This window comes from Lithobates pipiens, unplaced genomic scaffold (genome assembly GCF_037356315.1).
Source record: "Lithobates pipiens isolate NorthernLeopardFrog02 unplaced genomic scaffold, aLitPip1_a1.2 Scaffold_22, whole genome shotgun sequence".
Taxonomy (NCBI): Eukaryota; Metazoa; Chordata; class Amphibia; order Anura; family Ranidae; genus Lithobates; species Lithobates pipiens.
Window position 1 is genome coordinate 318951210 of NW_027507784.1, and position 144179 is coordinate 319095388.

At 43.0% G+C, this 144179-nt stretch overlaps 2 protein-coding genes across 10 annotated transcripts in view; one reads left to right on the forward strand and one right to left on the reverse strand.

Annotated features, from left to right (window-relative positions):
- Nucleotides 1-6983: 6983 nt before the first annotated feature.
- LOC143924932 (syntaxin-binding protein 4-like) lies at nucleotides 6984-107194 on the forward strand. 5 transcript variants are annotated; one of them, XM_077449464.1, is made up of 23 exons: nucleotides 6984-7233; nucleotides 21311-21511; nucleotides 43869-43942; nucleotides 52962-53057; nucleotides 54830-54899; nucleotides 58159-58233; nucleotides 70833-70912; nucleotides 72147-72273; nucleotides 78419-78551; nucleotides 83048-83154; nucleotides 85974-86136; nucleotides 88753-88819; nucleotides 90863-90957; nucleotides 91061-91157; nucleotides 91706-91842; nucleotides 93266-93358; nucleotides 94031-94096; nucleotides 94335-94523; nucleotides 95550-95660; nucleotides 97395-97441; nucleotides 99829-99935; nucleotides 104711-104768; nucleotides 106182-107194. In XM_077449464.1, coding segments are annotated over exons 2-23 (2106 nt in total). In that variant the 5' UTR covers nucleotides 6984-7233; nucleotides 21311-21509; the 3' UTR covers nucleotides 106294-107194. The 5 variants fall into 5 exon arrangements, with proteins under 5 accessions (XP_077305590.1, XP_077305586.1, XP_077305588.1 ...); XM_077449460.1 differs by lacking the exon at nucleotides 21311-21511; XM_077449462.1 differs by lacking the exon at nucleotides 21311-21511 and having other exon boundaries at nucleotides 6985-7233; nucleotides 85995-86136.
- A 7543-nt stretch (nucleotides 107195-114737) lies between these two features.
- The window catches only part of SEC14L5 (SEC14 like lipid binding 5), a 149234-nt gene continuing 119792 nt past the window's right edge, over nucleotides 114738-144179 (reverse strand). For all 5 annotated transcript variants that reach the window (XM_077449468.1, XM_077449465.1, XM_077449467.1 and 2 more), the window contains 11 exons: nucleotides 140892-141120; nucleotides 140331-140443; nucleotides 135229-135418; nucleotides 130249-130337; nucleotides 128623-128693; nucleotides 125725-125896; nucleotides 124971-125105; nucleotides 122895-123032; nucleotides 121008-121262; nucleotides 119817-119989; nucleotides 114738-115465 (listed from right to left, as the gene is read on the reverse strand). In XM_077449468.1, the coding sequence (XP_077305594.1) occupies nucleotides 115363-115465; nucleotides 119817-119989; nucleotides 121008-121262; nucleotides 122895-123032; nucleotides 124971-125105; nucleotides 125725-125896; nucleotides 128623-128693; nucleotides 130249-130337; nucleotides 135229-135418; nucleotides 140331-140443; nucleotides 140892-141120 (1668 nt within the window). In that variant the 3' untranslated portion in view covers nucleotides 114738-115362. The remainder of the gene's footprint in view (nucleotides 115466-119816; nucleotides 119990-121007; nucleotides 121263-122894; nucleotides 123033-124970; nucleotides 125106-125724; nucleotides 125897-128622; nucleotides 128694-130248; nucleotides 130338-135228; nucleotides 135419-140330; nucleotides 140444-140891; nucleotides 141121-144179) is intronic.

Sequence of the window (144179 nt, forward strand, 5' to 3'; positions counted from 1 at the left end):
AGATGTGTTTAACCACTTGCTGACTGCGTGCCATCGTTTGAATGGCTCCCCTGCTCGAATTGCCGTAGCTGTATGGAGGCCGCTTTAAGTGGTATAGGGGGCGCGCGCGTCCGCCGCGCCACTGAGAAAATTATGCACTTGCCCGGTGGCCGCGATGTTCCACTGGGCACCCATGATTGCTCCTGACAGAGCCAGAATGGGGATGTGTGTGTGTGTGAAGCCTACCAGCGCCCATCAAATGCAGCCTACCAGCGCCCATCAAATGCAGCCTACCAGCGCCCATCAAATGCAGCCTACCAGCGCCCATCAATGCAGCTTCACCAGCGCCCATCAATGTGTCAATGTGTTCTCCCTGTGCCTGCGTGGGATTCCTCCGGATACTCCAGTTTCCTCCCACACTCCAAGGATATGCAGGTAGGTTAATTGGCTTCTGTCCAAAAATTGGCCCTAATATATGAATGGGGACCTTGGATTGTGGGCTCCTTGAGGGTAGAGACCGATGTGAGTGTGCAATGTTCAGGGATAGGGACAATTGTAGACACTCATTCAGGTTGAACTGGGTGGACTGGTGTCTTTATTCAACCTTACTAACTATGTAACTATAAATGCAAACTCGCCAGCACCCATCAATGCAGCCTCACCAGTGCCCGTCAAATGTAGGCTCACTATCATCCATCAAATGCAGCATCACCAGCACCCTTCAAATTCAGCATCACCAGCAACCATAAATGCAGCCGACCAGCGCCCATCGATGAAGCATGCCAGTGCCCATCAATGCAGCCTCACCAGTGCCCATCAAATACAGCCTCATCAGCACCCCTCAAAGCAATCCATCACTGAATGTAGCCTCACCAGTGCCCATCAATGAATGTTTGCTTGCTTGCAAGCATTTGGGAGTCGGGACACAGACATAGTCCTCCGCCGCAGATGCACCTCTGACACTATGTGCGAATAAGGCAGCGTCTGCCTGCTGATGCTGAGACTTAGTTACTTGCTGCAGAGAGAAGAGGAACACCAGTGGCCAGGCACCCTAGGCAGCAGTGCGCCCTAGGCGGCTGCCTAGTTTGCCTAGTGGTAGCACCGGCTCTGGTTCCAGAATCACATATAGGAGGTGTGTTCCAGGATCACCAGCAGGTGTTTTCTATCATCAGATGTGTTCGATGATCACTGACTCCAGGATCCCCACCAAGCATGTGGCATAACCATTAGCCCCCGTACACACGGTCGGAGATTCCGGCAACCAAATCCGTAGGATTAATTCCGACGGATTAATTCCGGAAGAGGTCCGGAAGTGATGTTGCATAAACACGGTCGGACTCAGTTGTCGGAAATGTACATAACGTGATGACATTATTTCATTACGATGGGACTACATTCAGGCTAGTAGCCAATAGCTTTGGTCTAGGAATTTGATCTGAGCATGTGTGGCACTTTGTCCGTCGGAGTAGGCTACACATGATCGGAGTATGTCCGATCGGAGCATTTTTTCGGAAAATTTTACCGGCAAGTTGGAAAACTTGGTCCATCGGATATTCTGACTGAAACAGTCCGATGCAGACCACACACAGTCGGAATATCCGACAAAATGGTCCGATAGGAAACATTCCGTCAGAATCTCCGACTGTGTGTATAAGGGCTTAGAGTACAGAAGAATTTACTCTTGCAGTGGCTGTAGTTGGTTCTTACTGAACTCAAGGTTTAATATGGGAATTCTGCTAATTTTTCTGATAATTCTTCTGCTTCCTATAGTGTCTTAAAGACAGTAAGTGAAGGGAAACCTCCCTAATGGGTCATGGACAGGAAGGTCCGAACAGCAAAGGGGAGATTAGTATATGCCCACATTGAGGATATTCTGTTGCCTTGCACTGTGTGGGCAAATTATAGATCCCCTTGAAAGACTTTGTTCTTTTGATCCCTCATGCTGTAAAATACTTGCTTTTCATGTAGCCAAGTGCTTGGCTAAGAATAAGGGAGAGAAGCATTGGCTGTAGCTCTCTCTCTGCTCTCTATGAACTGGTTAACAGCTATTTCAACAAGAGCAGGGAGAGTCAGGCAGCACTGCACTGTGGGAACTGTAGTCCAGTCCAGAGGAGGGAGACTCTACTTTAATCAAGAGCTTGTGTACGGCATTTCCTAGAGAGAGATTGCCAGGAGGAGGGAAAAGAGCTGCATTATACAGGACACGGGGTCCTCTTGTTCTGAGGGAGCCCAGAGAGTGCACATCGCCATCCAGTAAGTACCATCATTGCTGCATGTCGGCGGTCTGAGGGGGATGCAAAGTGCTGAGTTTCGGGAGTGATAACAGCCAGAGTGTAGGGACACGCTGGCCATAGTTCAACTGAAGCTCTGAGGTGCACACAAATGCACTGGCTTGGTCCTGTGGGTACCCATTTTGCAGCATATAGGCACGCATGTGTGCATGCACAGGCGTGTGCGCATTTGCCAATGATACTGGCGCCAAGTGGCATATATATAATAGCGTGACTATTCGGATGTTGTCGGATCTGCAGCTGTCCAAGTTCCTGTGTCTGACTTCTGTGATTGACCTGGCTTATCCTGACCATGTTTGAACTCTACCTGCCCTGACCTTGGCTTGCGTCTAGACTCTGCTTACTTCTTGCTCTTCTGCCTGATCTTGTGTTGCCAACCTCTGCCTGTATCCTGACTATTCTCTGCCTGCCCTCTATACCTGTATCTGACCAATCCGTTGTTGACCTGGCTTGTCTGACCTTGCATCCATTTAGTCATCTGCTCTGCATACTCCCTAGCTTCCGCTGGTTCTTCACCTGCTGTGTGCTGCCAGTCCTGTTGAACCTGCAACCAGCTGCCGTCTGCCAAGCAACTGCCTCCTGCTGCCATCTGTTGTTCCAGCTATCCAGCCCAACACTGGTAACACACCTACTACGGACCTTTTCCATTGGCGGAAGATCATACAGGCACTCATACCTTGCCACACTCTTGTGGCCACTGTCGCAAAATCAGTGGTTACTGAGCCAGGGCTGTCCAAGAGTCCTCGCTCTGGCTGTCAGGTGACTGTGTGTCATGTACCTTGAGGCAGAGCCTAAGGGCAGAGCAGAAAAGATAATGGACTAATTTTGGGACCTGATGGTGAGCTACAATATTGCTAGGACCGTTGAGCTGCTGCTGTGGGGATTTACTATCTGCTGCTAGAGAGATTGAGCCCTTTAGACACTGACCATACAGCCATCTAGTGTCTTTATTGCTGCCTTCTTGACTAGGACTATCCGCATATGCACCAACGGTACAACGGCCCCAAAACTAGCTGGCTGAAGAAGAGTTAGTACTAAAGACTATCCCTTTAAAGCAGCTACACAGAGTCCTTTACCTCTCAGGGGACACTGCACCATATCCCAGCCATTCTCCTAGAGTGCACTCAAGACTATAGTATTATTATTATTACATTGCAGTTAATGCTTTTATGAACTGGTTATTGCTGACTTTGCTGATTTATGTGTTGGTTTTAATCTAGTGGTACAGAACTCTATTCTAAGTTACATAGTGAATATACTGTCTAGCAGATTGTGTCTGAACCTACCCTTCTCTGTGTTTATTTATGCCAAAACCACCATTTATTCTAACCCATACCAATACATTGAGTTCATTTACCAATAAACAGTCTATTTTACTAATTCAAAGCCGAGTTAAAGGTATCTATACTCATGGTCTTGTAATGTAATTAAAGATGAATGACTGACTCATTCAACCAGGTGTGTCGGAGGGGCTGAGGTTGTTTTTGGAGTGGAGGTGAAGAACATAGAACCCAAATTACCAAATGGCTCCTGCGGGGGTTGCACTTCATTTGCATAGTTGACAACATTGTAAAAAAAAAAAAAATGTATAGGGATACTTTTTTGGCTGTAGGCAGAGTCTTATTATAATTAGGGGGTGTGGCATGCATTTGTAGGTGTGACATAGCAAACAAAGAAAAATGAGGCGTGGCTTATATGGTGTGGTTCAAATGGGGGTGTGGTTAGAGTCTGGATGAATAAGAGATGGAGAAAGAAAACGAAAAAAAGGGAGGGAAGGAGAGAGAAGGAAGGAAAGAGGGATGAAAGGACAGCAGGCCCAGATCCTACACCACAATAGAAATGTGTATTCCAGAGTTTAACAAATCAGCAGATAAAGATACTCCAAACACCTGATGTTAGCGCTTCAATCATCCCAGCACCATGTTTGTTGTGGTGTCGGGATGATTGAAGCGCATTATTACTATTATTACATTGTAATATAAAATGAAATGATTCAACTCGCCATAATCAGTGGGACCACTGAGCGTGTCACCTGCTACTAGATGCCATAAGGTGCCCCCAGCAGAGTCCCTCCTTACAAAGCTAATGTCCCCAGAAGAGCCCCTCATTACATCCAGTGTCCCCAGCAGAACACCCTCCTTATATCAGGTATGCCAGAGCAGCGGTGTCTTCACCACCATTACAGAAGAGAGGCCAAGAGGGAACAAAATAGAGGCGGAGCGGGCCACATGGTTACAATAGAAACTGAGCTGTGGCGCTGCCCATTCCCAGCCCCTTTCCATAACAGGTCACAGAGAATGGCAGCAGGGTGGAGCGGGGTGGGGGTGGGTGGCACAGCAGCTCAATTTCTATTGTAGCCACCCACCCAGCCTACCTCTTCTTCTGGTCTTCTTAAAAATGGCAGCCGGCGGGGACTCTAGTGGACAGCGGCAAAAAATCTGGAAAAACTGAATTTCCCAAAACATTTCCCGGTTAACGATAAAATCTGAAAAAGGGTCTAAATCCCGGGAATTTCCTGGGAAATTTGGTAAACTTCAGGCAGTGATCAAGTCAGGGGCCCAACCATCGGAGGTGATGCTTGCAGAGCAGTCTTGTGTGCCAAGCTAGGGACTCAGAGGCTGAGCCGGTCAGCAGGGGTGAAGCTTAAAGGTATCCAAAGTGCCAAGCTAGGAACCCAGCAGGGAAGTGTGGGTGACACTTGAGGGAGATACCACCGCAAAGGCCTTGAGGAGCTCACAGGATTTAGAGTCAGTGAATCAGAGTGTCCAGTGATCGACTGGGAGCTCAAGGGGCTGAAGAACTACAAGGAGAAGTTGTAGTACTGCTGAGAAAACTGTTACTTTGAGTTAGGAACAGTTTCAGTACAGTTACCATAGGAGACAACAATCCTACACGTGCAGAAGAGGCACCTTGCTGGGGCCTTTCCCTGTACGGCTGTCCTCCTGTTGAAGTCTCAGAGTCTGCCATTTGAAATTGCAACTACTTAAGGGTGTCCTGGCCTTAACCCTCTTTCCCTTGCAAAATATAAAAAGGACTGTCAAAGAAATAAAACCTCTTTTACATCCAAGAAGCATCTGGCGCCCAATGACTTTTACCACCTTTGCCCCCACTATGCCTCACAACCCACCACATATTGAAGGATGTCAGCTATCTTTGGCCTTGGAGGTTCTCATTAGACTGGAAGAGGTTAGAGATTCTGCTATACTATATTCAATGCCTCGCTCAGCTACAGAGCACCTGTGTGTAGGTGACCCAAAGTGGATTCCTTCTCATTAACAAAGTTTAAGTTTTCACTTTCAAGTAGATGTAAACCCCATCACCAAAATTTCAAATAACCTTTGAAGCAGAAGTCCAGTCAAAAGTAAAACAAAAAGCAATAGCTTATTAATAGGTTATAAAAGAGCAACCTTTACGGCAATACTCACCTTTTAATCTGGAGCTGTCCCCCGCAGTACTTTTTTCCAAAAGCTGTCCTGAATCCTCTGGTTTGAATGTCAGCCAACATTATTCAACCCACTTCCTCTAAGCCCAAGCTGTTATGGACCCATCTCCAACTTGTGACTGGACAGTGAAGGAGAAGCAACGCAGAGATGAGCTTACTGCATCTCTTCTTCGTTCTGCTCTCTCTCCTCCTATCAGCATGTTCATTGTCAGAACATGAATGAATTGGCTCCTTGTGTTGCTTCTTCCTCTCCCACTCTGAGCTCTGCTGTACAGGGACTGCAACTGCGTGAGGCTGATACCAAGCCAGATTAAGGTATTTACACTGATTGCATAAAAAAAAGAGAAAAAAGAAGAAGATTAATGCTATATTGGTGATTACAGAGCTGCATAATTTATCTCTTTTATATCTGCCCCAAGTCCAACTTTAACATGTTGATGTATTGCCAACATTGTTATCAATATTTTTAGATCTGTAGCATTCATTATAATATCTGGTGATCCTGCCATGAAGGTTCTTGTTCAAGCACTTTCTGTTGCGGTGACAATTATCTCCCTATTGCTCCTGTTTTGCCACATTTGGACCTGACGAAGATTAAAAGAGGCCGTACCAAAACACATTACACAGGTATGGTCCACTACTGTCAGTATCGGGAAAACAGTCCAAAGCATTTGTTGCAACATTTAGTTCCATTCCAGAGATTTACCCTGCAGTGCTTTTTTTCTGTCACTAGATGTCCTCAGTCTGCATCATTCAACCCACTTTTTCTGAGCCAAGATCATCTTATACCCACCCCCAACTTGTGACTCAACAGTGAAAGGAGAAGCAGCACAGTGATGAGCTCATCCCTCTGTCAATCTGCTCTCTCCTCCTATCACCATGCTTCTTGCCAGCACATGAACTGATTTGCTCATTGTGCTGCTTCTTTCTCTAACACTCCAGCCCCGCTATACAGCAGACTGATACCAAGTCACATTCAGATACTTACACTGCTTGTATTTATAAAATACATTTAATGATGTATTAATGGTTAGAGAGCTACATTATTTGTGTCTTCTATGTCTGCCCAGAGTTCAGCTTTAGTTCAATCACTCTGCACAAGGCATGCACAGACGAAAGCTTCTGACCACATTAACCCTCCCCTTGCTGGTGTAAGCCGATCATAAGTGATTGCCCCAAGTCTGTGGATTGGCAGGCAGAAGGGGACAGGACGCCAGCTGGTCTATCAAGAGACGGGCAAGTTCGGAGCAGAGGATGGAGGAATGGGTAGGGGGGTGTTGAAGTCATATGTGGATCTGAGATTAGGCCCGGCTCTGTGTGCCTGAAATCCTGTGTGATTAGCACAGGCAGAGCTGAGATGATACGGAATTAAGAAGGGACACAGTGAACAGACATGGACTCACTGTTACAGCTCACGCTCTGAAACGCTCTAGGCTCTTCCAGGGTTGTAGATGAGATGTCCTATCTCAAACCTTCTGGGAAGGAGTTGGAGAGATTTGACGGCCTGTCGCTGATCTACTGGTGAGTACAACAGCTGTTTTTTACCGCACAGAAGTACGAGGGGGCCACTAAGAGCCACCGGATGCCAGTGTAGGATCAGGGAAAGGGGGCATCTTATACGCCATGCAGAAATACAAGTTTGTTATGACTAGGGACCTCCTTGACTAGGAACCTCCTTGACTAGAGACCTCCTTGACTAGAGACCTCCTTGACTTGGGATCTCCTTGACTAGAGACCTCCTTGACTTGGGATCTCCTTGGCTAGGAAACTCCTAGACTTGAGACCTCTTTGACTAGGCACCTCTTTGACTAGGGACCTTCTTGGCTAGTTCCTCCTTGACTTGAGACCTCCTTGACTTGAGAGCTCATTGATTACAGACCTCCCTGACTAGAGATCTCCATGGCTAGGGACCTCCTTGACCAGGGACCTCTTTGACCAGAGACCTCCTTGACTAAGGATTTCCTTGGCTAGGGACCTCCTATGACTGGGGACATCCTTAACTAGAGACCCCTTTGACTAGAGACCTCCTTGTCTAGGGACCTCTTTGACAAGAGACCTCCTTAACTCAGGAACTCCTTGACTAGGACCTTTTTGATTAGAGACCTCTTTCACTAGGGTCCTTCTTGGCTAGGTACTTCCTTGACTAGGACTTCTTTGACTGGAGTCCTCCTTGACTAGGGACATTCTTGGCTAGGGACCTCCTTGACTTTAGACCTCCTTGACTTTAGACCTCCTTGACTAGGGAATTCCTTGACTAGAGACTCCCTTGACTAGAGATCTCCTTGGCTAGAGACCTCCTTGGCTAGGGGCCACCTTGTGTAGGGAAATCCTAGGCTAGGCATTTCCTTTACTTGCGACCTCCTTGACTAGGGACCTTCTTGATGGTGGCCATTCTGGTCTATTTTTGTTTAAAAGGGGGCAGTCCAACTATGATTTCAAATTTTATTAGATGCTGCAAAGTTAGGAATCTTAGGTCTCTGCATTTGAGTTAGTAGTTCTTCGCAGCCACTCATGCAAGTGTCAAGCGGTCCCACTACCTAGATTTAATACCCTACTTTTTTGTTTTGGTAGAATGGAATTAAGCTATGCTTTTTATTTGTGTTTGTGACGTCACTGAGGAGATTATTCCTCACTTCCTATCCCACTGACAGGAACTCAGGGGGGCAGGAATGATGGGCGATACAAATGCACCAAAAACACATTTTCTAGTAAAGTGGTAAAAAGTTGGCACTTATGTATGTGTTGTACTACTATGCATGACCCCCAATCCTTCATTCCTTGTCCTCTTGTCACAGGGTGGTCACTGGAACACAAACTAAGGGAAAATCTCCTTAGTATAACCATAGATAGTAACAGGAAGATCTAGCCAATCCCTGCTCTATACAAAAAAATAAAATAATAATAATTTGGTTGGAGTTTTGCCAACTGCCATCAACCTGTTAATAAAATGTTCCATGAAACCTATCCATTTTTATACACCTTATTTTAGACCTAATGATGTAATCTCTGTGCTTCTGTATGCAATGAAGGCAGATCATGACTGATGACATTTTTATTGAAAACCTATTTTTATATACTTTTTTTTTTGTAGACCTAATAATTTCATTACTAGATCTCTATGCTTCTCTATGCAGGCAAATCATGGCTGATTACATTTTTGATGAAAATCTATCAATTTTATATACTTTATCTCTGTCATTCTCTATGCAATACAGGCAGATCCTGGGAGGAGCCGTCAGGGTGCTATACATAGCTTGCTGACAACATTGCAGCACAGTATTCCTCTTAAGAGCGCTCAGCCCTGATGTAGTAGTGGACTGGCTCTTGGGAATCAGTGGCGGCCGGTGTTAAACTTTTTTAGGGGGGTGGCAGACAAACCCCCCCCCCCGGTCCACACTCAGCCCCTCCACGGTCCTCCCCGCACTCGGCCCCTCCACGGTCCTCCCTGCACTCGGCCCCTCCATGGTCCTCCCCGCACTCGGCACCTCCACGGTCCTCCCCGCACTCGGCCCCCTCCTTGGTCCCCCTCCGCACTCGGCCCCCTCCTTGGTCCCCACACTCGGCCCCTCCACGGTCCCCCCGCACTCTGCCCCTCCACGGTCCCCCCGCACTCTGCCCCTCCACGGTCCCCCCGCACTCTGCCCCTCCATGGCCACCCCGGCTTCTTCGGCTTCTCCTCCTGGCCAATCCAATCCACCTCATGTCTTGATCTGGCCAGGAGGAGAAGCTGGAAAACAATAGCTAATATTAATTCGTTAGTGTCACAAGTGGGTGGGATCAGGGCTCTAATCATGTGGCTTAAAAAAAAAAACTCATAGAAATCGAAGTCTGGCGCCCCAAATGCTAACTAGGGGGGGGCGGCAGCCCTGCGCCCGTAATGGACCGGCTGCTTCTGTTGGCAATGGTTATGTAAATATCATAATGCTAAGCCTCTATGATTGAAAGAACTGAAATTCAATGAATGATGGGGGTGAGCCAGGGACAGTCATCCTTCCTAGGAACGCCCACTCCTCCAGACTGACATCCACCCATCAAGGCATATTCATATTGCATAACCCAAGACAGCCCACGGCTTACATCAGGGCTGAGATTTCATGAGAGGAGTACAGATTGCAGGTGCTGTGATGTTATCAGGAAGCTATGTACAGTGCCTTGCCAGTCCCATCCCATCCCACAATCAACCATTATCTCCCTACATTACATAGAGAAGCACAGAGACCCAGAGATGACATCACTAGGTCTAAAATACGGTCTGCAACGAAAATGTTAAATTTTTCTTTAAAATAAATGTCATTAGCATGTTGAGGGGAAAAGGAAGAACCAGGGAAGGCAAAATATAAGCTGATTAATCTTCAGCTGTAAGTAATCACGTCAGGAAAAAAATAAAAAAATAAAAGATTAGCGCTTTTATTTCACGGGGAGGACCGAGATAGGAACAGCTAGCAGAGCGCTGCCTCAGCACCGCGTACAAATCCGCCGGGTGCCAGCTAAAAGGTGTCATGAATGAGAGAGTTAGTTAATGCGTGACTGATTGGATTTTGGTATTGCGCCTCATCAGCGGGATTGGTGAAGGGAGAAGTGTGCTGGACGTCTGCTGACTCTAACCTTTCACTGTAAACATGCAGATCAGCCAGGCGGCTGCCACTCCCTCCACAAGCCTTCCTTCCGCGCTCTGCCTTCCGCCCATAACCGTCCATGTAATCAGCCATAATCCGATTAAGGGCTAAAGCTTTTATCACTTGAACTTGAGATCAAGTCCAGCACTAGGTGAAGACGGTTTACTGGGGTTCAGCATGAAGGGACACGGCCGGGGCAGAGCTGGGGTCACAGCAACCCCACAAAGCAGCTGTAAGGGCACTCGTGCATATAAACCTAGATCCCTCGTATATTCTTTTCCACTACTGCTGAAGATTTTGTAGCGCACCCCCTAAAGAGCCGCAAGAAAACACAGACCCCCCCTCCTCCCTGCACAGCCAGGCACACCGAATCTTCACAGGCAATCTAATGCCTTGTACACACGGTCGGAAATTCAGACGTAAAAGGTCTGATTGGATTATATTGTGGGGGAAATCCGATCGTGTGTGGGCTCTATTGGACTTTTTCCGTCGTAAATTCCGACGGAAAAAATTTGAGAGCTGGATCTCAAATTTTCTGACAAAAAAATCCAATCTGACTTTTTCTGATCGTTTGTCACTAGGCTGACTCCCAGGGGATCTCCCAATAGTGCTGACCTGTTCCTGCTGTCCTCTCTCCTTGCTTCCATGTCTCCAGGAAGGGCTTCCTCCATGTGTTTTGGCAGGATCCTTCCAGCACCCAAGCCCAGGTCCAAGGTCACCCCCCTTCCAGACTAGGGGGCACCCTCAGGGGCCATCGACAGCCACCTCAGCACTCCATCTCAATTTTCCACCCAACTGCCCCTCTCTGGTATGACTGATGCTTATTTATGAGGTGGCCTGTCCCCTGACAGCACTTTACTGGGGATTGACTGAGGCCCTCATAAATATTTCAAGCAGCTCCTCCTAGCCTCCACCCACTATGTTTAGAACATTCTCCCAGAAAACAGGGGGAGGCACCATAGAGGCTGTTAGGATCAGTCATCCTGCCCTAAGTCACTGAACCCTGACCCAGATTCACAGCTCAGGCTTAGCCCTGAGCCAGACTTAAAGCAGAACTTCAGTCATTTTTTTCAACTGTCCATCTATTAAATCTTCTGCCCTTGTTGTTTTAACTTTGGATAGTAATTTTTTTTTTCTGCCAGTAAATACCTTATACAGCCCCCTTCCTGTTTCTTGTCTGGAAAAAAACCTGGGCTTATGACATCATGCACAGCTCTCTCTCACTCTTGTGAGAGTTTTCCAGGAGGGGGGGGAATTAGTCATAAGAGGGCCAATTAGAGCTGCAGAGCTGGAGGTGTGCCTCTGTGTCAATCCAGGAAGTGAACAGGCAGCAGCTTCAGCTGCCCACAGTTAAAATGGCTGCAGACCGACTCAGTAGAGGGAGAGTTCTGCAGCATATTTGGCAAGTACAGAATCACAGTATATATATAAAATAATATGCAAAGTGGTTGGAGGAAAGCTTTAGAATGACAAGAATGTTTTATTACAAATTATGTGAGCAGACTGCAGTTCCTCTTTAAATTTCCTTACACTAACAGCTATTCTAACAACCTAGCACACTAGAAGGTGCTACAATTTTCTAAGTAAAGGTGGGTTTCACTTTAAAGTGGAACGTTAATCAGAAAATGAAGTCCTGCTATCACTTCAGGCTGGCCCCTTTTTCAGGTATAGCTATGTAAAGCAGTAAACCTAAGTGTCTACACTGTGTACAATCCAGTAATGCACTGTCTCATCCTGTTCTGCACATGCTCAGTTTCTCCCTATTCTCAGCACTGGGCCTAAAATCAGAGCCATTGGAGGATGATAAGCGGAAAGCTTTAAGATTTACTGTTCCTGAAGGGGGGAGAAAGCAACGGGAATGACACTGTGTGGAGAGAACACAGATTAGGGAGGGTAAAAGGAAAAGCATGAGAGGTGATGAGACAAACTCTGCTGCCAGGGAGACACTAGAGAGTTAAAGGTACAATAATTAGTGTCTTATCTTATTTCCCTCATGGGCAGCCTGTGAAGCTTCTTTAAGCCTCCCCCTCTATCTGAGCCAAGACATACAATCAAGGCTGGAAATGTACATATTTTAATTGCACAAAGTGACTTATAGTTTTTTAGACCGGGTGGGGGGAGAAAGTAAGAAAGTGACTGCTATGGGCTTCAACAAAATGGTGGCCTCCAGCAAGAAGAAACAGCAATGCTGGAAGCAAAATGACTTTTGCCAGCACACTCTATTAGCATAGCTGTGTCTACTGACCCTTCTTATGTTGTATAGTGAAATTGTGGGGCTGGAGAACGAATTTCCAATGGAGTAGCTCCCTGTTCTCCCTAAAAACATGGCCCAAGGCCCTCTTGTGAAGAGTAAAGACTGGCCTGTGTAGTCCAATCCAATAGAAGAGCTCAAATTGCTGAAAAAGGCAAAGGGGTTGCAAACCATCCTTTAAAATAAATAAATAAATAACAAACATGCCTATACTTACCTGCTCTGTGCAATGATTTTGCACAGAGCAGCCAAATCTTTCTCTTCTGGGGTCCTTCGCCATTGCTCCAGGACACTCCTGCTTATCAGGTGCCCCCACGGAAAGCTGCTTTTCATGGGGGCATCTGTGCGGGCTTGCTCCCAAGTCCTGCTGCTGCGCCCATTGGCACAGACAGCAGGACTTGGCCCTGCCCCCGACTGCTGTGTCACAGGATTTGATTGACAGCAGCAGGGGCCAATGGCTCCTGCTGCTATCAACCTGTCCAATGAGGAGAGAGATAGCCTCTTGAGCCGCTGTGCTTGTGCACATCACTGGATCGGATCCAGCTCAGGTAAGAAAAAGGGAGGTCTGGGCGGGCAGCTACAACACAGAAGGAAACCTTAAGAGAAGGGCTTAAGACCACTTTAATGCTGGTTCTAAAAGAAAGGTGTCAGAATACACAGAACATAGATGCAGACTGGTCAGGGTTCCCATGCTGACAGCCAAAAGAACCTACAGTGGGTGCATGAGTATCAAAACTGGATCATAGACTAATGGAAGAAGATGGCCTGGTCTGATGAATCGCATTTTCTTGTACCTCATGTGAATGACTGTGTGTGTGGGTCACCTGGGGAAGAGATGGCAATAGGATTCACTATGGGAAGTCTCTTTGGAAGTTGCCAGATCTTAAAAGATCTGCAACTGACATTGGTGCAAGATACCACAGCATACATTCAGAGGTCTAGTGGTGTCCATCCCTTGATGGGTCAGAGCTGTTTTGGCAGCAAAAGGGGGATATAGCCAATATTAGGTGGGTGGTCATAATGTTTTGTCTAATTTGTGTATGCTACCTCCTTGGTTACTAGTTTCAAGCTCAGGTAGAAAATGGGATGATATTCCTCTCCTGACTGATTCACCTGGCACTGTAGCACACCAAAACCAAGACAGATGCATTGGTGTGCACCAGAAACCAATGGGTAGTATCTATGGGTTGTATTACAGGGGCACATGCCAGTGCCTCCTTTAAAGTCTGGAAGACCTATTCCCGTGTCCAAGACACCAACTTAGGCAGTTTATTCTTGGTTAGGTCACTCAGGGGTTTGTCCAAACCACTATAGTTGCCAGAAATTACCTATAGTAGCCAGCTGTCCCCAAGAATTACATAAACTGCTACTTGGTTTGAGGGGCAGGCTAGGCCATGATGGCAATACCTTGTAATCAGGTTCAACAATGACATTTCTGTACTGGGTATCTGTGAAAACAAGTTGGTTGATCCTTCCCTAAGAGAACTGTGTACCTCCAACCAACTTCTCTTCCTCTGTCCATTTGCATGTTGCCTAGATGTAACACCCACATATTTTCACAGTACCTTGGTATGTCCAAAGGGTCCAGCTGGTGAATTCTGTGTGACATCAGAAGGTGCCAAGTATGATACTAGAGTTCCCAGATCAGTACTAGGAGCACTGGTGTTTGTATCTCATCCAAGACTCAAACCTCTCTCACTCCTATAGCCCCAATCAATGAAAACCCATACACGGGGTACAGAGTGAGAGCCCCAAACTCTAGTGAGACCAAGAAATTTCCCTGGTCTGATCTCATTTTCATCAGCTCAGGGTGAACTTGTGTGAATTCTGCACTGGTGGCTCCAATGTGTGGTAGGTTTAGTTGCGCACAATAATAGGCTGTAGGTTGTTCATGATACCTCTTGTTTTTCTACCCATACATGTGTATATACAGTCTGTATTTGCGGTTTTACATCTGTACTTTATGCTTACATTTGTGCAAGTTTACTTAGAAAATTCAGAGATTCAGATTAATGATTTCAAAAAAATCATCTAATAAAGAAAAAAACTGTGCATTAAATATTTACAGAAATTATATTGCAACATTTTAAAAGTTAAATGAACTTGTGGAGTTTATTGGTTCTTAGTAAAGTGCAAAGCTTGGATCCCTTGAAAAATCTGATTCCTCCTGTATTGAATTGTATTGTGATTGTACTGTCTGCCTCCATATTGTAAAGTGCTGTGCAAATGGCTGGTGCTATATAAATTCTATATTATAATAATAATTAAGTCCAAGCTGATGTTGCAATAGTGATGGCCCTCATAAATTACTATTAGAACTCCGTATTATTATAAATTAGAGCACAAAGCTGCTACCACAGAGGCTTTCTCTTGTCCCTTGGCCAGGGTGTTGCAGAACCCTATTGCAGGGTGTTGTAGGTTTTCTGGAATGCCCATTAGAAACAACCTTCATCCACATCTAAGCATTCCATGAATGCAAACAAACACGCACATGTTTGTGATCGTTTATAGAACTCATGAAAATATGCGCTGTACTTGCAATACCATTTATTGCAAATGGCACCCCAAGAACGGCAAGGAGATGTGCGTTTTTGTGCATGTGAAAGCACGCCACAATGTGCAGGGGAAAAAATGTGCAATGCTCAATGCCAAAAGAGGTACAGAAGCTTCTTTGGTGCTTTGTCGTGTGTAGGGCAGCCCATTGAAATTAAAGGGCTGTCCTATGCTTGTAGTGTGAAAACAAGAAAAAAAGCATGAAAAAAAGTGAACAAAAGCCCCAACTAAATGCGGCAAGCAGATGTGCATTTTTGTGCATGTTAAAATGTGCTATAATGTACGGTAAAAAAAATGCGCAATGCCTAATACCAAAAAAAAGTACAGGAGCTTATTTGGCCCATTTGTGGTGCATAGGCCCAATTAAATGAATTAGCTGTCTTATGCTTATAGCGTGGAAACAAACAAAAGTGTGCGTTCACAAGACACCTTTTCCTGGAAACATCTATATTTCCATATGACAAGGTTCCATAATCCATAAACCAGAAGCAGAATGAAATCATGATTTATCAGATACCAAATGTGATATATATATATATATATATATATATATGATATGTCTATTTCTCCTAGGAGTGTCTATTATTAGTCTTCCAGACCTTGTACCATAGGTGTGTTTGATGTCTGAGTGATAATTACTTATACATTTTTGTAACTACTTTTTAGAAGATAACTCTACTATGCCCCTCACACACACAAGTGGAATTTCCGTCGGAAAAATTTTGGATGGTTTTCCGACGGAATTCCGCTCAAGCTTGGCTTGCATACACGCGGTCACACAAGTTCTCTGAACTTTTTCGACCGTCAAGAACGCAGTGACGTACAACACTACGATGAGCCGAGAAAATTAAGTTCAATGCTTCTGAGCATGCTTCAAATTGTTTCCGAGCATGCGTAGGAATGTTGCCCGTCGGAATTGCTACAGACCATAGGAATTTACGATCAGAACTTTTTCCATTGGAAAAATAGAGAATCTGAATCTTTTGCTGGTGGAAATTCTGCCAGTAAAAGTCTGATGGAGCATATACACAGTTGGAATTTCCGACCAAACGCTCACATCGGACTTTTGCTGGTGGAATTTCCGATCGTGTGTACGGGGCATTACAGTAAAAATTATGGAACATTCATGAGAGTTGTTGATGTACAGCTATAGGTCAATATTCCAGTTTCACATTATACTGCATTTCAGACCATTTATGACTTGGTCATTTATGACAGCAACTCATCAAAAGTCCAGGCTTATCAAGTTTTATGATACCTCTGCATTCCTTTTAACTGGGCTTTTGTTTGTCAAATGTGTTGCCTTCCTTGGCTGCCTACCACAGTCAGATTTTGATCTGCTCTTGGTAAAGATTTTAGAATTTTGGGAGAAAATTAGGGTGGCACTGGATTTGGCCTCGTCTTCTCATTCTCCCTTCAAAGTTCGTCTGACCTCATGAAAGCTGGTGTCATACTTCAAAATCAGTGAATTTGAGATTCACACATTATTCTCTGCAGATGAATCTTCCAGTTGCATCTTTGTTCCCTTCGAAAACCTTACTCTACCTGGTAACATTACCCATTAAAACTTAAAGTAAGTTATATATAACTAAAGGCAAACCTTCTCTTTTTTGTTTTTGTTTTGGATAGCGTGGAGAGGGATTGGAATACCTCAATTTTTATTGCCTTTTATTATTTGTCTTCTTTTATTTATCTGAATTCCCATTTGGGAAATCCACCCTCTTTATTTGTCTTGATGACCATTATCAATGAAAGTAAAAGTAAAAGAAAATCCCAAATTTGGGGTTGTCCTCAAAAGAGAAAGAGGGGACATTTTCAAATGGGGCCACTACTGATTCTAGGGACAACTAGGAATTCCCTCACTTTGGATGGATTGGAGGAATTTCTAGGCAATTCCTATTCCTGTTATGGGACAAGAAGTATGGGGAAACCTCCTTGATGGGTCACAGATGGCAAAAAAATACCTGATTGGGATTATAACTCTCATTTACTGTATCCAAAAAAAAAAGGTTTACGCTTTAGTTTTACTTTAACCACTTCAGGACCATCCACCCCACCTATACTGCACCAAAATCACCAAATCACATACATGTACATGATTCTGTATTTCTGGGTAGGGGGCAAGGGTGCACGTGCCCGCCGCCACAGCTACGGCACAATCCGATCAGCCAATGATTTATGGCCAGAACCCACTGATCAGCTGAGCAAATGACAGAAGAGAGCTCTGTGTAGGTAAACACAGGGTTCTCTACAGAGTTGCAATGTGCCATTTTTTTCCTCACTGCAAAGCAGGGAGTAAAAACAGGCATACTGTTCAGTAAAAGCAGTGCACAGTACACACAGTAAACATTGTGAGGCACACAGTTAGCCCTTTGAGTGCCCCCTAAATATTAACCCTTCCTAGCCATGTCATTAGTACAGTGACAGTGTATATTATTAGCACTGATCACTGCATTAGAGTCACTGGTGATGTCAGTGTCAGTTACTCAGTTCCCACAAAGTGTCAGTTAGTGTCAGATTGTCCGCCGCACAGTCCAACTATAAGTCGCTGATCACCGCCATTAGTAGTATAACTTTTTTTTTTTATTCCAGTTTTTTTTTTTTCATTCCAGTATTTATGCCATAGTTTGGTTTGTGTGAAAGTTATAGCATCTATAATCGATATACACTTATTGGGATTTTATTTACCAAAGACATGCAGCAGAATACATTTTGGCCTCAGTTTATGAAGAAATGGATCTTTTTAATTTTTTATTAGTTGCTTTATAGCAGAAATGAAAAAATACTGTTTTTCTTTTTAATTTTCAGTCTTTTTTTTATTTATTTAATAAAAAAAATAAAAGCTCAGGGGTGATAAAATGCACAGCATACTAGCTCATTATGAATTACTTACCTGAAATCAAAGCCCCTGCAGCGGTCCTCAGCCACCTCCTCCGTCGCCGCTATGATACCCGGAGTGACTTCTGGGTATCACGGCTCCAGCGCTGTGACTATTTTCACCTGGTGGCCCTGCCAGTAACACACTTCCTGTCCCCGGGCGACTCATTGTACTGTTTCTATGGAGGAGCAGGACTTTTTAACACATTGCACCTAAAATGCACAAAAAACGCACAGGTGTGAATGCGGCCTTGTAGTGAGTGTAAAAATGGGTACAGGTTCTCTTTCTCAGAGGGAGAAGATGGCTCTTTATAAGATGACTATTATTAGACTATATGTAGTCTCAGTATTTTTAGTATTCTTTAACAGTGTCACAGGGTTCTGCAATCTACTGTCCGATTAGCTCCCAGCCCATGGATACAATATAATGATGATGTATGGCTACATCTAGGCCAGTTCCCCCCTGTAGCACAGACCAATGACAACTAATATCAGTGTCATGCTGGCAGTAGAATGACTTCTCTAAAACTGCACTGCCAACGAACTCGGCAAAACTGCCATGTGGGTATAAAACCGAACATAAAGCAGACCTAGCATTAAAGAAGTGTTCTTGCATTGACCTCTTCTGCCGCGTACACATGACCGGACTTTTCGACATCAAAGGTCCGACGGAACGATTCCGGCAGACCATTCGATTGTGTGTGGGCTGCAGCGGACTTTTGATTTGAAAAAATCCGTCAGACTTTAGATATGGAACATGTTTCAAATTTTTCCGCCGGAACTCCGCCGGACTCAGTTCCTACCGAGAAATCCGCTCGTGTGTATGCTAGTCCGACGGACAAAAACCGATGCGAGGGCAGCTATTGGCTACTGGCTATGAACTTAATTATTCTAGTCCAGTCATACGTCATCACGTTCGAATCCGTCGGACTTTGGTGTGATTGTGTGTGGCCAAGTCCGTTCATTCGGAAAGTCCGTCAGAACTCTGTCAGAACTCTGCCGAAAGTCCGTCGGACCTAGTCCCTTGAAAAGTCCGGTCGTGTGTACGCGGCATTAGAAGAACCTTTTCTGTGAAATAAAAGCTCTCTTCCAGGATGAATATTTACTTCCGCTGCCGTTCTACATGTTCAGTGGTTTAAATTTTGACTCCCGGGGGTGGGCACCCCTTACACCTTGCCCCTCAAAACCTGGAAAAAAAAAAATATAATATATATATATATATATATATATATATATATATATATAGTGGGGCAAAAAAGTATTTAGTCAGCCACCAATTGTGCAAGTTCTCCCACTTAAAAAGATGAGAGGCCTGTAATTGTCATCATATATATACCTCAACTATCAGAGGCAAAATGTGGAAACAAATCCAATCACATTGTCTGTCTGATTTTTTAAAGAATTTATTTGCAAATTATGGTGGAAAATAAATATTTTGTCAATATCAAAAATTCATTTCAATACTTTGTTATATATCCTTTGTTGCCAATGACAGAGGTCAAACATTTTCTGTAAGTCTTCACAAGGTTGTCACACACTGTTGTTGGTATGTTGGCCCATTCCTCCATGCAGATCTCCTCTAGAGCAGTGATGTTTTGGGGCTGTCGTTGGGCAACACGGACTTTCAACTCCCTCCAAAGGTTTTCTATGGGGTTGAGATCTGGAGACTGGCTACTCCAGGACCTTTCTTACAAAGCCACTCCTTTGTTGTCCGGCGATCCCTGAAAACTTTCCTCTTTAGAGAATCCTATCCTGCCTCCATCTAACAACTGCACTATTTTATCCATTAGCTCATCGCCCACAGCTATTACCCTTTTGTATAACTTGATCCTCCCTCCTAGGTTGTAAGCTCTAATGAACAGGGCTCTCCGATTCCCCCCCCCCGTATTGAATTGTATTGTAATTGTACTGTCTGCCTTAATGTTTTAAAGTGCTGCGCAAACTGTTGGCGCTATATAAATCCTGTATTATAATAATAATAATAATATTAAGCAATAGTAATAATGTCATGACTAGCTTCCATTCATGACAGCTTGCTTTCGTTTGACATGCTGTGACTGGCTACAGCTAATCACATGGTACAGGGTGTCAGGTACCATGTTATAACTGTGGGCCAATCACAGCATCACAATAGTAATCAAGCAGTCATGAATGGAAGCTATTCATGACTGAATTGTTTACATTGTAATCATGTGATCGATTAAACAAAAGACCACCTCTCCACCCCTCGTTTTTGTATATTTAAAAAAACATTTTTTTAGTTTCTAACTTACCTTTTTTGGAAGTACTAAGAGTACTTCCGATCCAGCTGGGCCAAGGACATCCTCTTCTGTGGCGAGTGCCCCGTTGTCTTCTGGGTCATGTGTGTGTCCCAGAAGACAAGCTGGCAATTCACAAAGTGGCGCGCAATTCGCGCATGCGAAAACCGGCAGTGAAGCCGCAAGGCCGGTTTCCCTAAGTTAGAATGGCGTGACATTGCAGTCTCCCTGGACAGGTAAGTGTCCTTATTAAAAGTAAGCAGCTACAGTGTTTGCAGCTGCTGACTTAAAAAAAAAAAAATAATTCAGCTGGAACACCGCTTTAAGGAGAGTTGGCCAATGGGTTTTTAAAATATTTTCCACTTCCTTATATTGCCGATGGAATCCCGTGATGAATCCTATGTCGCCCTGAAATGTTTTTTGGTAGTATTAGTTAAAAGGGATTCTCTATCCATCTTAAGCACTATATTTTTACAATGATTTAATTCTATGGGATTGTAACCCTTACCAATGAATCAATTTATGATAACTTCTGATTGGGTATTATAATCTTCTACATCATTGCAGTTCCTTCTCACCTGCATAATTTGGCTTTTAGGAATGGCCTTGAGCCACTGTGGGTGGTGGCAACTTTTGATAGGCACATAGCCATTTCTATCAGTTACTTTGAAGTGTGTTTTAGTATCAGTTCGATCAGATTTTTTGTTAATACCAGATCTAGATAGCTGATTGTTCCAGAGTGGTAGCTGGCTGTGAATTTGAGGCCATAGAGATTTGTTTTAATCATAAGGAATGAGGACCCTCCCATAATAAAATTATGTCATCTATATGGCGTTTATAAAATAGAAGACCCTTCCACTCATTCTGTATATGCTCTCCTGTTCCCATTTGTTGAGCACTAAATTGTCTACGCTGGGGGCATAGCGTGCTCCCATAGCTACCCCCCTTACTTGGTTATAATATTGGTTGTGAAACCAAAAAAATGTATTAACCATAGCCATTTTTAGGCCTTCAAGTAAAAATTGGATTTGTACTTCTTTTAGTAACGCTTCCCGATGACGTAGCGATACGAAACGTACGTCGAGGCGCCTTCTGGTCACGGCACTTCTGGGTCCCAGCTTCCGGTTTTCATTCCAGCGGCGGTGGAACGCAAGCCGATTCCTAGCTTGAGCAGGGCACATCGCGGCATCCACCCGACCACAAACTCTGTATCATCCAGTGCCGGGATATCGGCACTAAACCATGTAAGCAGGCACTTTTTTATACTTTTATGTTTTAATAAATGAATATAAATATCACTCTATTGGATCCTCCTTGTTTTTCTCAACTTATGTACCCGCTGAGGGTGAGAGGGGAGTACAGTGTTGAATAGTCCGGGAATTCTTTCCAGGCTGCAAGGTTGGCAGCATAAGCGCATTGTGACCTTCTTTTTGGTTAAAGAGGTCATGGCGGTCTGGTGAGCCGATATTTGATATGAACACATTGGGTGTTGATGGATGTTTACAAAATGGTGAAGGATTACTGCACATTTTGATTGAACAATCAAGTTTCTGTTTGAAATATTCACTGAAGAATATGGACTATGTTTTTTTTAGAATCGCTGTGGTTCACATATATGTTGTCATTTTCATGTACCATCGCAATTGTTCACTTATTGGTCTATATAGCAATTTATTGCATTCACAACCACAGCGCTGCCTACTATCACCAAACCTTTTTTGCATAGTAGGTGTTCTACAGCCCATTGGGGAGCAGCTCAATTAGCACAAATAATAAATTCTAGGGTGCGGTTTCAATACTCACTGTTTAAAAAATGAGGATTTAACCTTTGCAATGCCGGGAAGCTCCACTGCAAGAGTAACTTTTGATTTCAGCCGGAGTTCCATTTTAAGACACCTTTCTCCTGCATCCCCAATTTCTCTACCAGCTGCCATTGCTTTGATATGACCTGGCCACGTCTCATGTGTCTCTGGTACATTTTTCTATTATTATTATTTTGGGGACTCAACATGCTTTATCTGCTGTTGGGGCGGAAGGTGAGGCAGCTATCTTGGGCACGCTCAGTAGAATATCGTACTAGAACCAACATTTAAATATCAGCCAATTATACTACCAGCAGTTTTTGGAGTGTGGGAGGAAACCCACATGAATACATGCAGAACATGCAACCTCCATGCAGGTAGAATGCTGATCAGGAGTTGGACCAGGGACCCCAGTGCTGCAAGGCAGTAGTGCTAACCCTATTTCTTAGTGTAAATCTCTGTATAAATGAAGAATCTTACATCAATGTGGCAAGGACTAAGTCTATAGCAGTTCATAGGCAGCAGAGGGACCATTAGATGTCCTGGAATGGCCATGTGTGGCCACGGTGAGGACATTGGTCTGTAAGCTCCTTAACACACACACAGCTCCGGGTCAACTCAAGTGCAGCTGTGCTTTGTCTATAGAAGATATAACAGGCATAGTAAACATCTTGTTCTTTCCTTTCCAAAGCTTCCTAATGCTTTGTAAAAAAAAGCAAAAATAAAACCAAGATGTACAGTATAGGCGAACATGTGACACGGCCTCATTTATGCCACAGTACTGCGCTCAGTGCCTAAACAGCCATGTGCCGTCAGGTGAGAAGGTGTGAGTAGTGAGCGCACAGGGGAGACAGAGGATCTTCTGCTCCAAGGCTCACGTTATAGTATAATAAAGTAGATAATAAACCCTAAATAAATGCTGAAAAGGATATTTAAGGGTGTATTTATAACCAGTTTGCATAGAAATTTGCCCAGTAAAAGTGCATGTATGTCCATTTGGTGAGAACAGGGCAAAAAATTGAATGTTTGGCTATTTTCTATGCGGATCAAATTGGAATGTACTACATTTGGCCACTAGTTGTCTTTTTGACATTACCTTGAGTTGTTAAAGATTTTCTGAGCTTTCAGCGATTGGGTTTATACAGTATCTCACAAAAGTGAGTACGCCCCTCACATTTTTATAAATATTTTATTATATCTTTTCATGTGACAACACTGAACAAATGACACTTTGCTACAATGTAAAGTTGTCTTTAATGTCTATACCGCTAGCAACAAAAGTGAGTACACCCCTAAGAGAAAATGTCCAAATTGGGCCCAAAGTGTCAATGTTTTGTGTGGCCACCATTATTTTTCAGCACTGCTTTAACCCTCTTGGGCATGGAGTTCACCAGAGCTTCACAAGTTTCCACTGGAGTCCTCTTCTCCTTCTCAATAATGACATCACGGAACTGGTGGATTTTAGAGACCTTGCGCTCCTACACCTTCCGTTTTAGGATGCTCCACAGATGCTCAATAGGGTTTAGGTCTGGAGACATGCTTGGCCACCTTTACCCTCAGCTTCTTTAGCAAGGCAGTGGTCGTCTTGGAGGTGTGTTTGGGGTCGTTATCATGTTGGAATACTGCCCTGCGACCCAGTCTCCGAAGGGAGGGGATCATGCTCTGCTTCAGTATGTCACAGTACATGTTGGCATTCAGAATTCTGTCAATGAACTGTAGCTCCCCAGTGCTGGCAGCACTTATGCAGTCCCAGACCATGACACTCCCACCACTAAACTTGACTGTAGGGAAGACACGCTTGTCTTTTTACTCCTCATCTGGTTGCCGCCGCACACACTTGACACCATCTGAACCAAATATGTTTATCTTGGTCTCATCAGACCACAGAACGGTTCCAGTAATCCATGTCCTTAGTCTGCTTGTCTTCAGCAAACTGTTTTCAGGCTTTCTTGTGCATCATCTTTAGAAGACCAATTTGATGCAGTGTGCGGCGCATGGTCTGAGCACTGACAGGCTGACCCCCCCACCCCTTCAACCTCTGCAGCAATGATGGCAGCACGTCATACGTCTATTTCCCAAAGCCTCTGGATATGACGCTGAGCACGTGCATTCAACTTCTTTGGTCGACCATGGCGGGGTCTGTTCTGAGTGGAACCTGTCCTGTTAAACCGCTGTATGGTCTGGGCAGCTCAGTTTCAGGGTCTTGGCAAATAATGAGATGAGGTAATGTTGAATAAATACTAATAAGATGAGGTAATGTTGAATAAATACTGTAGATATCAAATCAATACTGTAGATATCAAACATGTTAGAATGCGTGCATCCATGAAACAGCCACAAGATATATATATATATGGGCTTCATCGGACCTTTGCTGTCGAAAAAATCAGACGGACTTTAGATTTAGAACATGTTTCAAACCTTTCCAACGGACTCAAGTCCAGTCAAAAAATCAATTTGTCTGTATGCTAGTCCGACAGACGAAAACCGACACTAGGGCAGCTATTGGCTTCCTTATTCTAGTCCGGTCGTACGTCATCACGGTCAAATCCGTCGGACTTTGGTGTGAGGCCAAGTCCGTTCATTCGGAAAGCACGTCAGAAGTCCGCCGAAAGTCCGTCGGGAAGACCGTCAGGCCTAGTCTGCCAGAAAGTCCAGTCGTGTGTACACAGCATAAGGAGGAGATAAGATAGTGATTTACAAAGTACTCAATGGTGATTCCAGCAGAGGGGGAAAACTATTCAGTCTCCGGGAGCTTAAAAAGACACAGAGCCACACAATGAGGTTGGAGGAGAACCTCAAACGTTAAACGTTGTAGGGGGTTTCCTTGTTATCTGAGCGGTAAGGATGTGTAGCTCCCTTTCACAATCGGTGGTGTCAACAGGAAGTGTTGATAATTTCAAAAAACTGTTAGATGGGCATCTTAATGAACACACTATACAATATACAAAATATATAGGGAAATAGGAAATGCCATTGACCTAACAAGCACCCACACTCCCACATAGGTTGAACTGGATGGACTGCCATCTTTATTCAACCTTACCAACTGTATGTACTATTAGATGGTGTCTCTAATAGTGTGTGAATTCCATTTTTTGTACCCCCAACATTTTCTTTTTGGTGCCATGCCTTTTTACATCACTCCTCTTGGCCAGCCTCCAATTATATGGACATCCCATGATGCCTTATGGTTTCTATGGTGCCATGCCTTTTTACATCACTCCTCTTGGCCAGCCTCCAATTATATGGACATCCCATGATGCCTTATGGTTTCTATGGTCTCCAAGCTGTATGCCCTACCATGCTATACATTGCCATGGAGTCCAAAAGGTAGTGCTTCCATGTTGCAGTCCAAAGCAAAATAAGAAGCCCCTGAGCTGACCAATGGACCATGGTTCTCAGACACATTTGGTGTTTCCAACACTAAAGCTTTCTGGGACCACCACTGAGTCCCAGTACTGCATTAAAAAGAACAGCAATGTCCTGCCACCAAGTTATGCTGCCGATTCCTGGGAGCAACCAAAAAGTAAAAAAAAAAAATTACCAAAAACATGTTTTTTTTTTTGTCTATTTGCATGAAAGGTTGGGGTTAGGCTTCCTCTGCTACTCAATATCCAATGTCAGGTCCTCATGAAGGGCCCTTTGAGCACAAGAACAGGTCCAAGATAGATAAAAGAAGTTTCACTAAACATCACAACCCATTTAAAGCCCAAGCCTTAAAGAGCACCAAAAACAAACTTAGATTTGCATTCCCTGTTGACCAAATGGCAAATTTTGCTGAAATGTCCTTCGTTTTCACTGAGATTTTAGCAAAGTTTAAACTCTTAGGAGCGTTATTATAAGAGATTGACATAACTGTCTGTCTATTGAAACCGTATGTACAGGCATACCCCACTTTTAAGTACACAATGGGGTTTATTTACTAAAGCTGGAAAGTGCAAAATCAGACTCACTTCTGCAAAGAAACCAATGAGCTTCTAACCCCAGCTTGCTCAATTAAGCTTTGGTAATATAACCTGGAAGCTCATTGGTTTCTGTGCAGAAGTGATTTTGCACTTTCCAGCTTTAGTAAACAAACTCCATTGTGTACTTAAAAGTGGGGTATGCCTGCAATTTGTTTTGTGCAAATGGAGAAAAAGGGATTGTTTCAGCCAGGCTCTATTCTCTGCCTTTGACTTGTGAGAGTGAATAAAATATTGCATTGTGGCCACTAGGTGGAGCTGAGGAGCATACGTATTAACTAAGATAGACAGCACCATCTAGTGGCTGTAATTAAGTATTTTCTGCATTCACAGTCAAAATGCAGAGAATATAACCTGAAAGCATTACATTTTAATCCCAATTCAGTGTTTGTGTAGGTTTAATAGATGGAACAACTTGATGCTGCAAGGAGTCTTCTTGAGTGGTCTGGGGCTGCCATAAGCAAAGAGCGTTTACATGGCTCAGTTCTCAGCAGCTGTAAAAATGTAAAGAGGCCAAAGAGGAGAAAGACAGCAAAGACAAAAGAGAGAAAACGGATAAGACAGAGGCAAAATATCAGCTGATATGAAGCACCCTAAAGGCATAACTATATCCACATTGTGTCTCCAGAGCTCTAGCCACAATCTGCAAGTATGCACTATGCATGGTAGACTAACCTCCTGCCACCCCCTCCCCCAACAGAAGGTCCCCACTCCTATGGGGGCCACTACCGCCCTCTTCTCTCAGTCTGATTTTGGGTCTGGAGTCTACAATCTTCAGCCACTGGCTGGTCACTGAAGATGTACCTCCTACAAATGTTACATAATTGCAGCCCTGAGCTTATACTAATCTCAGGATCGTACATTGAGGATGGTAGTCAACGTGCAATTAGTAAGAAAAATTGTTAACAAGGAGGTAAAAAGGTGTTCTTGGCAGAAAAGAAATCCGGAGTTTCTACTGAAATAGGAGGTGGTTTCCGCTTCCCCTACTTAAATCATAAATATATATAGGGCTACAACTAACGATTATTTTCATAATCGATTAGTTGGCGGATTATTGTTTTGATTAATCGGTTAATAACCTTAAAAAAAAAAAGTGCAGTTGTATGATTTAGTTAAAGCGGGAGTCCGCCGGGAGTTCCGCCGTTTTTTTTTTTTAAAAGCCAGCAGCTACAAATACTGCAGCTGCTGACTTTTAAAATAAGGACACTTACCCGCCCAGCACACCCGCGATGTCGGCACCCGAAGCCGATCTCTCGATCGCGTGCTGCCGCCGCCATCTTGGGTATGGGAATCAGGAAGTGGAGCCTTTCGGCTTCATTTCCCGGTTCCCTACTGCGCATGCGCGAGTCGCGCTGCGCAATAAGGATGGACCCGCTGCCTCTGGGATCTGTGTGTTTCCCAGCAGGCAGCGGGGGACTTTCGGAAAGGGGCGTAGATTCTACAGAATCTATGCCCCTTTCCGCAGATAGCTATGCCGGAAGTGGGTGCAGATACCTGTACTGTACAGGTACCTGCACCCCCCTCCCCCCTGAAAGGTGCCAATTGTGGCGCTGGAGGGGGGGGGGGGGGAGGATTCCAATGAGCGGAAGGTCCACTTTAGGGTGGACCTCCGCTTTAATATGTAAAGTTTAAAAAAAAGACAATTTATTTTTAAATATCTCTATGCAGTGGTAAATATAAATAACCAACTATATAGTTAGAGAGCAAAATATCTAATCCACTCTGAGAATAACAGACAGAAGAGATATACTGTATATACTATTAGAGGATATATACTGTATATACTATTAGAGGAGATATACTGTATATACTATTAGAGGATATATACTGTATATACTATTAGAGGAGATATACTGTATATACTATTAGAGGAGATATACTGTATATACTATTAGAGGAGTGATATACTGTATATACTATTAGAGGAGTGATATACTCTATATACTATTAGAGGATATATACTGTATATACTATTATAGGAGATATACTGTATATACTATTACAGGAGTGATATACTCTATATACTATTAGAGGAGATATATACTGTTAGAGGAGCTATATACTATATATACTGTTAGAGAGGAGATATACTGTATATATTATTAGAGGAGTGATATACTGTATATATTATTAGAGGAGTGATATACTGTATATACTATTAGGAGAGATAAACTGTATATACTATTAGAGGAGTGATATACTGTATATACTGTTAGAAGCGTGATATACTGTATATACTATTAGAGGAGAGATATACTGTATATACTATTAGGAGAGATATACTGTATATACTATTAGGAGTGATATACTGTATATACTATTAGAGGAGATAAATACTGTATATACTATTAGAAGAGATATATACTATTAGAGGGTGAATCTGATAAATCTCATTAGGTTTAGAGATCACATTTTTTTAATTTAAAAAACAATTTTTTAGAACGTTTAGAATGTTTTTAAACATTTTAAGAACGTTCGTTTGATTTTCTAATCGTTAGTGGGGTCAAATCGACAATCATTTTGAACCACAGGGATGGGAAAATTGTGAAATAATGGAAAACTTCTCGGTGAAAGGAATTTTGAGACAGTGTATGTGTTTTTTGTTAAGAAATTACATTAATTTTAAAAATAGAATGTTCCAGCGAATGTACAAAGATAGTTATTCTGAATATTCTCATCTGAAAATTGATTCATGTGGCCAGCATAAGGCTCGGTACACACCTATGCAATTTGCTTTTGCTGTGCGTTTTGATTTTTGCGCACGTGATTTTGCTGCGATTTGCATTTTTGCTTTTTTTTTTTTTTATTTGGCCAATTTTGCTGTTAGGCAGATTAAAAAACATATATTGCTGCAGAAACGCATTACATGCTTTTCTGCAGCTTCTCCGTTGTAGTATATTGAACGGAAAAAGCACAGTTTTGCATTAAAGAAAAGTCCCTGACCCTTTCCAAATACGCAGCGGCTGAAAAAAGTACAGATGTGAATGTGTCCCATAAGAAACCATGTAAATGTACTGTAGTGCGTTTCTGCAAAAAGCACCAAAAAACAAATAGATGTGAACCAGGCCTAAGACATTTAGTAACATAATGGGGTTAAATAAACTTAAAGTAGCCCTTTATAGTACAAAAAAAGCAGATAATCACCACTGTAAGGGGTTCTTTTTTTTTTTTTTTTACTGTAGAACTGTGATAGTAATATTTACAGTAGCGATTATTTGCTCTTTTTGTACTATAAAGGGCTTGTTTTAGTTTTTTTTAATCCCATTATGTTACTGGCCGATTAATCGATTATGAATAGTGATAGTAGTAATAGCAGTAAATAGTAGTAAAAGTAGTAATAGTAATCGATTAATTTCATAATCGATTCATTGTCGATCAATCGATTCGTTGTTTTGGCCCTAAATATATATTATCTTTTTAATATTTTTATAGAGTTTGTGATTAAAAATACCATTTCAGTATTTGCAGATGACACCAAACTATGCTGTGGAGCAATGTCCTTACAGAATGTCTCCAACTTACAAGCCAACCTTAATTCACTGTTTAATTGGGCAACTATGTGGCAAATGTGGTTTAATGTTGATAAATGTAAAGTTATGGACTTATTGGCTAAGAATATGCATGCATCATACATACTAGGGTGAGTAAATATGAGGAGATCCATAATGGCGAAAGATCAGGGTGTTCCGGTAGATCATAAGCTTAAACGAGTTGTAAAGTCACAAGGTTTTTCATCTTAATGCATTCTATGTACCTTAATGCATTCTGTGCATTAAGGGGAAAAACCTTTTCTAGTGCAGCTGCCCCCAAGAGCCCCCCCCCCTTTACTTGCCTGAACCTTCAGCTCCAGCAGAGGAGGAGCCAGGAGCGATGCCAGTGGACCCCAGAAGAGGAGGATCAAAACCCTTGCACAGAGCAGGTAAGTATGACATGTTTGTTATTTTAAAAAAAAATCTGCTCAATCATTTTAACCACTTTCAGACCGGACCATTTTGCTGGTAAATGAGGTCTTTTTACACTTTGGCACTGCGCTGCTTTAACTGGTAATTGCGCGGTCATGCAATGTTGTACCCAAACAAAATTTGCGTCCTTTTCTTCCCACAAATAGAGCTTTCTTTTGATGGTATTTGATTGCCTCTGCGATTTTTATTTTTTGCGATATAAACGTAAAAAGACCGCAAATTTTGAAAAAAAATGATATTTTCTACTTTTTGTTATTAGAAAAATCCAATAAACTCAATTTTAGTCATACATTTAGGCCAAAATGTATTCAGCCACATGTCTTTGGTAAAAAAAAAGTCAATAATTGTATATTTATTGGTTTGCGCAAAAGTTGTCACATCTACAAACTAAGGTACGTTTTCTGGAATTTACACAGCTTTTAGTTTACGACTGCCTATCTCATTTCTTGAGGTGCTACGGTAAATTGGCAGGGCAGTACAAAACCCCCCCAAATGACCTCATTTTGGAAAGTAGACCCCCTAAGGAAATTGATAAGAGGCATGTTGAGCCCATTGAATATTTTATTTTTTTGCCTCAAGCGATTGAATAATGACAAAAAAAAAATTTTTTTTTTTTTTTTTACACAAAGTTGTCACTAAATGATATATTGCTCACACATGCTATGGGCATATGTGAAATGACACCCCAAAATAAATTCTGCTGCTTCTCCTGAGTACGGGGATACCACATATGTGGGACTTTTTGGGAGCCTAGCCGCGTACAGGGCCCCGAAAACCAAGCACCGCCTTCAGGCTTTCTAAGGGCGTAAATTTTTGAGTTCACTTCTCACTACCTATTACAGTTTTGAAGGCCATAAAATGCCAAGATGGCACAAAACCCCCACAAATGACCCCATTTTAGAAAGTAGACACCCCAAGCTATTTGCTGAGAGGCATGTTGAGTTCATGGAATATTTTATATTTTGCCACAAGTTGCGGGAAAATTACAAACTTTTTTTTTTTTTTTTTTTTTTTCACAAAGTTGTCACTAAATGATATATTGCTCATGCATGCCATGGGCATATGTGAAATGACACCCCAAAATAAATTCTGCTGCTTCTCCTGAGTACGGGGATACCACATATGTGGGACTTTTTGGGAGCCTAGCCGCGTACGGGGCCCCGAAAACCAAGCACCGCCTTCAGGCTTTCTAAGGGCGTTACAGTTTTGAAGGCCATAAAATGCCAAGATGGCACAAACCCCCCCCAAATGACCCCATTTTGGAAAGTAGACACCCCTAAATTTAGGGGTACACTAGTGAGACTAGGTAATAAATGGCGGGTGCCCTGAAACTATAAAAAAATAACTAACCAACCAGCGTCACCTGTAACAGTTATATGGTGATCACTGGTGAAAGGGTTAACTAGGGGGCAATCAGGGGGCTTTATGCGGTAGTATATGGGGGTCCCTGGCGCTATAAAAAGCTGCGGCGAACCTAAATACCTACCTGCCTAACTAGCGTCACCTGTGACACTAATACAGCGATCAGAAAAACGATCGCTTATTAGGCTGGGTTCACACAGGAGCGATGCGGGAACGCCACGAATGCGCGGCGGGTTCCCGCATCGCATGCCTCCCGGCGGCAGTTCACACTGCCCTATGCGAACTGCTGGGAGTGTCAGTGAAATGTTAATGACACCCCCAGATCAGTTCGCATATCGCAGTGCGATCTGCAAACTTGGATCGCATGGTGTGAACACCCATGCGATCCGATTCTGCTGCGGACCAAAAAAAGGGTCCCGTGCGAGTTTGCGGCGGGTGCGACACGAATTCAGCCATACTATCTGTATAGCTGAACTCGAATCGCACAGAGATCGGATGTGATTTGCACTGCAGTGCGGTGCGAATCACATCCGTTCTCATAAACCGCTGCAATGTGAACCCAGCCTTAGTGACACTGGCGACGGGGGGTGATCACGGGGTTAAACCTTTATTGGGGGGGTTAGGGGGGTACCTTAGAACTAAAGGGGGCTAACCCTAACTGCCCTAACAGTTATTAGTCACAAATGACACCCGCCGGGTGATCAGGGGGTTAAACCTTTATTAGGTAATAAATGGCGGGTGCCCTGAAACTATAAAAAAATAACTAACCAACCAGCGTCACCTGTAACAGTTATATGGTGATCACTGGTGAAAGGGTTAACTAGGGGGCAATCAGGGGGCTTTATGCGGTAGTATATGGGGGTCCCTGGCGCTATAAAAAGCTGCGGCGAACCTAAATACCTACCTGCCTAACTAGCGTCACCTGTGACACTAATACGGCGATCAGAAAAATGATCGCTTATTAGGCTGGGTTCACACTGGAGCGATGCGGAAACGCCGCGAATCCGCGGCGGGTTCCCGCATCGCATGCCTCCCGGCGGCAGTTCACACTGCCCTATGCGGACTGCTGGGAGTGTCAGTGAAATGTTACTGACACCCCCAGATCAGTTCGCATATCGCAGTGCGATCTGCAAACTCGGATCGCATGGTGTGAACACCCATGCGATCCGATTCTGCTGCGGGCCAAAAAAAGGGTCCCGTGCGAATTTGCGGCGGGTGCGGCGGGTGCGGCGAATGGCTGAACTCGAATCGCACAGAGATCGGATGTGATTTGCACTGCAGTGCGGTGCGAATCACATTCGTTCTCATAAACCGCTGCAATGTGAACCCAGCCTTAGTGACACTGGCGACGGGGGGTGATCACGGGGTTAAACCTTTATTGGGGGGGTTAGGGGGGTACATTAGAACTAAAGGGGGCTAACCCTAACTGCCCTAACAGTTATTACAGTCACAAATGACACCAATGCAAAAAAAAAAAAATGACATTGGTGTCACTGTGACTGGGGGGCAGGGGTAATTGGGGGGGTGATCGGGGGGTAAAGGGGGGGTGTGAGTGTGCCTGGCATGTTCTACTGTGTGTGTAGAGTGTTGGTGCAACTCACCGATCCGCTCTCCTCCGTGTCGGAACGAAAAATACCGACACGGAGGAGAGAATACATCACTTCCTCTCCTGTGTTTACATTACAGGAGAGGAAGTGATGTCACGGGGGATTCCTATTCGTCGGGAGCGATCGCGTGGGGGTGGCCATGAATGAATGGCTGCCCCCTCGTCCCGGATCGCTCCCGGACGAAAACCGACCGCCGCAGGCACCGGGCGGGGGCCCGATCGGGCCCCCGACCCGCGGGAGGCAAGGGACGTACATGTACGCCAATATGCCTGCCCGTGCCATGCTGTCGACGTACATCGTCGTGCGGCGGTCGGCAACTGGTTAATAATAGCATGCAATGCCAAGCTGCGGTTTCCAAAGCCAGCAAAGTCCTTTCTTGTATTAAGAGAAGTATGGACTCCAGAGAGAGAGATATCATTTTGCCCCTGTACAAATCGTTAGTAAGATCTCATCTGGAATATGAGGTTCAGTTTTGGGCACCAGTTCTCAAAAAGGATATCGGGGAACTGGAGACAGTGCAGAGAAGAGCAACCAAACCGATAAGAGGCATGGAGGAACTCAGCTATGAGGAAAGATTAGAGAAGCTGAAGAGGAGAATACGGGGGGATATGATAAACATGTATAAATACATAAAGGGTCCATATAGGGAACACGGTGTTGAGTTATTAACTTTAATGTCCCTTTAATGTCATCAGAGAGAACAATGGGGCACTCTTTACATGTAGCGGAAAAAAGATTTCATCTCCAAATACAGAAAGGTTTCTTCACAGTAAGAGCTGTGAAAATGTAAAATAGACTCCCTGCAGAGGTGGTTTTGGCCAGCTCAGTGGATTGCTTTAAAAAAAGGCCTGGATTATTTCCTAAATGTACAGAATATAACTGGATACTACCATTTATCATGCTTTGATGGGGTTTTTGACCTTCCTCTGGATCAACTGTGGGTATAGGATTGTATATATGGGATTGTATGGTTGTGGTTTTTTTTTATTTGTTGAGCTAGATGGACTTGTGTCTTTTTTGTTTCAACCGGACCAACTATGTTCCTATAGTTCGCTAGTCTAGTAATTCTCTGACGATATTAATGGTGATGATACAATAACTATGTTAGCTATAAAAATAAACACAATGCTCAAAGAAGCAAAGGTCTCAGGCTGCATTCACACCAGAGCATATCGTTTTCTGGCGTTTTTGTACAGGCGTTTTGAGGTCCAAAGGTTGTAAAAAGCAGTAAAACGCCTGTAATCTGCCTAAAAAAAAGCTCATGTACTTTTTTTTGCGCTTCAGGCGAGAGAACGCTCAGATGTGAACAGGGGCCATTTAAATGAATGGGATTTTGCTTGTTGGGCGTTTTGGAACTTTTGTGATGAGCGTTTTACGAGCTGAAAACGCTCGGGTGTGAATGCAGCCTCATTTATTTAAAAAGAAAATAGAAGTACTAACATAGAACATTAAAAGAATAATACAGAGCATTTAAAATAAAAGAACGGGGATGATACGTTACACAAGTCCTCCTTCGTGGTCCTGTATTTTTGCTGGGCTCCAGAAGAAAGAGAGAGACCATTGCTGGCCATTGCCTTCTAAAGTAATCTCAGACACAACCCACACAAACACCCTCTGCCCTCCCGTATAGTCCTCTGTCCAATGAGAAGCTAGAAGGGGCTGTTCTTCCTAATCACCAGGTATGGTATATTACCCCAAACATCCTACAGGAAATATTCTACTGTCTACCACAAGGGGGCAGCATTAGTGTTTGAACACCTACCTTGACCCAGGTCAACTTCCAATCCACATCTGTTGCTTTGATGTAAAAGGGGTTGTATACCCTCAGAAAAAAAAAATAATCTAAAAAAAAAACCCTGCACCGCATACTAGCTCATTATGAAATAACCTTAGATTAGAACGAGGTCCCTGTATAGCTGATATTTTGCCCTCGGCGTGTCTTCCGGGTTAGCGCCTCTGGCGATCTGAGTGGCCGGAAGCCATGATAACGTCACTCCCGCGGGAGTCTTCTTCCTGGCAAGGTCCGGCAGCGTCTCCCAGACCTTCAGCCGGGCATTCACAGCGCATACGCCGCTGATGACTGCGGCTGCATGCAAAGTGAATACCTCCTAAACCGCACTTATTATAAACTTACCTGTAGGTAACAATTAAAAAAGTGGGTATACAACCGCTTTTAATGTAAGTCAGGAAATCAGTCATTTTAATTTTCACCTCACCAGAAGGTCTGAGCTGATGCACCTCTACCCCCATACGTGACATCAGGAGGCCTATGAGAGAACATCCTTCAGGAGATGAATTTCCATTTATGACTCCTTGGGGGTTATTTACTAAAGGAAACTCCACTTTGCACTGAAAGTGCACTTGGAAGTGCAGTTGCTGTAGATCCGAGGGGGACATGCAAGGAAAAAAAATTAATTTTAGCTTGCACATGATTGGATGATAAAATCAGCAGAGCTTCCCCTCATTTCAGATCTACCTCTTATGCCGCCTACACACGACCGGACTTTTTGACGGACTAGGTCAGACGGTCTTCCTGACGGACTTTTGGGGGAGGTCCAATGGACTTTCTGAACGAAAAGGACTTGGCTACACACGACCGGACTAAGTCCGTTTGTTTTGAACGTGATGACGTAAATGGGACTTTGTGACTTCCAGGTATCGCGGCTCCGGTGCTGTGAATGGCCGGAGCCGCGACAACGTCACTCCCGCGCATGCGCGATGGTGCCGCCACTAACAGCATGATCGCTCAGTGCGCTTGCGCCCGATGTCTATGGCACATGCACCGTAGACATCGGTGCAGCTAGTTCTGCAAATATCTCCTAAACCTTTTAGGTCTGGGAGATTTTTCTTGCACCTACAGGTAAGTCTTAATCTAGACTTACCTGTAGGTCAAAGTGGTTGTAAAGGGTTTACAGGCACTTTCCATGTTCAAGTCCCAGTAATTATTAGATTATGTTACTTTGTAAACTCTGCAGTACTCATGATTGACCTCTGCTCTGCTCTCTACTAAAAACCCTAAAACTTTGTGTTACCTACTACTGACCCCAAACCCTGCCTTACATACTACTGGTCCGTGAACCCTGTATAGCTTCAGTTTCCTGTTCTTCGCTGACAGGAGTGGCACCCAATGTGGTCTTCTGCTGCTGTAGCCCATCTGCTTCAAGGTTTGATGTGTTTTGCGTTCAGAGGTGGTATTCTGCATACCTTGGGTGTAACGAGAGGTTATTTGTGTTACTGTTGCCTTTCTATCATCTCAAACCAGTCTGCCCATTCTCCTCTGGCCTTTGACATCAACAAGACATTTTCCTCCACACAACGTCCACTCACTGGATATTTTCTCCTTTTCTGACCATTCTCTGTAAACCCGAGAGATGGCTGTGTGTGAAAATCCCAGTAGATCAGCAGTTTTGGAAATACTCAGACCGGCCCGTCTGACACCAACAACCATTCCACATTCAGTCACTTAAATCCCCTTTCCATACCGCCCAACTTTTTGAGATGGGAATGAGGGACACCTATCAGCAAAAGTATGCAGGCATAGGACACACCCCCTTGCCACACCCCCTTAAAGGAGAATTGTACAAAAAAAAACAAGATTGGTTAAACCCATTTTTTTTTTTTACCACTACTATTCCTTTGTATTGGCTTTTGGAATTGACAAATGCAGCAATTTAGAAATCAGATGAAAGGTTTAGCACTGGGAAATGCTTTCTGATAGATAAAAAGTTCATTTTATATATGGATCAGACCAAAATGAGGAGGAATGAGGGACAGAGGGACATTGCTCCAAATCAGGGGCAGTCTCTAGAAATCAGGGACAGTTGGGAGCTATGCCATTCTGATGCTCCGTTTGAACTTCAGCAAGTCGTCTTCACCCCGTCTAGATGCCTAAATGCATTGAGTTGCTGCCATGTGATTGGCTGATTAGCAATTTGTGTTACCAAGCAATTGAACAGGGGCGGCACAGTGGTGTAGTCGTTAGCACTCTCACCTAGCATTAAAAAGGGTCACTGGTTCAAATCCCAACCACAAAACTAGCTGCCTGGAGTTTGCATGTTCTCCCTATGTCTGTGTGGGTTTCCTCCGGGTACTCCGGTTTCCTCCCACACTCCAAAGACATGCTGGTATGTTAATTGGCTTCTGTCCAAAATTGGCCCTATTATATGAATTGGGGACCTTGGATTGTGGGCTCCTTGAGGGTAGGGACTGATGGGAGTGTGGAGTGCTGCGTAAATTGATGGCACTATATGGGTACCTTAAATAAATAGTGATAATTGTAGACACAAACACTCGCTCCGGATGGACTGGTGTCTTTATTCAACCTCATTAACTAACAGGTGTACCTAATAAAGTGGCCGGCGAGTGTACAGTATATGTGTTCTATAGGATTTTTTTTTTTTTGGAATATCCATCCACATCTGAGTGTTACAATGTAAGACAAGGATGGAACTACCCCCTCCAGGATCCGGCGTTTGCCCCGGGTTCTCCGGTGACCCATTTACGACTAGTGAGTGACAGTTCCCTATCTCCATGACAAGGCAGATCATTTTCTGAACTGTCACATGGTGCCATTGCCCCCTCCCTCCTCTGGAGCCCGTTCCCTTGATACGGTGCCCACACTTGGCCACCGTGCCCATGTCCCTCACTCCATCTCTGCCTCTAGAAGGATGCCGTCCGTGTCCGTCTTCTGTAAAGGGGCAATGATGATCACCAGGTAAGGGGCGGCGGTGGGGGGGTAATTGTGCGTTCTATAGCGGCGTGGAACTCCTAGGTGTATCAGTGAGAGTTAGGCAGATGTTTGGGATTTTCTGTATCCAGGCAGAGGTTACATCTCCGCAGTTATATCTGCTAATCCACCCCCCGTGTCATACAGATTACCATCCTCATTGTATCCACATTTTATTCCCTATTCCCCCCCATACATTAATACCAGGAATGACCTTCACAAGGTTTCTATGAAGACAGCTCAGCCCGTCCCAATCATTCCTATTGATACAAAGGAGATTGAATAAAGGGCAGTGCCCATCGATCACCCAGGAATTCTACCCTCTACCTCCAATATTGTTCTCTATCACAGGATTCTTCTTCCATTCATTTGTATGTAGAAATGCTGAATTTAGGTTGTCACTTCTCAGTATTTGTAGCTGCTGACTTTTAATTTTTTTTTTTTTTAAAGCGGAACTCCACTTTAAAGCGGTTGTATATGCTCAGAAAAAAAAAATTATAAAAAAAAAATATATATATATATATATAAGGCAAAGGCATAACGATCTTGTCACGGCAAATGAGATTTCTCCTCCAGGAATAGCGACCCTGTTGTGCATCCCTTTGGGGGCTATTTACTAAAACTGTAGCGTGCAAAATCAGGTGCAGCTCTGCATAGAAACCAATCGGCTTCCAGGTTTTATTGGCAAAGCTTAATTGAACAAGCTGAAGTTAGAAGCTGATTGGCTACAGCTGCACCAGTTTTAGTAACTCCCCCCCCCCCCTCCAGAGTGTGATCAGAAGAAAGACAGCATAGTGGTTAGCACTTCTACCTTGCAGCATCGAGATCCTGGTTGGAACACTAGCTGCATGGAGTTTGTGTGTTCTCCTGTGCTTGGACGGGTTTCCTCCCATCCCTGCGAAGACACGCTGGTGGGTTAAAGGGTAACTCCGCTTTCAAGGGGAAAAAATGAATTCAATTGTTACAACAGATTAAAATTACCTTTTCTTTTTAATCTGCAGCGCTGTCATTTTCATGCAATATGGAGGTGGTCTGTAGACAGATGGCCCTCCCCCCAGAAATGTCATTTGTGTGATTGGCTCACTGATTTTCCCACAAGTCTGAACTAAGATACAAGTCAGATTTTCGGCATCCCCTGCAACACAAATTTAATTTTTTGGTGCGATACTCTCAAATAGACATATGCAGAACAAGAATTTTTTTTATTGCGATTTGTTTTTTTTTATAATTTTGTTTAGTTAAATTCGTTACATTCGTTTTTCGGAATTTTTTTTTTAAATCGATTCGAATTTTCAAACTCCGTTCAACCAAATTCGGAAAATTTATATCGATTTAAATTCCATTCTAAATCACATTTTATTCTATTCTGAATATTGTATTCTTTTCTTTTCTTTTCTATTATATTCTATTCTGTTCTATTCAAATGTATTCTATTTGAATTTTGAAAGAGAGTTATATTCTTTCTATTCCATTTGATCCTATTGTTTGTTCTATTCTAATCTTTTCTATTCCTTTATTTTCAATTATATTCTTTTCTTTTCTATTATATTCTATTATTTTCAATTCTATTCAAATGTATTCTATTTTAAATTTGAATTTAGGAAGATGGTTATATTGTTAAATTAATTTTATTCTATTCTATTATTTTATTTTCTATTCAAATGTATTCTATTTTAAATCTGAATGTCGGAAGATGGTTATATTCTATTATTTTCTATTCTGTTTTATTATGTTCTATTCTATGTTATTATTTTCTTTTCTTTTCTATTCTATTTGAATTTATTATTTTACTTTCTATTCAAATTTTGGCCAATGGTTCTATTCTATTCTATTGTTTTTATATTCTTTTCTATTCTATTCAAATTCTAATTTATTCCATTTGAATTCAAATTTATTCTGTTGGAAATTAGAATTTTTTGAAGAAGGTTATATTCTAATATTTTATTTTATTTTCTATTCTATATTCCAATTTGTTCTTTTCTTTTCTATTCCAATTCTAATTTATTCTATTCAAATTTGGGGAAATGGTTATATTATTTCTATTTATTCTATTGTTGTTCTATTCTTTTCTATTCAAATTAAAATTGATTCCATTTGAATTTATTCAAAGAAGGTTATATTCTTTCTATTTTATTCTAGTATATTCTATTGTGTTTTTTCTATTCTATTCTTTTTTTTTCTATTCTTTTCAAACTCATTCTATTTGAAATTCGAATTTCAGAAGATGGTTATATTCTATTTTATTATATTCTATACTATTCCTTTATGTCCTATTCCATACCTTTATTTTCTATTCTATACCTTTATTTTGTATTCAATTGTTTCTATTCTTTTCTAATTCTTTTATTTTCTATTCTATTCTATACCTTTTATTTTCTATTCTGTGCCCCGATTTGGGGGGAGGGGGGATTTCTTACTCTATTCTACTCTTTTCTATTCTATTTTATTCTCTTTTCTTCTATTCCTTTTTTTTTCTATTCTTTTCAGAATTTAAATACAATTTAAATTTGATTCAAAATGGCTATATGAATTGGAATCGAATTTCATCCGAAATGTAATTTCGTAATTTTGGATTCATTTAAATTCGTTACTATTTTCATACATCTGAATTTCCAAATAACGAAAAACCTGTCCAAATTTAGATTCAGAACAAAACTAACCGCACATGTCTACTCCAAATAGGAAGTCATGGCTAAAGGGATGCAGACCCTGCCACTTTCCTCATTAGAGCCCTATAGGTGCAGCAGCTAATTGATAATTAAAAAAACAGATTCGCTTTCCACATGGACACAGACAAACAGCTATTTCTTCGGAATAACAAAAAGTAGGAATCTGCAACAAAGGTTGTTAAAATGTTTTTTTTTTAATCAAAATCAGACTGCAGGTTCACATCCAGCAAATGCGTTTTTGTGCATGTTTTCACACTACATGCATAAGGCACGGAGTAAAAAAAGGTCTTATAATCCACACATCACTACAAGACCCTGGGTAGAAGGTCCTATAATTCGCAGATCACTACAAGACCCGCTTTCTCCAACAGGTTTTTCTCCCTGCTCCCATGACCTCCCACGACTAAGCTTCAGGGCGGGACAAAACGCGTTGGGCGTTGTGGCCTGGTTGGAGCCTGGGCTGAGGCTGTTTCACACACAGAGTCTTGTAGTGATGTGCAGCTTATAGGACCTTCTTTCCCCCTTGTATCAATATTAGGAATTGGGACGAGCTCCATCCTTGCCTGCACTCCCAGTGGTTGATTATAGTAGAGGACGTGTCGGAGCTTTGAGTAGCACCCACGATATTAGTATTGGTTCACATGCATAGGGCAGCCCCTTCATTGATGCTATAAAAATACCTGTAATTAATCTTTCCCCACAAGACCTTCCAGTATAACTAAAGGCAAAGTTTTTTTTTTTTTTTTTAAGGTATAGACAGAGTAGAGAGGGGATAAAACCCCTGCCAGGTTTTTATTGCTGTTTGTGCCCCTGGGGGGAGTCACCTTCTCTATTTGTCCTGTTTACCATTAAAATAAAATCCCAAATTTTAAGTTGTCACCAGAACAGGAACTGGGGGGAAATCTTCCAATGGAGCAGGGGAAACCATCCTTTAGGGGCGCCGCCCCCTCTCTCCAGGCCACCCCCTATATGCAATGGATAGATTCATGCATAGCACGAATCTATCCATGGCCGCTGTGCCACCTCCTATTCATGCGTCTATCGTCCAGAGAGTGCGACCTGGAGCCCACCCAGGTGTGTTACAACAGCAAAATGTATTATTCACGGTTGCAACACTGATCCTCCTCCCAGCCAATCAGGAAGCGGGTCTGATACCTGTCACACGATTGGCTGAAAGGACAGGCGATCCTATTGGATGCCTAAGAGGAGGGGAGGAGACGCACGGCAGAAGTGAGGAGGAGAAGAGCCGCTGGCTCATGCCTGGATGCCCGGTCCTTGCTGCTGCTCCTCGAATGCCCGAACCCCACCGCTGGTTTTGGAATGCCCGCCGCTGCCGCCAGCAGACAGCAGGGGGGGTGGTCAGGAGGGTTTGAGTTGCTGCGAGGGGGGGTTCAGTTGTTTGCCGCCCCCTCAAACAAGATTACCACCAGCCGCCACTGCAATTTAGAGACTAGTTCTGGTGACACTCAGGGGGCTTTCCTAACTTTGGAGAGATTTCCTCTTACTTCCTGTTTTGGCTATGGAACAGGAAGTGAAGGGGAATCTCCCCAATGGGACACAAAGGGTCAAAAAAGGCTAACAGGGGTTATAACCCTTTCTTACGCCAAAATGAATAAAGATGTTTTTCCTTTATTTCTTACTTTCAATTATATCACTTAAAGTTGTATATCGTAAATTGAGGGTGTATTTCCAAATCCGGCAAACAGTTGCTGTATATAGCTGACCATAATAGTGAATGAGCCGAAATCTGCTTTTCACTGCTACTTGTGTAAAAGAACGCTTGCGTATGTGCGTACCAGCAGATAAGCAGGACACAAGCTTTACGCATACAGGCCATTTACTATTAGGGTCAGTTCACACCATAGAAACGCAGTCCGGGTGCGCTCCAGATGCTTTTTTGCATGCGTGTTTTTGATGTGTTCCAATGCGTTTTTGATGCAGTCCAGTGCATTCCCCTCCCCCCCCCCCTTTTTTTCCCTTAACCTTAAGGGCCAGTTCACAAAAAAAACGCAGACTGTATGTGTTCCAGGTGCCTTTCTGCATGTGCGTTTTTAATGCAGCCCAGTGCTTTTTTTCCCCCTCTTTTTTTCTTAGGGCTGGTTCACACCACATGCAGTCCAGTGCATTTTTTTCTGCATTAAAAAGGCATAGAAAGTAGATTATATGGTTTTCAATGGCATAGTTCACACCAGTGCTTGCAGTTCCAGTGTGTTCCAGTTCCAGAAAAAAGAGTAAAACAGGTTGCATTTTTCCTGCACTGGACTGTACTTGGAACGCTGTAAAAAGCATCAAAAGCTCACGGGAACACACCACAACATACCTAAACGCACCAAAAATGCACTGGAACACCCATGTTCTTATTTAAGGTTAAGGGAAAAAAAGGGGGGGGGGAATGCACTGGACTGCTTCAAAAACGCACCAAAAACGCATCAAAAACACACTGGAACGCATCAAAAACGTGCATGCAAAAAAGCATCCCAAGCACATCCAGACTGCATTTCTATGGTGTGAACTGACCCTTAACCTTAAATAAGGATGTTTGTTGCAGTGCGTTTTTGGTGCGTTTAGGTGCGTTCTTTTGCGTTTCCGTGAGTTTTTGATGCTTTTTTACAGCATTCCAGTACAGTCCAGTGCAGGAAAAATGCAGCAGGTTCTACTTTTTTTCTGGAACTGCAAACACAGGTGTGAACCCTGCCAATGAAAACCATTTAACCGACTTTCTATGCGTTTTTGATGAAGAAAAAAACACACTGGACTGCATGTGGTGTGAACTGACCCTAAAAAAAAGAGGGGGGTAAAAAAGCACTGGGCTGCATTAAAAACGCGCAAAAAATGCACATGCAGAAAAGCACCTGGAGCGCACCCCGGACTGCATTTCTATGGTGTGAACTGGCCCTTATGGTCAGTTGTATGCAACAACTGTAGATCTCGAGCACCGAAATATACCCGCAATTTACATTATACGGCCTCATGCGCCTGTGGGCATGAGGCTCAAATAATAACAAGACACAGTACAGAGCAAACATAATTTCCTGTTGTGTCACCAGGACAGGAAGTGAGAGGAAATCCCCCCCATCGGGGCACAGGCAGCAAAAAATATAACTGACTCTATCCAAACTTCTACATTGTAACCGTTATTTGTTACTTATTGTGGAATGTAAAGCAAACTGTTATTTTTTATCCTTCCATGCTATTCATAGCAGGAGCCTCCAGATACCTTCACACTGGATTAGTAACTAGGGATGTAAAATAAAAAACCCCCACAGGTACACTTTAATGTCAGATACAAACTTTCCTACCAAGGCAGAGGCGGCACAGCCCTTGGCTCAGCTATATGAGCAGAAATGTACAGCAAAGGAATTTTGGAATGTGTAGGAAAGGAATTATGGAGAACAAGGCTAGAAGAGCCATTGTCTGATGAATTCATACTCTTCTATGACTTCTATATACATGACTTAAAGGAACTATCCGCTCACCACGTTGAATTTCTGGCTTTTGTCTTCTACAGGACACTAATGGGTCCTTACGGAATAGACAGATCTGTGTACTGCATGGAGTTCAATGACTGCGCCAATGGATTGGGTGACTATATTTTCTTTTTTCTATATATCTTAATTTTCTCTTTTTAAAGTATTTTATTGCTGAGAGCTTCCGGGCGTATTCAATGTAGGAGAGATCAGTAAATAGGTGTTCACCGATCTTCCAATACCTTCCATCCCCAATCAATCGCAGCCTGTGGTGGGGTTGGGCTCATGGAGGAAATGGGTGATCTACAGTGCCTTGAAAAAGTATTCATACCCCTTGACATTTTCCACATTTTGTCATGTTACAACCAAAAACGTAAATGTATTTTATGTGATAGACCAACACAAAGTGGCACATAATTGTGAAGTGGAAGGAAAATGATAAATGGTTTTCAATTTTTTTTACAAATAAATATGTGAAAAGTGTGGGGTACATTTGTATTCAGCTCCCCTGAATCAATACTTTGTAGAACCTCCTGTCACTGCAATTACAGCTGTTATTACAGTCTTTTTGGGGATGTCTTTCTTTGCACATCTAGAAAGAAAAAATTTTGCCCATTTTCCTTGCAAAGAAACTCAAGCTCTGTAAGGCCGCGTACACACGCGGGGACTGTTCGCTCAACTTTGTCCGTCAAACAGTTTCAGCGGACAGTCCGCTCAAAATTAGCATGGACGGACTTGCCCACACACGACGAACGAACAGTCCGCTGAAACCGTGCGCGATGACGTGAACGGCACGTACGACGGGACTAGAAAACGACGTCCTATACACTGCAATGCAACCTTCGGCGTGTAAATTCTTTCTGAGCATGCGCGAGACTTAGTTTGACGAACAAGCCTACACACGGGCGGACTGTCCGCTCAAACCAAGTTTCAGCGGACAGTTTTTCGGAATTTCCGAAAAACTTTGTTCGTCAGACTGTCCGCTGAAACTGTCCGCTGAAAGCCCACACACGAGCGGACTGTCCGCCGAAACACTGTTCAGCGGACAAAGTTGAGCGAACAGTCCCTGCATGTGTACGCGGCCTAAGATTGGATGGAGAGCGTCTGTGAACAGCAATTTTCAAGTCTTGCCACAGATTCTCAATTGGATTTAGGTCTGCACTTTCACTGGGCCATTCTAAGCCCTTGTACACACGGTCGGACATTCCGACGGAAAATGTCCGATCGGACCATGTTGTCGGATAATCCGACCGTGTGTGGGCTCCATCAGACTGTTTCCGTCTAAATATCCAACCGACAAAGTTTTAGAGCTGGGCTATAAAATTTTCTGACAACATGATCCGATCGGACATTGTCCGATCGTTTGTAGAGAATTCCGATCGGACAAAGTACCACGCATGCTCAGATCAAATTCCCAGACCAAAGCTATTGGCTACTAGCCAGAATGTAGTCCCGTCGTAACAAAATAACGTCATCACGTTACGAATGATCGGATTTTCCGACAACTTTGTCCGACCGTGTGTATGCAACACCAGTTTCAGACAAAAACCGACGGATTTTGTTGTCGGAAAGTGTCCGACCGTGTGTACAAAGGCTAACCCATGAATATGCTTTGATCTAAACCATTCCATTGTAGCTCTGGCTGTATGTTTAGGGTCATTTCCTGCTGGAAGGTGAACCTTCACCTCAGTCTTAAGTCTTTTGCAGACTCTAATGCCCTGTACACACGGTCGGACTTTCCAACGGAAAATGTGCGATCGGACTGTGTTGTCAGAAATTCCGATCGTGTGTGGGCTCCATCCGGCTTTTCCCTCGCAATTTCTGACACACAAAGTCTGAGATCTGGATGGAAAATTTTCCGACAACAAAATCTGATCGTTTAAATTCCGATCGTGTGTATACAATTCTGATGCACAAAGTGCCACGCATGCTCAGAATATATTACAAGACGAAAGCTATTGCCTACTGGCCTCTTTATAGTCCCATCGTACGTGGTTTACGTCACATAGTTCTGAACGATCAGATTTTCCGACAACTTTGTGCGACTGTGTGTATGCAAGAGAAGTTTGGGCCAAAATCCGTTTGAAAAAATCAGACGGATTTTGTCATCGGAATGTCCGACCGTGTGTGCAGGGCATAACAGGTTTTCTTCTAAGATTGCCCTGTATTTGGCTTCATCCATCTTCCCATCAACTCTGACCAGCTCCCCTGTCCCTGCTGAAGAAAAGCATCCCCACAACATAATGCTGCCGCCACCATGTTTCACAGTGGGGATGGTGTGTTCAGGGTGTGTGTAGTGTTAGTTTTCTGCCATACATAGCGTTTTGCTTTTAGGCCAAAAAGTACAATTTTGGTCTCATCTGACCAGAGCACCTTCTTCCACATGTTTGCTGTGTCCCCCACATGGCTTCTCACAAACTGCAAACAGAACTTCTTATGGCTTTCTTTCAACAATGTATTTCTTCTTGCCACTCTTCTATAAAGGGCAGATTTGTGCATCACACGACTAATACAGTAATTGTCCTTTGGAAATATTCTCCCGTCTGAGCTGTGGATCTCTGAAGCTCCTCCAGCATCACCATGGACCTCTTGGCTGCTTCTCTGATGAATGCTCTCCTTTCCCCGGGCCTGTCAGTTTAGGTGGACAGCCATGTCTTGGTAGGTTTGCAGTTGTGCCATATTCTTTCCATTTATGGATGATGGATTGAACAGAGCTCCGTAAGATGTTCAAAGCTCGGGATATTTTTTTTTATAACCTAACCATGCTTTAAACTTCTCCACAACCTTATCCCTGACCTGTCTGGTGTGTTCCTTGGTCTTCATGATGTTGTTTGTTCACTAATGTTCTCTAACAAACCTCTGAGGGCTTCACGGAACAGCTGTATTTATACTGAGATTAAATTACACACAGGTGGACTCTATTTACTAATTAGGTGACTTCTGAAGGCAATAGGTTCCACTAGATTTTAGTTAGGGGTATCAGAGTAAAGGGGGCTGAATACAAATGCACGCCACACTTTTCAGATATTTATTTGTAAAAAAAAATTGATTATTTTTTATTTTTTTATCATTTTCCTTCCACTTCACAATTTATGTGCCGCTTTGTGTTGATCTATCACATAAAATCCCAATAAAATACATTTATGTTTTTTGGTTGTAAATGTGGAAAATTTCAAGGGGTAGGAATGTGTTTTCAAGCCACTGTTCATATTTATGATTAGTCCACTTAAAACAAGATGGAAGACCTTTTAGAGGCGATTTAATTATAAAATCTATAAATACATCCAAGGTCAATATTAATGTTATATCTCTGTTACTGTACAAAGCACAAGGGGAAATGGTGTGCAGACGGAGAAAGGAGATTTTTCGTACAGGAGGAGGCTCTTTGTGGTTATAGAGTTTTAATCTGCGCAAAGCCGCACCGAATGATTATGTAATGGCAAAACCAATAATGACATTCAACAGAGAGGACTGGGTGCTTCTCCTAAAACGAATAATATACATTTGTTATCATTATTAATAGGTAATGTTTGAATGTTTTAAAGCCGGGAAACAAATTGGCCAACCCTTGGTACTTTATGTCCTATACTGGGGCAATTTCAACCACAGTCACCCCTGGGGGTTGAATTTGATGGCTGAGCTCCTTTTTCGATGCTAAAATCTGTAAAAAGAAGGATTTTAATGATGTGTGCTGATAAAATGATTAGTATTGAGTGAATCTCAAAACTGATATTTCTGATATTGGTAGATGTTGGGGAGATAATCTCGCTGATATTCACTTCTGTCTCTGTGATGAGTTCCTGGGACACACCTGCGATGCTCATTATAAGGGTCCCACCATCCTGCTTTTTAAAATTCCCTTTTTTTTTTATTATAAAAAAATTACCTCCACCTAGCATCAGGGTTCTTGAGAGTAGAACTGAGGCAGGGCGCTGTAATGTTTTAACCACTTGCCGCCCGCCCATATAACAAAATGACGGCGGCAAAGTGGTTTCTATACCTTGACTGGAAGTCTTATGATGTCACCAGGATATCAAGCTGCTGCGCGCCCCTTGGAGGGGGGCGCGCGTATCGTGGTGATCATTGTTGCTGTGTGTCAGTCTGACGCACCGCAACACGATCTGATGGAGACTTTTTACCACGTGAGCGACTGTGTCCAATCACAGCTGATCACAGTGTAAACAGGAAGAGACGCTGATCGGCTTTTCCTCACTCACATCTGCCAGAGAGAGCCGATTGGCTGCTTCTCTGAAGGGGGGGGGGGGGTCTGTGCTGAATGATTATCAGCGCAGCCCCCCCCCCCCAGGATGACTATGCTGAACCGCCAGGCATGCCACCAGTCAAATCGATATTCCTATCGCACACGTTCCTGGTATCAATGGCTCATAAAGTAGTGGGCGCTGCAGAGCATACCAGTTGGGTCCTGGAAGCATCAAACAAGCGTGCATATTTGCCATCACACCATGGATCAACATATTTTCGTCCAAAAGGTTTAATGAAGAGAATCACATTACAAAGGAAAAGTGCAACGTTTCGGAGCCACACAGGACCCCTTCGTCAGGCATGTGAGGCATGCCACCAGGACCACCAGGGATGTCACCACCAGTTATGCCACCCTAGACCACCAGGGATGCCAATCGGTGCCCACAATGGATGTCAATCAGTGCCCACAATGGGCATCACTGATTGGCAGGCATTATTGTTTGGCACTGATTGGCATCCATCATTACCATCTATTAGTGTACATCAGTGCCACCTATCAGTGCCCATCCATGCCCATCCATGCCGTCTATCAGTGCCCATCCGTGCCGCCTATCAGTGCCCATCCATGCTGCCTATCAGTGCCCGTCCGTGCCCATCAATGCCACCTATGTGTACCCATCAGTGCCGCATATCTGTTCCCATCAGTGCCGCATATCTGTTCCCATCAGTGCCGCATATCTGTTCCCATCAGTGCCGCATATCTGTTCCCATCAGTGCTGCATATCTGTTCCCATTAGTGCTGCATATCAGTACTCATCCGTGCCACCTATCAGTGCCCATCCCTGCTGCCTTTCCGTGCCCATCAGTGCCACCTATGTGTACCCATCAGTGCTGTATATCAGTGTCACCTATCAGTGCCCCATCAGTGCTGCATATTAGTATTCATCATCAGTGCCACGAAATCAGTGCCTGTCAGTGCAACCCCATCAGTGCCCATCAGTGAAGGAGAAAACTTACTTATTTACAAAGTTTTGTAACAAAAACATAAACTTTTTTTTTTTTTTCTGTCTTTTTTTTTTATTTGTTTAGCAGAAATCCCAGAGGTGATCAAATACCACCAAATGAAAGCTCTATTTGTGGGAACAAAATGATAAAAATGTAGTTTGTGTACAGTGTAGCATGACCGCAAAATTATCATTCAAAGTGCGACAGCGCTGAAAGCTAAAAATTGGTCTGGGCAGGAAGGTGTATAAGTGCCCGGTATTGAAGTGGCTAAGGAAGCTATGTACAGCACCTCACTGGCCCCTCCCACCAGCCGCGATCTGGCTGCATTGCATAAAAAGGCACAGTGACCCAGTGATGACATCACTGGGTGTAATATACAGTAAGATATGCAATGAAAGTGAAAAAAAAATAAAAAATTCTATCCCACCAGCATGTTCATGGGGGAAGGGGACCAGAGAATGCAAAATATAAGCAGATTAAACTTTAGCTTTAAGATGATTAAATTTAGAGACTTTTAAAGTATTATAGATTCTGTGTTAAAAAAAAAAGCCTAAATATAAAACTTATACACTGAAGTATGTTAGTGCTTAAAATTACTAACATGAATGAATGGCATTGAACCCTGACCTTTGTCGGCTGTGCCCTTCCTCTATGGCGGGCGGGATTCAGGAGTTTCCAGGAGCCACAAGGTAAAACGATCGCCCCTCCGCCTAATCGTCCTGGATTTAGTTGTCTGGCAGCACCCAATATATATAAGAGGATTTGTGATTGTGATTGTTTAGGGACTATGAAACCATTATTTCAATTAAGGTAGTGATGGGAGAATGAAAATGGGATATAGGAATCAGTATGAGAGCATGTATTATGAAACATAACCTAGAAAGAGGAAAGATGAAAATACAATTTAGTGGCTGCATCACCGGGGAGGTCATATAAAGAGATTATCTAGTGGGAAGAGAGGAATACATAACCGCTCCGTGTCCAGCAGTCACGGAAAGGATGTTCTATCTCTTTGCAGGACACTATAGGCTCACTGAGATATCACTTCTTGTGAATTATTTACCATGATAATTGTTATTTATGTTTTTTTTTTTTTTTTATGTATCCCCCAGCAGGTGCTTAAAGTATTCAATTCACAACTCCTCTCCTGCGCTGTCCCCCCGCAGTAATATCTTTTCACCACTAGATGTCCTCAGTCTTCCACTGACATTCCACACTATTCAATCTGGAAGACTGAGGACGTCCTGTGAGTGCAGGGTTTCATGGACCCCCCCCCCCAATGGGGTATCTCCACAGTGCCCTGCTCTCACGTAGGGTGATAAATCACTGAGGACCGCCTCCCACCAAGAGGAGAGGTAAATAGGAAGAGTGTCACATGAACAGCCTTGTTCTGGTCAAATGCCACCTTATGCATTAAAATAAATAAATGATATGTGATGTAGCACTGCCACAACAACAATAAAAGCAGTGGTGGCTGGTGTTCAATCCACAGGAGATAGACGGGAAGGCGGCGATCCCCAACCCCTGTCCATCTCCCGCAGGGGGGGTGCTGGCACAGAGGACTGCCTTTTTTAAAGCCAATTAGAGTCTCAGGCTCTAAACATATGCTTAAAATAAAAAACCTATTGAAATCCATGCGTCCGGCGCCCTGCATGTAGATTAGGGGCCGGGTGCATGGATTAGGGGGGGCCCCCCGTATGGACGGGCTGCCACTGAATAAAAGTGAACCTACAGTATGTGGAGTGTAAGTGTAACAATACACAAAGTACAAAAGCCAAAAAAACAAGAACTGTCACCTAAACCGGCGGTCTCCAAACTGTGGCCGGGGGGCTTGATGTGGCCCTTTGCTTGCCTTAATCCTTGAGGCAATATTCCTGCCATTGGCACCAACAATGATACATAAATCCTCCCACTGACACCAATGATGGGTTACTATTCCTCCCACTGACGCCAACGATGGGGCACTATTCCTCTCACTAAACACCAATGGTGGGGAACTATTTCTCAAACTGACACCAACAGTGGGACATGATTCCTCCTACTGACACCAACGATGGGGTACTATTCCTCTCACTGACACCAATGATAGGGCACAATTCCTCCCACTGACACCAATGATAGGGCACAATTCCTCCCACTGACACCAATGATTGGGCACCAATCCTTCCACTAAACACCAATGGTGGGGAACTGTTTCTCAAACTGACACCAACAATGGGGCAACATTTCTCCCACTGACACCAATGAAGGGACACTATTCCTCCTACTGACACAAACTATTGAGCATAATTCCTTCTACTGACACCAATGATGGGGGCACTATTCCTCCCACTGGCACTAATGATGGGGCACTATTTCTCCCAATGACACCAACGATGGGTCATTATTCCTCCCGCTGACACCAATGAAGGGGCAATATTCCTCCTACTGACACCAACGATGGGGCATAATTCCTTCCATTGACACCAACGATGGGGCACTATTTCTCCCAATGACACCAACGATAGGACATAGTTTACTCCAAGTGGTCGCAGTCCAGCCCCTTTAAAGTCTGAAGGATAGTAAACTGGTCCTTTGTTTAGAAAGTTTGGAGATTCCTGACCTACACAATCACGGTGCAATCTAAAATAAGTGCACAATTAAATGTTCATCAAAACTCCAGTCTATGAAAAAAGTGCTATCAGTCCAATGGTGCTAGTGACCTTCTTTGCCAGTAAGGGACCCACTCCATTGTAGCTTATAGTGCTTTTATTATACCATAACACCACATGCTCCCTCCAGTCTCTCAGAACTCTCATCTCCACTTCATGGAATAAAGGGATATATCAATCTGATCCTCCAGGTACACAACTTCCAGTATCCAGGGCACTTCCACCGTCCACAGCGGTCTCGTTTTCAAAGAATATCTCCATGGATATTAAGATGTGGTCCCTTTAAATATTCACATGGCCATACTGCATAGCTCTCAGTAAAGCAAATATTGAGAAAAGGCTCCCATAGTGTAGTATGAATTGCACTCACATTTTGAATACATTAAAAACGCCATAAACTTGTGTAAAAAAAAAAACACACACAAAGTACCGGACTTCCTCCTACGTCACTTCCAGTCCAAACCTTATGCATTGACATACCTCCTTAGATCTGTCCAGAAAGTATGGCCACCTCCTGCTGACTTGGCACCATCCACAGACAGCTTAACTCTTCAATAAGACACAGAAGTTGAATCCAATGTACTTTACTTTGGCTAATTGCAATTGAAAAGATGTTTTTTTTCCAGTCTTTTGAAGTGTAAAAGGACAATGACTTTTCCTGAGCCCATTTTCTGTCAATAACTAACACTGTTTTAAGGGAACATTGAGGAACTGAGGAGGGTCTAGCTAGGACTAAACAAACTAGCTCTAAATAGGAGGACATACTGTAGAAAGATACCAAAAATCATACCCGTAAACAAGTTGTGGTGGCCAGAAACCGCCACTAGATGTCAGTATAATACATAAAAAAAGATCCAGTTCAATACAATATAAAAGAAATAAATGAAAGACAGACAGAACAGGCCTGAAGGCATCTGGAACAGGTAAGTATAAAAAAAAAAAAGCTGAAAAATTACCCGAAAGAGAGCTGCGAGGGTGGGAGGAGCTAAGGGTGCAGGAGAGGTGAGCCTAGAATTAAGATTTAATGAAAAACTCAACTAAGAAAATTGGCATGTATTCAATGACAGTTTCTAGGTTGTAATGCTCAACATATGACTTTGATACAAACCAGTGGCCAGGATCAAGTAGATGTCACAGCTGCAAATCTGAATATTTGTTTCTGGTCAGTGGCTTTGGAAACATATTGAAGCCAGAGGATTATCATGGCAGCCGGGCATTTTCAGAAGCAGAGGTCAATAATAACAGCTGACTGTTAACATAAAACTTTCCCCACAGGAATCAAGGTCATTGGAGGATCGCGGGAATTTAGCAGAGAAGAATACGGAGTTTATGTGAAAAGAATTCTCCCTGGAGGTGTGGCCTTTAACGACGGTATGTTCTGCATATAACATAGTCCTAGCGTGTCATTCAATTATTGAACAAGACTAGAATGTACCCTCTGTCCTGGCAGCATTCATTTTGTAAACAGTTACAGCAGCCATGCAGGTCATCTAAAAATGAGTGTGCAGACCAGAAGCCACCAGAGTTAGATCTAAAGCCCTTTGTAATCAGCAATCAGTAACAGACCTGGTCAGACACACCCCCTTCTTCCTCTTCCATTAAAGTCTTTGTGAGGACACTTGTGCTGGGGGGTGTGGCCATTACTCAGCTCTGTAATTAGCAGTCAGTAACAGACCTGGTTAGACATTCCCCCTTCTTCTGCTTTCATACATGCCTTTGTGTGGAAATTTGTGCTTACGGATGTGGCCATTACTCATCTCTGTAATCAGCATTCAGTTAATGACCTGGTCAGATAAGCCCCCTTCTTCCCCTAATTGTGCCTAGGGGTGTGGCCATTACTCTGCTCTGTAATCAGCATTCAGTAACAGAACTGGTCAGACATGCCCCCTTCTTCCATCTTCTTCTTCTGAGGACACTTGTGCTGAGGGGTGTGGCCATTACTCACCTCTGTATTCAGCATTCAGTAACAGACCTGGTCAGACACACCCCCTTCTTCTTCTTCCATACAAGTCTTCTGAGGACACTTGTGCTGAGGGGTGTGGCCATTACTCAGCTCTGTAATCAGCATTCAATAATGGAACTGGTCAGACACGCCCCATTCATCTTCCATACAGGTTTTTGTGATGACATTTGTGCTGAGCGGTGTGGCCATTACTTTGCTCTGTAATCAGAATTCAGTAACAGACCTGGTCAGACACGCCCCCTTCTCCCCCTTCCATACAAGTTTTCTGAGGACACTTGTGCTGAGGGGTGTGGCCATTACTCAGCTCTATAATCAGAATTCAGTAACAGACCTGGTCAGACATGCCCCCTTCTTCCTCTTCCATACAAGTTTTCTGAGGACACTTGTGCTGAGGAGTGTGGCCATTACTCAGCTCTGTAATCAGAATTCAGGAACAGACCTGGTCAGACACGCCCCTGTCTTCATCTTCCATACAAGTCTGTGGGAGGACACTTGTATTGAGGGGTGTGGCCATTACTCAGCTCTGCAATCAGCATTCAATAACGGAACTGGTCAGACACGCCCCCTTCTTCATCTTCCATACAAATCTGTGTTAGGACACTTGTATTGAGGGGTGTGGCCATTGCTCAGCTTTGTCACTACAAAGCACTGCAGTATGAGAGCAAAAAAAGTATTTTTAAGCATTAGCAAGCAAAATCGGTCACAAGCCATAACATGGTAGGTACAAGACTATAAAGGCATAAATGGGACATTAAGGTGAATGTTCCATTCATTCAATAAAGACTCTAGAAGCACCTGGACATCATTGCTGTGTTGCAGAATTATCAGCCAATGAAATACAACATAAAATGGCAGATATTAAAGGAGCTTATCGTGATATAAATACAGAGGCTGCCATGTCTAACCTGTCCTTCTGGCAGTAGCCTCTCTGCCTTTGCATTGGATTTAATACTGAACAAAAACTATAGAGATGAGGAATCATGATTTTGTTTCTTCAACTCATTTGCCTGGAACATGTTGCGTCTGGTCTCTGAGACTCTGGAGCAAGGCACGGCCCGTTAAGTAGCATTTTCAAAGAAACGTAACAATTGGCAGCTCTTCATGCTTTTCTCATGACAGGTACGCTTTAATTTATTCTCCAAGGTTTTTTCTGAAAAATTGTCTTGTGTGTTCTATCTAGGGCGGCTCCAGCCTGGAGATCAGATTCTGGAAGTGAATGGAGAAAGTTTGCTGGGAGTGTCCAATGAGAGGTAAGGGGTGGGTCATGCTGCCCAAATTGTAGACTTTTTTGGTGGCAGTTTGTAGGTCCTAAAGTTCAGTGAGATAGGCACAAGATATATTTGCCAACATTCCCTGAGACATAGGTAACCTTCACCACAGTTAGTCTTGGGCCTGTCTAGTGGCCAGGCTGTCCTGCCCAGATCTCGCCCTAGAGTCCCCCACCCAAACCCTGGCTCTAATTATGCAGAGACTGCCCATGTGCAGCCCCTGATTACCATAATGAGTGCCTTGTTGAGCTTTTTTTACCAGAGACGTGTAGCAGAATAAATTTCGGCCTAAATTTATAAAGAGATTTGTTTTGTTTTTTTGTCATTTTTTATTGGTTATGGTCACGCTCAGTACCTGTGATCAGGGCCGGGAACAAGGGATGGGCAGGAGGGGTGGCTGCCCTGGGTGCAATGGTTTACGGTAGGGATGAGGGCAGTGATTTTGAGAAGGGAGTGATTGCTGGGCATTCAATCCCCTAAGCTTGCACATCAAGAATGGGGAGGAGGGCAAAGTTTGGAGGACAAGGAGAGGCCGAAAGTCTCCGAAGATGAATGGAAGATGAATGGCGCCTGCGCACTTAATAGTACCTTCTGCCCTGAGGCCCTGAGGCCAGGTTCAAGCCCCACCATGCAAGTGGACATACGGTAGATAATGCAAAACAGCACTTAGTAACAGGGTCGCTCGCCACGCTTCAGGCACAGCCTCGCTTTGCTCTGCAAATTTTTATTCTAACTCTATGTCCACTTGGATGGTGGGGCTTGAACCTGGACTCAGTGCGCAGGCGCCGTTCATCTTCGGAGACTTTTGGCGTCTCCTTGTCCTCCGTACAGGGCGGACACTATCCAACGGGGGACAGTATTCGACAGGACAGCGGCACTGACTGTTATCCCAGGACATGGGCCTGGGCACAACATCAGTAGGAATGAGGTCCAAGGTGCAGGATTAAGCTGTTAAATTTAGAACAATTGGCATCCATTGCAAGTGATAACACTCATACATCATATAGATGAATAGGGTGAATGTCAACAAAACCTAATCACCTCATAAGTTGACAACCCCTGGTGTAAGACAACACTGGGATAAGGCTGGGTCTATGAACTCATCCCCACCATTGGTAGGACTGGACTGTCCTTCAATCCCTCATATCACTAGTACCCCAAAAAGACATCAGATAGTGCTGGTACTACCTAAAAAAATAAAAATATTATATGTAAAGAGCTGACTTGCTCTGGAAAGGATGTTCACATAAAAGGTTCTCCTCCAGGAGGAAACCCAGAAAATTTGTAGCATAAAACATATGAGTGCCAGACCAGATCTTATGTTCATCTTAAAACAGCTGACGCGTTATGAGGCTGTCAGATATGGGTACTCATTGAGGCCGAGATGCTGAGAGTGGTAACCTCTTGCGCACTCCACTCCTGGAGATGGTACAGGGGGTGAGGGGCACAAAACAGCATGAGTCACCAGCAGGCAGGGCAGGTCTTGCATGAAGGTCACCGGGAAGGAGACAGCCGTGCAGGACTGGAAGATGCTGAAGCTCAGGGAGGTAGATGAACAGCTAGTCCAACAACAGGCAGGGGGTCAAACATCGATGACTGGCAAGAGTCTCTTAGATAGACAGAACAGTCTTGTGCTGGAGACTGATAGCAGGTCTGTAAACAGGCTGATGATTAATTCCCGAAGACTGATAGGAAGTCTGTAAAACAGGCCAAGAGTGAAACACTGATAACTGGCGGCAAAGTCTGTAAGCAAGCCAGGGGTCAAGCACTGGAGTCAAATAGAGTCTGGGAGCAGGCCGAGGGTCAATCACTGGAGACAGGAAGCGATATCCTTAGACAGGCCGAGGGTCAAACACAGGAGGCAAGTAGGGAGGTCCGAGAGGCAAGCCGAAGGTTAGATGCAGGAAGAGATCAGCGTCAGTCAAGGTCAATCCGGGTCACAACGGGTAATCAAGAATCAGGATACAAGCGGGAAACACACAGGAAGCTGAAAGACAAACCAGCAACTTGGCCATGGCACAGATTGGCTTTTATAGGCAGTGGGAGGCTCAGGCTGTCCGTGCGCTATTGCTTGCTTGCGTGCGTACGCCGTTCTGCTGAATTGCGTACACCGTTTCGCTGATTTGTGCACGCACAGTAGCGTTTCGCTGTTTTGTGCCCACGGATGTGCCAGGGTGCCGCTCTACTGTGCATGTGCATAGGAAAGCAGTGATATTGGCGAGGCTGGTACTTGCTGCTTTCCTGACAGAGGCTCACAAAACTTCCCTTCATAAGAGATCATCAGGGCTTAGTGAACTAGTGAATTTCATTAAAGAGGAAGTAAACCCTGATGGGTTTACTTCCTCTTTGATTCCCTGCAAAGGTAAAGCATAATGGACTACTATGCATTGCATAGTAGTCCATTATGTGTCACTTACCTGACACAGGAGCCAGTGATGTCACCGCTGTCCCCTGTAGTCTGGAGCATCCATCTTCTCGTGGGTCTCGCTGCTCCGCTGCTGTCATTCGACGAAAGCCGCAATGCCGTCACTCCCACGCATGCGCACGGGAGCCGCCACTCGCAGTATTTAGCCGTCAACAGCAGCGCGCTCAGTGCGCATGCGCGCCGCTGTCTACGGCGCATGCGCCGTAGACAGCGGTGCCTGTCTTTCGGCAAATATCTCCTAAACCGTGCAGGTTTAGGAGATATTTCTTGGACCTACAGGTAAGCCTTAATCTAGGCTTACCTGTAGGTCAAAGTGGTTTGTAAGGGTTTACAACCACTATTAAGGTTAAATAGATAATTAAATAGAACTTTAGTTTACTGTCTCAGCTTATACTGACGAATGATGCACAAATCTTCTCCACATTTACCAGCAAGTAACAATATATCTGACTATTGATTTTAGTCCATCAAAGCCTTGTTAAAGTTCACTGAGCTCTGATAAAGGGGGGAAGAAGTGCTGTTGGCCCCGAAACACGACAACTGTTTTATGTGATCCTATGATGAACCAGTACAGCAATTTGGACTCCTTCTCCATTTGGTTTGCTGCTCCTCAGGCATGTTTTATATATCCTCTGATTCCTCCTATATTGAATTGTATTGTAACCATACTGTCTGACCTCATGCAAACTGTTGGGGCTATATAAATCCTGTATAATAATAATAATAATAATAATAGTAATAATATCCCTAGCATCATCACCATTGCTGATTGTTAATTCTACATGTCTGTCACTCATTGGTGTTTCCTATTCACAGAGCTGTAGACATTTTGCGGGCTGCGTCAGCCTCCAGCTACATGAGACTCATCATTGCTCGGGATGATGAGGCAAGGTAATTGTTATGTTTAACTTTCTTTGCTATGTATATCTTTAATCTTAATCAGAATAATACATTATTATTAAGTGTCGAATGAGTCAGTTCAGCTGAACATGGAATGGCAGCGAGTTGGGCTTGTTCACAGTGAATAGATGACCAACACTTTGCTCTACCTGAATAAACTGACCTGCCCGGTGAAGTAAAAATCATTATCAGTGGGTGGGAAGTTATCACTCCAAAATGGAGCTTGGGTGAGCACTGGACACAAAAGTGAACTGGTTCACCTAGAATTGGCAATGCTCAGAAAAGTATACATCCCGTAAAGAGGGTCCCAGGTTAGGATTTGCCAGATCGCTTGTGGTTCATATTGCAAGTATCTACTTATAACTGATTTATATTATCACTTTTACATTTATTTATTAATTAAAAGGTATTTTGTTTGAACATTGGAAGAGAAACATTGTGGTAAAAGAGCTTTTGCAAGAGCATTTAATCTGTGCGGACTCCAGTGGCTCCATAAAGCATGAGACTGGCTATAGAGATATTGAAAGTTTGCTTGGCATCAGAGGAAGAGCAGCAAGGCCATGGGAAACTGGGGTTGAGGTAGCCTGATCTAGTGATGTCCATTTTGGGAATTAAACAATCCACCTCACCCCATGGGGCATAGAGAGAGAAGGATAGGTGGTTTTCTCTCCAGAACTAGAGAGGCAGTAGTAGATTGGCGCTGAGCCCATGGTGAGGTTCTGCCCATGACAAAAATATGCATGTTGAGTTGGAAGTGTAGGCCCATTTAGAAGCTGCTGGATTTTCTTGGAGTTTTCCTACCTTGACCTACCCTGTATCTATCTACACCCAAATAACTCGCTGACCAATGGCTACAAGCAAGCAGACATCAGATCTTTCAGTCCTTTTCTTTTACTGTATTGACTCAATTGTCTTAAGGAGCGAGTATTAATAGTAGAGGATCCAAAAAAACACATCAGCCAAAATCCCTCTACCCAATGGACTTCTCAGTGAACCCTTTAGGCTCAGATGGGCTACTATCTTCCATTGTCTTTTGACCTCTGCTATAGACAAGCTCTAAAACTCTTCATATGTCTGTCACAGGCTAGTGTAGATTCTGTAGGCCTGGACGGGTGGCCACCTCTCAGTTTTTTGCCTCTGCCACACACTAGTTTAGGACACCCTTGTTCCAAATGGGCAGCTAGGAAACACTACACCCTTTATTGGCTTTCACTACCTCTTTCAGCGAAGGGCATGAAAGGCAAAGACCGGACCTCCCTACACCCTCCCCCGACTGCAGCCAGGGGAAGAAGGACCCTGTTACACACATCCTCACCAAGCAGAGCCTGAGGGACAAGGACCCTTCTAGAGGGTCTCTAAAAGTATATTTCCAGCTCACATCATTGGAATAAACCCAGTGATTGGTCAACTCAGTGACTGGCCAAGACAGAATAAATATTCATAACCCAATACATTGTGTCTTCTCACTCTGTCCACTGGAGAACATGTCCCAGAAGCAGTGTCCCTGGGCTTAGGAGAAACCCAACAATCCCAGATAACATAAATAAAGCTCAGGCTGGCTACAGCCTATCTGCAAACATTAAAATTAGAATAGTGTCCCTACAGATGCACTGACAGGCATGAGGCCCTAGAGACTGATGTCCACACCTGTTGGCAAGTAGATGCTAGCAGGGCCGTCTTTAATACTGATTGGACCCCGGGCAAACGTTTTCTTGGGGCCCCCATACAATTTTGCTCTCCACCTGCTCTGAGACATACAATAAATAGCAGCTAGACTTAAAATCTGTTTCCTGTATCAGATCAGGCAGCGATTGCGATTGGTTGCCAGAGGTTACAGTGTATCATTACCACTCACTGACTGGTTTCTAGAGGTTTACAGCACACATTACGGCTCTCTGATTAGTTGCTAGATGTTATAGCACTTGATTTCTGCTTGTTGATTGGTTGCTAGAGATTACTGTACAGTAATACTGCTCACTGATTGGTTGCTAGAGGTTACAGCACATCATCTCCTCGCTGCAGGGGGGCATGATATATGAATGCCGCCTTTATTTACATATTTATGCTGCCAGATGCAGCTATTTACATATGAATGCCAGTCATTTACATGTAAACACAGGGTCTGCAGGTAGGTAATTTGTACAAAACAATAGGGCAGAGCTGGGCAGCATTTGTAGCAGCACTTCACACTGAGATATTGGAACACAGCACAGGACTAAAACTTCAAGGGACAAGGGAATTTAAACTGTGATAGTTGGCAGGTATGAGGCAGCTGCTTTGGGCTCCACAACAATGACAGGGCCCAGGGCAGCTGCCCCTTTTGCCCTGCCTTAAAGACGGCCCTGGATGCTAGGAAAGGGCTCCCTGGAAATGATCACGGTGTGATTGTTTCTGAAAAGCTTGCCTCTCTTGTATTGCCATCCCCTAACCCCTGCATTGCAGGATTTGAGAGACCACAAGAGGATCTACATTACATTTGAATGATTTGGTACACAAATGTTTCAGCTCCATATTTTTGCTTTAAGCAGGCTTGTAGATTGGACTAGAGAAGCGCAATGTCGTCCTTGGGTGTAGGAGAAATGAGAACAGCTGTTTCCCTCCTTAGCGAGGTTATGGTGTCTTGGATTTGTAGAATTTCTAGAAAACTTGAGTCTAATTCTCCCAGAGTCCTCCTGCTTATCTTGTCTGAAACCGACTTCTGACCCTTATCCTAATTTAGCCTGCCATCTGCGCAAACTGGCATCGCTTGTCAGGAGGGAGCCAGTGACGTCCAGTCAGGCGTGGCCGCTACAAACCGAATGAAGCTTAAGACATGTTCATGGCTTAGGACACTGTTCTACGTCCTTTGAAACAAGGACATATGCAGAAATTAGGCTATGAAGAGAACCTGCCTTGAAATACTGAGAACTTGTCTAACAAACTCCAAACAGAAGAAGATCTAAAAAGCATACAGTTATTATCATGCATACCTGACATGGCAGATGTAACTGCAATACATCTTCATGCACAATGCCCTGTCCCGTGAGAATAGTAATTATTTTTGCAGCAGAGAACTAGGAATGCACACATGTTCACAATCCCAGTTCTAAGAAATTAGTCATAGACTCCTCAATTTCTGGCTGCACTTCACAAACTGAAATCACTGGTTGCACTGCACAACTACTGAATGTCCCACTGGATCTCTATGCTGATGGTGAACTGTAATCCTTCCAGAGTTTAAAAGCTATAGACGGCCACTAGCCACAGGATCATTGGTTGCCTACTGTCCATATCCACCAGGCTCTTCCTAGTGAGGGAGATGCAGACTCACCCTAGGACAGATGGACTCTTTCCCACCAACTTTCTGCCGGCTCTCTCCAGTGAGCGTCTCCAGACCCAACTCATAGTTGCCAACATTGTAAAAAAAAAATTCCGGGACACTTTTTTGGCTATAGGCGGAGTTGCACTATACTTAGGGGGCGGGGCATGCATTGATAGGCGTGGCATAGGAAAAGGTAAAAATGCAGTGTGCTGCAACGAAAAACGAGCGGGGTTTACGTAAAATAGCGGGTGTGGCTAAAAGGGCTGTGGTTAGTCTGAGATGAATGCGGGATGGAGAGGGAAAGGGGGGGGGGAGGGATGGAGGGACAGCAGCCCCAGCTCCTACACCACAATAGCAATATGTGTTTTCCAGAGTTTGACAATCAGCAGATAAAGATACTCCAAATACCTGGTGTTAGCATTTCAATCATCCCGGCGCCATGATTGCTATGGTGTCAGGATGATTGAAGCGCATTATTTCTATTATTACATTGTAGACATGTGCAGAGTAAAATATTTTGTTTCGGAATTTCGTTTTCGTCTGAAAACTTAATTTATTTAGTTACTCCCGAAATTCGTTTTTATTTATTTCGTTTTTCGTTCAAAAATTGCATTCGTCCGAAAATCCACATGAATTACGGTCGAATCTGTCTTTGAAGGCTTATGGTGTCTGTCAAATGTATAAAGAAGATTCGACGGAGCTAGTATATAGCATACTTTAGAACCCTATTAAAGTCTATGGGACTCCAACGTTCATGATCTAAAGTGCTAATTTTAAAGGCTAATTTGCAAGTTACTGTCCTAAAAAGTGTTTGGGGACCTGGGTCCTGCCCCAGGGGACATGGATCAATGCAAAAAAAAGTTTTAAAAACGGCCGTTTTTTCGGGAGCAGTGATTTTAATAATGATTAAAGTGAAACAATAAAAGTGTAATATTCCTTTAGATTTCGTAGGGGGGGGGGGGTTGTCTATAGTATGCCTGTGAAGGGGCGCATGTTTCCCGTGCTTAGAACTGTCCCTGCACAAAGTTTCATTTATGCAGGAAAAAAAGTCCTTTAAAATCACTCGCAGCTATTATGAATTGTCGGCTCCCGTAATACAGAGAACACTAATTGAAAGTCATTGATAAAAAAAATAAATAAAAAAAAAGCGTGGGGGTCCCCCAAATTCAATTACCAGGCCCTTCAGGTCTGGTATGGATATTAAGGGGAACCCTGCCTCAAATTTAAGAAAAAATTTGACGTGGGGTTCCCCCTAAATATCCATAACCAGACCCTTCAGGTCTGGTATGGATATTAAGGGGAACCCCGCGTCAAATTTAAAAAAAAATTGACGTGGGGTTCCCCCTAAAAATCCATACCAGACCCTTTATCCGAGCACGCAACCTGGCAGGCCGCAGGAAAAGAGGGGGGGACGAGAGAGCGGCCCCCCCTCCCTCCTGAACCGTACCAGGCCACATGCCCTCAACATTGGGAGGATGCTTTGGGGGTCTGTGACCCCTCAAAGCACCTTGTCCCCATGTTGATGAGGACAAGGGCCTCATCCCCACAACCCTGGCCGGTGGTTGTGGAGGTCTGCGGGCGGGGGGCTTATCAGAATCTGGAAGCCCCCTTTAACAAGGGGACCCCCAGATCCCGGCCCCCCCCCCTGTTTGAAATTGTAAGGGGGTACAAAAGTACCCCTACCATTTCACAAAGAAAGTGTAAAAAATGGTTAAATAAAACAAACACACTTTTGAAAAATTCCTTTATTAAAAATAAAAAAATAAAAAAAAGATTCCAGCGGTGGTAATCCACTCTTGCTATCCAGCGACGGACGGTCATCTCTCCAGCGATGTCTCATCTCATCCAGCGCAGCGATCCATCCTTCTTCTGTCTCCGTGGAGGAGACACTGCAAGGATTCCGGCGGCTGACGTTTCTTATATACGGAGGGCGGGGCCACCCGTCACCTGACCCCACCCCCCTCTGACGCAAGGGGAAACCCGGGGTTCCCCGTGACGTATGGGTGACCCCGCCCCCCTCTGATGTAACGGAAACCTGCCTGTGTTACATCAGAGGGGTGCGGGGTCACCCATACGTCACAGGGAACCCCGGGTTTCCCCTTGCGTCAGAGGGGGGCGGGGTCAGGTGACGGGTGGCCCCGCCCTCCGTATATAAGAAACGTCAGCCGCCGGAATGCCTGCAGTGTCTCCTTCACGGAGACAGAAGAAGGATGGATCGCTGCGCTGGATGAGATGAGACATCGCTGGAGAGATGACCGTCCGTCGCTGGATAGCAAGAGTGGATTACCGCCGCTGGAATCTTTTTTTTATTTTTTTATTTTTAATAAAGGATTTTTTCAAAAGTGTGTTTGTTTTATTTAACCATTTTTTACACTTTCTTTGTGAAATGGTAGGGGTACTTTTGTACCCCCTTACCATTTCAAACAGGGGGGGGGCGGGATCTGGGGGTCCCCTTGTTAAAGGGGGCTTCCAGATTCTGATAAGCCCCCCGCCCGCAGACCTCCACAACCACCGGCCAGGGTTGTGGGGATGAGGCCCTTGTCCTCATCAACATGGGGACAAGGTGCTTTGAGGGGTCACAGACCCCCAAAGCATCCTCCCAATGTTGAGGGCATGTGGCCTGGTACGGTTCAGGAGGGAGGGGGGGCCGCTCTCTCGTCCCCCCCTCTTTTCCTGCGGCCTGCCAGGTTGTGTGCTCGGATAAAGGGTCTGGTATGGATTTTTAGGGGGAACCCCACGTCAATTTTTTTTTAAATTTGACGCGGGGTTCCCCTTAATATCCATACCAGACCTGAAGGGTCTGGTTATGGATATTTAGGGGGAACCCCACGTCAAATTTTTTCTTAAATTTGAGGCAGGGTTCCCCTTAATATCCATACCAGACCTGAAGGGCCTGGTAATTGAATTTGGGGGACCCCCACGCTTTTTTATTTATTTATTTATTTATTTTTTTATCAATGACTTTCAATGAGTGTTCTCTGTATTACGGGAGCCGACAATTCATAATAAGCTGCGAGTGATTTTAAAGGACTTTTTTTCCTGCATAAATGACACTTTGTGCAGGGACAGTTCTAAGCACGGGAAACATGCGCCCCTTCACAGGCATACTATAGACAACCCCCCCCCCCTACGAAATTTAAAGGAATATTACACTTTTATTGTTTCACTTTAATCATTATTAAAATCACTGCTCCCGAAAAAACGGCCGTTTTTAAAACTTTTTTTTGCATTGATCCATGTCCCCTGGGGCAGGACCCGGGTCCCCAAACACTTTTTAGGACAGTAACTTGCAGAATCTTTTCTCTCTGTCAAATCTTTTTTCTCTGTCGAATATTTTCTCTATATAATCTTGGACTAATAGAGGTAAGGTTAGGCACATTCGACCACAGGTTCTATAGACACAGATTGTCAGAGTCATGTCGAATCTCCTATTCTATATCGAACTGTTGTAACAATGAAAACGAAAATAAAGCATTTATTTATGTCGGATCTTTCGTTTTTCGGATTTTGTGCTTTCGTTATCGTTTGTCAAAACGAAAACGAAAATAGCTGAAATTCGGACGAAAATGCATTCGGACGAAAACGAATGCACATGTCTATTACATTGTCATATAAAATGAAATCATTCAACTCACCATAATGCAGAATGATTGGGAGCCCTGAGCGTGTCACTAGCCACGTTGCCTGCCACCAAATGCCATCAGATGCCCCCAGCAGAGACCCTCCTTACATCAGGTGCCCCATCAGTGGAGCCTTCCTCACATCTGTGTCCCCAGCAACGGAAACCCCTCCTTACATCTGTGTCTCCATCAGCGGAGCCCCTCCTTACATCTGTGTCTCCATCATTGGAGCCCCTCCTTACATTTGTGTCTCCATAAGCGGAACCCCTCCTTACATCTGTGTCTCCCTCAGCGGAGCCCCTCCTTACATCTGGTGTCCCCATCAGTCCCCCTAACATCTGGTGTCCCCATCAGTCCCCCTAACATCTGGTACCCCCCCTTGACATCCAGACTGCCCCCGTGGCCCCCCTGACATCCAGACTGCCCCCCTTGTGACATCCAGCCTGGCCCCTTCCTGTGCCCCCCTGACATCCAGACTGCCCCCCCGACATCCAGACTGGCCCCCTCCTGTGCCCCCCCGACATCCAGACTGGCCCCCCTGACATCCAGACTGGCCCCCTTCTGTGCCCCCCGTGGCATCCGGACTGCCCCCCCGTGACATCCAGACTGGCCTCCCCACTGACATCCAGACTTGCCCCCCCGTGTGGCCCCCCAACATCCAGACTGGCCCCCCTGTGACATTCAGACTGCCCCCCGACATCCAGACTGCCCCCTGTGGGGGGAATACAGCTTGTATTCTGAAAACACATTTTTCCTTTAATGTATATAGACTCAAGGTGAAAACCCTTGGCAAAGTGCCATATCCTTATTGTTAAATGCATAAAGACAGAGAAATTGCCCTATTTTTTTTGTGACTGTTAAGGTACTTGAATTACAAATATATATATGAGAAGTGAAATGTATAAAAGCAGAATGTATTGGTAACATCAACATATAAAAAAGAAGAGATATGGCTAACTAGGCTACTATTACATCAACTGTGGAATGTATGAAAATATGATGAATCTTCCTCCAACTGATATGTCTCGGAGAGTTCACGTCTCCTTCATCAGGGGTATTAAGAGTATCATATAGTCAGTCAAGTGGTGTTGTATGTAGACATGTTTCAGTTAAAAACAAAGTTTGAAAGAATCTGGAATTCTTGCCCATCATATTATAGTGTGTAATATTCATTATGTTTCAGAGTCATAGTAGAGGAGAGAACACCACCTATATGGAGGGAGCAGGTAGCACTGAGACCTTAGAGAGCCAACCTCTGGCCTTAACACAAGTCTGGAACATGTAATCCCCAATATGAATGATATAGCGGGGGGCTTCTAACTAGAGAGCCTCGTAGGTGCTGGCATTTGTGGTAAATCACCAGTTTTTGAGCATAGAGGATAAATGTCCAGTCCATCATACCCCTGATGAAGACTCAAACTCTTCGGGTGAGACGCTTCGGGTGAAGGAAGATTCATCATATTTTCATATATTTCACAGTTGGTGTAATAGTAGCCTAATCAGCCATTTCTCTTCTTTTTATATGTTGATGTACCAATAAATTCTGTTTTTATGCATTTCACTTCTCATATATATTTTTGTTCAATTCAAGTGCCTTAAAAAATCCCCCCCCCCCCCCCCAAAAAAATAGGAGAAGATCTCTGTCTGTATGCATCTTCTTTTATGTAGAGCAGATATTCCATGAAAACCTTGAGGATAAAATGTAACCGTTATGTAATGCCGCTATAAGAAAATATTGTCTAAACCTATTTATCATGTGTATTCCGCCTTAAGCCCGGGTTCACACATGTGCGTTGCGAATTGAAGCTGCGAAGATAAAAATCAGTTGTTCAGAGGTTTCTCTGTGTTTTAGCTGCGGATCAGTGAGCAGGGAGGGGGGGGGAGGTGTAGTGAGGAGAAGGAGAGAATTTGTGTTCAGATCGGAATGCATCTGCAAATCAGATGCGTTCCCATAGAAGATAATGGGTTGTAATTCGCACCGCAATGCCCAGAAAACGCACTCTTTTTTTTTTGTGCAATGCGCAGTGCGAATGCAACGCACATATGTGAACCAGATGCATTCAAATGAATGTATTTTAAAATGTCCTGCGAATTGGATGCCACATCTAATTCGCATAGGTGTGAACAGGGGCTAAATCTTGGTGTGCTTTGTGTACATTATCATATGACAGATGATAATTTGGTATAGTGTTACGGGGAATATTGCCGGTGGACATTCCTAACCAGTTTCCTGCAGGAAATTCAAATGGAATCATTTAAAATCCCCACCAGGAGCCTAAAACAGAAAGGGAAAAAAAATATGGTTACTTTTGCACACTTGTTTTTTTTGTCTGATTATGGAGGAAGAACAAAGTTATACTGAAAGCATGGAAAAATGATGACCAATCCCCCAGCACAGCGCACACTCTTTATCCGCAGAGCATATTATGGGATAAAGGCGAAGCATCTTGATCCGACAGACAGACCCCCTGGGGTGTAATCGGCTCTGCTTGTTGGTTCTGCTGATAATCAAATAATAAAAATAACTCCCGACCGGAGGGAACAACAAGAGCCCTTAACCCTTTCACAGCCATAGGGACCAGGGGATGGTTAGCTATTCCGAACTCCAGTCTTCCACTTCTGCAGATATCATGTCACCAAATGTTTAAACCTATTGTGACACAGGAAGACGCTAGGGTTGCCACCTCGTCCCTTTAAACCCGAACACATATTAATTACACAGGTTCTGTGCTGATTAAGGTGGTAATTAACCCCTTCCCTCCGAGCGTACGCAGATCTGCGTACTCAGCTTCCGGGGGGTATACTGGGATGATGCCCGCACCTGTAGGCATCATCCTGGTACCGTTTTTTACAGCAGGCGATTGGCTATCCAGCCTTAATAACTGAAGCAGCTAAAAGCCGCTCGGTTGTTATGCTGGAGGAGCGGGAAGGGACGTACCCCCCCCCCCCCCACGGCCGCCTCCCACCGCTGTTACCGGTGCTCCCGCTCGATCGGGAGCACCGATTCACAAACTGATGCCTCCGGCTGCTGGGGAGGAACTGGAACAACCCCGTAATCGGCGTCATTCCAGTCTCCTAATAGTAAACACGGAAACTACGTCATGACGTCACTTCCCATTTACTCGGCTGCCAATGGTGCCAGTTTAAAAAAAATATACAGTATTCAGAATCGCCGTTTTCGGCGATCTGAATACATTGAAGTGTAAAGGAGGAATCCCTCCATAAAGAGTACCTGTCACCACCTATTACTGTAACAAAGGATGTTTACATTCCTTGTGACAGCAATAAAAGTGATCAAATTTTTATTTTATTTTTAAAACAATTTATTCATTTTAAAATAAATAAAATAAATTAAAAAAAAATTTTTTTTAAAGCGCCCGCCGTCCCCGCGAGCTCGCGAAGCAAAGAAAACGCATACGGAAGTCGCACCCGCGTATGTAAACGGTGTTCAAATCACACATCTGAGGTATCGGCGCGATCGTCAGAGCGAGAGTAATAATTCTAGCACTAGACCTCCTCTGTAACGCTAACCTGGTAACCATAAAAAAAAATTAAAGCGTCACCTATTGAGATTTTTAGGTACCGTACTTTGTCGTCATTCCACGAGTGCGTGCGATTATAAAGTGTGACATGTTTGGTATCTATTTACTCAGCGTAAAATTCATGAAAGTGTCCCCTTTCCCAAAAAGTTGCATTTAAAACACCGCTGCGCAAATACCGTGTGACATAAAATATTGCAACAATCGCTGTTTTATTCTCTAGAGTCTCTGCTAAAAAAATATATATAATGTTTGGGGGTTCTAAGTAATTTTCTAGCAAAAAATATGGATTTTAACTTGTAAACACCAAATTCCAAAAATAGGCTTAGTCATGAAAGGGTTAAACTCACTTTGTGCCTTATCTGCATTAAATTAGCCTCATAACCTGAGTAATTCATATGTGTTCAGGTTTAAAGGGCTGAGGTGGCAACCTTAGTGGACACCCAAAACAGTAATTTCATTTTAAGACTAAATTTAATTACAGGTCCTCTTTAATTAGTCCACTAGTCATTTTAAAGCGGACTTCCAGCCTTCGCTTCAATCTTGCACAGTTGTACAGGCTTCTCTCTTGGACTGAAATTATTTACTCTGATTTCAATGCACACTGTGAGCTTCTCACAACGTGCATTAGAAGCTGCAGCAAGTCAGATAGAGCCCATCTCATTTCCTGACAGGAGAACATCCAGTATCATCTAGCGTAGTGGTTCTCAACTCTGTCCTCAGGGCCCACTAACAGGCCAGGTTTGCAAGATAACTGAAGTACATCACAGGTGATCTCATTTGCTGCTCAGTGGTTGCAGTATTCTAGTCTGCATCTCCCCAAGGTAATACATAAAACCTGGCCTGTTAGTGGATCCTGAGGACAGGACTTGAGAACCACTTATCTAGCGCTTTCCTCCAGTATCTGACTGTTCCTGGCCTGCCTTTCATTCATGGGATTTATTCCATAACTGGAGCTCCTCTTTAACCACTTTAGCCTCGGAAGGATTTTCCCCCTTCCTGACTGGGCTGTTTTTTGCGATACGGCACTGGGTCGCTTTAACTGAAAATTGCGCCGCTGTGTGATGTTGTACCTAGACCAAATTTATGTCCTTTTTTTCCTACAAATAGAGCTTTCTTTTGGTGGTAATTGATCACCTCTGCAGTTTTATTTTTTGCGCTATAAACAAAAAAAGGCCGACAATTTTGAAAAAAACCAACAATATTTTTTACTTTTTGCTACAATACATATCCAAAAAAAAAAAAAAAAAAAAAAAAATATATATATATATATATATATATATATATATATATATATATATATATATATAAACATTTATTCATCAGTATGGGCCAATATGTATTCTGCTACATATTTTTGGTAAAAAAAATCGCAATAAGCATATAGTGGTTGGTTTGCGCAAAAGTTATAGCTACAAAATAGGGGATAAATGTATGAACTTTTATAAACTTTTTTTATGTTTTTACTGGTAATGGCGGCGATCTACAATTTTTAATGGGACTGTGACATTGCGGCGGACAAATGTGACACTTTTTTGGAGAGCAGTCACATTATTTCAGTGATCAGTGCTAAAATGCACTGATCAATGTATAAATGACACTGGCAGAGAAAAAGTTAACACTAGGGGCAATCAAGGGGTTAACTGTGTTCCCTGGGTGTGTACTAACTGTGTGGGGGATGGGCTCACTGGGACAACACAGAGATTACCGTTTCTGATCACTATGAACAGCATATCTCTATGTTGTCCCTTGTCAAAACGGGGATCCACCTTGTTTACATAGGCAGGTTCCCATTCTGCCTCTCTGTGGAGCGATCGCGGGTGGCGGGTGGATGTTGAGTCCGCTGGACCCATGTGCGTGCTCCCACGGCATGCATCGGATGCACGCACCCACAGCATCTATTACACAAAATGACGTACAGGTACGTCGTTTTCCGCAATAGAGCCAACCCGCTGCAGTATATGTACTGTGGCTGGTCGGCAAGTGGTTAAATAATTGATCCGTCAAAGCCAAGATCTAATAAAAAATAAAAAAATATGCAAACTAAAGAAAAAGCATTTTATAAAAAAAAAAAAAGATGTTGCTACAATGTAACTTCCAAACATGACACCTTCTCTTCTGATATTTCAGAAAGGAATTCTCAGAACTGCTGGAGAAATGCAGCTCCCACAGCGACGGGTCATCTCGGAGTTCTCCCATAATGCACGGCAGTAAGTAAAATGCTACACTTCCTTTATTAAGAGTATCCACTAAGCACAAAGGGGCCCATTTATAATGAATACATTCACTTTCATGAATAATTCACTATTATACACCCCAGTACCCCAGTATTGCTCCACATTTTACAGCCCATTTATAAAATGCAAGCTTTGGTGTGTCACACAGAGAGCCCCATGGCTGGGGGAGAGGCCAGGCACATAACTTTGAGTGATATTATACTATATACTCAGTATACTAATGGTAGATTGTATACAAATCCCAAGTGTTTTGGCACTTGGCAACCACTCTGAAAAGCGATCTGCTTCATATCGCATTTCAGAGGGCATTTGACAGGCAGCGAGGGGGCAACATGTCACCGCCTGTTTTAAATTGAAAAATCCCAACCCACTGCGCCATAACCGTGGTTGCAGGATGGTTGTAGTGCAGCCCCATTTACTTAAGTGGGTTACATTCAGCAGTGGTACTGCCAACCGAATGCAACAGGGGGTTTATGCAAAGCAATATAGCCATGGCATCTGTACATCTGTACAGCCTTGTGTGTCTGCATATCTGTGTTTTAAGTGGGCAGTCAGGGGGGCAGTAAAACCCCTGCTCAATCTCTTGCCTTTACCACCCTCAGACTGCTCATGTGAATGAGCCCTTAGTGATCAGGAGGGTGGTAATTGAAAAAATCACGCTTCTATGTATCTTTACATTATTTTATTATATATGAACTGTTTGAATCACATGTAACAAGTATTGATATATAAGAAGATTTTATTATTTTTATCTTTTGTATTATGTTAGCCCTGAGGAAGGGAGTTATGGCCCCCAAAACGAGTTGACTTTGCAAACAATCTATTATTACATTGTGATAATTCATTTAAATCCACTCATTTCTATCACAACCCGAGGTGGTCATGGAAGCCCTGAGGTGTGCAGGAGCTGCCAGCCCAGTATTCATTTTTTTATTCTACATTGACACCATTGCCGCCCTACTGAGTGTGAATAATACAATAATGATAATAACATGATATAAAAATAACATATAAGGTCTCAGTGCTTCCTATCCACTTTCTCAAGTCGCATAACTTTGACAGGTCACATGACTGGGGTCTCTTTTTTCAAATCTTTTAAATCATTCTAGTTCTGTTACGCTATATAATTGCTGCCACGCAGATCAGTGAATTCATTCTGATGGGTTGCTATGAGTCACCATAATGTTTTATTTTCTTTATGAAATAGGTCGCTATCTGGAAAGCACATCCTCAGAGTCCTCGTCCCGCTCCCAGAGTCCTTTGCTGCAGAGTCCCGGCAGCTGCCATAGCCAGTTTGGAGGCTCGAGCGGCCTTTCACCATATTCCATGTCAAGGTACAGTGCACCAAGAGGCCCATGTAGAAATATCCAGAATTTACTTTTTTTATGGTAAATGTCAATTCCAACTGTTCTGCTTATTTTTAAAGCTGCACAGGGCATCTTCTTCCATCATTTTTCTGAAATTTCTATAAAGGCTGTAATATTCCAACAAGATCTATTTGATGGTTTCTGAATAACAGCTTTTTATATTTTTTTTACATTTTTTTTATTTAGTTATCATGTAGCATACAGTTAAACGATAAGTATAGATCAGGAATGGGGTGCAGTCATGGAAAAGTCCTGCATGTGGTAGTGTATAGCAGTGGTCTCCAATCTGTGGCCGGGTGCCACTTGTGGCCCTTTGCTTGCTTTTATTCAGCCCTTGGGGCATTATTTCATCCACTGATACTAACAGTGTGGTATAATTCCCCCCACTGACACCAACGAAGGGGCACAATCTGCACAATCCCTCCCAATGACACCAATGATGCCAGCGATGGGCCCCAATTCCTGCCATTGGTATCAACAATGGGGCTCCAATAACACCAATAATGGGGATCAATTTCTCCCAATGACGCCAAGAATTTTGTAGAAATTTGATGGGCCCCAAAGACACCAACAATGGGGCCTAATTCCTCCTTTAGATCAGTGGTCATCGACCCTTTTCTCAGGGCCCACTAACAGACCAGGTTTTATGTATTACCTTGGGGAGATGTAGACTAGAATACTGCAATCACTGAGCAGCAAATGATATCACCCGTGATGTATTTCAGTTATCTTGCAAACCTGGCCTGTTAGTGGGCCCTGAGGACAGGGTTGATGACAATAATTGTCCCAATAACACCAATGACGAGGCACTATTCCTTCCACTGACTCCAAAGATGGGGCATTGTTTTTTTTTCCCACTGACATCAGGACCTTTTCTACACTGGGCACAGTCCGGCCCCCCTGAAGTCTGAAGGACCATAAATTGGCACTTTGTTTCAAAAGTTTGGAGACCTCTGGTCTATAGCTAGGATATATAGAGTCAGACAGGAGTGGAGGCTAAAATTGGGTATGGGGAGGTGGGATAAGATGGGTGAGCAAGGGCCCAGATAGGAAAAGCAAGATGGTAGGGGAACCAATAAGGGGCAAAGTAAGTTGATGGCTGGGGGAGGGTGTGGGGGGAGGAGGGATGGGAATTGGGGATAATGGAAGGAAGTTGGAGGGTGGCTAGGTACAGCTAGGTACTGTATCAACTTCAGCCCGACCCAGCCAGCAGGAGCTCACCTTTATCTGAATGGGTGAACTGGAACCAAAAACACCATGTTATATTGGATACGCCTGATCTATATTTTGAGAGTGGGTCAGGTCCTCCAACCTTCTTATATTGTCTACTTTGTTAAGCCATGTTTGGACTGAAGGAGGAGATTCTTTGCTTTGGTCACATTCAGAGGTTGTTTGATTGAAAATTTTGACTATTTGTGCCAACACAAACTTGACATACATTTCACAAAGCTATAAGGATCTTAATTTTCAGCATTGTGTCAGTAATTTTCATATCTATTGGCTCTGACCTGGAAATAACAATTTTTTTTAAATAAGGGGAACCGAAAAAGGAACCTTCATTAATTTCAGCATCAGATTATTAGACCCATTGTACATGTTAGGTTGGTGGTGTTGTGTATCTATAGAGAAGACTTCATTGTTCGTTTTGGATGGAGTGTGAAAGGTTTAGAATCCCTGACAAGTTTATATTGTTACATATATTTGAGCCAGAAGAAGTGCCAGCAAATGAGTCTTATGCCGTGTACACACGACCGGACTTTTCGAGAGACTAGGTCCGGCGGTCTTTCCGACGGACTTTCGGCGGAGTTCCGACGGACTTTCCGAATGAACGGACTTGGCCACACACAATCACATCAAAGTCCGACGGATTCGAACGTGATGAGGTACGACTGGACTAGAATAAGGAAGTTCATAGCCAGTAGCCAATAGCTGCCCTAGCGTCGGTTTTTGTCCATCGGACTAGCATACACACGAACAGATTTCTCGGTCCGGCGGAGTTCCGGTGGAAAATTTTAAAACATGTTCTATTTCTAAAGTCCGACGGATTTTTGGCAAGCAAAGGTTCGATGGAGCCCAAACAAGATCGAATTGTCCGATGGACTCGTTCCGTCAGACCTTAGCTGTCAGAAAGTCCGGTCGTATGTACGCGGCAATTGGAGTCCAAAAGTAATTTTGGATTCAGGGCCCAAAACAATTTTCCTTCATTAGCGCTACAAAAAGTACAGCTCTGATGAAAGGGAGTGTTTGAATCCCTGAAATGCGTTGGATCTCTTATTCCGCTGGATATTAAATTTAAAAATATTATATTTTGGTCATTATTGGCATGGTACCCTTACTGCTTCTTACATACTCTGATTTTCCTCAGGTCCACCTTTGTTTGGGGTGCTTCGGTACATGTGAGCAGCCTTACTAATTTGCTTTAAATAATGAGATGGTAATTTACAACACCAGTTTACTGTCCTTGGGGGTGGGCTGTGATGAGTGGGAGTAGAATATGTGCCAGTGTCAGTAATGTCCAAAGTCAAACTAAACAATGTCCCATCCCAGGCTTGGTGGTCAGTGGGAGTAAAAAAATTATTAAAGAGGAAGTAAACCCTGATGGGTTTACTTCCTCTTTTTTTCCCTGCAAAGGTAAAGCATAATGGACTACTATGCATCGCGGTGCCCATTTTCGGGCAAATATCTCCTAAACCATATAGGTTTAGGAGATATTGCTTGGACCTACAGGTAAGCCTTAATCTAGGCTTACCTATAGGTCCAAGTTGTTTGGAAGGGTTTACTTCCTCTTTAATAATGCCCCATTGTTGGTGTCAGAGGAAGGAATAGTTCCCCTTCATTGGTGTCAGTAGGAGGAATAGTGCCGCATCATTGGTATCAGTGCGAGGAATAGTGCCTCATCATTGGTATCAGTGGGAGGAATAGTGCCTCATCATTGGTATCAGTGGGAGGAATAGTGCCTCATCATTGGTATCAGTGGGAAGAATAGTGCCCCATCATTGGTATCATTGGGAGTAATAGTACCCCATCATTGGTATTAGTGGGAGGAATAGTGCCCCATCATTGGTATCAGTGGGGGGAATAGTGCCCCGTCATTGGTGTCAGTGGGAGGAATAGTGCCCTGTCATTGGTGGGAGGAATAGTGCCCCGTCATTGGTGTCAGTGGGAGAAATAGTGCCCCATCATTGGTGTCAGTGGGAGGAATAGTAGTACCCCATCGTTGGTGTCAGTGGGAGGAATAGTAGTACCCCATTGCTGGTGTCAGTGGGAGGAATCCTGCCCCTGCATTGGTATCAGTGGGGGAATTGGTGGGAGGAATAGTGCACCATCATTGGTATCAGTGGGGGAAACAGTGCCCCATCATTGGTGTCAGTGGGACGAATCTTGCCCCATGATTGGTATTAGTGAGAGGATTAGTGTTCCATCATTTTGATCATTGGGAGGAACATTAGCCCATCATGGGGTGTCAGTGGGAGGAATTGTGGCCCGCCCACTGTTGGTATCAGTGGAAAAAATTGTGCCTTACCGTTGGTGTCAGTAGGAGGACTCGTGTTTCATATCAGTGGGAAGAATAGTGGCTCAGGGGCCACATAAATGCATGCTAATGGACGCATCAGACCTGTGGGCCTTGTTTTGGAAACCACTGCTCTACATTAATAAAAGAGAGATCTCTGATGCATGTTTTCCTTAATTTTGTGTTTTGTTTTTTTATCAGGGAAAGAAAATGAAAGCAAATTTCCCCAATGGGAAATTGACTATTGAAACATTTTAAAGTAAACCTTGCATGAGAGATAAATGCGAGCCACCATTAGTGGCCCCTTCTGAAGATGTTAGTTAATTGGGCTGTCTCTGGTTTTAATGCTTTCAGAGCCGCACACATCTCAGTTTGCTGCCACATAGTATTCTTTCTGAAACTGACTACTGTAAGCGCTGTAGTGTGCTGGATGTGGCCCACTGGTCATAGTTTGGAGACCCCTGCTATAAATGCTTATTAAATCCATATTTTGGATTCCTACTACTACTTTATATCAGGGTCCCTATCAGAGTCCCCCTTATATTAGGATGTCCATCAGAGTCCCCCCCCCCAGTCCCTCTTACATCAGAGTTCTCATTGGATTGTAAGCTCTAAGGAGCAGGGCCCTCTGATTCCTACCGTATTAATGTGTATTGTATTTGTACTGTCTACCCTCAAGTTGTAAAGCGCTACGTAAACTGTTGCCGCTATATAAATCCTGTATAATAATAATAAGAGTACCCTCTTATATCAGGGTCCTCATCAGAGTCCCTCTTACATCAAGGTCCCCATCAGAGTCTCCCATATATTAGGATGTCCATCAGAGTCCCCAACATTCCCTCTTACATCAGGGTCCTCATCGGAGCCCCCTCTTACATCAGGGTCCTCATCGGAGCCCCCTCTTACATCAGGGTCCTCATCGGAGCCCCCTCTTACATCAGGGTCCTCATCGGAGCCCCCTCTTACATCAGGGTCCTCATCGGAGCCCCCTCTTACATCAGGGTCCTCATCGGAGTCCCCTCTTACATCAGGGTCCTCATCGGAGTCCCCTCTTACATCAGGGTCCTCATCGGAGTCCCCTCTTACATCAGGGTCCTCATCGGAGTCCCCTCTTACATCAGGGTCCTAATCGGAGTCCCCTCTTACATCAGGGTCCTCATCAGAGCCTCCCATATATTAGGTTGTCTATCAGAGTCCCCTCTTACATCTGGATTTTCATCAGAGCCCCCTTAAATCAGGTGGAAGAAGAGACCATAGGCAACCCCGGTTAACCTGAATCCGCAATCTGTACATTGAGGATATATCATATCGGATAACATCTTGTAGTGTGCTGGATGTGGCCCACTGGTCATAGTTTGGAGACCCCTGCTATAAATGCTTATTAAATCCATATTTTGCATTTGATTGCCACCTAGTGTTTCTTTGCAATTCACAATGAAAAGATATGTATTAGCAGTATTTATATTTTTTGAATGTTAACATTTTGCTACACAAAATGATTTATTAACATTCAGATAATACAGCCCAAAACCTGTTTACTATACATTTCTCACTGTAATATATTACTCATTGTTACTTACCTTAATGGGCTGAAGCACCATAGTTTTTGTAAGAATTATATTTTTTTTTTTTTTATATATAATTTTGTATAAAAGGGGATTGGGTATGTTTTATATATGTTGTACATGGTGATGTTTTTATTTTTTTATAGCAGGGGTCTCCAAGCTACAGCCTGTGGGCTACATACAGCTTGCTACGCAATTTTTTTCCACCCCTTGCTAGGGTCAGTGGTTTATCCTTAATGTGCACAGATTGAGGATTAAGGACAGCAGAGGCTGCTGATTGGGGACCCTGTTGTATGGGGGGACATTAATAGGAACACTGATGTAAGGGGGACTCTGATGGGGATTTTATTCGGCCCACGAATATTTGTTTAATAATATACAATCAGATCCCCCCTTACATCCCCCCCCCTTATGCAACTCCTCCATAGATGCAGTGCAGTAAGTGAGTGTTGTGGCAGGATCCTTAAAGGCTCGTTCACACGCATTGAACTGCATTGATTGAAAGGACAAAGCAAATACATTTACTGTCCATGTGCCCCATGAACTTCAAACCATTCTGTTGGCGAGAAAAAATTTGGACATTTTGCATTTTATGCTGCACAATGCAAAAAAAACATGTCAACGTGGTGGAGAGGAAAGAGGTGTATTGGTGTGTATTGTCCAGAAGAGCTGGGGGGTGGTTTGCGTGGCAGGAACTTACATTATTATACCACTTTCTGCATCCCTGACCGGGGAAGTTTAACGATCTGGAAATGTTATGGTCGATGATTCAAGGTACTAAGGGATGATAAGGGTGCATGTAGTTTATAAGTGTGACTAGGTGCGTGTGCGTGTCTTTTAAAAAAAAAACTACTATTTCCATGTTATAAATTTACAGGTTTCTTGCCAGTTGCCACCTTTTCTGTTTGTCACAGTGACAACTGCAGGTTGTGCAAAGCTACTACAGTCTTTTAATATACAATTTGTAGTTGGAAATCCTTTGTCTCCACTGCTTAAATGTACAATATCTTCGCTTATTGTCTTGTGTCTGTTGTAGTGAGCCAGGAATCCAGCATATCTCCATCCTCCGGTCTACCGGCCTGGGTCTTGTGGTCAGCGGCGGCTCCAATCGTCAGGAGGGGCCCATGGTCTATGTACAGGAGGTGCTTCCAGATGGAGACAGCTTTAGGGTAAGAAAGCTGCACTTAGCCGACTACGGCCTAAGTGATTTATTTATTTATCACAGGTACTTGTATAGTGCTGCCAATTTATGCAGCACTTTACATATAGATTATACATTCACATCAGTCCCTGCCCTCAAAGAGCTTACAATCTTAAGGTTCCTAACCCACATTCAGACATACACATACTAGGGCTAATTTAGATAGGATCCAATTAACCTACCACCATGACTTTGGAGGGAGGAAGCCAAAGCATAGCTCCCAACTGTCCCTGATTTTGAGGGACTGTCCCTGATTTGCCTGATTTGGGGCAATGTCCTTCTGTCCCTCTTTCCCCCTCATTTGTCCGGATCCATATAGTTGTATATAAAATGCACTTTTTATCTTTCAAAAAGTGTTTCCTAGTGTTAAACCTTTCATCCAAATTCTAAATTGCTGCATTTGTACATTTTAAAAGCCAATATAAAGGAATAGTAGCGGTAAAAAATAAAACCCCTTGTGGATTTAATGTTAATTAACCCTTTTTTTTTTGGTTAATTCTCCTTTAAGGGGGTGTGGCAGGAGGCGTGTCTTATGACTACATAGGTTTGCTAGTAGGTGTCCCTCATTCCCTTGTCAAAATGTTGGGCGGTATCCCAGAGTACCCGGAGGAAACTCACACAGGCACAGGGAGAATTTGATGTTGATAAACCAAATTAATTGAGCTCAGGACCCTCCAATTAGCAATCTTGACCCCTGAGAAAAATGTATGGAGCAAGGTCTCCGGCCTCCTTCAGTCTAATGAGAACCTCCAGGGCCAAAGATAGTTGACATCCTTCAATATGTGGAGAGTTGTGAGGCATAGTGGGTGCAAGGTAGAAGTTATTGGGAGCCATACAATGCAAAAGAGATGCTTATTTCTCTTACAAACTTTCATGGGGGAACAAGCAGGACAAAACTCTGGATAGCCGCACACTGGAAAAAGACTTGAAATCCCATCTTTAATTGAGCTAGTGAGTAAGCACTGATTACGGTGCGAAACACGTCAATATTTTCTTGTACCCTGTTATTCTTTTGCTGTGGATTTTTTTAATTTGTTTTGATGTGACCCACGTTGTTTCAATTAAAGATGGGATTTCAAGTCTTTTTCCAGTGTGCGGCTATCCAGAGTTTTGTCCTGCTTGTTTGCTCATGGTGTGTGTAATGGTCAGCACCTGGGGCTCATCAATAGAAGACAAAGCTTCAGTCCTCGAGGATTACGGTGGTTCATCCTTTCTATTAAACTTTTTCATGGGGGAAAGAGGGTTAGGGGCAGGACCCCCTTGAGTAGTTGCAAGTTCAAATAGCAGACTCCAAGACTTCAATAAGAGGACAGCGGTGCATGGAAAGGCCTCCAGCAAGACGCCACATCTGCACATGCAGGAATGCTGTCTCTTATGGCAACAGTCTTTAATAGTTCCAAACAACAAACGTAACAGTTCCTTCACCTTCACTACAACTTCTTGTAGTTCTTCAGCACACTGAGCTCCCGGTCTCTCACTAGACCCTCTGATTCACTGCCACTTAATCCCTTGAGCTCCTCCAATCTTCACAGTGGTATCTTCCTCAAGCGTCACCCTTGCTTCCCTGCTGGGTCCCTAACTTGACACTCCCGATACCTCTCAAGCTTCACCCCCCGCTGGCCTGCTCGGTCCCTGACTTGGCACACAAGGATGCTCTGCAAGCTTCATCTCTGCTGACTGGATCCCTCCCTTGATCACTGTCTGAAGTTTCCAGATTCTCAACCGTACCCGTTCGGTGAGAATACTGCTCCGATACTTTCTTCGGTTACTCATTGTGGTCCCTGGTAATAAGGTGGATGGTCACTCAGTGGCGACAGCTTCCCCTCTACCTCCGACTATTCACAGGGTCTCCGGCCGGCAGAACCATCACTTCTGGTTGGACTGCGTGCCTCAATCCCAACCCTACACTGCTCTCTTGCTTCTGGATAGGCCTTCAGACAGCCCAGCAGCCAGATGCCCCCCAGGATAGGCCCAATCTCCGGCCTAGCAGCCCAGGGCACATGACACACGTCCACCCAGACAGCCGCCCAGGTGGTACAGAACGCAGATCACCTGACCTCACCCCAAGCAGGCCAAGCGATTCAAGAAAACCTATTGGCTGAGATACCCCATATACCCATAACCTGACCTTGAGTTGCCCTTCTCATATCTAGTACCACCAAGTACCAGGCCACCTAGTGGTAGAAGAGAAAAGTGCAATAAGGTCAAACTTAGGGAGAAATCAATGGATCTCTAATGATCAACCAGGGTAACTACTCCTATCAAGTAAATTTGTGAGGAGCAACCCTGCCTAAACTCCAGGGTGCTACATGTAATAAAGTCCACTTCCAGGAAAAAGCTAAATATACACACAAATAAAATATATTCTAGCTGGCAAAGGATTTGTATTTCTGTCTTTCCAGTCCTGAGATTTACATTCCTATGCCAGACAGCAGCGTTAGTTTGGTGACCTGACTTTTTTCCACTGATGTTAAGCAATATGGCTGGGTCGCTTCCCCATCCCTAACCCGTGACTGACCCTAAAAGATTGACATGACCCCCATTCAGTGCTATTAAAATTCTTATACAGGAACTACAATTAATAACAAGATCCCTGTCCTAATTCCCATAATACCCTGCTATTGAAAAGGCAAAGCTTGACCCATCTAGTCCCCTTGCTGTCTTGCAGAAAGTAAAGCTGTAGCACGGGTATATCTGTGTTTTTTGCTTGTTTTTCTCCCACGGTTTGAGCCGCAGACTTTCTATTAGGTTGTGGGTTTTTGATGCATTTTCTGAAAGAGCACCAAAAGTGCTGCATGTTGTATCTTATAATAGAAAGTCTATGGGACTGCAGCTAAAAACCCACGGCTAAAAGGCACAAAATATGCACCATATGGCCAAACCCCAGTGCAGCAGTGTGAAGCCGGTCTTAAAGTAAACCTGTGGGTTTCCCATGTATAGGATCATAAGGAAATTAACACCTTCTACTCGCGGCAAAGGGTTTTTTATTTATTATTTATTTATTTAGAGGATTGCAACAGATAACAAGGGAAAATACTGACCCCACATTTGGCACCTTTCGGGGAGCTAGGCGGGAGCTGGTACCTGTTTTTGACAGGTACCCATCCCCACTTCTGAGAGATCTCGCTGAGGCACATTTAGAAAATGCTGCATTCAGAAAGCGCAGCGCACTTCGCACATGCACAGTAGGGAACTGGCTGTTAAGCCAAAAGGCTTCACTGCCGGGTTCCCTTACCACGAATGGCTGAGCCAATGGAAACATTGGCTGGGGTGCCGACATTGCGGGTGTCCAGGACAGGTAATGGTCCTAATACAAGCAGCTTCAGTATGTGTAGCTGATGACTTTTATTTTTTTTACTGGCGGGGAGGGGGGGGGGGGGGGCGGAACTCCTCTTTAACAACTTCAGCCCTGGAAGATTTGGCTGCTCAATGACCAGAGCACTTTTTGCGATACTGCACTGTGTCATTTTAGCTGTCAATTGCACGTGCGACGCTGTACCCAAACAAAATTGATGTCCTTTTTTTCCCACAAATAGAGCTTTCTTTTGGTGGTATTTGATCGCCTCTGGGGTTTTTATTTTTTGCGCTATAAACAAGAAAAGAGCGACAATTTTGAAAAAAACACAATATTTTGTACTCTTTGCCGTAATAAATAGCCCCAATTATTATTTTTTTTAAAAAGCGCATTTTTTCCTCAGTTTAGGCCGATATGTATTCTTCTACATATTTTTGGTAAAAAAAAATTCAAAAAGCGTTTATTGATTGGTTTGCGCAACAGTCATAGAGTCTACAAAATAGGGGATAGACTTATGGCATTTTTATTATCATTTTTTTTTTCACTAGTAATGGCGGCGATCTGTGATTTTTATCGAGACTGTGACATTATGGCAGACACATCAGCCACTTTTGACACATTTTTGGGTTGATTGACAATTATACAGTGATCAGTGCTAAAAAAAAAAAATGCACTGATTGCTGTATAAATGTCACTGGCAGGGAAGGGGTTAACATTAGGGGGCGATCAAGGGGTTAACTGTGTTCCCTATGTGTGTGTTCTAACTGTGGGGGAGGGGACTGACGGGGGGGGGGGGGGGGAGATGAGAGATTGTGGTTCCCAGCTCGTAAGAACTCACTATCATCTAGGGCTTGCTCCCCTCAAGCTCTGTTGATAATCTTTAATGAGACAGGCCTTGTCTGGTAGACCGGCTATGAGATAGGAGGAGTGTTTAGACACAGATTCCTGAGCAGGAAGTGGAGACTGCACATGTAATGAGTAAATATGGCTGCCACCATGTACATCTATAAGTACAAACTGTACGTAGAATAGAAACAAAGATTTTTCAAAGTATGTTGTACAGTACACAAAGATAATGTAGAGTACAATGAGCTGATCTCTTTCCCATATTTATGTAAAAAATAAAAATATATAGTCCTCCTTTAAGGATCCCTGGCATCTTTTTTCAGGATGGACGCCTTCGGCCAGGTGACCAGCTGCTCTCAGTCAATAAAGACTCGCTGATAGGTGTCACCAACGAGGAAGCCAAGAGGATACTGAACAGGTCCAGGCTCAGGTGGGTTCGAACCCAGATTGTCTGAAATTATTTAGCCCAACTCAAGTTAAGAACCCCCTGGCAATGTTGATGTTGGGGAGATTTCTCATCACTTTCAATCAGGGCAGGAAGTGATGTGAAATCTCTCCAATGGGGACATCCTTTGGTGGAGAAGGGAATAAAAAATGTTGACAGTGATTTTTATTGCTTTTGTGCCTTGGTGACAACTGCCCCCCCCCCCCCCCCCATTTACTGCATAGGTGTCACCTGTACTGCAAGTGTGAATGCTTATTTTTGGCCAGGTTATTATTAAAGAGAAGTTTTACCTTTAAAATGGTTATAAACCCTTAAATATACCCAGTGAAACGATTGGCCTCAGGTGATACACAGAGATGAAACAAATCCTCCTACATAAGTTGTATCTGTTAATCTGCAGTCCTCTCTTCTCAACGGCCATATAAAATGCAGAATTGATATAGCTTATCTGAGCTGTCAGAAAACAGGGGGTGGAGAGCTGAAGTTACACTCTGCAGAGCTCATTGAGGAGACCTCTGAGAGGTGATTGGAGGGAAGGGGGCACACTCCCCCCCCCCCCCGTTCACACAGCACACAGGAACAGAGCTGAGGTTCAATCAGCTGGAGGTCCTGCCCCCTGTCACCTTTTTTCTCTTGGTGTCAGGAAAACTTGTCATAAGTTATTCATGCTGATAACAGGAATGGGCCAGCAGACAAAAATGACACTTAGTGCTCCTAATTGAGACACGCACACACTTTAGAGGGATATGCTTTGTTCATATTTCAAGTCTGAGGTTTCCAACCCCTTTCTGCCTTTCTGCCCCATAATGTGTGAGTGGGCCCTTAAAGGGGTTAAAAAGGTAAGTGTTTTTTCATCTTAATGCATCCTATGCATTAATGTGAAAAAACACCTGACCGGCCCCCAGCCCCCCCCCCCCTGTTTTACTTACCTGAACCCTCAAACTTGTCCCATGGGGGCGCGTCGTCGCTCGGCTAGGGTGTTCTCGGCTGTTGATTGGATAGATTGATAGCAGCGCAGCCATTGGTTCCCACTGCTGACGATCAAATCCTATGACGCGGCCCCCGGGGGGGGCCTAGTCCTGCATTCGGCATCTATGGACGCTGAAAGCTGGACTTAGGAGCGCGCCCACAAGGTAACCCTCCCTGGGAGATCGCTTCTCCCAGGGGGTTATCTAAAGCTTGGAGGAGCCGAGAGAGCCGCAGAGGGACCCAAGAAGACGAGGTTCAGGGGCCACTCTGTGCAAAACGAGCTGCACAGCAGAAGTAAGTATGATATGTTTGTTATTTAAAAAAATAAAAAAATAAAGGGACCTTTAGTATCACTTTAAAGTCCTCACTTACAATACAGGACTGCTGGTCCTGCATTGTAGGTGGTGATGTCAGAGTGTGGAGTAGAGAAAAGAAGGGGCTTTGGGGGCACCAGTCTCTTAGAGAGGAGAAAGTTTGCGAGAGTGAGGGATAAGGGAAGTACAACACTCAAGCCAAAAATGAACATTTAACCCTTGCAGTGTCGGGGTTGTTTTGAACTTCCTCCAAGGTTCTGCTATAATTCTAACCCATGCCATCCAAAACTGAATAAAAAAATGATGCTGGAGTTGGGCTATAATTTATTGACCAAGTGATGATCCATATTTGCTTCAACTAACACAACAGGAATTCCTAAAATTGGCAATTTCTGTACATGTTTTTATGTATTTCATAGTATTTATCATGTCGTGCAACTATTGCTGTATATAAAGGTTATGCAAGCACTGACTGACAAACCTTTTCTTGGTGGTCTTCTGGGAGCTCTGACTTCTCCAGATGTCTATTGGAACACTTTGCTTTCATCACCTGTGTTCTGCACAAGTGGTAAAAATTAACAAAATTGTGTTTATACCAAAATGCAGAAAGTTTCTGACTTTCAGCTTGTGCTAGTTGTGTCAATGTTACTCTGTCGTACTTAAAGTATTACTAAACCCAGGACCCTGCATTCACTATATCTGGTCTCCCACAGTACACAGAACATGAGAACGCAATTGTTTTACTAACTATAAACTGCAAAATACCTTTTCTCATCAGTAGAGAAAGTTTTGTGACTTCTATCAGTGCTTGGTTAAAGCTTGTAGGAGGGGTTTCCAGGCCTATGATGCTGCCGGACCCCTGACCCTCTGTCTGGACAGTGCTTATTGGCCCTGTGCTGATCACATGCACCCTCCTCCCCTCAAAAAACTCTAGCAATGCACACCAAACTGAACATGTGCAGCTTGCCCCAAAGGCTCTGTTCTATCCGCATTGTGTAAAATGCTGTTTGATCCTGTCTTTTATGAGACAGGATCAAACAGCATTTTACACAATGCGGAGGATTAACCCCATAGGGTCCGCAGTGAGTGTAAGAAGCATGCTTTACTACACATACAGACTGATTTTACTGTTGTGGGTTTAGTAACACTTTAATGGGTGATTATAATTTTGCATTATATAGGAATGCTTTCTGTATGGCTTAACGCGGACTTATTTAATAAAAATCACTGTGCAAATCCTTCCGTTACTGAATACGGTATGGATGGTGACAGAGGGGCAACCCCACCACATATTGCTCCTGTTAGTACAGATGAACTGTTCTGGCAGAGTTGACATGCTTGTTTGGTTTGTTGAGGGTAGAAGACTGGGAGCGACCAGCCCTAGTCAGTGGCCCTTTTCTGGGTGAAGCTCACAATTTGTGTAGATTGCCTATGGTAGCAGCGTACCGTACATAAGCAAATTTTGGGCAGAGGACCTCAGAACCTTTATGCATTATGTTGTCCTTCTGTTATATTCTTCAGGAGTTTATTTTGTCTTCTAAGACAGGACAGTTGCATCGATGTGTCCTTTATCCCGAATGCATTGCGGATGCTAGGAGGCAGTAGTTCTGCGCCACTGCAGCACAGGATTCTGGGAAACGGACTGCCCTCCTGCAGGCTGAAAGTCCATGTCCGATCTCCAGAGGTGAGAAATGCATTGCTTCGATTCAGTAGGACAAAGAACACTTGGCAGACTTTTGTAGGCCATGGTAACCAGTGATAATGAGAATCTGTTTTTTTTATAGGGTGCTAAAGCAACTCCCTACTTCTGCTATTTGGGACATCAAGCAAAGTTTATGATCTTCTTTTATGTGTTCACCTGATTTTACTACAAGAATTAAAAGACTGAAATACACTTTTCTATATGTAAACTTTTAGATCAGCCTTTCCCAACCAGAGTTCTGCTGAACTCCTAAAGTTCCTTCAGAGTTTGTAGGGTTTTCTTGAATTGTGGCTGATTGACCTCTCATTTGATGATGCCTTCTTAATTCTTGCTTCAATGCCACCTGGCAGAGCCAACAACCAGACGCCAATTATCTCTTTAGCAATCGGTAATGCTGGCTGTGTGACCGCCAATGTAAGGGGTATCATTCCCAGTGATCATCAATGTAAAGGACATTCTTTCCAATAATCACCAATGTAAGGGGCATTCATCTCACTAATCCCCAATGTATGGGGCATTCTTCCCACTTACTACCAATGTATGGGGCATTCTTCCCACTTACTACCAATGTATGGGGCATTCTTCCCACTCACTACCAATTTATGGGGCATTCTTCCCGCTGACCACAAATGTAAGGGGTATTCATCCCACTAATCCCGAATGTAGGGGGCATTCTTCCCACTGACCTCCAAAAAAGGGGCATTCTTCCCACTGATCACCAATGTAAGGGGCATCATTCTCAGTGACCTCCAATCTAATAATTATTTTTATAGTGTCAACAGTTTGTACAGTGCTTTACAACGTTAGGGCAGACAGTACAATTACAATACAATTCAATACAGGAGAAATCTGAGGGCCCTGTTCGTTAGAGCTTACAATGTAAGAGGGAGGGTCAAGTGATACAAAAGGTAATAACTGTGGGGGATGAGCTGACGAAGAAAGTAAAAGTACAGTAGTTAGGTAGGGGCAAAATAGGCTTCTCTGAAGAGAGGTTTTCAGGGATTGCCTAAAAGTGGTTTCATTGGTTAGGAAGGGACATGTTTTGGAGATGTTGCAGAGCTTGAGGTGGCAAGCTTTGGAAAGTGAATGGATGTGGGGCATTCTTTACACTGACCACCAATATAAATATGATTCTTCCCACTGACCACCAATATAAGAGAATTCTCCTCACTGAAGACCAATGTGAGGACATTCTTCCTACTAATCACCATTGTAAGGATCATTCTTCCCACTGAGCAACAATGTAAGGGCAATGTTCCCACTGGCACTTAATGTAGAGGACATTCTTCCCACTGACCACCAATGTAGAGGACATTCTTCCCACTGACCACCAATGTAGAGGACATTCTTCCCACTGACCACCAATGTAAGGGGCATTCTTCCCACTGATCACCAATGTAGAGGACATTCTTCCCACTGACCACCAATGTAAGGGGCATTCTTCCCACTGACTACCAGTGTGAGAATATTCCTCCCACTAATCACCAATGTAAGAAGCATTCTTCACACTGGCCACCAATTAATTATTTTTAGCAGGGGTTCCCTGAGACCTGAATATTTTTTTCGAGGGGTAAAAAGGTCTGAAAGACCATTTTAATTGACTGCTGGCATAAGGTCGATATACACTCCAACAAAATAAATTATCTAAATTTGTACAGCGAATATCGCCATGAGGATACAGACACCCAGACCCGACTTCCACCCAAAGTGCTTGTAGATGTAACTCACCAGACCTGATTGACCGCACAGAGAGAATTTAGATCAATATGCGCTTATTGTGTGCAATTCAAGCCAAAGGATGGTCCAAGGACAACCTATTGCTCTTCTGACAGGCCCAACTGATCCCACATACTGGTTTACCATAACAGGTCCCATATAGGTCCAAGGATTACTCTAATGGAATACTGAACATCAATACTACCACGAAAAAATTAATTTCAGATAGTACAAGTACATTCCACAATAGTTTTGTATAGATATACGCAATACAATTGCTCACAATAAATAAATCATAAAACTGATGTCAATTATGAAATGCATATGAAGGAGAATTATAGATTGACCCTTTATCTCCTTTTTTTTTTTAACATGAGCTGCTTGTCCTGCAGTTTTATACATTTATTGTATTGATTTTCTTGTGAAACTTTGTATTACATACTGTATCTAATTAAAACTGGATGGTGAATGGTACTTGTACTTGCCTGAGGTTTTCTTTTGGTGCTGTTGATGTTCCGTATTACATTGGAGTATTCTATGGATCTTTATAGGACCTGGGATGTAATTCAGGCAGAAGAATGGTCTAGGGGCCACGATGCTATTCATGTTTGGTGTTATATTTGAGCAATCCACTGATCTATATGGAACCTGGTGTGGCAGACCGTTTGTAGGAGTGTTCTTAGTGTCAGGATGTCCCCACACCAATCTTCTTCTTGAATTACACACTGTGAGTGCATATTGAGCTCATTCCCTCTGTTGGGACAATATGGTCTAGTGAAGTACTGAAAGCACCAAGGTGGAGCTCACTTCTCATATCTGCATCCTTATTTGTAGATTAATTTATATATTTTTTCTGAGTAACTCTCCTTTGTTGCATTTCAGTGCCGACATGAAAACAACGTGCCTTCACCATCCCCTGATATCTGTCCTCCTGAACTAACCATTTCAGGTAAGACTCACAGAGGGTGGTGTAATTTCAATAAGAACACATTTGAATTTATTACAGTAACACTGACCTGTTCTATAATTCGATTTGTAAATACGCCCTCTAGTGGTCATTAGTATGACAGAGACGGGGCGGACTGACAACTCATGGGGCCCTGGGCAGTAGGAGATTATGAGGCCCCTGGGCAACAGGAGATTATGGGGCCCCCAGGCAATAGATTATGGAGCCACACAGTATACACACTCAGACACACAATATACACACACTGTGTATATACACACAGAATACACACACAGAAAAGGTACTGGAGAGGCGGGGCAGCTATATATTAAAAAACACAGATTTTCACATACTGTCCCTGGTTTTATTGAGGCTGGCAACCCTGATGGTGCCCCTTAGTGGCATGCCCGAGGGCCCGAATGGTCAGTCCACCCCTGGTCAGAGAGTGTTGTTAGCTTCCCTGTTGAATGACTGGTCCGGTAGTATAAGTGGAATTAGTTCTTGCTCTGCTGAAAGTTAGAAGAAAATTGGGACATTTTGCTTAGCATTGTCAGCCTGAATCAAGATCATCATATAAGCAACATTTCTTCACTGGGGATCCTGCTAGTAACAGCACTTCCTGTTTTGTGCTGACATTACTAACCATCTGCCTAACAATTAGCAGCTGAAATGTCCACCCGCTGAGTGCATTTCATCATTTGGCCATTGGACTGCTTAAAATGTCTGTTAGATAGACAGCCCATCGGCCAACTAGAGGAGCTTGCATGGGAGAATGACATCGCTACTGGTAATTGCAAGGCAATGGCTTAGCATTATTATCCTGCAACAAGAAGTGCTGTTACTGGTGAAATCCTAAGAAAAGCAACATTGTAAGTCCTTGTACACACGGTCGGAGATTCCGACAACCAAATCCGTCGGATTTTGTCCGACGGATCTTTTCCGAAACACACGGTCGGACAAAGTTGTCGGAAAATCCGATCTTTCAGAACGTGATGACGTAATTTCGTTACGATGGGACTACGTTCAGGCTAGTAGCCAATAGCTTTGATGTAGGAATTTGATCTGAGCATGCGTGGCACTTTGTCCGATCGGAATTCTCTACACATGATCGGAGTATGTCCGATCGGAGCATTTTGTCGGAAAATATTTCCGGCAAGTTGGAAAATTTGGTCCGACGGATATTCCGACAGAAACAGTCCGATGCAGACCACACACAGTCGGAATATCCAACAAAATGCTCCGATCGGACACATTCCGTCGCAATCTCCGATCGTGTGTACAAGGGCTAATAGTTTTTTTTTTGTTGCTTAATAAACCTGTCTATAGTGACACAATGCCAATCATACTGAGAAATAGTTTTTCGGACTTATGAGTTCAATTTTGAATTTGGAGGAGTATTTTTTTATTTTTTTGTTCCAATCCATAAAGTGTCAAATTTTATGGTAGATATTGACTAAGACAGGGTCGTCTTAACATATGGGCTAACCTGGGCACTGCCCAGGGGACCCAGGAGCATGGGGGCCCCCTGCAGTCCCTCCTACCCATTCAAGTTTCCGGCAGTCCTCCAGCACTTTGCAGGGCTTAAGGGGAACCCCCAAGGTGGAGCATTTTACTACTACTGCTGCTTGTTTGGGGCGATGTGTACTGCTTGGGATGAATAGAAGAGGACTGTACAGTGCCCTCCTGCCCAACCTGTACTGTGCCCTTCTGCCCACCCTGTACTGTGTACAGACATATATACAGGCCACTGATAGGCTGGGAGAGGCATTTATGGCAGAGGGGCAGTGTGTACAGGGAGGGGGATAGTGTGTACAGGAGAAAAGGAGGCCAGTGTATACAGGGGGACAGTGTGTAGAGAGGGTGGGGCAGCCATGCTCATTATGTAGCATAATTTAGCCACACCCACTTTCTTCTGCATGTGCCATAGGTTACCATCTCCATGGTATGGTCCCCGGTGCATTACTTTGCCCAGGGGCCCATGATGCTATTAAGATGGCACTGGACTAAGATCGAGAGCAGTTCTCATTGTTTAATTCTGCATTTCAGTTCCTGTATCCTCACCGATTCACAGGCCATCAGCCCTCAAGCAGAAAGTTCTGTTGGATCCTCACGTCCGGATCAAAGAGGAGAAACTGGAACTGGTGAGTCCTATAAAGAGATTTGGGGCCTTGGGTCATTCTCTGTACATACAAACGATGGATTTTATATGACCCAAGACTAACCAGTCATTATTCTGCCCTCCAGGTCTTGCAGTTTCTGAGGTTGGAGGTCCCAGAAGAAAAGAGGAGAGAAATCCATCGGCGCCTGATCACTGACTGCCAGGGCACCATTGCCTATGGAGGTATCTGATTATGTTATAGGTTACGCTAGCCATTTACATATAATATATTATAGCAAGTTAGGAGTGTAGACTTAAACTCTTTAAAATGCCAATTTCTGACTAGTGTTCTTTGATCAAAATTGTATTAAAAATAATAAAACAATGTTGCTTTATAAGCATGTATAGACAATTGTGTAGCTCCATAAAGATACAGTTACAAGCACTCTAAATAAATGTTCATCACATATTTATTTTGAAGACAGCATCATCTTAGTCCGAGAATACCCATGTTTTAGGGCCTTGCAGGGACCCTTCCTCTAGGCAGTCGTGTGCCTTATATGCCCTATTAATCCCCAAAATGCCCGTATTCTTTGACTGTTGTGACTTTGTCTTCATATTAAATAGGTGATACACATTTATTTGGTGTGCTTGTGACTTTGTTTCTTTGAATTGAGTTTTGGCATGGTACTATCCATTGCAATCACATTAAGCAATCATTTAAAGGTCAAGTACAAAAAGGAGTTCAGCTTCCAAATTTGATGTTTATTGAGTTGATCTCTTCTGCTCAGACTTGCTGCAGGTTCTCCGTGACTGTCTGCAGGATGAATTGGAGGAGGCAAGCCTAGATGCCAGCTGCCTGCTCTTCACCCATTGTGAAGTGGCCAACTTACTCGACACCTCCGCGTTCCACTCCCTGGTCACCAAGGTACGCCACTGCCTGCCATTACCTTATGGACACCTATTATGGGTGGAGCTTCAACCTGTCATTTCCTGACTGTCACCTATTATGGGTGCGGTTATAACTTTTTATTGGGAGATAAGAGTGTGGGTCACTTACTATTGCCTTGACTTTGGAGTGAATGGGGGTACATGAAAAGGACATTGTTTGGAATGAATCTGAATGTGATATATTATAGGTGCAAATGTTCTAAAGACAGTTAATATAAAATCATTTTGTGCTTAAAATAAAATGCTGTCTTTTTTTGACCCTCTAGGTCAGCTATATACTGTAGGTTGCAATTATTCTTTTTTTTTTAGCAAATGGTGTGCTAATGGGGGGGATACTTAGACCAGAATTTGCATTCTTCCTTTCCATGTCAGGTGTTTTAAAGTGAGAAACTCAATGAGCAAACTTGTCATGGAGGCTGCCATTGCTGACCTCTCCATCTGAAAATTCTTGTTTCCCGGCTGTAATGCTCAGCCTCTTTCTTCAGTATCTTAAGTCAGCCCTTGACGTGAGCTTCAGGTATTGGGCGACCTGAGCTAAAATTAAATAATTGGGATGAGAGGGAAGAATGTTTCATACATTTATGGTCAGTATATTTCCCATTCAGGGGTGAACAGAATGCCACTCTTAGACACTCTTAGACAGGTAAAAAGATGATGGGTGTCATGCTGCTGGCTCTACGAAGTGGCATTCTACCCAGGATTATGCAGGCACCATCAGGTGAGAGGTCAATCAGCCACAGCATCAGGCACATCACCTGGGACATCCAATGGCAAATCAAATGGTGGAAGGCATGCTAGAAATGTCCTCTGCTTCCCTATTATTGGAAACTCAGTAAAAAGTTGCTTTGTTCAGCCAATACTGAAAGACGGGTTAATTTCCAGAAAGGGAGCATTCTTGAGAGTGCAACTATAGAGGTCGCAAACCATGCAACTGCTCTGAGGCCCCATCAATGTTTAGCTATACAGTTATTTTTGGTATTTCAATAAAATGACTGTATATTTAGTTCTGGAACAACTTCATAATTGCTATTTTGTATTAGTGTAGTCATCATCTTTCAGATGGAGATTGGAGAGACTGGGGGCCCCTTAGTTGTTTTGCTATGGGGCCCCATCACATATAGGGCTGATTTACTAAAACTGGAGAGTGTAAAATCTGGTGCAGCTATGCATAAAAACCAATCAGCTTCCAGTTTTTTTTTTCACAGCTTAATTGAGTAAGCTTAAGTTAGAAGCTGATTGGCTACCTTGCGAAGCTGTACAAGATTTTGCACTCTCTGGTTTAGTAAATCAACCCCATAGTGTCCTGAACATTCTATAAAGAAATATGAAACTTGTGTTACTGTTTATAGAATGTATCCATTATATTTCTAATTTTGACATTCCTATCCAAATATTTGCAGGAGGAAGACATACCAAGGTTCTCTGACAGCTTAGAACTGGAACAGCTGCAGGATGAGGTGTCAGAATTGAGGCAAGAGGTCCGCCGTCTGAAGGTGAATGTTTGTTAGTTTAGGAGGTTATTGTTACAGAGTAGTTCCAAAGTCAATGCCTGCAAAGAAGTAGGTAGGGATAAAGTAGCTTATTTTAGCCAAGTTTTAGTTAGGCTGAGGAAATTTGGGGAAGTTGGGGAAATTTGACCTCCCTTCTTCTCTAATGCCCTGTACACATGGTTGGACTTTCTGACGGAAAATGTGCGATCGGACTGTGTTGTCGGAAATTCAGATCGTCTGTGGGCTCCATCTGACTTTTTCTGACACACAAAGTTTGAGATCTAGATCTAAAATTTTCCGACAACAAAATCTGATCGTTGAAATTCTGATCGTGTGTACACAATTCCGACGCACAAAGTGCCACGCATGCTCAGAATAAATTACGAGACGAAAGCTATTGGCCTCTTTATAGTCCCACGTCACCTTGTTCTGAACGATCGGATTTTCCGACAACTTTGTGCGACCTTGTGTATGCAAGACAACTTTGGGCCAAAATCCGTCGGAAAAAATCCGACGAATTTTGTTGTCAGAATGTCCGACCGAGTGTACAGGGCATAAGAGACACAAAAAGCAGTAACATTTTTGTCAACAAACACATGCCAGTGATATAGAAAGCTTATTGGTGGGTGGAATTGTCTTTTGTTTTGTATAATTTAAGTTTGGTTGCATTTTCAGGCGCTGCTGGTAGAAGTGGAAACCAGTAAGAAAGTGACAGAAGAGGAACTCCAAAGGATGAACCAGGTGAGCACAATCTTTCCAAGCCTTCAACCCTACCTCAAGCCAAGACGCGCTATTTAGTTATGGGCAGAGCATGGAAGGCACCTTTTCAGGTTTTTATTGCTGTCTTTGTCCTTGTTGGGGAGATTTACCCAAATTAACTCTTTTTCTCCCTCATCAATGAGGGAGAATGAAGACTGTAATATTAAAGCCTGAAGAAACAGGCCAGAAATCTTAATATATAATTCTGGACATGTTATAGAAAGTCCTGGGACTCCTATCCGAGAACCGATGTCTTCACAACAAACTGGAGGTGGCTGACGTGGCTCAGCATCAGGCGCACAGTGCTGAACATGACTATGAGGAGGTCATTCATCTTCTGGAGACTGAAATTACAGAGCTTAAGAAACAGTTGTCAGGGAAGAAGACGATGACTCTGGAAGTCAACGAAGTAAGAGAATATTGCTGTATCTTCACATACCAACATCAATTATCATTAGGCATTCACAAGGATTTCATTAACGTTAAAATACTAGTAGTGCTCAAGTATACAAATTTTGGTCAGGCATACAGTAGATACTGACCAATGTTAATACAATGCATAGGCGTGCACATAGGGTGTAGCAGGGCATACCCTAATCACCCTGTGTTGGGCAGATTCCCCCCGCTGCTTGGCCGCAGAGAAAGGGACTGGGGAATCTCTGTCCTCAGTCCCTTTCTTTGTCTCAAAAGTGAGACATCAGCGGTCTGTTTGAACCCCTGATATTTTACCAGAGCCCCCCAATGGGGCACTTTAAAAAATTGTAAAATAAAACATTAATAAAAAATTATTGTATAAAAATATTGTAATTGTAAAAATTTAATAATACAAAAAAAAATGTAAAAAAGAAACTGACACCAATCTCTACTACTGACAATGTCCACTGCTCTCCTGACACGGTCCATTGCCCTACTGCCCGATATATTTATACACTCAGACGCATGTGTGTTTGAGTTTTGGGGTACACACCCTAATGCAAAAGGCTGTGCACACCTATGATACAATGTACAAACCATGGTAAAAAATAACACATTGTAATGAATTTCTGGCAAATGGTAGGTGCTTTTATAATCTTTGGAAATGGTCTATCAAACTGAGCAAATAAAAAAGTTACTCTCCCTTGGACAATCTAAATCTACTGGCTTGTACACGCTATCCTACATTTACCAAAATATAGAATTTTGTTTTCAACTATTTTAGAACTCCTTTGGATAAAAATTTGTTTCAGCCCTATTGCATTCTCTACTAAAGATGTTATGTTGTATAGAGAAAACCGTAATGTATCCCATACCAGCAGACAAAAAAATAACAATTAAGGTAGAAAGGCGTGACTAAAGATAAACTATAAGGAGTTGTAATATAAAAAAAAAAAAAAAAGCTTTTTATTGAGTCAAGTCATTTTTAACAGAATTTTTTAAAATGGTGTCCCCTTTTTAGGGCTTGGATTTAAACAGACGGTTATCATTGTCAGACTGTCAGTTGCGCAAATCGGAAATCTCTCGCAAACACCTGGAAGTGTCCAATAAGAAACTACTCAACTTTGTACAGGTAAGTTAATTAACTGTCAAGACTCACTTCAACTTCCACCGAACATCTTTCACTCGGTCTTGCACCCTTCTGTTTACTATGTCATTGCTGTGTTCATTTTCCAGTGTCTGTTTTTATATGGATACATGCTCAGTCACCTTCCAACCATTTTTTCATCACTGCACCTTCCCAACCATTCCAGATCAATGTCCCATACAGTCTACATCGCTGCACTTCTGTCTTCTCCCTACTGGTTCAGCTCACTGCACCTGTCTTTTCCAACTGGTCCAACCCAATGCACCTCTGTCTTCTGTTTCCTCCCAAATGGTTTATATCACTGAGATGGTACAGTGATGTAGACTAGTTTTCTTTACTTAATCAGTGTATATCCCCACACCTTGAACCCCCACCAAACATCTGTCATGTTGCATCTATTGTCCATATACATCTTCCAGTGTCTATCTTTATATGGATACATGTTCAGTCTACTGTCTACTATTTTTGCATACCACACCTTCCCAACCATTGCAGGCTAATGTCCAAACCAGTCTACATCACTGCACTTCTGTCTTCTCCCATCTGGTCCAACTCACTGCAGCTCTGTCTTCTCCTAACCAGTCCAACTCTCTGCACCTCTGTCTTCTCCTAACTGGTCCAACTCTGTGCACCTCTGTCTTCTCCTAACTGGTCCAACTCTATGCACCTCTGTCTTCTCCTAACTGGTCCAACTCTATGCACCTCTGTCTTCTCCTAACTGGTCCAACTCTCTGCACCTCTGTCTTCTCCTAACTGGTTCAACTCTCTGCACCTCTGTCTTCTCCTAACTGGTTCAACTCTCTGCACCTCTGTCTTCTCCTAACTGGTCCAACTCTCTGCACCTCTGTCTTCTGCTAACTGGTTCAACTCTCTGCACCTCTGTCTTCTCCTAACTGGTTCAACTCTCGGCACTTCTGTCTTCTCCTAACTGGTCCAACTCACTGCACCTATGTCTTCTTCAACCGGTTCAACTCTTTGCACCTCTGTCTTCTCCTAACTGGTTCAAATCTCTCCACCTCTGTCTTCTCCTAAGCAGTCCAACTCTCTGCACCTCTGTCTTCTCCTAACTGGTCCAACTCTCTGCACCTCTGTCTTCTCCTAAGCAGTCCAACTCTCTCCACCTCTGTCTTCTCCTAAGCAGTCCAACTCTCTGCACCCTTGTCTTCTCCTAACTGTTCCAACTCTCTACACCTCTGCCTTCTCCTAAGCGGTCCAACTCACTGCACCTATGTCTTCTTCAACTGGTCCAACTCTTTGCACCTCTGTCTTCCCCCAATCAGTATACATCACTGAGATGGTGTGGTGATGTAGATTAGTTTTCTTTTCCCAATCAGTCTACATCTGCACACAATGGTCTGTATTGCTTTCTTTCCTAAACAATCTACCTCACCGCATCTCTCTCTTCTTCCAAATGGTTTTTCCCCACTGCACCTTCTCCCAACCATGTACCAGACCTAATCATATCACCTTTCACCTTTATCGCCTAAATTTTCTCTACATGTGTTTCCTACTATACATCATCACCTCCTATTTTCTGTGATTCTTTTTGTCACTGTATTTGCTTCCATTGGTCAAAGCCTTCTCTACTCCCTGATCTCAATATCTATGCACTCTAATAGGGATCCTCTTGCTCTCAAGACAAGAGGTTACATTGTTGATGTTCAATTTTTTCATGTAGATTTTTTCAAGTTTACACAATCTTTCTTTTTCTTTTTCAAGAAAATTCAGACACTTTTAACTTCAGTCCAGCTACATGATGAGAAAAGGTAAGTTTTCCAATTTTGTATGGCATAAGGTTAGTGATGCAATACTTGATCCTGGTCTGATTGAGTGACATGCAAAAATTGGGCTGTGTGGGGAATTCTTTAGGTTGACAAATATCAAGAGGCTGTTATTACACACATTTCCTAGCTTTTGGGAAATATCTGTACAATCGATCACTGATTGTTAGTGATGGACGAACTTCCGACGGGACGTTTTGCGAACGCGGCCAAAAGTTCACGAACCGCAAAGTTCGTGGTGGACCCCATTGACTTTAATGGCAGGCTAACCTTAAAAACCTACAGGTCATATTTTCAGCCACAAAATACTTACTAGCTGTGAACACATAGTCCCACCACATGGCCACTGACATAACAAGTATTAAGTGAATCTGGGATCGACAACGACAAGCATTCTTTTTTTTATCTGTGAAATTTTGACAATTCAGGAGCGCGTGAAGGCTATGGAGGAGAGGCAAGGTCAGGGCAGGCTATGAAGGGGGTGCAGGAGATGATCAGTGCCACAGTCAGGGCAGCGCAGTTCTGTGCCAGTGTCCCAGTGTGCCAACCTGTGCTTGAGCCCCTGACCCCCTCCCTCTGACTGGCCCTTATCCCCACCTATGCAGGGCTCCACTGCAATGGTCTGGAGGTGCCAGTCCAGTGCTGATCCTCAGCCATGGTGCTGGCACTGCCTGCTGATTGGCTTCTCCGCTGCTATCTCCCTCACTGTCTGAAACCAGCACCGCGATAGAAACTGATAACTGACACTAGCACCGTGATAGAGAGCACTGACACTAGCACCGTGATAGAGAGCACTGACACCAGCACCGAGATAGAGAGCACTGACACCAGCACCGTGATAGAGAGCACTGACACCAGCACCGAGATCGAGAGCACTGACACCAGCACCGTGATAGAGAGCACTGACACCAGCACCGTGATAGAGAGCACTAACACCAGCACCGTGATAGAGAGCACTGACACCAGCACCGTGATAGAGAGCACTGACACCAGCACCAAGATAGAGAGCACTGACACCAGCACTGAGCTAGTGATTTGTGTCACTACAGTCTGTCCCTGCTCCACACAGCAACCTCTCCCTACACTGACAAAAGACAGAATGTAAAATGGCCACCAGATCAGGTCTATTTATAAGGTAGGGGAAATGTCCAATTGTCCATGTGCTGAAATGTTTTAATTGGCTGTCCTGTACCCCATGATGGATGTGTCATCATGGGTCAAAGTTCTTTAACAATGTAAACGCATATGTCCACCAGGCGAACCGCAAGGCCATCCCTACTGATTGTTCCCTTTTCAATGAAGAAGAGGGAAACATTTTACACTGTGCTTGTGTCATATTTATTCATATAGTACATGAATGCAGAACCTGGCAGTGGGTCCTAGCATAACACCTACCAAATGTTATTTGCAGCCTTAAATCATGAAGTTTAGGATCTCTCTTAGGAATGACCTACCTTTAGATAAATGTAATCCACTGGATTAAATTAAATTCACTTTGATTTCCTCTAAAAACGATGTAATAACCTATTGTTTTTGCTGTTATCCAGAGGTATACACTCACCGGCCACTTTATAAGGTACATCTGTTCAATTGCTTGGTAACACAAATTACTAATCAGCCAATCACATGTCAGCAACTCAATGCATTAAGGCATCTAGACGTGGTGAAGACGATTTGCTGAAATTCAAACCAAGCATCAGAATGGAGAAGAAAGGGAATTTAGGTGGCTTTGAACATAGCATGGTTGTTGGTGCCAGAAGGCCTGGTCTGAGTATTTCAAAATCTGCTGATCCACTGGGATTTCCACGCACATCCATCTCTCGGATTTACAGAGAATGGTCCAAAAAAGAGAAAATATCCAGTGAGAATATTGTGTGGGGGAAAATGTCTTGTTGATGTCAGAGGTCAGAGGAGAATGGTTCAGACTGGTTACTGGTTAAAGATGATAGAAATGCAACAGTAACTCAAAAAACCACTTGTTACAACCAAAGTATGCAGAATACCATCTCTGAATGCACAACACATCGAACCTTGAAGCAGATGTCTTGTTTTGCCCCCCCCCCCCCCCCCCAAAAAATAATATAGCACCAGCCGCCACTGGTGGAAAAACACTTGTGGGTTTAGCCAATCATTTTTTTGTAGAATTCTCCTTTAATGGGGGCATTGCAGGGGCTGTGTCCTATGCTTAAATACTTATGCTAATAGGTGTCCCTCATTCCCATCTCAGCAAGTTGGGAGGTGTGCAATAGGATACAAATTGAATGGCTTATATAGGGTTGTCCTCATATATCATAGTTTCGCTAAATACAAAGGGGTTTGTACAATCAGAATGTCGTGTATATTTGCACTGTAAAAGTTCCTCTTTCTTGTAGGTGTGAAGAAGTGGAGACCAGCTATGACGGCAATGCGTTGAATGCCTGCTTGCCCTCTGCTCAGCTGCTGGTTACAGAAGTCAGCGATATCCTAGAATCTTGTAATGGTAAGATACCCATGTGCACGCTATCTATATCCTGCAAAGACTCCACTTTGATACTGATAGCAATAGACTAACCATACAATTTTTCCGTTAACTTGTTTAGTTTTAATGTGCAACTAAACCCAAGAACAAAAATGTAACATAATGCAGCTTACACGTTATTAGAAGTGGTGACTTCATTCGTTTTATTTTTTTTAGCTAAGAAAATTTTCAGCAAGTTCAGAAAATACAGGTACATCTCCAAAAAATTTGAATATCATCAAAAAGTTAATTTATTTCAGTAATTCAAAAGGTGAAACTCATATATTATATAGATTTATTACACACACAGCGATATATTTCAAGTGTTTCTTTCTTTTAATTTTGATTATGGCTTACAGCTAGTGAAAACCCCAAATTCAGTATATTAGAAAATTAGAATATTGTGAAAAGTTTAATATTGTAGAATCATGGTGTCACACTCTAATCAACGCAAAAACACCTGTAAAGGTTTCCAGAGCCTTTATATGGTCTCTCAGTCTGGTTCAGTATGTTAGGGAAGACGGCTGACTTGACAGTTGTCCATAAGACAGTCATTGACACCGGACACAAGGTCATTGCTAAAGAAGCTGGCTGCTCACAGAGTGCTGTATCCAAGCATATTAATGGTAAGTTGAGTGGAACGTAAATGTGTGATAGAAAAATGTGCAGGGATAACCGCAGCCTTGAGAGGATACTGAAGAAAAGGCCATTGAAGAATTTATGGGGGATTCACAAGGAGTGGACTATGCCTGGTGTCAGTGTTTCAAGAGCCACCACACACAGATGTATCCAGGACAAGGGGTACAACTGTCACATTCCTTGTGTCAAGCCACTTCTGAACCAGAGACACCGTCAGAAGCTTCTTACCTGGGCTAAGGAGAAAAAGAAACTGAACTGGTCTAAAGTTATTTTTGGATCCACGTAAATTTTGCATTTCATTTGGAAATCAAGGTCCCAGACAGTGGCGTCACTGGGGGAGGGCAGACATCATCAAGTAGAGAAAATATGGCACAACGGTGACATTACCAAGAACTGGATGTCCCTCCAAAATTTATGAAAAGACGAGAAGAAAACTGGTCAGGGAGGCTGCCAAGAGGCCTACAGCAACATTAAAGGCGCTTCAGAAATATCTGGTAAGTACTGGCTGTGTGGTACATGTAACAACAATCTCCCGTATTCTTCATGTGTCTGGGCTATGGGGTAGAGTGGCAAGACAGAAGCCTTTTCTTACGAAGAAAAACATCCAAGCCTGGCCAAATTTTGCAAAAACACATCTGAAGTCTCCTAAATGCATGTGGGAAAATGTGTTATGATCTGATGAAACCAAGGTTGAACTTTTTGGCCATAATTCCAAAAGATATTTTTAGTGCAAAAACACTGCACATCCCCAAAATAACGCCATACCCACTGTGAATCATGGTGGTAGCATTGTGCTTTGGGGCTGTTTTTCTTTCGCTGGAACATGGGCCTTAGTTAAGGTAGAGGGAATTATGAACCATTCCAAATACCAGTCAATATTGGCACAAAACCTTCATTGTTCTGCTAGAAATCTGAACATGAAAAGGAACTTCATCTTTCAGCATGACCCAAAGCATACATCCAAATGAACAAAGGAGTGGCTTCTCCAGAAGAAGATTAAAGGTTTAGAATGGCCCAGCTGTATCCCAGACCTGAATACCATTGAAAATCTGTGGGGTGATATGAAGAGGACTATGCAAAGGAAATGCCCTCGCAATCTGAAAGATTTGGAGTGTTTTTGCAAAGAGTGGGCAAATATTGCCAAGTCAAGAAGTGCCATGTTGATAGACTCAGACCCAAAAAGACTTGGTGCTGTAATAAAATCAAAAGGTGCTTCAACAAAGTATTAGTGTAAGGGTGTGCACACTTATGCAACCATATTATTTAATTTTTTTGTTTTTACTTCCCTCAACCTAAAAGATTTCAGTTTGTTGTTTAATTGAGTTGTACAGTTTATAGGTCACATTAAAGGTGGAAAAAGTTCTGAAATGATTTATCTTTGTCTCATTTTTTTACATCCCGGAAACCTGACATTTTAACAGGGGTGTGTAGACTTTTTATAGCCACTGTATACTGTAGGTATAGTAGCTGACTGAACCGCCCACCCTGAACTGGTCTGGACACCATCCCTAGTGAGGCCACTGGTCCTAGAGTCTGGAGGAAGAGTGGAGAGGCACAGAATCCAAGTTGTATGAGGTCCAGTGTGAAGTTATCTCAGTCAGTGATGATTTGGGGAGTCATGTCATCTGCTGGTGTTGGTCCACTGTGTTTTATCAAGTCCAAAGTCATCACAGCCCTCTATCAGGAAATTCTACAGCACTTCATGCTTCCCTCTGCTGACCAGCTTTATGGAGGTGCTGATTTCATTTTTCCAGCAGTACTTGGCTCCTGCCCACACTGCCAAATGTACCAATACCTGATTTAATGATCATGGTATCACTGTGCTTGGCTGGCCAGCAAGCCCACCTGACCTAAACACCATAGAGAAGCTGTGGGCTATTGTCAAGAGGAAGATGAGACATCAGACCCAACAATGAAGTCAAGCTGAAGGCCGCTATCAAAGCAACCTGGGCTTCCATACCACCTCAGCCATGCCACAGACTGATTGCCTCCATGCCACGCCACAGTAATTCATGCAAAAGGAGCCCCGACCAAGTATTGAGTGCATACTATACTGTACATGGACATACTTGTCAGTAAGCCAGCATTTCTGTATTAAAAAATCCTTTTTTTTATCGGTTTTATGTAATATTCAAATTTTCTGAGATACTGAATTTTGGATTTCATTAGCTGTAAGCCATAAATATCAAAATTAAAAAAAAGAAATGCTTGAAATATATCACTCTGTGTGTAATGAACCTATATATAATATGAGTTTCACTTTTTGAATTGAATTACTGAAATAAATGAATTTGTTGATGATATTCAAATTTTTGGAGATGCACCTATACCTGCACTAAAAGCACTTCCAAGCTCTCTGTAAGATCTTCTGTAGACTACAGATCCACCAACCATGGAGATGAAGAGAAGAGGATGTCTTTGTAGTTCAAAGAATTAGCGCAGCCTACAGTAACAACCATGGCTTTCTTAGTAGATACAGTGATAGAGCGTTTTCACCCTAGGATAGGAAGTGTGTTACTGGCAGGATCACCAGGTAAAAAATAAGTGAAAAAAAATAAAGAAATCCAATGCAGCCACCACATCTAAGGACTGATAAGCTTCATTACATTCCATGTTTGTGTCTGGGTTTGAATCCATTTGAATATTAGGTTGGCAACCTTTGCACCTCAAAGGATTTTACAATCTTTTTAGGCTGCAATAAGGATGAGTGTATGAATGAATGAATGAATGAAATACTTATATAGCGCACAATGCGAACTGAATCGCCTCTAGGCGCTGTGTATGTGTATGTGTATGTAGAATTGAAGCACCACACTGATATTCAAGTCCAGATTCATGTTTATTTCAATGGCCACTTTTTTAACAAAGCCAACGCATTTTGAGGTTTGTAACTCTGCCCCATACATTGGGGCTTAAAAAAGGCTGCTAGAACCAGCTGCTGACAGATGATGAGCAATCCTACAACTCTGTCATAACAATACCCCTGAATTGCGTTGGTTTTGTAAACAATTGGTCTTTTGAATCCACTTGTATCTGGGCTTGAATATTACAGTGTTGTGCTTCATTTTTAGATCGACTTAAAATGGTTGTACACCCTGTACAACCACTTTTACCTACAGGTAAGCCTATATTAAGGCTTACCTATAGGTGCTGGAAATATTTCCTAAACCTCCATGGTTTAGGAGATATTTATAATAAAGCCATGTGCTGATGTCTGCGGTGCATGCGCACTTTAGAAAGGGCAGATTGTGCCGCGAGTGAAGTCACGCGACTCCGGGCAGTCACGGAGCCAAATTTTGTGGCCCTGGAAGGAAGAGGGGTGGACGTTCGCTGCTAGTGGGGACAGCGGTGACATTGCAGGCTTTGGTTTCAGGTAATTGACACATAATGGGCTACTTTGCGATGCATAGTAGCCCATTATGCTTTACCTTTGCAGGGAATGAAAGAGGAAGTAAAACCCATCGGGGTTTACTTCCTTTTTAAGCTGGCTATGTGCTAGTAGAATTTTGGACATCATTTTTTGCTTTAAGAACGGCTGATTTTGTAATCATTAGTGGGGTCAAAACTATGTTAATCTTCAACCACAGTGATGATAAAATTAGAAGGCGAGGGATGCAAAATTTTTGTTGCACAAACAAATTTCTAGCAGTGTATGGAGTTTTTATTTGGTAAAGTCCATTCGTTCCAAAAAAAAAAAAAATGTTAAAACCAAATTACATTTTGAAGTACTTTTGAATAAAATTTGTCAAGCTGGTGAATGTACTGAGAATTTTTGTACAAATTTTTTTGGGAAATCTTCTAGTGCATGGCCAACTTTTATCCTGAAAAATGTTTTCTGTCCCCGTCAGTGGCATAGCATGGGCAGGGCCACAAGAGCAGTTGCCCCAGGTGCAAAATTCTGTTGCGAAAAGGTGGGAGGTTGGTCTGTGTGCACTCCTGTTCTGTCAGCGGCATGTTCACTCCTCTCTCTACCTCTTAGACTGCATGGGCAGGTCTGGGTGGGCAGTTCAGGGTTGGAATGGGCGGAGTTGAGAACACTGAGCAGCTTGCTCCCGCTGAGTATGTGGCAGTGCGTTGCTCATTTATACCGTAATAATATGATGATATTGTCATTTCAGCCTGTCCACTTTCTTGTGCTGACCCCCAAATGAACAGGCGGCGATCACACGAATCAGGGTGAGTTATGTTATGGGACACGCGCAGACAATGTTTAACGGTCAGTTTAACTTATATATATCTATATATATCTATATATATATATATATATATATATATATATATATATATATATATATACACACACACACAATATTCTCAAAAGTATTGGGGTGCCTGCCTTTACATGCACATACACTTTAATGGAATCCCGGTCTTAGTCCGTAGGGTTCATTATTGAGTTGGCCCACCCTTTGCAGCTATAAACAGCTTCAACTCTTCTGGGAGGGCTGTCCACAAGGTTTAAGAGTGTGTCTATGGGAATGCTTGACCATTATTCCAGAAGCTAATTTGTGAGGTCAATGGCTGATGTTGAATGAGAAGGATTGGCCCCTTAGTTCCAGTGAAGGGAACTCTTAAGGCATCAGCATACCAAGACATTTTGGACAATTTCATGCTCCCAACTTTGTGGGAACAGTTTGGGGATGGCCCCTTCCTGTTCCAACATGACTGCGCACCAGTGCACAAAGCAAGGTCCATAAAGACATGGGTGAGCGAGTCCTGACTTCAACCTGATACAACACCTTTGGGATGAATTAGGGTGGAGACTGTGGGCCAGGCCTTCTCGTCAGTCTAACATCAGTGCCTGACCTCACAAATGCACTTCTGGAAGAATGGTCAAACATTCCCATAGACACACTCCTAAACCTTGTGGACAGCCTTCCCAGAAGAGTTGAAGCTGTTAGCCCTTGTACACACAGTCGGACATTCCGACTGAAAATGACCGATCGGACCGCGTTGTCGAATAATCCGACCGTGTGTGGGCTCCATCGGAGTGTTTCCGTCTGAATATCCGACGGACAAAGTTTTAGAGATGGGCTATAAAACTTTCCAACAACATGATCCGATCGGACTTTGTCTGATTGTGTGTAGAGAATTCCGATCGGACAAAGTACCACGCATGCTCAGATCAAATTCCTAGACCAAAGCTATTGGCTACTAGCCTGAACGTAGTCCCGTCATAACTAAATAACGTCATCATGTTATGTATGATTGGATTTTCCGACAACTTTGTCCGACCATGTGTGTATGCAACACAAATTTTGGACAAAATCTGACGGATTTTGTTGTCGGAATGTCTGACCGTGTGTACAAGGGCTTATAGCTGCAATGGGTGGGCTCAATATTGAACCGCACGGACTAAGAATGCGGTGCCATTAAAGTTCATGTGTGTGCAAAGGCAGATGTACCAATACTTTTGACAATAGAGTGTATATGGACTTTGATTTAGGAGACTTCATGTTTGGCACATTAAACTCTGTTTACTTATTTCGTTTTTTGTATGTTTTTGTTATATTCATTGACACTACATCATTTCACAATATTACAAAACGATAAAAATCCTGAATGAAACCTGTATTTTCTTTCCCACAGAGCCTCCAGTTCAAGTTGGCAATCTCCAACAAGAAGCACGCGGACGCACAGCCTTAGCTGCAGCGAGGAAGTGTTATACCTAACCAAAGGCTCAAAGGACAAGCCAAAATAGACATATGTGGCCTCTTGGTCTGCTGGTGGGTATGGACTACTCAGAGAACCTTAAAGTGGAAGTAAACCCTCCTATCGTTTTCAGCCAACGAATCTGCCATCTTGGCCTCTGTTTAATCTACAGCCATTGGATGGTTTGACAGTCTGGTTGAGAGCACAACCAATGGGAGGGTTAAATCCCCGGAATGTACCGGAAATGTAACGGTTATTTGAAACAGTTAACTGGGTGGGTTTACTTCCGCTTTAAAGCGAATAGGAGTACAAGTAATGAGAGCAAGTATGTTACACCAGCCATCTTAAAACAGCATTTTCCAAAGAAAGCTATTGTGGGTCCATGTCAAGAACAAATGGAGAACTAATGAATGGAAAAACTAATAAATGGAGAACTTATGAATGGAAAAACAAATGAATGGTCAACTCATAAATGGACAACTAAAGAATGGAGAACTACTGAATGTGCCAAATCTCTCACAATGCTAACTATGGCACAGGCAAGTGACATAAAAAACCAAGGCAGCTGAAGCAGGGCCATTTTATTTTTTATTTTTTTGTTGGTCCAGGTTACCGGACTACTTTATGATGGAAACAAGTTCAACAAAGACTCTAAATGCCTAAATGTTCAGTCCCTCCTATTCTATTCTCATACCGCTTTATCTGTTTACATAATCATAAGACAAACCTTCATCATTTCCCCTGGACTAAACATTTCTCTATTAATCGTCTCCATTAGTGATAGACAGGTCACAGCTCTGAGATGTGGTTTCTGGGTTTCTTATTGCTCATCATATGTAATCAAAGCCAATATGGAATGCCAGACTTCTTTAAAGCTCTAGCCACTACCAAAACCCCCCAAGCTTAAACCTGTTTTTTATTTAATGTTGAAATAAAAAAAATGTATTCTACGTATGTTATTTTATAAGGAAAAGTTTTGTGATGTTTGAAGATACTTAAAGTGGTTGTAAACCCTTACAACACACTTTGACCTACAGGTAAGCCTAGATTAAGGCTTACCTGTAGGTCTAAGAAGTATCTCCTAAACCTACACGGTTTAGGAGATATTTGCCGAAAGACAGGCACCGCTGTCTACGGCGCATGCGCCATAGACAGCGGTGCGCAGGCGCACTGAGTGTGTCGCAGTTAACGGCGATATGCCGCGAGTGGCGGCTCCCACGCGCATGCGCGGGAGTGATGTAATCGCGGCTCCGACGAATGACAGCGAGAGCAGCCAGACCCACCAAGAAGATGGAGGTTCCGGACTACAGGGGACAGCGGTGACTTCGCTGGCTCCTGTGTCAGGTAAGTGACACAAAATGGACTAGTATGCGATGTATAGTAGTCCATTATGCTTTACCTTTGCAGGGACTGCAAGAGGAAGTAAACCCATCAGGGTTTACTTCCTCTTTAAAATGTTTCTGTATGGAGGGTAGCAGGACTGTTATCCAGCCTACCTTGGGACTACAGATTTCTGATCAAGGTTCAAACGTCTTAGGTGCCTTTCACGTGGGACTTTACTGCCCCTTTGAAAAGCGATCCACTGTAGTTGAAGTCAATAGTAATGCATTACAAGCCAAATGCTTGCCACGAGGTTGTGGCGCGGTCCCACTGACTTTAATTGGCGCATTTGGCAAGCGACACCACCTGCTAAACACAACATGCTAAGTTACATTTGCCATACCAGGAAGCAAAGGTATTACACCACAGCAGTGTGAATGGACCTGAACAGCTTTCATGTTGATTCACAGTTGGGGGGGGGGAGGGGGTAAAACAGGCGATTGCCACCTGTGTGAACATTAGGCAGACACAATTGATGTGCGATTGTGTGATTAGATGTACAGTACTGTGCAAAATGTTTAGGCAGATGTGAAGAAATGCTGTAAATTAGGAATATATATTTTAATTGTTTATTTTGATCAATTTACACATGCAAAGTGAGCGAACAGAAGAAAAATATAATTTAAATCAATATTTGGTGTGGCTGCTCTTTGGCTGCAAACCAGCATACATTCTTATACTTGCACCCTTATTACACTTGCACAAATTCAGGGAATTTGTAGGATCAGAGTCAGGTGTAAGATTAACCAATTATACCAAGAAGGTGTTAATGACCATCAGTTTCAGATGTAGGTTGGAACACCGTCAATACCAGAAATAGAAACAGCTGTGTAGGAGGATTAAAACTGTGTGCGGAACAGCCAAACTCTGCTACTAAGGTGAGGTTGTGGAAGACCGTTTCATGTCACAGATCATACACCATGGCAAGACTGAGAAATGCAATAAGACACAAGGTAGGTATACTACATCAGCAAGGTCTCTCCCAGGCAAAGATTTAAGAGCAGTCTGGGGTGTCCTAGGCAAGACTAAAATTGGGCACCCACCCTCCCCCTCCTATGTAAATTTTCCCCACCCCTTCCTGTTTAATGGACGTGGCTCCCTCCAAAATTGAAGGACTACAAGTCCCAGCATGAACCCCTGAGATCTCACAAGAGGGAGAGCGAGAGGGTGGTGGGAGAGAGAAGGGTGTGCGAGACACCCTAGCCCTGCCTGAAGTCCCTCCTGTGCTCCCCTGTCTCTGGGTAGATGTGTGTGATGCACTACCTCCCGCCCATCCTCTGAGCCCTCAGTCAGCCTGTCTTTCTGTTGATGTCCCAGCTGGGAGCGGAGAGAAGGTAGGAGAAGTAGGAGTGCAGGCTCTGGAAGGTAACAGGGATGCTGTGCCCGCTGCTGCTTAGAACAGGGTGGCACCATTGTGGTGGAGGTCTTCTCCCTCACAAATTCTCAGTTCTAGCCAGCCTCTGGGGCTTGCTGGCTGCCCACTGTGTGAAGACTCATCAGCAGCGGCTGCTGTCAACACCGGATTGGTGGATTTTACACTGTTGCTCTGCACCGCACCGTTACCGGATTGGCTGACTCTTTAGTCCACATGAGCACTAGGTGCAGAGGAGGAGGAAGTTAAATCCTCCTCCACTTTGAATTATGGGCTGGGCCAGGAAGTCGTGACCGTGATGTCACTGGTTGCTAGATGCCATTCCCTTCTAGCAACCAGTGGCCAATAATAGAGTATCAGGTGGAGGTGGGGGTGGCTTTTTTGCTGTCCCCCTGAAAGTGCCACCCTAGGACTGGGCCTTATCAGCCTAGGCCAAAATACAGCTCTGATCATGCCATACTATCAGAGAGGCTTATGATTGGTCTTAAATTTACTCTGCAGCAGGATAACAACCCCAAACATATAGCCAATGACATTAAGAACTATCTTCAGTGTAAAAAAGAACAAATCTAGCTTGAAAGTGATGGTTAAGTCCCCCACAGAGCCCTGATCTAAACATCATGGAGCCTGTTTGGGATTACATAAAGAGACAGAAGGATTTAAGGCAGCCTACATCTATAAAAGATCTGTGGTTGATTCTCCAAGATGTTTGGAACAACCTACCTGCCGAGTTCCTTTAAAAACTGCGTATGTATACCTGGAAAAAATGATGCTGTTTTAAAACCAAAGGGTGGTCACCACAAATATTGATTAGATTTGGATTTCTCTTCTGTTCATTTACTTTCCATTTTGTTAATCGATAAAAAAATAAACTATTAACACATCTACAGTGGTGTGAAAAAGTGTTTGCCCCCTTCCTCATTTCCTGTTCCTTTGCATGTTTGTCACACTTAAGTGTTTCGGAACATCAAACCAATTTAAACAATAGTCAAGGACAACACAAGTAAACACAAAATGCAATTTGTAAATGAAGGTGTTTATTATTAAAGGTGAAAAAAAATCCAAACCATCATGGCCCTGTGTGAAAAAGTTTCATAAAAAGAACATTATACCAACAGTAAAATATGGTGGTGGTAGTGTGATGGTCTGGGGCTGTTTTGCTGCTTCAGGACCTGGAAGACTTGCCGTGATAAAAGGAACTATGAATTCTGCTGTCTACCAAGAGATCCTGAAGGAGAATGTCCGACCATCTGTTCGTGTACTCAAGCTGAAACGAACTTGGGTTCTGCAGCAGGACAATGATCCTAAACACACCAGCAAGTCCACCACCGAATGGCTGAAGAAAAACAAAATGAAGACTTTGGAGTGGCCTAGCCAAAGTCCTGACCTGAATCCTATTGAGATGTTGTGGTATGACCTTAAAAAGGCCGTTCATGCTCGAAAACCCTCTAATGTAACTGAATTAGGACAATTCTGCAAAGATGAGTGGGCCAAAATTCCTCCAGGGCGCTGTAAAAACCTCATTGCACGTTATCGCAAACGCTTGGTTGCAGTTGTTACTGCTAAGGGTGGCCCAACCAGTTATTAGGTTTAGGGGGCAATCACTTTTTCACACAGGGCCATGATGGTTTGGATTTTTTTTCACCTTTAATAATAAACACCTTCATTTACAAATTGCATTTTGTGTTTACTTGTGTTGTCCTTGACTATTGTTTAAATTGGTTTGATGTTCCGAAACACTTAAGTGTGACAAACATGCAAAGGAACAGGAAATGAGGGCAAACACTTTTTCACACCACTGTATTTCTGAAAGCATTCTTAATTTAGAGCATTTTTGTGTCTAAAACCTTTGCACAATAGTGTAAATACCATCTGTAGAACAATACAGGTGGATATTACAATGCCTTAAAGTATTACCCCTTGAAATTTTCCACATTTTGTCATGTTACAACCAAAAATCATAAATGTATTTTGCTGGGATTTTATGTGATAGACCAACACAAAGTGGCAAATAATTGTGAAGTGGAAGTAAAATGGTAAATGGTTTTCAACATTTTTTTACAAATAAATATCTATAAAGTATGGCGTGCAATTTTATTCAGCCCCCTTTATTTAGATATCCCTAACCAAAATCTAGTGCAACCAATTGCCTTCAGAAGTCACCTAATTAGTAAATACAACCTGTGTCTAATTGAATCTCAGTATAAATACAGCTGTTCTGCGAAGCCCTCAGAGGTTTGTTAGAGAACCTTAGGGAACAAACAGCATCATGAAGGCAGAGGTAACACACCAGACAGGTCAGAGATAAAGTTGTGGAGACATTTAAAGCAGGGATAGGTTATAAAAAAATATCCCAAGCTTTGAACATCTCACAGCACTGTTCAATCCATCATCTGAAAATAGAGTATGGCACAAGTGCAAACCTACCAAGACATGGCCGTCCACCTAAACTGACAGGCCGGGCAAGGAGAGCATTAATCAGAGAAGCAGCCAAGTCGTCCATGGCAACTCTGGAGGAGCTGCAGAGATCCACAGCTCAGGTGGGAGAATCAGTCCACAGGACAACTATTAGTTGTGCACTCCACAAATCTGGCCTTTATGGGAAGAGTGGCAAGAAGAAAGCCGTTGCTGAAATAAAATCCTGTTTGCAGTTTGCGAGAAGCCATGTGGAGGGCACAGCAAACATGTGGAAGAAGGTGCTCTGGTCAAATGAGACCAAAATTGAACTTTTTGGCCTAAAAGCAATGTGTGGCCGAAAACTAACACTGCACATAACCTTGAATACACCATCTCCACCGTGAAACATGGTGGTGGCAGCATCATGTTGTGGGGATGCTTTTCTTCAGCAGGGACAGGGAAGCTGGTCAGAGTTGATGGGAAGATGGATGAAGCCAAATACAGGGCAATGTTATGCCCTGTATACACGGTTGGACATTCCGACCACAAAATCTGTCTGATTTTTTTAGACAAATTTTGTCCGAAACTTGTGTTGCATACACACGGTTGCACAAAGTTGTTGGAAAATCCGATCGTTCTGAACGAGGTGATGTACAACATGTACGTCGGAACTATAAACAGGCCAGTAGCCAATAGCTTTTGTCTCTTAGTTTATTCTGAGCATGCGTGGCACTTTGTCCGTCTGAATTGTCTACACACTATCGGAATTTATGCGATCGGATTTTGTTGTTGGAAAATTTTAGATCCTGCTCTCAAACTTTGTGCGGCAGAAAATCCAACAGAAAAAGTCCGATAGAGCTCACACACAATCGGGTTTTCCGACAACATAATCCGATTGGACTTTTTCCATCCGAATTTCCGACCGTGTGTACAGGGCATTAGAGTCTGAAAAGACTTAAGACTGAGGTGAAGGTTCATCTTCCAGCAGGACAGTGACCCTAAACATACAGCCAGAGCTACAATGGAATGGTTTAGATCAAAGCATATTCATATGTTAGAATGACCCAGTCAAAGTCCAGACTCAGACACTCTCCATCCAATCTGACAGAGCTTGAGCTATTTTGCAAAGAAAAATGGGCAAAAATTTCACTCTCTAGATGTGCAAAGCTGGTGGAGACATCACCAAAAAGACTTGCAGCTGTAATTGCAGCGGAAGGGGGTTCTACAAAGTATTGACTCCGGGGGGCTGAATACAAATTCACGCCACACTTTTCACATATTTATTTGTAAAAAAAAAATGTTGAAAACCATTTATCATTTTTCTTCCACTTCTCAATTATGTGCCACTTTGTGTTGGTCTATCGCATAAAATCCCAATAAAATACATTTAAGTTTTTAGTTACAACATGACAAAATGTGGAAAATTTCAAGGGGTATGAATAGTTTTTTCAAGGCACTTTATATTGCAACACCCCTCTCTAATTGGTGATGTTATTAATTCCTTAATGTTTGGCTGTCTGCAATTGGTAAAGAAAAAGTGGGCGGGATGGAGCGGCAATCAGACTAGTCAGGTATTAGTAGCTGTATGAAGGTCATGGTCATTGGGATGCAACAATCAAAGCTGATGGACAGTTTCTACAGGAAAGGGCATGTTAAACTATACAAAAATACTGGCATGCATGACAAAAATATACAGCAGCTTAGGGATCTTGAAAATTTAATTTCTCTGTGCATGGTATGTGCAAAGGTTTTGCACAGAGCAGACCGAATTTCCTCTTTTGGGGTCCTCCTCTTGGCTCCTCCTCTTCTTCGAATGCTCCCATAGCAAGCTATGGGGACACTTCTGTGGGCTTGATTCCAGACTGCATCTGTAGACAGACACAGCACACCTTTGCCCCACCCTCCACTCCCCCATTACAGGTTTTGACTGGCTATATATATTACTGAACAGGTGTCCCCATTATTTCCCCTCACTTCCTGTTCTGGTTCCCCCCATCTGCTTAACTATGGATTTCCCAGCACGTTCTGTCCTGGTGGAAATGGTCAATGGAACAAAAACATTATACTAAGGGGTTCAACAAGGAAATGCCAAAGTGCCATAAACTTCATGGATCCATTTATAAAAAAATTATATATCCTCATTTGTCTAGAATGTTTATTTCCTATGATCGATGCCTCATTTGGGAAAATACCGCATTTTGGCCACTAGTTACATGATCATAGTAGGTAAACATACCGTATTGGGCAAATTACAGGTATTATTTGTGAGAACTGTATGAATGCTTGAGATATTCAGACAGCAACTTTTTTTTAAGCAGACCCCATAGTGTCTGATTAGAATACATTTGGACACTGCAGTCTGCAGGCTGTTAATATTGCTGCAGTCACTGTATAAATTACTTTTGCCTGTAAAATTTTAGATCGCCTCTTTTTTCATTGATACACATTCCTCTGCAAATCTAAACTTCAATATTTATCATAGGAATAATGGACCCTCCTTGATGACTTATCAACTTTTTAAAGGGTGGAAGATCCTTAAGAAAACCGAATTACCTGTCTGATTCCGTGTTTGAGGATTCAACGTTTTGAGGACTTATAGCATGGTTCACAAGAAGCCTCCATAAACCCAGTATAACTTCATATTGAAAGCAGAACTGCCTGGGCTACTCCTAAGCCATTATGCTTTTTCCTTTCATATTTTTTCCAGCTGATTGTTGGTATGTGGGAGCAACAAAGTCAGTTTTACTATTTACTTTATCTGCAATTCTTAATATACCTGGAGCATCAGATCTGCATGGTGCTGCAATGGGAATAGCATATTAGCCCTTGCATGTGGCCTTACTCTAGTACCCATAGCAGGTCCACCAATGCTTATCAGTGAAATGATGTAGAATATTAGGCAAGAGGTATGACAAATAAACATACTTAAAGTATACCTAAAGTCAAAACTTGTTGTTTTTTTTTGGATAGAGTTGAGAGGGATTAGAACACGTCAGTTTGTATTGCTGTCTATGCCCCCATTAATGAGATTCGCCCTCTCTATTTGTCCTGTCAACCATTATCATTGAAAGTGAAAGTAAAAAAAAAACAAATTCTGGGTTGTCCCCAGACAAGTAATAGAGGGGAAATCTACCAAAGGGGCACTAGTTCTGTTGACCTGGGGGTACCTGTTTTACTATGGGACAGGAATTGAAGGGAAATCTCTGCAATAGGACAGAAATGGCAAAACAATAAAAAAAATCTGACAGGGGTTATAACCTTCCCTTACTCTATCCAAAATGAAGAAAAGTTTTCCTGGTAGATCTACTTTAATACATTCAAAGGTAAAAGAAATAGACATCAGATCTTCTAAGAGAGTTTAATTTCATTAAGAAATATTGGCCTGAGTTCACTCTGAGAAAAAAAAGTCTGTGTAAATAAGTTAAATAGATAAAGGCAAAGTATTAGAAAATAGCCAAAAGGTGCTGGCAGTGTAGGGTGGCTAGTTCAGAAAACCTACACATCATAGCTAAGGCCGTCCTACAAACCAAGGTGCCAAAGTTACAATGACCATTTGTCCATCATAGTCATTTCAAGTTCGCCCACCACTCTATGCTCGGCTGAAGCTTTTCAGCCACCAACCGAGACTTGGTTAGTGGTGGTAGCTGCATAATAAATTAGTACCAAACTTATGAGGTAAATTTCCATTCTGTCGCTTCTTGGTATTTGGTTTCAATAGATATCACAATCATGACTCGGTTGATGTCTCTGGGCACAAAAACCCAGAAGATTTCAAAGCTCCAAAATGCAAGGAGATTCAGTTTCAGTTATGTGCTTTAAGCTGGCTCTCTGGAGCTGGTGGTGCCAGATTTTACCATGGCACGTTCAAGGATTAGGCGAGGACCCGCACATCCTCTGTTGAAATAAATAAGGCCAGTTGTGCGCATAGGGTCAGACAGTCAAAGGGGGCAAAAGCCCCAGGGCCCTCTGTTATCTGGAGACCATAGAGCCAGTGTGAGACTTGTTGGAAGAGTTGGTGACCCCGCTTAGCTGAGAGAAGCCGCTGCAAGATTCCAGGCTTGACATTGACCCCCTGAAGAATAAGAAGACAGAAGAGCACATAATTTAGAATAATCGAATGGCTCCATGACAAATGTAAACAACTGCATGATAACACCCAATAAGCCTGCATGTGTTGTGAGCTTCAACCAGGACATATCATTTATGTAACGAATGTAATGCAGCAAAGGAGTTTGATCACTCCATGGGCAGCACTGGTGCTTGGAGCTCAGTGCTATAACACGCTCCTGAGGAGGGGCATAGAACAGATTAATGTTAAAGCAGAACTTTACCTATAACAACTTGATAACAAATCATGTTTTTTCAGTAAGGGACATACATTCCACATTATTATTTTACCAAATCAGTGTGTTGTAAATCACTTTCAGCATTGCTCCTTTTCCTTTTTGCTGGAGGCCGCCATTGTGCTGAGGCCAAGAGCCCCTGAGCAGTAGTAAATCTTTAAACTGCCAGCAGCTCAGCCTCTAGTGGCTCTGATTTTGGTCACAGTGTTGGAAAAAAGAGAGCAACTGAGCATGTGTAGAGCAGGGTGAGCCAGCGTATTGCTGGATTCTAAACAGCATGGGGAATTATTTTTAATGTTTTACATAGCTATACTGCAAAAGGGGCCAGCCTGAAGTGATTGAGTAGGACTTAAAGTGTCAATAAACCCACATCACAAAAAACTCTCAATAAATGCTGTATTATATGTTGTTCATATGTATTCAGTCACTATGAGATTTGTTTTCTGTATTCTGCAAAAAAACACGGTTAATCCTGCTGCTCTCTATCTCCACCTTCTGTTAACATCACCAATTCACCTAGGGATTTTGCAGCTTGTATGGCAACTCTGCACATGCTCAGTTTTCAGTGAGTTTCTATGCTGAGCATTTCCTCCCTATCATATCTGAGTAGCCCATGTGACTATAGAGTCAAACATGTGGGCGAATACACAGTAGTGAATGACAGCCCACTCCCTCCCTCCTCCTCCATGGCCACTAACCAGCTAAACACAATAGGAGCCTAATTCTAAGACACAGGCTAGAGGGGGTGTGACACAGCCTGTGAATGGCAGAAATCCAGCCACAGCATGTTAGTGCTAAAAAATAACAAACATTTAATCTTTATTTGTATGAAAATTTAAAACCGTTTATTGATATTAATTCTTTATTTTTACTTTGTATTCCAAAAGGCTGTTTTTTTTTTTTTTTTCAACATGTGACCAGCAGCAGAGGACTAGAAGTTCCTCCTTCTTATGTTTCCCTGCAGACAGGCTGGGAAAGATCTGGCTTATGTGACAGCTCTATATCACATTAAGAAAAAGGTACTTAGGTGTTTTTTTTTAATGAAAATATTTATAGTGTCATCATCCATATACAAAAATAGAAGGGACAATGTACCATATTTTTCAGGCTATAAGACGCACTTTTTTCCCCCAGAAATATGGGGGAAAATGTGCCTGCGTCTTATGGTGCAAATATACGATAAGCACCGCCCCCGCCGCAATCCAGAGTGATTCTGACTTTGGCCTAGCACCGGAGCGGCGGCCATCTTGGTGCACCCGTCGGCTGTTTACATTGTGATCGCTCCATCAAATGATGGAGCGATCACTTGTGAATAAACCGCGTCAAACAATGCTTGCAGCACTCGCACGTGCTCAGCGTCATATCCAAATATAATTTTTGGGAAACAGACATACGAGTGCTGCAAGCATTGCTGCTGAGGTTGGGGTGGGGGGGGGTCAGCCTGTCAGTGCTCAGACCATACGCCGCACACTGCATCAAATTGGTCTGCATGGCTGTCATCCCAGAAGGAAGCCTTTTCTAAAGATGATGCACAAGGAAGCCCGCAGTTTGCTGAAGACAAGCAGACTAATGACATGGATTACTGGAACCATGTCCTGTGGTTTGATGAGACCAAGATAAACTTATTTGGTTCAGATGGTGGCAGCAACCAGGTGAGGAGTACAAAGACAAGTGTGTCTTGCCTACAGTCAAGCATGGTGAGTGGGAGTGTCATGGTCTGGGGCTGCATGAGTGCTGCGGGCACTGGGGAGCTACAGTTTATTGAAGGAACCATGAATGCCAGCATCTACTGTGACATACGCAAGCAACGCATGATCCCCTCCCTTCGGAGACTGGGCCACAGGGCAGTATTCCAACATGATAACGATGCCAAACACACCTCCAAGAGGACCACTGCCTTGCTAAAGAAGCTGAGGGTAAAGGTGATGGACTGGCCAAGCATGTCTCCAGACCTAAACCCTATTGAGCATCTGTGGGGCATCCTCAAATGGAAGGTGGAGGAGCGCAAGGTCTCTAACATCCACCAGCTCTGTGATGTCATCATGGAGTGGAAGAGGACTCCAGTGGCAACCTGTGAAGCTCTGGTGAACTCCATGCCCAAGAGGGTTAAGGCAGTGCTGGAAAATAATGGTGGCCATACAAATTATTGATTCTTTGGGCCCAATTTGGACATTTTCACTTAGGGGTGTACTCACTTTTGTTGCCAGTGGTTTAGACATTAATGGCTGTGTGTTGAGTTATTTTGAGGGGACAGCAAATTTACACTGTTAGCCCTTGTACACACGGTCGGACATTCTGACAACCAAATCCGTTGGATTTTGTCCAAAACTGTTGCATACACACGGTTGGACAAAGCTGTCAGAAAATCCGATTGTACATAACGTGATGACGTAATTTAGTTACGACGGGGCTAAATTCAGGCTAGTAGCCAATAGCTTTGGTCTAGGAATTTGATCTGAGCATGCGTGGCACTTTGTCCGTCGGAGTAGGCTACACATGATCGGAGTATGTCTGATCGGAGCATTTTCTCTGAAAATTTTACGGACAAGTTGGAAAACTTGGTCCGTCGGATACTCTGATGGAAACAGTCTGATGCAGACCACACACAGTTGGATTATCCGACAAAACGGACCGATAGGACACATTCAGTCGGAATCTCCGACCGTGTGTACAAGGGCTTATACAAGCTGTACAAAGTGTCATTTCTTTAGTGTTGTCACATGAAAATATATAATAAAATATTTACAAAAATGTGAGGGGTGTACTCACTATTGTGAGATGCTATATATATATATATATATATATATATATATATATATATATATTGTGGTAGTGAGGTAGTGTTGTGTTTGGACAGAGGATTATCAACCAGGCAGGTTGAGGGGCTCCAGTTTCTTTGCTTATTTGGGAGGAAACTGGCTTTTCAGTTTCCTCAATGTTTACAAAAAACAGTTTTGGGATCTGGAGCCCATGCATTTCGTAGCGATCCGGGTGGGATGAAATCCCCAGTCCTGGGTCCAGGTGTGTTTTTTGTTTTGTTTTTTTATTTCATTTTCACAATTTTTTTACAAGCAGAGAAGAAAAAGGAAAAAAAACAAAAAACACCCCTATCTCCATAAATATATTAAATAGCCATTGAGAGTGGGAGGATTTAATCTTTACCCTACCCCTCCCATAGTAATATAAAACCAAGAACCATCCTATTTACTTTACATTCCACGGGAATATATGTATATAATATATATATATATATAAAAATTCCCATCCCCATCCACTTCCTGGTATAAGTGGATGTGAAGAAGGGGAGGCCCCCCCCTCTAAAGTCTCTGAACCTCAGCATATTTCTTTGTTATTTTAAATTTCTTCCATGCCTCCCACTTCCTCTTACCCCTGTGTGGGCAACTCTTCTGCTATCGGACATTTTCTTTCTTTAATAAAAGTGGGCCTACAAGCCCTTAAAATGGCATATTTGGCATGGACTCAGCTCACTGGTAAGAGGTTGAACCTATATATATATATATACACAAGTGACAGCCTGCAATGGCACGCACCATATGTCTCTCAATATACAGTCAATTTTAAACTTCACACATCAAAGACAATAATGGGGTCTCTTTGCCTCTGACATCTGCTAAAAAGTGACAAATCAGAGCAATACCTTAATACTCCGTCAATCACTAATTTTGAAGATGGCAACCAATTTTAATGTATGTCCTATTGGCTGGACTGCATACCGTCCGTTTGCTTCTCTGCTGCCATGTTTGTTTGCAGTAGTGACTCTCTCTCCATCCCCCTATGTGACAGCACAGGGTGGTGGTGCCTGTGGGGCTATACACCAAGCAACAGTACTGTCATGTGGGAGAACAGTCACAAGCTGTCCATACTTGAAAGTACCAAGTATATCCTCTCTCCTAGGACTGGACAGTGCATCAAGGAGCAAAGGAAAGGTGTGTTTTTGCTGGTAGGGCTGCCATTAAAGTGGACATGCTGCTTTTTCTCTGCATGGGCAAAATCTTGGTTTCATTTAAGTCATTTTCTTACTAAGACCCAACTATCCTTTGAAATGGAACACTGTCTTACCTGAAGTCCTCTGATGCCAGAACCTCGAAGTAATACAAGACTTTACACTTGTTACTGGAGACCTGAAGTGAGGCTAAAACATCATCTACTCGGACAATGCTGGTGCCAGACGATGAGCTGTGCATCTTCCACTGAAGGATGTAAAACCCGGGCCAGCGAGTCACATGAGAACCCTGGCAAGACAAGAAAGGTTTGGGTCTTCTGGAATAGGGGCAGCATAAATAATTCTTAAAGCAGAAATTAAATCTCTCAATCAACATTGACTATTTTTAATATCCTTATGCTGCTAGCCTTAGTAAGTAGTTAGGGAGGTATATTATATTTACTTATTTAAATTTTTTTTTTACATTTCTTCAGTTAATTCCTGGTTTTCATGCCTAGGCCAAAATGATATCATACATTCCAGGAGTCTTCAAGGGAGGTTTTCTCAGCTAAGCACACCCTCCTGCCTGCATGCCTGAGCTAAGGGCGGATGAATTAAAGGCTACAGAAATCATTTGCCCTTAAGCCCCATACACACTATTCAATTCTCTGCTGATTTTAGGAGTTTCAATTTGTATGCAATCAGGCAGGCCCTTGCACTACATGATTTTGGTAAATCTGAAGACAAAAATCATCAGAAAATCTGATAGTGTATATGGGGCTTAGCTCAAAATGGCCACAGCCAGAAATGCTAGGGGGATTTTTTTTTAAAGTGATTTCTCAGCAAAATAAAGCACGGAGGCATGAATGGATGGGGGCGTTTACTTTGGATATAAAAAATGTATCAAATTGCATTTTTGGTTGGCGCTGTAGTATAATATTAATAGTAACCGTAATCACTCAAGACTACTTAGTAACTCATGTTAGTATGGGCTAGCATTAGGTAAAAACGCTAGGCTTCTTTAGGTTTGTAAATGAAAAACGACTTAAAGGTGATCTGTTTAATCCACATATAGCTAAAGCTGGTTTAAAGATTTGGCAGATTTATTTATTTTTGCATTTTTTTTTTTTATTCCATGGAGAGTGCAAAGGGCAAGGGGACATTAGTTACAAACCAAGGGCAAAACCATACTACCATTGTATGGGCTCTCCCAAAGACTTTGTTTTGCCTTTCTTAGAACAAAATGTCTGCATTTGTTTGAGGCTTGGTGGACGTGTCTCTTCCCTACCTACACAACTATGTCAAAAACATGTTGGGAGGTGACATACCTGGATACTCTCTCCTTCTTTGCAGATGAGTGGAGCCTCAACCCAGCTGTAGTCCACCCCCAGCACCCAATTCTTGTCAATCAGTTGGACGTTATTGCTGGTGCTGGCGGTGGAAGGGACCGAGGAGGAGGAGGCGTCCTTCTGATGGGTCACTGGGGCCCTCTTGGAGTGGAAGAGGCTAAACACCACATCTCCACGGAGCACGTCAAAGTCCCACGTGATAACAGACTCCACCTCGAGAATCTCCGCTGATATCTGCGGGAAGAAGGCACAACGACAAGATGTCTGAGAATGGACTAAAGCAAAATCTTTACAGGTTCTTGTAAAAGTGTTCACACACAAAACAATTATCAGTCAAGTTGGACCTCCATACCAATATTTAGGCTATCAATGAGGCATGGACAATGACCTGACTTGATTGTTTCACATTGACTATATCTGTCCTAGAACGTGGTCATTGTGTTATCGTTGTGGAAAAAACAGAGCTCTTGATATTGGGACTCGGTGTCCATCAAGTGAGTGGAACAAGTGACTAAAGCGCACGCTACAGAGACAGCATATGCCTTTCCATCATTTTGCAGGAGACATATGCTTCTCTTGGGACTAGAATAGGTGTAACTTCATGAAAAGCAATAAACTGTTACCCTTCTAGGAAAAACCAGCAGGGAGGAGGAGAAAAGCCAAGCTACCTTCCTTTGTTACATGAAAGGAGGCATTTCTTCCATATGTCTAGGCGCACATATATTAAGGTTGAACTCCAAATATAAAGGACACAAAATAAATGCAGCCTTGCATTGATTCATTCTGTATCATAAAATTATTCTATTATTTATTTATTTTTTTATTCAAGCAGTGTAAGTACCCCAATATGAACTGATATCAGCTTCCTGCAAACCCCGGAACCCCTATACGGCAGAAGTCATGCTGGGAGAGGGAGAAGCAACACAATGAGCTAAAATTGTGCTAGAGTGCTCCTGAAATAACACAGGTCATGCTGATAGGAGTAGAGCGACAGGGACACCAGTTCATCAGTCTGCTACTTCTCCTTCATTATCCAGTCACAGGCTGGGGGAGGAAACAAGACCTGTAAAGTGTTGCTTAAAGTGGTAGTAGTAAACTCCCATTGGGCATTTGTATCTACAGGTAAGCCTAAAATAAAGCTTACCTGTAGGTACAAGGAATATCTCCCAAACGATGCAAGTTTAGGAGATATTTAGTGTCTCTGCAGCCAGTGACGTCACCTGTGAGAGCTCTGTGGCTGAGAAGTCATCACGGCTTGGCCATTCAAGCAGCCAGAGCCCACAAACCTAGAAGGAAGACAGGGTGAAGATGCAAGTCCTGTCAACGATGACAGCGCATCATTAGAGGGCTTTGTTTCAAGGTAAATCTTTCATAATGTGCTAGTATGTGATGCATACTAGGACATTATGACGTGCAGGAGAATTTTTTTACACGTTTACTACTGCTTTAACTGAGAAATCAGGTCTCCTATGCTGTTAGACAAGACTGTACTGTGTGGTAGGGCTCTGTAAATATCACGACTTGATGGGCCGAAATGTAAACCCTTTATATGTAACTCATCTGTGTTTAGCTGGAGTTCAGCGTTAACACACACCTATTCCAAGTATACATGCAATATACTCTACATTTATATAATGTAATAGGTTGTCTTTGGCTTTTCTTTGCTAGTGGTGCCTAAAAACAATTGGACTTGGCTTCAATACCACATATCAATATAACAATACCAATACACTAAATCAGATTCCAGCTGTCATTCTTCCATTGTGGCTTAAAAGAATTAAGCTGCATGTGATTGACTGCTATTGACAAGTCCAATGTTCGTTGAGTTTTTGTAGCCCAGCTGTGTATGTTCTCTCGGTCACTAACCTCGTGTGGGGCTCCCTTGTTGATATAGGCAGAGTGGTAGATGGTCTCCGTCCACAATCGGATATGATCGGACGTTTCTGTTTCGTCATCTGACTGGTATAATGTTTTCGGAACCAGTCCACCTTCTGGAATGTTACACTGCAAAACACAGCCAACACTTGGGTTATCAATCTGTCTTTAGGGTCCATTACAATGGGCTTTTGTTTGCTTCTAAAAGGGTTTTGCATTCTTATACAAGTCTAAAGGAAGGCAAAACTTGCTTGAAGGAAGTCTACTGCAGGTCAAAAGGAAGCCAACGGCATGTCAAATGCACCTGTCAGTGAATTCTGAATAATTTCTGAATGTCTCAAATACATGTCAAACTGATGCTATCAACAAGCCCAAAGCCTGTTGATACAGGCTCCTACATTGATGTTAAAATCATATGTGTCTTTTCAGAGATCTTGCTGTTGGAGTATCTAAGGAAGTGTTTCTCAACCAGAGTTCCATGGAACCTCTTCCTCCTCCAGAGGTTGCTTGGGGTTCCTTGAGCAATGGGTCATTTCTGCCTTTCAGATCATTTCCCACTGACACCATTTATCTTTTTAGCTATCTGTAAGGGGGTAATTCTTCCCAATGACCACAAGTGTAAGGAGCATTCTTCAAATTGACCATTACACTAATGAATAATGAGTTGTAGATACAGTCATTTTTAGCAGGGGTTCCGAGACTGGAAAGCATTGAAGAGGTTGAGAAAGGCTGATCTAAGGCGTAAAAGCCAGGGGCTCAGCTAACTGGGCTCAACCTCTAACCAAAAAAAATAACTTTTAGCTGGGTGGGTGGACTGCACTTTAAAAGCCAAAGTTCATTTTAAGTTTCATTTTTCTAGGGTAATTCAGTGTTTCCTTCTGGTCCCTTCACCATGAAGCAGTTATTTTATCTTGCTACTTCCCTTATTGTACTTTGCAGATGGTATGAATAACTCAGTTAGTTCATACTAATGAGGACCAAGAATCCTGAAACAGGCTGGGCACCAAGGTGAATCCGGTACCTGAAGCAACATTACAAGCTGTCTCTATAGCATAGGGTCCCGGTATGGCTTTTAAGGTTTTACTAAGGTTGCATCAATCCAGGTACAATATTTCTATGTTGGCATGAAAAGACAGTGAGGGTTGACTGAAGAAATCGAAGATAAAATAATAAAGGAAAATAAAAAAACAAGTTAAGCTAAGGATGATTTTCTCTGTAAAGGAGAAAAGGTCCACCATCTTCAGACACTAACACAAAACTAAGGACCTACAGAGTGAGGCTAAAGGGGAGAAACCCATGGGCATGTCCTCTAAAGCATTGCCAGTGTCCAATCACCTGAAAGTAAATGCATATAACCCATTGTGTAGGAATACTCTACTTGTGTCCTGTATTGTATGACTAACATACAGGATTTATTCCCAATTTTAGGGTAGTGGGTAGAGCCTTGAAAATCATTCACTTTTTGTTCATGGGACAATCCAACAATCTCTTATATTTATTATAGATGTGGGCTATTGTTATAGAGCTGTTTATTCCAAACTGCATACGGCTGTGTCAGACTTGTACTCAAGTGAGGTTCATGGAAACCATGGCATCTATGAAGGAGGGTTTGGGGACCAATGGGACAAGTTATGGTGGAGGGGGTGGTAAATTTGCATGGCTCCACAAACTATCATAAATGTATTAAACCCCTTATTTTTTGCATTTATTTTTGTATAATTCATAGTTACATGCAGAGAAGGAAGAAATTCAAACAGACCTGTTACTTGTTTAAAATTGTTTGCATCACCCGAGAATTGAATTTGTTACATTAATGCATCTGTTCATACCAGACTTTGCTTCTTTTTCAATAAAAAAACATTGAAATCTAAAATTGTTTGCATGTCAGTGATTGCTAGAACCATGTGGACCCCAAAGTCAGAAAACCTTTTTTTACACAAATATGAACATGGTTTTTCTACAAACACTATGTATGGGCAATACTCTTTCAGTTCTATCATCATAGTTGTAACTGATGGATGTACTAGAAATCTGGTGTTTAAAAACAGGGAGTTTATAGCTTCCTACCACACTCTCTCCTCCGAGGAAATCTGGGATGATCTCTTTGTCCACGTAGTCGGCGATTCCTCCTGGACCCTGATAGTTGTTTCCGCTGTAGATCAAGAATTTTTTTCTGGAGTTTTCGTTGATGAATGGACTGACCTAGGATATAATGTGTACTCACTCAGGAACCATGTGAAGGCAATAAGTACAAATAAAGTATTAAAGTGGTAGCAAACCATCCTTAAAAAAAAAAAAAAAGAATCCCTCCAGTGGCACTGTCACCACAGGAAATCTATCTTCATCCGGTCTTCCTTTCGAGTTCACAAGCTCTGGTCATTTGAATGGCTGAGCCACGGTGATGCCACTCCCATGAGATTCACAGCAGTGGCACAGCTCTCTCAATGGATGTCATGTTGCATGTGCCAGTGACGTCACCGGCTGCTATACATGTAAATATCTCCTAAATTGTGCAGGCACAAAGTGATGTAAAATTTAAACTTTACAGCTGTCACTGAAGTAGGAAGTAAGTGGAAATATTCCACTGGAGACACGTATTTGGTGACAGCTTTCCAAGAAGGAATTTCCTCTCACTTTGAGGAACTTTCCTCTTACTACTTGTTACAAATCAAGGAGAAATCTCTCCAATGGCATACAGACAACATAACAACTCAACAGAGCTTCTAACCATACCCCAATCCATACCAAATGTAAAAAATGGCTATAGATACACTTAAAGCAAAGTGATAAATTAATGCAGAGCAGCCTTTTTTCCACTCACCAGCGTCCACAGAACTGGAAAGACTCGGGGAGCTCGTACAATCAAAAGTCTTCCTAGTGTTTCTGGGTAATTGGCCTCAACAACCTCTATTATCCTGAGTAAAGCCTTCACTCCAGGCCTCCAGAGGTGTCTCATGTTAAGCCCTTCCAGGTCCACAAGGCAGGTCCAGGATCTGTGGGAAGACATGTAGACATAATGTTTATTAACCCAGTAATTCGCAACCTTTTTTCAGTCAAGGCACCCTTTAAAATTATGGGCAATCTCGAGGCACCCTCCGAAAAAATTATGAACAGTCTTGAGGCGTCCCATTATAAAATGTAAGAACTATTCAATACACATGTAGGACACCCAATGTTAGAGGTGATTTATTCTCCAAAGCAAAAACACTTTTGCAATCTGGTACTGACTAATATTCCAATATTTATATTGTCCCTCAGTTTTTCTTACTCACTTAGCTAATGTGACCCCAAAGCTGATGGAGAGCAGCAAGGGAGGGTCAAACAAGGATGATATGCAGGTGCAAGCAAATGGCATCCTCCTTTTCAACTGATGTCATTGGTTGTTAGGATGTTGGCAGTTAGAAGGTTGTAATGGTGCACAATGGAAACTGGTGGTTTTGTGTAATTAAAAGGCAGGTTTCATCCATACTCTGGGATGTATACAATTTTGGACCTATTTTTCAGTATATTGCCAAGGCACCCCTGAAGAAACCTCATGGTACCCTGATTGAAAAAGGCTGTATTAACTTATATACCCAGGAAAAAATTCATACATATATATATATATATATATATATATATATATATAGATAGATAGATAGATAGATAGATAGATAGATAGATAGATAGATAGATAGATTATATATATATATATATATATATATATATATATATATGGCTCTGTGATCTTTTATAGCACAGTATCATAGGCCAAACATGAGAGTCATTTTCAGAGTAGCTTAAAGCCAAAGTCCAGGTTTTGCAGGTGCTTCCACTGGAGCATTCCCCTTTTTTATGAATCTTTTTTTTGTATATGCACCTTTTTATGGTACCATCTTTGGTCACATGATGCCCTCGTGTCCTTGTCCTCCTGGCTGTGGTAGGCAGTCCCATATGATGAACAGGGCCATATAGTGACAAGGGATCACAAGAAGTGGGATAACCCTATGCGCCATAAAACTTGGAACAGAAACGGTGGCCAGGACGGAAGGAGGAAATGGGTTTCAGGTTTAACTGTGGAAAGGGTAAGTATTGCTTCTGGACTTCTTTTGTTAAAGAGGAAGGGGGAGGTGTATAGAGTTTAATGTAAGAGTTAAAGTGGTTGTATACTCTTTTTTGTAACTTTAACCTACAGGAAAGCCTATAATAAGGCTTACCTGTAGGTAAAAAAAAATCTCCTAAACCTGTACGGTTTAGGAGATATTTCCCTCGGTATGCGCCGCTGACTGCAGCGGTGCATGCGCACGAGGGGATTCTCGGCCTGAAAATCCGGCAGTGGCCGGAAAGAAATCTCCCGCGCGCATGCGCGGGAGTGACGATATCGCGGCTCCGGCCACTCACAGCGCCGGAGCCGCGATACCCGGAAGAAACGCAGAGGGAGCATGTCAGCTCCCTCGGCGTGGATCGTGCCAGATGTCGGGGCCTCGTTCTAAGGTAAGTATTTCATAATGAGCTAGTATGCGGTGCATACTAGCTCATTATGCCTTTTGCTTTGCAGGTGTTAAAAAAAAATAAAAAATAGCGGGTTTACTACCGCTTTAAATGAATTAATGTATCCTATCACAGAGTGGTACTGTGGATACTTAATAAGTAGCAAACTGCCACGTCCTACATATAGAGTGAAATAAACCGCAAATGAGACTTTGGACTTTTTAGGCACAGTAACAAAAAAGTTTTAACAAAAAAATGTAATGTATAAATAATTACAAACATTACCGCTACTGTAACAAAACCATGATTCTAATGGAGTATATAATATCATCATTCCATAGTAAAGTCAAAGATATTATATCCTCCTAGTCTCCATTAGAATCATGGTTTTGTTACAGTAGCGCTAATGTTTGTACTTGGTTATAACTATCAATTGTGGGATTTTAAAAGATAACCTGGAGTCTGGCAATCACCAATCAATGTATATCCGCTTTACCAGTCTAGGGATTTTGAAATCCCAGCGGCTCTCTCTCCTCTTCGTCTGAGGTGACTGGACAGGCTAGGTGGGTTCTGATTGGTCGGCTCTGTCCATGTGATGGCGCCGAGCAATTAGAATGCTTCTAAACGTATCTCCTGACAAGGTACGTTTAGGAGATTAAGCAGAGGGAATTTCTAAGCCCCGGACCAGTAAGGCGGCTATGTAAGGTCTCCTAGTGGGTGATCGGGGAGCTCCAGGTCAGCAGGACTGGGGGGATGAGGAGGGGGTCTAGTGTAAGTTCACCTTACAGAGTTTTCTGTAAAGGTGAACTTACCCTTTAAATATATATGGTCTGTTCACAGCTTTCTGAGTGTGGCTATGCAAATTTGGCCATCCTGCTGCTGATTCCTGACACCTACTTACTAAGGCTGCAGAGATTGCTCCTTACTGTTCTACGGTTTATCAAACGTCCTAACCTTACTGCCTGATACAGATAGCCACTAAAGACAGAATTTAGAAATCTGTATGTGGAATACAATGAGGAATATTAAGATGTAAAAAGTCACATGGAAAATAACTTTGTTAGTATTTACAATATTAACCCAAAATCAACATAGAGGAAATTAACCTTTGCCAAAGAAAAGAATATTTTCAGCCATGTTACTTCTAGCTTCATTTGGCTACATTGCTGAAAATAATGATCTTTATAACTTAACAAATTAAATAAGCAAAAGCAAGGAGGAGCTGTTACACCCAATGCTGTTCACTGACCTTATAGGTGAGCCGAACAGATGAGTATTTTCCTCACATCTCCTCTGACCTTCCTCACTAATAGAGAGAACCTGTTACCGGACACAAAACATGCAACTGATATAAAGATATTTGCATTACAGCTGAACTCAGAGTACCAAAACATTCATCAAAAATACCCAATATTCACAAAGGTATAAATCCACTTTGTGCGAGTCAAAATCTTTTGCAAAGCATGCCATTATTGCAACCTTCTTCCTTTTTTTTTCTTTCTTTCTATCAACCTAATTTCGGACAAATATTTTTGGTGGCCGATATATTGTTGCATCTTTAGTAAAAATAGTTTAAAGTCTGATTTGGAAAATAATCCATGAAGACTACCAAGATTCCCATCTATGCCTTTGACCGCAAAAAATTTGAAAATTAACCTAAAGTCAAAACTCTTTTCTAGTTGGAAGGGTGTTAGGGCCTTTGTCAGTTTTTGTTTTTATTATTGTCTGTGTCCCCACTGGGATTTTTCACTCTCTCCAGGGCCAGGCCAAGAAGTAAGCAGAAGAAGAGGTCACCTTGAGTGATTCAACAGTAGGGGGACACAAAAAAAAAGCAAGACCTTCCATGCCCTGGCCTTTTCCCCTTGGGTGTCAAAGGACCTTCTCCTGGAAATGACCCCCTCTTTTGACCATTGTAACCAAGACAGAAAGTGGTGGGAAATACAAAGTTTTAGGCTCTATTCTCAATTTCGCATTGTTGGAGCAAGCGTTCCCGCTTTAGATTTTCTTGAGCAATTTGCATTTGATTTTGCGTGTCGCATAGGCCAGCCTATTTACTTGGACTGCCTTACATGGGTTTGTCGCCCAAAAAAGAAGCTTGTGCTCCCTTCCAGATGACAAGCTTCACGCGATTGTGAAAGACGCACAATCCTGTTGTGGCAACTGCAGCAAAATCGCATCGCATTTGGGGTGCCATTAGGGGAAAATGGCACTCAAAAGCACGTTTATCGTCACAAAATTTGGGATTACTGTCAATCGCCCATGTTCCCAAATAACGAGATGTGAACAGGGCCTTACAATTATCACCAGAACAGAGGGGAGGATAATTCTTCTACTAATGGAGACACCTGTTCTAGTAACAACTGTCTAAAAGTGCCAGCGCCCCCCCCCCCCCCCCCATTGGAGAGGTTTCTCTTTCTTCCCCAACTCAGAGAGCAAAGAAAACAGACAGGGGCTCTAACCATTACCCACTCTGTTCAAAACTAAAAGTATGGATAGACTTTAAATTGTATTAGGTACAGGAAAGGCAATTTCCTCCAATCTGACCAATATAAAAAACATATTCATCACAAAATCTTCATAAGAAAAAATGAAAGTTTAGGGTGCCGCACATCACACAGAACCCCTGTATGAGAAGTAAGAGCAATCAATACAGGGGTTCTGTGTGATGTGCAGCACCCTGGACTTGGATTTTTTTTCCTTATTGGTATTCACTGAGCAGAGACAAGCTTTTTCCCTGCCAGCACTCACATCTGGTGACAGCGAATGAGGACCTACCAGAGCTTTGAGCAGCACCCTTTCGTTTTTGTATGGGTTCACGTCACAAATTGTTTTTGTTTATTAGCAAAAATGTGATTTCATAGTGTTAAGTACTTACATGACGCAAGATGGCCTCTTCTCCCACAGCTTTAAGTAGCCCTTTAGTGTCCACTTGTCCCAAGCGTAGAATATACAGGGGGCGCCCATCTGAAATACAAAACAGATACAATGAGGATAACATGAGAGGAGCATGGATATTCAGCTTTTTAAAGTAGAACTCCAATTCCACTAAAGTGTTTTTGCTTGGATTCCCCCCTACCCATAAAAAAAGATATATTCCCAATTTCTACTTGCCCTCTCTATGCTTCTGTATTGTCTCCTTAGCCCAGCACTGGCAGTCCTCTTTGGGCAGAACAGCCAACAATATCATTCTGCTCATTTCCTGTGAGCCCATTCTGTTGTTTACCTGCCCCCTAGGAGGCACATCATCATATAGGCTGGGCTCAGAGTACTCCGGAAATGAGCGGTGCTTAAATTTAAAGGATTCCTGCAAACCTCTTGCAGCCATCGAGGAAGAAAGAAGCTACCATGAGACCACTAGACCAACTGGATGACTGCAGGGTTTTTTATTGCTGTCTGTGTCCCCACTGGGACTTTTACACTCTGCCCAGGCTGAGGGGTAGGCAGAAGAGAAGGCCACCTTGGGTGCTTTCGCAGTCAGAGGGTACAAAAAAGGGCAGGACCTGCAACCTATGTTGCTGAATTAGTTACCAGAGTGAGGGGTGCACTTTGGCTTTTTTTTTTTATTTAAGGTATGCAGTTGAACAAAACGGTATAGCATTACATATCATAGTCAATGAAATCCATTAATAGACAGTAATACCACCAAGTCAAAGACTATGGATAGCAACGAAATAACAGGCAAGGTTCCAATACAGCAATATGAGGTATCTGTAATCTGTGGGCAATAGCCTCTACTACAACCAATATATCCTGTTTTTCAACCTGTAGAGTGGTGGGAACCCAAAAGATAGATTTATTTGTCATACACATATCGGTAGGAGAAAAAAATGGGTGGGGGGGGGGGGGGAACCCTAACTAGCAGGTACCGAACCATCGCAAGGTAGGGAGTAAAACATGGCTAGTGTACACAATATGTCTCTCAGCCTGTCTTTGCGGAAACGCCGCCCATTGATCAACGCATACCGGAAATTCTTTTTTCCTGGGTAGCAGAGAAAAGGGACAACACCCTAGGTGTCAAGAAGGGAAGTAAGAAGGAAAGGAGAAAGTAGGAAGGAAGTAAGAGAGGAGGGAGGGTATAGAGCTTTGGCGAGGTTGCTCAAGCACATGTCAAGTATTCATCCGAGAACCGGAACACATCCCAATATAGCCAGGATGTGTTGTGTTCCTCCGTCCTGTCCCTAAGGGCAGTTTTCAGGTGTTCCATCTGCTGAATATCGCTCACCCTGGCAAACCACTGTGACACCATAGGTGGAGATTGTTGTTTCCACAGGCTGGGGACGCATGCCCTGGTTGCATTCAGAAGGTGTTTCAGTAAGGATTTACGATATCGCTTACTGGACATAGGGGTCAAATTTAGGAGCACTGCTTGCTGGGTTGTCATAGAGGGAAAGCTTGTGGACAGGGCCGCTGATAAGGCAGTACAGCCAGCCCTCCAGTAGGGGGCCCGAGCCTCATCAGTCCAAAAGGGGGCCCGGACAAGTGCAGGAGAGGAGAGCTGGCTGTTCTGCCTTGTGACTCCTGTGCTTTATCCCTGTGTTCTACTTACTTGCCTACAGTGCCTTTGTTTAGCAAGCTGTCCCATGCTGGCTTTATTCTCGGGCTGCATCGTGATTTTAGAGCAGCAGTGACAGCTGCACACTGTCTCTCTGCTTCTGCCTTGAAATCATTACACTGCCCATGTTCTGTGGGTCCTTAAACTCCCCCTCCCCTCCCCCTTTGCAGCGTTATCTTGCAAAGAAGAAAGATTGAAGGTAAGAAGTTCTCTGCCTGTTCCTCCCTGATGAGTCCTGAGCTCTGCTCTCCTGACCTCTACTCCGTGCTCTGTGTGAATTGTGGCTGTAGGGTTTTAATGTTGTAGTGCTTCTAATGGAAAGGGGTGACTGAGGAGGTGGGGTGTGAAGCTGCAGAAAGTTCAGAATTCCAGCTGACAAACATCTCCACCAGCCACAATGCACCAGCTATTTCTATATGCCACTCCTGAGGCCCCATTTACACTTAGCATAGCGAGAACACATGTTCCTGCATTTATTTTGAATTTTTTTTTTTTTTTTTAGATTGTTTATACATAGGGCAGCCCATTCACTTGAATGGGCACCCTATATTTGACAAACGCACCATAAAAGTTCTAGAACATTTTCAGGCTTGCAGCTTTGCAAGTTTGTCACATGACAAAATGCAAGCTGTTTTTGGGGTGCCATTAACAATTAACGGCACCACAAGCACTATGCGAGATTGCAGTGCATTTCTAAAATTAATGCAAAGCATGCGTTTCCCTTACCCTTTGTCACACGGTCAGGAAATACAAAGTGGAAATGCAGCCTAAGAGCCGGTTCACACAGCGGGCGATGCGAGGCGACACGACTCGCCTCGCCTCGCTCTCGCAAGTCGCCCCCGTTCTGTACAATGGAACCGTTCTGAGAGGAGCGACTCGAGTCGCTCCGACTCAGAAAAAAGGTTCCTGTACTACTTTTGGGCGACCTCGGGGCGACTTGCATTGACTTCTATACAGAAGTCATCTGCAAGTTGCCGCTGAGGTAGCGGCAGGTCGCGGCGAGGCAAGTCGGAGTCGCCTCGCCTCGCCTGCAGTGTGAACCGGCCCTAAGAACTCTTTCACATGGTTGGCTGAGCCGTGGATTTATCATCACCCTAGCTGCACACCCAAATCCTAACAATACCGTCAGACAGGGCTGTACACATGATGTAGTTGCAATGTTTTACTACACAGCTGCGACATTTTAACACAGGCTGCAGAGTTTGACAGGCAGCACCACCTATCAAACTTCCCATTGAATTCAATGGGGCCACTTTGCAACTGCAAGCCAAACACTTGGCTCACAGTTGCAGCCAAGAGTTGCTCACAGTTGCAGCCAGTCTCGCAAAGAAAAATTACTATTCAGCAATTTAAAAAAATTATAAAAAAATACAGATGTCAGGAGGCAGTAGTAGCAAAGATATAATTTCTGCCATGGCTGCGAAACGGCATTGCTACCATCGCATTTTAGCAAAAATTTTATTTGATATTTTTTTTGGGGGGGGGGGGGGGGGGGTGGCCCTGTCAGGTAGGCTGTATGGGGCCCTGTGATTTCTAACAGCAGCCCTGCTTGTGGATGATCTGCAGGACCTGCTGCCAAAAACGGGCTGACTTTGGACAATCCCAGAAAATGTGGAGTAATGTACCAGTCTGGGTACCACATCTCCAGCATAATGGGTTATGTCCTGGGAATAAAGACGCTAGTACTGATGGAGTCCTGTAACAGCACGTCAAGGTTTTATATATGATTTCCTGATATGTGCTGCACAAGGAAGACTTGTGAGCAAAGAAAAGGATACGGTTCTTTTGATCCTCCGTGAACACACTTTGGCCTTTTGCCCTTTGCCCTTAGGTGCCAAAAACCTTGCCCTGGCACTGACCTCTATTAGTCCTGGTAACCATCATCATCACCAAGGCATATATTTAGGAGGAAATCCAAAATGTTACAGTTAACACCAGAACAGTTTTTTTTAAATTAAATAATAAATGCCAGGGGTGGGCTTTGGAAGAGCGGGAAGGCAGGTTGTGGCTAAATCCTAGAGTTTGGCTTCAAAGCTACATAGTACTGAATGGGGGAACATGAGATTTTGAGGGTTGAGAGTTCCACAAATAAAATACAAAAACATGGCATTGGTTCCCTTTTCCCAGGAGTATAGTAAATGAAGATGTAAGCAGCTGGTGGGGCTAACAATTAAGCAGCCTGCTTGCTTTGCACTGCATGGCCAATCTATTAAGAATACAAAGATAAGGACAGAAATAGAGCAAATATGTCTACTCAGAATTAATAATTTGTGTATGCTGAATTACTTCAAAATTAAAACTACTGAATTCACAGCTGAAACTTGAGCAGTGTAAAACAGCCTTGGCTGCAGAAAGAGTTAAAGAGTGCTCAGAAAGTTTTCTAATTTGGATATCTCTGAGAGCACATCCAGGTTCTGACCTCACTTTTCTCCTCTGAAGTTACAGCAGTACAACTTGGTCAAGGACTAATTCAGCCTGTGATCGGGTAATGAAGGAGCAGTAACATGCTCATGAGGTCAACACTGTTTCCCCTTCTATCAGCCAGTATCCTGGGCAATGTTATACAGGCTGAATAGCTAAAAGTGCTGTACCCTCTTCCATCCCAAATCAAGCAGTGCAGGTAACTACAGCAGGCTAATCAAAAGACAGACTAATGGGCCATACACACAATACGATATACCGACAACAACTGTTTGGATGTGAGCTTGTTGTCGGAAAGTCCGACCATGTGTATGCTCCATAGAACATTTGTTAGCGGAATTTCCGCCAACAGATGTTTGATAGCAGGTTCTCAAATTCCAAGGGTGTATACACAATTCCGACTCACAAAAGTCCAAGCATTCTCGGAATCAAGCAGAAGAGCCGCACTGGCTATTGAACTTTATTTTTCTCGACTCGTTGTATGTGTTGTACATCACCGCATTCTTCAGATATTTCCGACAACATTTGTGTGACCGTGTGTATGCAAGACAAGTTTGAGCCAACCTGCTTCGGAAAAAATCTATGGTTTTGTTGCCGGAAAATCCTATCATGTTTACATAGCTTTATGAGTATTATATAAAATACTTCTGAGGATGTTTTAGGTAAAGATAATTGGGTTGGATGAGGTATCTGCCTATACTTTTGCTTTTAAGGTCCAGTAACCTTTAATTGTAAGAAATCATTTGGTAACTCAATCCACTGGTCCCCAAATAAATAAATAATTGAAATGATGCTTTAGAGTTGAGTTGAACTTTCATTTTTTTTTTGTGTTAAGAATTTTGCCTTCTGTAGTGCACAAGGGACTGCGACATCAGTACTGACCTTTATCATGATAATGCCACCCCCCAGCATAGTACTCCTCCAGGATAGATGGTGGGTGCCATGTCTGTAGGATATAGTCCACTTGGTATTGCTTGCGCCAGGACAGAGACTGGAAGAGCATCTCCCGAGCTTTCTCAAAGTTGAAGTCTCGAGCGCGGAGGAAGCGCAAAATGTGCTCATCTTTGGGTATCTGCACAAAAAGAAGGCATAATGATGAAACATAGACTTTACAGGTCTTTACAAATATATAGGAGTTGCTAAACACAAACTATGTGCTCAGACTTGAACATAAGTTGTTAACCTTCCATATGTCAGGAAAGTGGACCACATAGAAATATCAGTACATTGCTTTAGGTCATCGGACTAGGTTGGGACACCAACCGGGGATCACCAATGTAGGACAAGTTCAGCCCATGGTGACCAGAATATATCAAGGTTTATAGTTATAAGTTATATTGCAGTCACAGTTCATCAACATCAGGATGTATCCCTGATTCATCAAGTCCACCAATGTAAGTTGGGACATGTTGGGGTTCATCACAATAAGGGGTTGTATACACTGATAATTTTAGATTTTTGTAATCTATACCAGCAAAAGCAAGCAACTCTGAAGGATTTCAGAAGCATCTCAGTCAGTCAATGTACACAAATACAATCAGGATTGATGACTGAACCAAATAGGTAAAAAGAATTAGGGCAATAACAAAGTTCAAAGCATTTGTTCTAGAGCTTCAGAAGTCTCTGCGGTTCCCATGGGTCATCCGGGAATGACCTTCAGTATGAATGTGCTTCATTAAAATAAGTAAGGATAAGTCCTTGGTTTGTCAAAAAAAAAAGTCAAAGCGAGTCCTTCATTTACCAAAATAGCTTGGAAGTCTTGATTTGTCAAGATAATTTTAGACAGGTGATAGCCATAGTTATTTAGAATGATTAGGGACCTGACCATAGATCAGTATACTAGGTCTGGATGTGTCAACATAGATCATGGTACACCCATGGCTTATGAAGAACTGGCCATGAGCAGAGCTTCAGAAAACAAGTCATACCAAATTCTGGGTTTGTCAAATGAAGTTCAAGGCAGGGATCACTTAAATATTCTCAAGGCAAGTCATTGGTTTTGGACAGGTTTATATTCCACAGATCTTTAGAAAAGAGCATTTGTCAAGATGTTTGCAGTACAATCCACACAAACATGTAACATAGTATGTCACCAAAGCAGTCCAAAATAAATCAATATGAAGTTTGTGGTCACTGTGAGGGGAACACCATCATGGATGCAGAGATTAGGACATCATAAAAAGATTAATGAACTTAAGTGTTCAGTATTTCCCAATACTTACATTTTGGTGGCTCTGCCCTTAAATTTATATATGTTTAAATAATACTATTGCTAAAAAAAAGCCTAAATGAATAACACTTATCAGTCTGCCACTTGTGACTGCATTGTTGCAGAGTTATACTAGTTTGTAGAATTGCCCTGGTTGCATCCATTGCCCATGAATGCACTTTTGATGTAGAGGCCAACAAGTGGAATCACAATGTTCAGGGGACAGAATCGATTTAAGCTTTGGGTGGATGTTGGTGGGATGCATCACTCTCTTACTAATATATATAATCTAGTGGTGGATATTTACCAAAGGTAAATATATGCTACGAAATGTAAGAAAAAAGAGTGCATGTAAATAAAATGTAAATAAAATAATTTACCCCATTGTTGTTAACCTGCCTCATCTATGATGAGTGCTTTTCAGGGGGATGAATGGACCCATCTTATGTTTAGTTACGAGACTGATCTCGAAAAAGGTGACCAGGTAGAAACTCAAATTTCTTTATTAATACGTAAATTTACACGTTTATTGAAAAAAAAAATCACACCTTTCTTAAAAGGTTATACCTCAGGAAAAACGAGCTAAGGCATCAAGATGAGGGATTAAAAAGAAAAATGAAACAATATTAGTGAATGCAAAGAAATATATTCTTTGGTTTAATCTTAGCATGGAGCCATCGTGTGGGCTCAGCTATTATCCCTCGGTTTTCCCTCTGTTTCTCCCTCTCCCCTTTTCTGTTTTTGTTCTTCTCTCTCCCGTCTCCCCTTTTTTCCAGGATCATAATTGAATTTTTACCTTAAAGCGGTAGTAAACCCGCACATTTATTTTTTATTATTTTAAACCTGCAAAGCAAAAGGTATAATGAGCTAGTATGCACCGCATACTAGCTCATTATGAAATACTTACCTTAGAACGAGGCCCCGACATCTGGCCCGATCCACGCCGAGGGAGCTGACATGCTCCCTCAGGGTTTCTTCCGGGTATCGCGGCTCCGGCGCTGTGAGTGGCCGGAGCCGCGATATCGTCACTCCTGCGCATGCGCGCGGGAGATTTCAGTCCGGCCGCTCGGCTGCTGCCGGATTTTGACGGCGAGAAACCCCTTGTGCGCATGCGCCGCTGCAGTCAGCGGCGCATACCGAGGGGAATATCTCCTAAACCGTACAGGTTTAGGAGATATTTTTTTTACCTACAGGTAAGCCTTATTATAGGCTTTCCTGTAGGTAAAAGTTAAAAATGTGGGTATACAACCACTTTAAAAATACCATGGAAGAAGCAGTGAAACAACATTGGTGGTATCCATTACTCTGACAATATTTCGCATTACTAGCAACATATGTATTATATTTATTGGTGCATTGTCACTTTATGTGATTCCTCCTGGGCATCAAGGATCTGCTGAAATTATTGAGGTCTGACTATATCGGGGGTTTCGCTGACTTCCCGGCACGGGGAGGGGAGGAGGGAGCACTTCATTGTTGCTTCCTATCCCCCAATTCCCTCGGCTAGGTTTGGCTGGGGGGAGTAAGCCCCGTGGCGGCGGCAGTCCGTGATCAAGTTCTCTCCGGGTTTTCATGGGGAGTATTGCATTGCGCATGCACGCGCGCATCATCGCGACGTCACGCAGGTTGCGTCGGAGACGACGGTGTTTCCGGGGCATTGTTTGCCTTCCGGAACGCCGAGGAACTGACAGGAGCCATAATTATGGCTCTGGGCGCTGAGGAGAGCAGTGGAGGGGCGGAGAATAGGCACACCTTTAGGAAGGAGGAGAACCACACCTATACTCAATTGAACAATTAAGCAAGTGATATAAATAGGGTGTAGCAGACAGGACTCATTCATTTGATTCCTGGAACACCATACGATACAGATCATTGAAACAGGTATGGAGGATGTTGAAGAGAGATATCTCCTCTTCCTTTGTTTTTCTCCGTTAATATAATGTGAAGCTGAATAACTATATTACTTTATATTTAGTTGTAGGGCTGCTGCGGTACTGGGGGCTCTTTCTCTTTTTTTTACTTGCCGTAAGGGGCTAACTTAATCATCTGCAGGCTACAAAACAAGTGCAGCAGATAGAGTATACAGGTATTATATTATCAATCATTAATGCTACTAATATCTTTTTAGTTTTCACTGCACTTTCTATCACTAATACTATCACAGTCACATCACCATATGCAGATGGGGTCAGTGGTTTACACACACTCCTGTGTCAGTTTTTTTCAGTATTCTTAATTTTTTTCATTCACAACCTACACATTTTGGTTTGCTCGCACCACTTGTTAATCATTTAACACCACTTCACAATAACGATAATCATCATACTGGTGACTCCACACTTTTTTACTAAATTGCTTTTGTATAAACATATAATATTTGGGCAACTAAGCATTACTTTTCTTCCACTTTCTATTTCTTATTTATATTTATATATGCACTTATATAATAGTATAATATTGTAACACAACATTTATATATTCACTTAGAATATCTTTACGTGGAACACTTATTTTCTATTTTATTATATTTCATTATTTTTAGGTGTGGCCACCTAGGGTGTGCCAAGAACCTCCTCTTCTGTTCCTCTGGTTCCCCTGGATAAACTCCAGATACTGTCAATTCTTGCAAGTCAGCGATCGATGCCCCCGTGAAGTTATTTTCCTCCCCCCCCCCCTTCTTTCCCCCAGTTTGGTGGGTGGATGAAGTGGGTTAGAACAGCAGGGCAGCGGTACCAGGATGACCCTTTGAGAGAAGGCACTAATTTCTTTTTCAGATTTTAATAAAAGTCTCTGGTTGAACAGTAACGGTTTGGTGGAACTGGTAAATATTACTGGAATAAGGTATAATAATTAGTTAATTTTTAGGCAAAAACTTTTCTATTGAAAGTCTTTTTTCTTTTGACTATTTGCAGAATATACGATATAATCACCCCTTCTGCTTGGGTTTTGCCCCCCCCCCTGAAGAAGACCCTGACTCCCTGAAGGTCGAAATGCATTGGGGTAGCATGGGTGCTATTTGTAGCTTTTGAAATATTGATGTATTTGTAAATTGTTCCTGTAACTATCTCTGTACCAAATGTTGCATATATCTTTTACCCATAACATATACCAGAGTCCGTATTTTAAATTTATGACGGCGATTAAGCCTTTGAACGAATAAAATAAATATATTTTTACAAATTTATTTCTGCTTCTTGTCGCTGCCTGAAAACCCCAAGGGGAACCTGTCCTTTCATTCTTTTTAGAATATATGCTACTAGAGCTCTGGACTCCATCTTTGCAGTCTAAACCAGCCTTTCTCAAACTTTTCAACACAGGGGATCCCTTGAAATAACTTTACAGGCTCAGGAACCTCTACTAAAAATTACCATTTCTACAATTCCATGATACATTGGTGTAATTACCCCATTACAGATAGCCAAAAGGATCAGTGCGAACCTGCCTGAAAGGCAGGAATTTCTAATTGTTTGAGGAACACCTAGCAACCTCTGGAACCTCCACGGAACCCTGGTTCAGAAACCCTGGTCTAGACCAATCATGTACTATAGAGAAGTTTACAAAGATAATGTGACTGGAGGAGCAATCATAGCAGCTGGAAGGCGCAGATTCAAGTACTCCAGTGAGGAGGTCTTGCTGCAGAAACCCCTAAGATATATAAAAAGTGGAAGGCGATGCATCTTAATTGCTCCCTCAAAACATGTTCATGACTCAAATATCAAACAAAAATTTGCAGAACAGAGACATATAAGGGATGTTTGAAACCCAACGTCCTTACCTTGCCCTTGTGCGTTTCCTTCAACCACTGTCGGAGGTGGATTAAAGTACTTTCCTGCATTGGGGTGAGCTGTCCCAAATATCGCTCTATGTACTCAGCTTCCAGTTTAACACCTAATAAATACCAACACACAAAAAGATTCAGCTTAGTAAAACTCTATGTTCTATAGCAGGCATGTGGTTGATCGTTTGAATGGACTATGGGCGGGACCTATGTGAACCCGTACAGCATTTTATACTTCATACCTCATTGGACAGGAGGATGTTAGATGGCAAAATTTAGCTGAAGGACGGATGTTGAGGAAAGTCAAGTCCCAATGGGAAAGTGAGACTATATCAGTAAGAGGCACAGAAGAAATTTTTACTATGTAATAAAGGTAATAGCATGCCTCTTGCAGTGTTGGCTATTAGACGTGGCTTTTCTGTTTTTTACAGGTTTAAAAAGGAGCACAGGGTTACTTTAAAGGGTCTGTGACAGAAAAAAATGCCCTGATGTCACAAGAGACCTTTCCATGTACATAGCAGGGGATGTAAACCTAAAATCTTCACTTCCTTGACTTACCATCTGGTTCAGAAGTCTGGTTATGTCCTCCAGGCTCTCCTCTAACCAGTCCCAGGGTAGACATCTCCTGCTGGTCATCTCTGGAACCATCAATGTTGTAGAGGTAGCCTCTGGTGGCATTCCCAGAAATAGGGCTATATCCCTCTGATCCACCTGGAGTCCATCTTGGGATGTGAGTGATTCCCTGAGATATCAACTCATTCAAGTAGAATTCAATGACCTCTTTTCCCTGCAATTAAGATCATCCAATGTCACAGGCACGGGGTGGAGATAACCTTAAAAACAGCTGTCGAAGTGTAGCCAGCACATGTAAGGCAGCCCTTTTGAAAGACAGACTAATATTTCAACATATCCGTTCACAAGTGGTTGTGGCAAAGTGATATCATTAGCAAAAAGGTTCAGAGGTATCTAGTCAGTGTGGCTCCCCTTTTCCTCCGCATTGCACTGCACTTATAGATTTTCCTTTAAAAAAATGTTTGTTTTTGACACGTTTGTTCATTTTTAAACTGTTAGTGGAGTCAAACCTATGGTCAACTTGGGCCAAAAGATTTAGAAGCATCAGGATGGATTTTATTATTTGGTTTTAATTAAATTCTATTTGAGTTTGTGATTTTTGATAGAGAAAACTATACAAGTACTGTACTGTTGGATATATCACATATTTAAATTTTTAAATTATTAGATTTTTATGAATATATAAATATATATATATATATATATATATATATACGAAAAAGTATTTATACCCCTTGAAATTTTCCATATTTTGTCATGTTACAACCAAAAACATAAATATAATTTTATTGGGATTTTATGTGATAGACCAACACAAATTGGTACATAATTGTGAAGTGGAAAGAAAATGATACGTGGTTTTATTTTTTTTACAAATATCTGAAAAGTGTGGCGTGCATTTGTATTCAGCCCCCTTTACTCTGATACCCCTAACTAAAATCTAGTGGAACCAATTGCCATCAGAAGTCACCTAGTTAGTACATTGAGGCCATCTGTGTGTAATTTAATAACAGTATAAATACACCTGTTCTGTGAAGCCCTTAGAGGTTTGTTAGAGAACCTTAGTGAACAAGCAGCATCACAAAGGCCAAGGAACACACCGGACAGGTCAAGGATAAAGTTGTGGAGAAGTTTAAAGCAGTATGAGGTTATAAAAAAAAACCCAAGCTTTGAACATCTCATGGAGCTGTGTTCAATCTATCATCTGAAAATGGAAAGATTATGGCACAACTGCAAACCTACCAAGACATGGCCGTCCACCTAAACTGACAGGCTGGGCAAGGAGAGCATTAAAGTGATTGTAAATCCTTTACAATCACTTTAAACTACAGGCAAGCCTATAATTAGGCTTGCCTGTAGCTGCACTGGATATCTCCTAAACCTGCAAGGTTTAGGAGATATCCCTGTATTTGCATGTGGCGATGTCATGCGGCACATGCGCACTTAAGCCAACTGAAACAATGGCAGTATGTGCCGTTGCTTCAGTTGTACTGTGCCATTCGTGGCATGTGTGAGAATGACGTCATTGTGGCTCCTGCCAATCACAGCGCCAGAGTTGTGATACCTGGAAGCAAGCCCCGGGCAACATGTCGGCGGCCTGAGGGGGAGACGAGGATGGCTGCGGGGGATTTGTTCTTGGGTAATTCATAATGAGCTAGTATGCTATGCATACAAGCTCATTATGCCTTTATCTTGCAGGGTGTGTTTTTAGTTTAGTTTTTTGCAGGAGGGTTTACTTCCTCTGTAATCAGAGTAGCAGCCAAGAGGCCCATGGTGATTCTGGAGGAGTCTGGGAATCTGTCCACAGGACAACTATTAGTCGTGCAATCCAAAAATCTGGAAAAAAGTCATTGTTGAAGGAAAGCCATAAGAAGTCCTGTTTGCAGTTTGTGAGAAGCCATGTGGGGGACACAGCAAACATGTGGAAGAAGGTGCTCTGGTCAGATGAGACCAAAATTTTACTTTTTGGCCTGAAAGTGAAATGCTATGTGTGGTGGAAAACTAACACTGCACATCACCCTGAACACACCATCCCCACTGTGAAACATGGTGGTGGCAGCATCATGTTGTGGGGATGCTTTTCTTCAGCAGGGACAGGGAAGCTGGTCAGAGTTGATGGGAAGATGGATGGAGCCAAATACAGGGCAATCTTAGAAGAAAACCTTTTAGAGTCTGCAAAAGACTTTAGACTGGGAGGGAGGTTCACCTTCCAGGAGGACAACAACCCTAAACATACAGCCAGAGCTACAATGGAATGGTTTAGATCAAAGCTTATTCATGTGTTAGAATGGCTCAGTCGAAGTCCAGACCAAAATCCAATTGAGAATTTGTGGCAAGACATGAAAATTGCTGTTCACAGACGTTCTCCATCCAATCTGACAGAACTTGAGATATTTTGCAATGGAGAATGTGCAAAAATGTCTCTCTAGATGTGCAAAGCTGGTAGCCCTTGTACACACGGTCGGAGATTCCGAAGGAATGAGTCCGATTGGACCATATTGTCGGATAATCCGACTGTGTGTGGTCTCCATGGGACTGTTTCCGGCGGAATATCCGACGGACCAAGTTTTCCAACTTGTCTATAAAATTTTCCGACAACATGCTCTGATCGGACATACTCCGATCATGTGTAGCCTACTAGACATGTGCAAAAGGAAAAAATTCTTTTAGTTTCGTTTTAATTCGTTAATTCATTAATTTCGTTTAGTTATATTAGTTAACTTCCTTAAATTCGTTTTCGGATTTCGTTTAGTTTTCTACCGAATTTGAAAAATCGGCCACATTCGAAAATATTTCTACCGGATTCGAAATGATTTCAACATGATTCGACATTATTTCAACCACATTCGAAAATATTTTGTGACCCGACTTTAGGGCCATGTATCTCGGGGTCACTTGGTGCTAGACACTCCAAATTTGGATATGTTGTAGTGCTAGTACGATTGTGTTTGCATACCAAATTTGGGGTTTCTAGCTATAAGTGACCCTGAGATATGTGGCCCCAAAATCGGGTCGCAAAATGTTATTAGTTAATAGAGCAGAGAATGACATTTTGCGACCCGATTTTGGGGCCACATATCTCGGGGTCACTTATAGCTAGAAACCCCAAATTTAGTATGCCAACACAATAATACTAGCTCTACACCATATCCAAATTTGACATGTCTAGCACCAAGTAACCCCGAGATACATGGCCCTAAAGTCGGGTCACAAAATATTTTCGAATGCGGTTGAAATAATGTCGAATCATGTTGAAATCATTTCGAATGCGGT

What these genes read in the sequence shown, in the direction of transcription:
- LOC143924932 (XM_077449460.1), top strand. Translation starts at nt 7,169, where the DNA reads ATGTCCTATCTCAAACCTTCTGGGAAGGAGTTGGAGAGATTTGACGGC. An exon ending in TGACTGCGCCAATGGATTGG is followed by an intron (nt 43,943 to 52,961) that starts GTGACTATATTT and finishes CTTTCCCCACAG; the next exon opens with GAATCAAGGTCATTGGAGGA. An exon ending in AACTCCAAAGGATGAACCAG is followed by an intron (nt 94,097 to 94,334) that starts GTGAGCACAATC and finishes GACATGTTATAG; the next exon opens with AAAGTCCTGGGACTCCTATC.